The following is a 142024-nucleotide window of genomic DNA, read 5'->3' on the forward strand; positions in this document are numbered from 1 at the left end:
GATAAAACAACGGTATATAGAGCCATCGAATTTTGCATGACGTAATCCTCCTACGAATATGGGCCTGTGGAAGACCAAATTTTAAATTTGGAATTTGATTTATTATCGATTTTATATTTTGCAAAACTTTAACGAATTTTTGAGTAACAAACTCAGCGATTTAAAAGGGAGCAATGGCAACACTCTACGGGTGGGAAAAACCTTTTTGTCTCCAGCGCGCGGAACTGTGTATCGGAAAATCTAAAGATATGCTGCGGCATTGCTATTGAATTGAATTTTATGGTTTAAGTGCAAAGAACATGATATTTAATAAATAAAGGTAACACACAAAACATAAAAAAAACGCCCTTTGGACGTAATTGAAAATCTGAAAACTCAGATTCCCCCCCCCCCAGTGGCGTGGTAAAATGAATCATTAAAAACGAAGCTGAGCTTCTTAATTACATTTTGTAGCTTTAGAAGGATACCGATAATTCGATTATGCAGAACTCGAAATATTGAATAAATTTGAGTTAAATAAAATTCAAAATTAATGCGAAAGATTTTTTTTTAGCAAATTTCGTGAGATAGATTATGTTCTGCTGTTCTGTAATTTTTAATTAGGACCTTAAAAGAAATGTTTCTTGACGAAGAGGTGAAAACTGTTGAAAACAGTCAATTTAATATTTATGAGAAAACTTTATTATGACTTTGGAGATTAAAAAGTACATTTAAATATTATAGTTCTCATTTTTCATTTTTAAATAATTAGTAAGAAATATGGATTCTAATGCAGCAATTGTAGTGTAATTCTAAATGAACTATTTATAACATTGTTATCAATGAAGCAACAATCGTATAATTAAAAAAAATGAATGCAAAATTCTATTCTTATTGTTTTGAGCTCAAGTTCTATGTTTCAAGAGCTTTCAAGTCTGAATTAATTTCAGACTTAAAATTGAGTATAACTTGTAAGGATCTTAAGTTTTACTAACGTTTATTTTATTTTAAATCTTTACTATCACTTCTTATTTTCTACTTCCGGCCAGAATTATAAGCGTTAATGTATTTATGCAAAGTTTGTCTGGCGAACGCCAAGTATTTAAGTTGTGGCTTTTTGCCAAGCGAGATAGAGGAAGCAGTTAGTCGAAGCAGGCCGCTTACCTTAGAAGTTTTACTCAGTTGCTGGTTGCCTTCCAGGCCAGAGGTTTAATCCTCTTGATAACTTTAAACGTATTGTAGTGTTCACAGTTCTCTGTACTACATACGGCTTCCTGTTAATAAAAGGCCAATCTTCCACGTTTATTATTTCAAAGTTAAGAGTTTAGTTTTATTTTTATATTTTTACGTTTAGACCACAAGTAGTGGGTCTTTGTATTCCGAAGTACGGAAGTTATTGTAAATAGAGAAAAATAAAGGGTTTTGTATACCCTTCTTGTGTATCCTGTCTACCTCCCACAGTTATTGAACATAACTTTAGTAAGCTCTCTGTTCCGAGTCAGGTCCTTGCATGTTCCCGAATAAAGTAAGACGGAACATTGAACCTGATAGTGGCGCCCAACGAAGAAGAATAATCATGGCCGAGTTTCAAGAAGAACCTGTGCTGCCTGCAGAAGTGGCTCAGAATCCAGAAATGCCAGCTGCCGCCCTGGAAGGATTTGGTTACATCGTCCAGACCACGCGCGCTTCGATGAAACCAGAAGCAACATTTAATGGAAACTCACCGGTAACCAGTATTTTGGAAAAACTGAATGACCACTTCATGCTCTACCCCGTGCACGAATTTCAAAAAGTTACCTTAGCTACCAGCGCTTTGAAGGGCCAAGCGCTTAACTGGTTCAAGTGTATAGGCAGAAGTCTCTTGGGTCAAGCAGGAAGTCCCACCTATACTTACGAACATTTCAAGACTGCCCTAGTAAAAGCCTTCCCTGTGGTAAGGGATCGTGCGAAATTAGAAACGGAACTTTTCAGTATATATCAGCAAAGAATCGAAAACCTCTCAAGCTTTATTTTAAGAAAAATTCACGTCTTCAAACTCTTGTATGGAAACCGCCCGGATCCTGAGATAATTCAAGTGATTTTGTCGAGTTACTGCCCCAAGTGCAAGACTTTATTGAATTAAGAAATCCGACTACACTAGAAAAGTTATTTGAGCTAGCAATCCAGTTTGAAAGTAGAAGAACGGCGGACATTGAAAGAAGACGCCAATATCAACAGCAAAACCAATTTTGCGCCAAGACTACAGCAAACTCAAGCACACGGCTACGGAAGCAAAGTGAATCAGTGGGCAAGGAAACCCGAGCATTCAAAAACAGCCGGCGAACGTGGACAGTTCAATAGCAATCCAGGAAAAAAGTCTCAAGGCCAGTGGAAAAAGAAGGAAAGCACGGAAATGAAAAATAATTTAAACTAAAACGGATTTCTGCTGACGGGAGGGTGCGGAAATCCGAAGGCCACGAAAACCCCTCTTCCTTCAAGTTAAATACAGTAATGGTGAAAAATTTGACTCTTCCGAAGATTGAAGTGTTGGTGAATAATATCCCAGCCACCGCAGTCCTGGATACAGGCGCGCAGTGTTCCTGTGTGGCAGAAGATTGTTTAGGAAGTATTTTCGTAAATACCGTATATATAATTCGGATAATACGACAGTGTTAGCGGCGCAAGGAGAAAAATGTAAGTGTATAGGTAAATTACCGCTGTATGTCCGTATCAAGGACAAACAAGAAAAGGTGATGTTTTTCATAGTAAAGAATCTGCAAGCACATATTATTTTAGGAATAGATTTTCTTTCAGAGGCACAAGCAACGCTGGATTTTAATGAAGCGTCCCTTAAGCTGACGATGAAACCGGTTCGTGAAGGAAAGGCTGAACCGCCGATGTTAAATCTTGACCACCTGCCTAATGACGAGCAAGGAAGAATCCGACAAGTGGTAAGTGAATTTGCTTCGTTATTTAGTGATATTCCAGGATTTTCTCAGGTTACTAACCATAGTATTGACACCGGAGATTCAATGCCAGTTCGCCACAAAGCATACCGGTATGATAAGAATAAGGAAAAAATTATAGAATGGCATATCACCGATATGCTACGTAAAAAGATCATAACGCCCATCTCAAGTAGTTATGCTAGCCCGGTGGTTTTATGTAAGAAAAATAATGACTATCCTTTGACACATCCAAAAAGGTGGAGATTCGCAATTGACTACCGTAAATTAAACTCCATAACTAAATATCCGGTATATCCGTTACCTATTATTGAAGAAATTCTAAGGAACATAACATCCACCAAATATATGACGACTTTAGACTTAACGACTGCTTATTTTCAAATAGGGGTTAGACCTGAGGACGTGCCTAAGACTGCTTTTATAACCAAGTCTGGCACTTATGAATTTTTGCGTATGCCGTTTGGCCTTTCAGGGGCACCGGCAACATTTCAGCGAGGTATGGACATTGTGTTAAGACCTGTTCTTGGAAAGTCCACATTTATCTATTTAGACGATAACATTATTACTAGTGATAATCTCGACCAACATGTACAGGATTTAAGACAGGTATTTTCTTTATTAAATGAGGCCGGTCTAAAAGTTAATGTCGAAAAGTGCAAATTTGCAGCGCCTGAATTAAAATATTTAGGTTACAAAATATCTCAAAAAGGAATCGAGACAGACGAATCAAAAATAATCGCTGTACAAAAGTATCCGACTCCGAACACGGCAAAGAAGCTCTCTTCTTTTCTAGGACTTTGTTCATATTATAGGTCCTTTATAAAAAATTTGCAGCTATTGCTGAACCATTGTTAAAATTAAAAAGGAAAAAGGCAAGATTCTCGTGGACGGCCGAATCCAATAGTGCTTTCGAAAAATTAAAACAAGCATTAACGCAAGCCCCTGTGTTGAAATTTCCTGAAAAGATGAGAATTTAGAAATTTCAGCGGATGCTGCGGATTATGCGGTAGGAGCGGTACTTTCGCAAAATCAACAGCCCGTGGCATTTTTTAGCCGAACTTTAAATCAAACACAAAGAAACTATTCCGCGACCGAGAGAGAGGCACTTGCAGTTCTGTTAGCAGTGCAAAAGTTCCGAGTCTATTTTGGAAAGGCGCCACTAACAGTGTACTCTGATCATGCGGCGGTAACTAGATTGTACTCAGGGAAAAACTTATCCCCGAGGTTAATAAGATGGGCACTCAAGCTACAAGAATATAATCTGGTAATCAAGCATACCCCCGGAAAGGAAAATATCGTAGCAGATGCCCTATCCAGAATTAAAATAGATGAAGAAGGTAATACCGTAAAGGTGGCAATGCTCACAGCATGTACAATAAATTCCCGAGAAACTGTAATAACCGAACTGGATAAGGATCCTGAGTTTGGAAGCATTTATGAGTATTTAAAGGATCCTGAAAATTTTAGCCACCAAGATATTGTGGCGATAAGAAATAGGGCGACCCATTACGAACTAATAGATGGTCTATTATTTTATACAAAATCTACGAATTCCAACAACGAATTTCGACCTGTTATCCCAGCTAGTCTTAGATTAAATATCCTGCAGGAGCTCCATGACAGCCCTTTAGCTTCTCATGCTGGTATTCGAAAAACTATCCAACGCGTACGCGAGGCAGTCTATTTTCCTGAACTGCAAAAGTTAACAAGGGCCTATGTCCAGTCCTGCCCAACATGTCAAGCAGTTAATTATATTAATTTCCGCCCGGCCGGGTTTCTAAATAGTATTAAATCCGAATTTCCAAATGAAATAATTGGCATCGATTTATTGGGCCCTTTCCCAAAAAGTCAGTTAAATAAAAGTCGCTATCTCCTTGTTATGGTTGATCATTTTAGTAAGTGGACCGAAATTGTTCCCTAAAACGAGCCTCCGCGAATTTAGTTACTGATTCTATTTTAAATAAATATATTTTAAAATACGGGGCGCCCCTAAAAGTTATATCGGATAATGGTCCTCAATTTGTAAGTAATGTATTTGAAGACATGTGCCAAAAACTGGGCATACGTCATTTAAAAATGGTCCCGTATCGGCCGCAATCAAATATAGCGGAACGGGTCAATAGAAATATAGTGAAAATTATCCGTAGTTATGTTAAAAATTTTCATAAAAGCTGGGATAACTATGTCAATGAATTTGCTTTCGCCCTTAGGACCGCAAAACATGATACAACGGGCAAAACTCCTGCTGAGTTATTTTTAGGCAGAAAGATTATAACGCCGTTAGATAAATTATTTTATGTGCAACAAAGAGCCCCAGAATTTAAAATGGGTGATATAGAAAAACTAATTAAGGAAGCAAAGAAGAATACTGAAATAGAACAGAGAAAACAAAAACTATATTATGACTTGAAACGACGGGGAGTAACTTATAAAGTAGGGGATGAAGTTTTAAAAATTAAGCATTCACTTTCTTCAGCACCAGAAGATAAAACTGCCAAATTTTTTCTACGATCTGAAGGACCATATGTCATAGAAAAAATAACACGCTGTAGTAGTGTTAAAAGCTAGAAATGGTAAAACCTGCTCCGCAAACATTGATCAAATCAAACCCTACTATGATAGTAATAAAATGCAAATTTTCAAAGATCTTTTGCAGGATCCGGCACAGCAGGCACGGCAGGCACAAGCTCCAGAGGTGGAACAAAGACAAGTAGAAGGGCAAGCCATTAAGAGGCAGGTGAAAGTGAAAAAAACGTTTCCCCGCGGAAAAATTGAAGGTAGCAAGAAAAAGAAGCCGTTCCACCGTCCAGAAAAGAGAGCTCACGAACACCCCCAGAATGAAGAAGGGAGAAGTACGACGTCAAAGAGAGCCAGGAGAAATGACGGCAACTATAACCCGGCTCTAAAACGGAAGATCTACTCATCGGAGAGGACTCTCCGCAGCAAATGTCGCCGAACTGCGGAAGGGCCATCAGCGGCGGAGGAAAAGTTACAAGGAATATTTGAACGGCCAGCAACGAGGTCCAAGCAGGAACACGAAAGAAGTTTCCCGGTTCCGCCAAGACCAGCTGCCATCAAACGGCCAAGACCACAGGCAGAGGCGAAAAAGAAGGTATTCAAGGGTGACCGAACTGGAGAAAAAAGAAAGCATCTAGAGGAAGGCACTGAAGGGCGAGCCCGTACAAGAAGGAGGATAAATCAAACAACAATCTGCACTACCTTTCAGGACTGGGCCCAGAAAAGAATGTCCGAATATCACAAAGATAAGTAAAATTTTATGTTACTTTGAAAATTTAAGTTAATCTTTCATTCTTACTGCATGTGGCAGATTTCAAGAAGTTTTATCTCATGCGAGGTCTACCTTTATCGCCTAAAGGGCGAGAAATGAGTTGTTGCCGATTTTGGTATTATGTTTTTCAATTACTCGCGCGTAAAACTAAAGTTGATGTATAATAGCGATGTGTAAATACTTAAATATTGTACAAGTTATTGTATAAATTTTATTTAAAACATTCTGGCAAGAAAGAAGTTTTAGTCTGAAAGACTTTGAAATGTAGTATTTCAATGTAGAAAGAATTGGCACTTGCTTTGAAAAGAATAGAAGTTAACAATGTACTACTAATGTATGTTTTCAAATGTGTAAAATTAACGGCATGTTAATATGTTCTTATATACAATGTGAACTGTTATTTCAAATGTTAAGAAATACCGTGATATGGTAAAAGTGAAAGTAATGTTAAAATTTTTTTATTCGTGTGACTGTAAAAAGACTAAATCATGGTGAATATGTGTTAAAGGTTGAATGAATGTAGTTAGGCTCTCTGACGCTACACTTCAGAGTTAGCCACTTTCAGAATGGTACCTCAGGGTTTAGAGTTGAAGTTAGGGTGTGTTACGAGGTCTTGGTATGTTGAATTTTTAACACGTTAGTGCTTTGATTGTAGGAGGAAGTGTTGAACACATAGACATAAACACATTCGTGTTTGGTGTTCTTTTACAACACATGTCAGAGAGCACAGGGAGAGATAATTAAAATAGTCATGAATGAAATAAGAATGTTAAGAGAAATATAATTATACATGTTACTTGCCATTTCATTGTGTAACATTTCATTAAACTAGTTTTCCTTCCAGATCTCTGGAAGGAACCAGATTTGAATAAAAGCTCCTGTGTAGATGCAGTACAGATGAAAAAAATTGCGTATCCTGGGAGCTGCTATTGTAAAAACAAATTTCTTTCTTTTAAATTTCTAGTTTCTAGCGAAAAATGTTTGCAAAAGATTGGCCTCGTGTTAGGTTCTAGAGCTAAAAGTTTTCAACAAGGTCGTTTTAGACCTCAGTTTCAAACTAATAAACTCTGGCGGGAAATATGTAAGGATCTTAAGTTTTACTAACGTTTATTTTATTTTAAATCTTTACTATCACTTCTTATTTTCTACTTCCGGCCAGAATTATAAGCGTTAAAGTATTTATGCAAAGTCTGTCTGGCGAACGCCAAGTATTTAAGTTGTGGCTTTTTGCCAAGCGAGATAGAGGAAGCAATTAGTCGAAGCAAGGCCGCTTACCTTAGAAGTTTTACTCAGTTGCTGGTTGCCTTCCAGGCCAGAGGTTTAATCCTCTTGATAACTTTAAACGTATTGTAGTGTTCACAGTTCTCTGTACTACATACGGCTTCCTGTTAATATAAGGCCAATCTTCCACGTTTATTATTTCAAAGTTAAGAGTTTAGTTTTATTTTTATATTTTTACGTTTAGACCACAAGTAGTGGGTCTTTGTATTCCGAATTACGGAAGTTATTGTAAATAGAGAAAAATAAAGGGTTTTGTATACCCTTCTTGTGTATCCTGTCTACTTCCCACAGTTATTGAACATAGCTTTAGTAAGGTCTCTGTTCCGAGTCAGGTCCTTGCATGTTCCCGAAGAAAGTAAGACGGAACATTGAACCTGATAAACTTTTGTATTTAAAATTTTATTAGCAATTTCTTAGAAGTTCTAAAACAAATATCATGCAGAATTTTAGCAGTATTAGAAAAGGACTCAAAAAGAGCTGACAAGGAAACTTCCTATCTTTTGGCTTTTTTAATTGTTGAAGTGTATGGAGTCAAAATTAAAGCTACTAACAAACCAGTTTTGAAGGTTGTTGTTAATTAAAACATCTGTAATTTTTAATAAGCATCATGTTTATGAGGAAATGACAATTCAGATAATAAGTATTATCTGAATAATCGTCTCCTAGTCATTCCTAGTATCACCAGGGCCGGTGCCAGAGCATGTGCAATCGGTGCGGCTGCACCGGGCGGCAGAATTGAGAGAACGCAAAATGTTTAGAACTTTGGAAAGAGCTGGGCGGCAGAATTTTGAAGTTGTAAAGCAGGCACCGTGCGGCAAAACGTCTAGCGCCGGCCTTGAGCATCATTCCAAGTCTTAGTAAATCAGCTTAGAATAATTAGATCTGATTTATAGGAATTTAGCAAAACTGCGCTACAGTAACATATCATTGATAAAAGTATATCCCAGAAGAAAATATTCTTATTATTATACTATAATGCTCCCTTAAAAAGAATGTAATATTTAGCAATCATACTTAGTATTGAAGATTTTTCAAGAAACACAAAATTCACAAGGTTTTGCAAGCGAGTACACCATTCAATATTTTACAAATGAGTAAAGTATTGAATCGCACTTGATCAAACAAACCATAGGCTTATACACAACCCTCCAGGAGTAATTTAGTCAGGTATTTTTTTAAATGTTAATATGCAAAATATAGAATTAATACTAAATATGCATAAATTTTAGACTTGAGCCTTCTTGACGTGCTTTCGTGGTGTAGTGGTCTGCACGCTGGGCGCGTATTCCAGAGATCCGCGGTTCGATTCCCGGAGAGGGGGTTGCTCATTTTTCAAGTCTCCTGCTTCCATAAAATATCGAATGTCTCTGCAATCTAAGTGAAGAAATATTCGACATAACAGTCATTTAACTTTTTCTTATAATATAAATTTTGCGTGGGAAGAGTTTTACATTGAGCTGAAAATAAGTTTATGTATTCTGCAGTAAAAATTTACATTCATTCAATTAATTATTTATGTGTATTGAAAATTGTTTTTTTCATTTTATGTAAAATTTATCTGGTGAAATTGAATTTAGAAATTTTCTGCATTGGTTATAATTTTCTTCCTTCTGCAGAGATTGGTATATACGTAAACGAAACATATTTTGTCTAATGCCGTAACAGCATTGCCGTATCCTTTTGTGTTAATATATTCAAAAATTTTAAATGCTATTACGTAAATTACAGCATTATATGTTACATGAAGGGGATTAAATTGAATCCAAATTCAAAATACTTACATGTCTTTTCACTCATATTTCTAACAATTTTATTTTCATAGGGAAAGTTACCAAACACTGATGATATAGTAAAACTGACAGTAATTTGTGTTCTATATTCTTAAGCAGAATACATAATGCAGCTCATCAGAACTCCAGCGGTCGCCAGGGCCGTAGCTAGAAGGGGGCAAGGGGGCATCTGTCCCCGGGCGCAGAATCCAAGGGGCGCCAAACTGATGTTACGACATTATAGAATTAAATGTTTTCCATCCTAGGCAAGCAGTAAGGGCCGCGAAATCTTCAGTTGTCCCTGGGCGCTGAAAACCCTAGCTACGACTCTGGCGGTCGCTTAACACTGATAGTCCGACAGGGGCTCAAATCCCAGCAAACAAGCTGGTTGCAAGATAATTTAGTTATTTCTTCATGTGTAAGGTAAATACAGTCAAGTTTCCCTTTCTCATACTTCGTCAAGTCCTCCACGAAGGCATCCTTTCTCTTAGACAGACAGTTCCCGTGCTTTGCCATGATTCAAATAACCACCAAAGAAGAATAGCTATTCAAGGGATAGAACAATTATTAATAGATGTAGAAGAGCATTTTTGAAATCATTTCTTGAGTACCAATTCCGGGGAGTTCTAAATCACCGAGAGTTCTTAAATGTTAAATAACTTCGGTGCCTTTAATTGAGTCTGAAAATTGGATTGATGGAGTTGAATTTTTTGAATTTTAAAATTTGCAATTTGTTAGAAAAGACGAATTTTATGCTCAAGTGCTTGCAACAATATTGGAAATTCAAAATTTGCGAATCTATGGGCGACGTGCGTCATTAATTACATCAAATGCTTCTAATAATTCTTCTAATAACTACTTTAGAGTTTAACATAAAAACTCTAAAATTGCAAGGACTGTAAATAAGCTAAAGATATTTAGAAATACAACAAAATTTGACAGTTGAGGAAAATTGAAAAATACACTAATTCTCATAAAAGATGAACTGAAAATAATTATAATGTAAGAAAGAAAATTTTTCTCCTTTCTTTTTGTTTATTTTCACAATTTTTAAAAATTATATAAATCTAAAATTTGGTTACTTAAGGAAATTGCTATAAATTAAGCATAAAACAAATCAATGCGAGAATGGTTTTGCATACGAACTGCGACTGCAACACATTTCAACCAGTTTTAACCAGCTTCAGATATTAAAAAGTTCCAGAATTAAGATCTTCTTATTGTAAATGTACAAAGTTTAAATCTTGGCATAAAATTAAATACTCGTAACTTGGGCATTTAAAGCCCGAATATTGGAAAATATCATAATTAAGATTTTTTTAATTTTTGCAATAGCATACGTACAAAATAATGATCAACAATTGATTCAAGGCTTTCATACGAATACAATAATCCGAATGGAATGTAAAAGATTATTACTACTCTAATTTATATTGAAAGTTGTTACACGACCTTGAAAAATCAATATTATAATTTATAAGGCAGACATGTAACTGAAGTTATTAAATGCCACAAAAATGCAAATACTATAATGAGCCTTTTCTAATGCGACCACTAACGGCCGCTTCAAGCGATTTTTAAGCCACTTATATAGATGGTTGCATTAGAGAGGCAAATGTATAAAAGCCTGTTTATTTATGTTGTAGGAAACACTTTTAGAGTTCGCCGTGATGAGATTCTCTGTACTTATATGTAAAACAGTTACAAATAATACGTCTTACTAAAACGGTCTGACATATTTAGGCTTCTAAAATGATGTCAAAAATTTCAAAAAGAAAATCTAACACAAAAAAATCCTGATTTGGTTAATTTAAAGCAGTTAACACAGTTTATGATAAATAAAACATTAATTAAAGCATCACAGGCTTCAGTATGAGAAAAAATTAGCATGATCATTAATTCAGATTATTTAGGTTATGGCAAAGTACCATAAGATTATCTGCCGAAGTGAATATGGATGCCTTCATGGAGGACTGTTTATAGCGAGTAGTTGACAAAAATTATTTCATACGTCTGATAGAAACTGACTCGTATTTATGTTACACATGAAGAAAAACACGAAAATTTCCTGGTAAGCAGCACATCCGCCATGGTTTGAACGCCAGTCGAACTACCAATATTCAACGATTTTTACCTCTCGGCTGCTAGTGGTCAAAGGCCATTTAAGTTCTCTGAATTTCAAAGTTATCGGTCTATGCTTTATTACACAATGATTCATGCTCAGAATTTTGGAAACAAGAGATAAATTAAAAACTGGAATTCTAGACAACCAAGTTAAATAATTAAATTTATTTAATTTTCCGTTTTGATACGTTTTACGTTATGAATACGAAAAGCTCCCACGTATGACTTATTTGGAGCTCAATTTGGAGAGTAGAATGAATAAGCTTCTTTAATTTGGTTTGATTTTATTGACTATAACAAAGCGCACGAAAGGTATCTGCCTAAGAGAATGGTTGCCTTCGTGGAGGGCTTCCTAAGGAAAAGTAGCTCGTAACCACGTTATATAGGGGGAAAACCACGAAAACTGCTTTGCTAGGAATCGAACCCAGATCTAACAACCAGGGTGTTCTGCAACTTAACCGCTTGGCCGCTTTTAAGTTTCCATAAGCTTTACACGTAATTGTAATTAATATAACTACTATAAGTAAAAATCCTTTCTAAGATATCCATCAGCCATCCATCAGATTTCAGCCTATCAGCGGCCGAGCGGTAAAGACACTGAACACTGGTAGTTCGGTCCGAGATTCCAATACCGCGAATGGGCTGGCTGCATGGGCACTTTCGTGGTTTTCTCCATGTGTAATATGTATACGAGTCAGTTTCCCTTAGAAAATTCTCCACGAAGGCATCCCTTCCTTTAGGTAGATAGCCATCGTGCGCTTTGCCATAATTGAATAATCCTAATCCATCCATGTTTCTAGTTGATTTTTAGTATTCTGTGAAGATCACCACCCTAGAAAGATGATATTCAGTGCAAGCGTTTGTTTATACCTATAGAAATGCCTGTCACTTTTGGAAGTGATCGTCTTAAGGAGATGGCCGCCAATCGTTTATGGGCTACTAGATGGTCCGGCTCTGAGTAGGTTACGCATTGGTGCATTGTAAAATGCATTAAATCCTCTCTAATACGATCATCCACGTTTCTAATTATTTTGGTCTTTGGTGGAAGTGGTCGTCTTAAAGAGATAATGCTCGGTACAAGTGTTAATTTCTACTCTGAGAAATTATTTTGGAAGAGGTCGCCATAAGAGGGTTCATTGCATATTAAATGTTTAAATCCAGATCGCGTGGTTATAGGATCCATTTTAATTAGATTTTAAAATTTTAGTAAAATAAAAAATCTGAAAGGTTTCAGGTTTTAAATTACGTCCAAAGGGGCCTTGTTTCAACATTTTGTGTGTTACCTTTATTTATTAAATATCATATTCTTCGCACTTAAACCATAAAATTCAGTTCAAGAGCAGTATCGCAAAATAATTTTAAATTGAGCACATTTTTAGAATTTCCGATTCACAGTCTCACGCGCTGGAGATAAAAATGTTTTTTCTGTACAACGTTGCCATGGCTCGCTTTGAAATTCTTGAGTTTGTTAATCAAAAATTCGTTACAAAATATAAAATCGATAATAAAACAAATTCCAAATTTCAAATTTGGGCTTCCAGTTGCCCATATTCGCAGTAGGATTACGTCATTCGAAACTCGATGGCTCTAGGTACCGTTGTTTTAATACAATATTTGGTGGCAATAGTTTGAAAAGTGAAACGGACATTCAGAGTGATTCGACGCAAAATCGCAAAATGAAAACATTAGTCCCTCAGGGACTAATAATTTTGAAATAAACCTCTTAATTTTAATAACTGTGGTATTCTTGTTTTCAAACTTAAGAGCTTTCGACGCGTCTGGCATGAGGGGCTTATTTTCAAGCTTATCTCCCTGGACTTTGACAGAGATTTGATTTTGCTTATCTATTCGTTCATCAAAATTAGAAAATTTTTTGTCAATATTGGAAATGATAACTCTGATCCCAGAAGACTTAACTCTGGAGTAGCACAAGGGTAAATTTTAGGGCCTATCTTATTTTTATTCTATGTAGCAGACTTTCCAAAAATCTGCACAGACCCAAATTTTTATTTAGGATGCTACACCGATGACACGGCACTTGCATATAAGTCACATAACCAGGAACTTGCCATTTCCAAACTTCAGGGGAAAATACCAGAGATTGAGCACTGGTGCACAAAATGACGTATAGCCATCAACTCACAAAAATCTCAACTCATTATTATAGGGAAAAGACATTCTAGAAGTCCTTTTGAAAATAAAGTAAAAATCTTTAACGTAGAAGTTCCGATTGTAAAAAAGGCTACCTACCTGGGAGTTGTTTTAAATAATAAATTTACATGGAAAGGTCATATCCAAAAAGTCAGAGGTAAGACTGTAGCTGCTATTAGAGATCTTATTCCATTAATCGGAAGAAATTCAAAACTTGATTTACGAAGAAAAAGGCATATTTATACTGCCATTATTAGACCTATCTTTTCTTACGCGTCTCCAGTAGTGATGGGCAACTTCGGTACTTTCTTGTACCCGGTACTAGAGTAACGAGTACAGACAAGTACTCGGTACAAAATACCCGTTACTCAAGTAACCGTTACTTTGAAAAGTACCGAAAACCGATTTCAAGTACCGAGTACCCAAGTAACGATTTTGAGTACCGGAGTACCCTAGTAACTGTTTGCTGTACCTGAGTACCCTAGTAACGGTTTGCTGTACCGGAGTACCCTAGTAACGATTTGGAGTACCGAAATACGCAGCTAACGATTTTGCGCACTGGAGGAACTCCGCCACGTCACCACGTGTTTGATTTTATCTGTACGGAGTAAGATTTTGAATATCAGAAAACATGTCAACTACGGAAGTGTCTGAGGAGCAGGAGAGCGCGGCGGGTTGTTTCTGGTGTTGGGTTTCTGTAGATTGTCTTTGATGGCCAGTGGGGGTTGGGAGGATTGGCGCGGGAAGTGGATGGATGGAAACATTTTCGCTTTCGGTTGTGTCTTGTGTGCAGGTGCAGCAAAATCGATGGGTGCTCTATCAATTTCGTGAAAGAGGTCGTCCATAAATGATATCACGCTTGGAGGGAGGTTAGTGAAATTGTGACAGTTTGTGACAAGACGGGGGAATTATATTTTGATTAAAATAAAAATGTTTAAAATCAGCAGATTAAATTTTGAAGTTATTTTAAAATTACCAAAATTTGAAGGTATTTCCTTAATTGGGGCGAAAGCAACTTTCATGTGATTTTTTTTTTTTAACTTACATTCCTTTCTTTGCAAAAAAAAAAAAAAAAAAAAAAAAAGGCATTTAGAGTAGGTTTTGAGAATAGGGTAGCGGCAGAAATTGTAATTTTATTGCTATTGTGTATTAATTATGTTTTTTTGCTGTAAACTTTTCTCTTATTTCATACCAAATAAGTGCACGAATCATTATTATTGTTATATTTACAGATGTCGTTAAAACATATAGTTTAAATTTAAAAATAAAGTCTGAAATATGATCTATAACGTAGTGCTACGTTTTTGAACTGCAAGTATAAGTTTACGTAATATTGCGTGACATGTGACAAAGGGGGGGAAGGGGTATGTTGAAGTGTGACACTTTGTGACAAAGAGGGGGAGGGGGTCCAAAATATTGCAGAAAAGTGTGGCATCATTTATGGACAGCCCCAAATGAGCATAGTTGCGTACTTGAAAAACGTCGGAAGATTTTCTTTGTATGATATTGAAGGAAGGGAGAGTACACTATGTTTTTTCCGGCTGTGTTGTGTTGTTGGAGGGAAACAAAGGGAAAAAAATCGGAAAATAGAAATTTTGATGCAACTTTTTTAGTAAAAATGTCGCACTAAATTTAAAATAGAAAATTAACTATAACTAGCTGTGTAGCAATCCGATAGGATGCAGTTTCCTAAGAAAATATCAGAAATTTAATGATCAATCTGTTTTAACATGATATTTTTATTTATACGGATAAATAACATACCACAGAAGTCGTTTAATACCTAGAATTCGGTAGTAAAGGGCATAGGGGTGCGTAAGGTCTAGACATTAAAATAATCACAAACTTTTATCCCTCTTATAGATAAGATAATGACCTTCAGTACCACTGCGAAATAAAACTTATTCAAGCTACCAAATTTTAAAAAAGATAAATCTCTTATTCTCTACTCTCCCCTATATATATTAAAAATTCTGAATAAAAAAGTATAATTTTAATATTAAATATAACATAAATGACCTTGTGTGTTTAATTGTACAATACTGGCATAAAATAAAATTTACACATTTATTCATATACACATGGTTGAAGAGCTTTTCCACAAAAATTTTATACTGTTCCTTTTTAAATTACATTTAGGTTTATTTTGAGTTAAATTTGTACTTTTGGAGATTTGGCACCGTACAATAAACAACAAAATGATTAGAAATATTTTTAAAAACAAAAAATATGATTTAAAAAATGCATAAACATATATATTTGATTTAAACATTTTGAATTACCAAAAGCACTAGAAAATGAGGTATGTTTTGAAAAGTGAGCTAATGTAATATATTTGGATGTACTACAGTAATAAGTAAATTTCAGCAAAATGGTTAAAAATATTTTTAAAAACGCACAATATGATTTTAAAAGGCACATTCAATATAACAATTTTGAATTGAAGATTATCAAAAAACACTAGAAAATAAGATAGCAAAGGGTTTAAAACTGTGAGAGCGCAATACCTGGATGCAGTAACTGCTGTAAACACAAAAATGCAACAGAATGAGAATTTTGAGTGCAAGATTATTAAAAACACTAGGAAATAAGGCAGCATGTCTTTAAAACTACGAGAACGTAATATCTGGATGCTGTAACAGCAAAAAGCAATAAAAATTTTTGCAAAATCGCATTATATGAATTCAATAAGTACATTCGATATAAAAATTTAAATTAAAGATGATTTAAACACTATAAAATAAGATAGCATGCTTTCAACTACGAGATATGAGAACTTAACATATGTGAGTACAGCTAAGTAAATAATAGAACTGTAGAGCTTTATATTATATTAATGATTTAAATACAATTTCAAAATAATATTTTTTTTAAGAAATTGACATTTGAATGAAGTAATATTTCATTTAATTAAAACAAATAAAACTTTGATAGGCTGTGCAAAACGTTATAAAATTATCAAATTTTTTAACTTTATGGAAATTTTAGGCATTTAATTCCTTCTATTTCTTTTTATAAAGACCACTTAAAATATGTAACGGAAAATTAATCATAAAAAAATTGACTCCCAGAAACAGTTTTGAAAATAATGCAGCGAAAATAAACATAGAAATAAACATTTTAAGCTGAACTTAGGTTGGAATTTTAAGAAGGTCAACAAATGATTAAATATTATAATTGTAATGTAAGAAAATTAGTTGTTTCAACTTTTGTCCACTCAAACGGTTTCGCCGATCATTCAGTATTAATCCAGCTTTAGAGAACACCCTTTCGCATGGCACTGAAGTAGCCACAAGGCCTAATTTTTTCCGTGATAATTCATACAAATTAGGAAATACATTTTTATTCTTTTCCCACCACTCCAGTGGATCAGATTTCCTGGAAAGAATGGGCTCTTGCAGGTATCTTTTCACTTCTGCCGCAGCTTTGTCGATCGCCGCGTCTGCTGCGGGAGCTGATGAAGTTCGAGAGTCTTTAACTTTACACTCAAACTCGAACCAAACCGATGATTCGTCTATCTCTTCATCATCCTCTTCCACATCCTCAACAAGATTATGGGTAGTTTGTGCAACTACCGATAACTCACAGATGCGACATCACATTTGAGCCCCAATTTTTTTATTCGGGGGTCAAGGAAAGCGGCTTGAGCAATGTCTTCGCTTGAATCGATAGTTGTAAATCTATTACCCAATTCACGTTGTAGTACTAGTACCACATTTTGTACTTGTTCATTAACACTTTTACTAAGCAGATTTTCACAGATATTTTGAAGTCCGCCGATTAACACAGGCGCCATAGTTGCTGACAAGTATTTTTCCGAACTCAACTCGCAAGTCACCTTTTCAAAAGGTTTCAAAACATCACAAAGATGTTGGACACTTTCCCATTATGGCACATCAAGAGCCTCTGGGGGGTTGTTCATCAAACCCATTGTAGAACGAATAGCGTCTTTCAGTTCAAGGAAACGTTTTACCATATAAAACGTGCTGTTCCAACGAGTCTTCACATCTAAGATGATATTTAAGTCTTTTCTCTCCTCGCTAGAGCACAGATATTTTCGCAAATTTTTTGCAGCGATATTACTTCTCCTGTAAACTATCACGATATCCCTAATTTTCGTTAGAAGGTCGTTAACTTCGTTTAGAGAATTTGTGACAGCCAAATTGAGAGAGTGTGCAATGCATCCTAAATGTTTTAACTTTAGTTCGCTGTGGACAGCGTTAATCATATTTTTGGCATTGTCAGTCACTATTAAAGACACTTTTTCCATCGGAAAATATGGTTGGCAAATGTGTATGATATTTTCTGAAATATTTTTAGCTGAATGACGTTCATCAAAAATTGAGCAGTCAATCAGTACCGTTTTCCTTTGCATGTGTTTGTCAATAAAATGGCCTGTCACGGCCATGTAACTTTCAGCCTTTTGGTTGCTCCAACAGTCTATAGTCAAACAGATATTTAGTACAGCGCTAAGAACGTTTTTTAAATTATTCTTTTTTTCTTCATAAGCAGCAGGAAGCAAGGATTTAGAAACCGTTTTCCGTGAAGGTAAGGAATAGGTTGGATTCAAAGCCTTTGAGTATTCTCGGAATCCCTCATTTTCTACGATACTTATTGGTTGTAAATCCTTATATACCATTTTGATCAGTGCGAGATCGATTACTTTTTTTTATGTACATCCATCGTATTTCTCTGGACAAACTGCATTATGCTGGACCTTGATTTTTGTGAAAATACACCAACAATATCACAAGCACTGTTGTCTACCGTAAGTTGTGTAGTCTGCTGGGATGCGCATGGTTGCCCACCATCTGCAGGGCTAGTGACGACAGAACGGGCTGGAGCGGCATCAATATCATCAACATCTTGATTCGGCAAAGCGCGTTTCTCGTGCAGATTTACACAAGGATGCTTCCTTTGCAAATGGTTTTTTTTTTTTTTTTAATTTCCTGTTGAATCACCTTTGATAGATACAAGGTCTTTACAAATGTCACACATAACTTTTTCGTCTTCATTAGTATAGGAAAAGTGCTGCCAATCCAAGCTGAATTTCCTTTTCTTACTATACATTTTGTAATTCGATTTTTTTTTTTTCTGAGGCGTAAGAAACTGATAGAGACTAAGCAATTCTGTAACGTACCGATACTCACCAGTACGAGACAAGAATTAATTTTATGGGAAAAGTGACGAAGTTGGGAGATGGTCATCAGCATCGTCAGATAAGCATAAAAAAATTCTATTAACGACTTCCGCTGTTCATTCCAGCTGCAAATTCTAAAATCAGCACTACGCTGTGAAAAGGGTAAGTGCAATATCGCGTAATGATTCTATTAATCAGGCATGAAAGAGCAAAAAATGCAAAGGAAAAAAGGGAGGGACATGTATGTTTACATAAACATGTCCGGATAATTTTCGGTATTCCATTCGATAGTTTCCCCCCCCCCTCAAATAAACTCCAGATGGAGTTAAAAAAAAAGGAATATTCGGACTGCGAGGTCAAAGTTCACCTCTCTTGCTATCGGAGGAGCGTCGTCATGTCCTGGGGGGTAAAGCAGGCGTTGACAATCCTGCGTTAGACATGTGACCTGGGTTTAGTTTTTGGCGAGATGAAAATCTGTTTTTAGAAGGGGGAAGAATTATCGTAAGTGGGTCAGTTATCCTTGTTCTTTCATTAGAAAAGTTTAAAATTGCGTCTGTATTTTATGTTGATCGGCTTAGTGATCCACTAGATGCTGTGACATTTTCTGAAGTAGGTACAGCGAGATAAAAAAAGGATCATATTTACTTAAAAAGGATCATACGATTTACGTTGCCCTATTAAGCAAGCAAACGAAAAATATTTTTCATGATTTATGCTGAAAATATGTTGAGGAAAAGGAAGTAATCTAGTTGGTAGTTGATTCCATTCACCAATCCAACGACAGCAACTTACCAAATCAATCATTTCAGATCCACGCAGTTTTTCTCCTACAAACGATGAAAAATTAAAACATGCACAATTCGGATTGCAAATCATCTAGCGCTCCCCTCCCTTTCCCTCCTCACTATACCGACTCCAATCACAAGCGAGCAATGCCGGCGACAGTGACTCCAACTGCTACTATTACCCCCCCACACACACACAACGAACGGCCTTTCGAAAAATTTCCACTATTTCACACTCGTCCTCCCGCGCACACAAAGGCAATTAATTTTACTACCTCAAATTCTAGTCTCCGTGACGAACGGAACGGAAGTTTCCCCCTTTCACGTTTGCCATTCCATTCCCTATTTCAAGGTCATTCATGGACACAAGGAGCGCATATCACCATTTCGCAAATACAACCAGATACTACTGTCCTCGTAGCAAAACCGAAATGAGCTGAACCCTCATCGATCCTCCAGTAACGAATACCGAAATATGGAGAAGAGACGCATATTTTCGTTACAAAGTAGCGAACACCGAAAAGCACCCGTTTCGGTACAGAAGTAACGAATACCGTTTCGGTACAGAAGTAACGAATACCGAAAAGTACCGATTTCGGTACTGAAGTAACGGGTACTTGGATGTACCGATTTTCAGTACCCGTTACCACTAAGTACCCGTTACAAAATACCCCGTTCGGTAGTACCGACTCATCACTAGTCTCCAGCCTGGGCGACCTATTCGAAAAATGACCTCAAGAAATTACAGATTACACAAAACAAATTTTTAAGACTTATCACGAATGCCCATTTTTACGTTTCAAATGAAACACTTCACAGGGATTTGAAAATAGAGAATGTCGAGAATTTCATTCACAATGCAAATCGTAAATTTTTTGATAAGGAGAGAAACTTCTCGCACATGAATTACTTTAAAGTTTTCGATTATGTCGTGTTTCCAGAAGATGTCAAGATCAGACCATTAGCGGCCTTCCTCACTAGGGACTCTAATTTTCCGACATAGCCAGATTTACCCATGCAACATCATCTATTTTCTGTATATACTGTATATAATTTTATTTCGTATTGCACTTTGAATTCTTCGTATTTTGTATATGTATATATTCACCTTTATTGTATTTTATTTATTGTATTTTATTTTTTGTAATAAAATTGTATTTGCATTTATCATGTTTTTTCTCCACATACCCATCATGAACAACACTATTTCAGACATTCCACATCTTGCTGCCTCTCCTGGTCTTTGGTCTTAAGTTCGATTCTCAGCTTATGACGTCCTGTGGTCACCCCCCTTTTTCCCAATTCTGATGACTCCTGTCACCCGATCCAGACATTGATATGTCATGTGCCCCTTGGGCATACTTGTCATGAGCCGGACACGTTGCATTTAATGCAATATCTCGGCGCAATTTATAATGAATGAATGAAAAGGATCCATCTTCTAAATTGAGTTGGCCGATCTTGTTCTGCCAGAGATTTGATCTATGTTCGCTGATGAGATGTTCGATTTTGCGATTAAGTTGATTGATTTTGGTCTTCACATTAGCATTCCAGGTGCGATTAAAATTTTTTCTTAGCCTGTTGAGTTCTTAATAACATTCCTGATGTGCAGGGGAAGTTGACCATGATAGCGATCCGTGTTACATGTAGTAGTAGAATTTGCAAGAAAGTTGTGAAGTTTTCTAATAAGGCGATTAATTGCTTCATCAATGTCTTCATTAGTACTGGGACGGGAGATGTTGGGGGAAGAGGCAAAGGCGAGATTCCAGAAAAGGATCCAATCCGTGGTTTCCTTTACAGGAGAATCCTTGGACCTTGGGAAAACGGTTGGTTCTTCTCTCGTTTGATTGTTAGCATTATTTATTATACTGATTTTTTTTTTTTTTTTTTTTTTTTTTTTTTTTTTTTTGAGTTGGTAGTTTATGTCTGTATTAATTGTTTCTTGCTTTAGTTTAGTTGTTAATGCTTTGCAGTTAATATTCCATTCTGACTGTTGAACTTGCTTCACTTCATGAGATTCCTATTGCTAATAAAAAGCTACCTTCTTTTCGCTAAATTTGTGCCATTACTTAAAAATCCGGTCTCAAGATCACTTTAGAACTGGGGGAAAACTGATTTAAGGAGCAAAGCTTATAAAGCAGTAAAATTGCCAGTATTAGTATTAATATGTCTGACTTTCGTTTCGCAATATTTTTTTTAGTTCAAAGGGGCATTTTGCCCAGAAGGACTATTAATTTCGTTTTGGCATTTTGCGTTGAAATGTCGGTTCACTTTTCAAATTGTTGCCACCAAATATTAGAGCCCTGTATTTTATTGAAAGCAATTAAATAATGAAGAATTTGCATAAGTGTATGTATGTTTCTCGCACTGTGATAAAAAAAGGCCACCTAGTACCATCAAATTTTGACTAACATACGTTTTCACCCGAATATGGACATCTGGAAGCCGGAATTTGTTTTATTATCTTTCATATGAACACGACGCTTATACACAAAAGTGAAGAAGCTAGAGTGCAAATTTTGAAACCATATACAGTTTCAAGTCCAAAATACGGACCATCAGAAATTTTTTTCAGAAACATATTGCGAGAGGGTAGAAAGTTTGAGAGAGTGGTATCTTGCTTTAGCACATGCTTGATACATGACCCTACTCTGCATCCATGGTGGATAAACTTATACATTTTTGTTTAAATGTTTTCCATATTACCGGTACTTGATCCAAAATACAATATGAATCCACCCATGGACACACGGTCATCCCTGTTATTTGCATAATCAGCATCTGTATAACAATATACATTTAGAGGTTTAATTTTGAATAAGCTTAACTTATATGATTTAGTGCTATTGAGATAACGAAGCAATTTCAACTATGCTGCCAAATGCCTAATTCCTGGATTCTCCTGAAATTGAGATAAGATTTACTGCATATGCGTTATCGGGCCTTGTCCTATTAGCTACAAAAGCTAAACATTCCAACATATTTCTAAAGGGTAATTTTCGCATTTCAGCAATTTCTGCACTTGTAGACGGACAATCTAATTTTATATGAACAGTGCCTTTAGCTGTGGGAAATGAAGTTATTGGTATCTGAAAATGTTTACATTTTGCAAAAATTTCTTCGATATATTTTTGCTGATGAATAAAAGTGCCCTTGTCGTTTTCTAATAATTCAATTCCAAGTATTTTTTAGTTTCCAAGATTTCTTAGTTCTGTCTAATACTTTACGATCGAAAAACTTACCAAACTGTGAGATTACTTTATTACACTGTTGATCTTTACTAAAGATTACAATATCATCTACATATAAAAGAGGATTACATTAGAGCTCTTATAAACACAATTACACCATACTACTTTCTTAAAATCTAGATTTTTCTAAAGTATTTTCAAATTCACAAAACCATTCACGGCCGCTTTAATGCAGACCGTACATGGTCGTGTGTAATACTCGTAAATACGCTTTATTTTTCACTTCAATAAATCCCTTTGGCTAGGTCATAGATATTTTCTCATTGAGCTTTGCATATGAGTGTGCATTTTTCACGTCTGAGAGTTAGTCCATCCACAAAAATATACTAGTATTGTAAAAAATTTACTACAGGACTGTAAATGTCATCAAAATCTTCACCTCTTTTCTGTTTGAATTTCTGTGTGACTAGACGTGCTTTATATCTAACTACACTCATGTCCATAAATTAAGGATAATTCGGAGTCACGCGGAAATCGAACTCTAAAATAAATATATCACCTGTAAAATCACTACACAGATCTTCAAGAATCATATGCAAATTTCAGGAAGTAACCAGATGACACCGATGGTATGTCACAATGACGAGAGTGTAAGAGAGTGATATATAAGGAATACAGGCAAAGAAGTAAAATTGTTCTCAGTCGCTTTATAAGCATTTCAGTGCAATAACCGAATAGTTATGACACAAAGGACGCATTTGGATGATTTTTTACGTGATAGAATTATCGGCCGTCTGGAATGTGGGCGTACCCGACTGGAAGTATCAGACGAACTTGGAATTGCCGACAGTGTCATCTCCAGGCTTTGCAACGATTCCAAGATGATGGTAATATGAGTAGACGTTACAGCACAGGTCGCCCCAGAGTTACAACGCCGAATGAGGACCGGTATTTGGCAGTTACTGCCAAAAGAAACAGGCGGAGCACAGTCTCAGACCTGTCTCGTCAGCTTTCTTCAGCCACTGGTACGACAATTTCAAGGCCGACCGTGTACAGACGCTTAGGGCAGATTGGTCTATATGCTCGTAGACCTGTCAGATGCGTTCCACTTACTGCAACTCACTGTCGCCTGCGGTTAGCCTGGAGTAGAGAGCATGCATTGTAGGCAAGGCAACAGTGGGCTTGTGTGATGTTTTCCGACGAGTCCAGGTTTAGCTTGCAGTCTGATTCTCGCCGGACTTTCATATGGAGAGCTCCAGGTACCCGTTACCACCAAGAAAACATCATTGAACGACACCGTTACGGTGGTGCAGGAGTGCTCGTTTGGGGTGGAATTATTCTGTGTTCCAGAACTGACCTGCAGGTTCAAATTGGAACCATGACAAGCCAAATCTATCGGGACGTCATTCTGGAACAACATATACATTTGTTTCGGGGCGCCATGGGTGCACAATTTGTGTTTATGGATGACAACGCCCGTCCTCACCGTGCAAACACCGTAAGCGAATGCCTTCAATCGGAGGATATCACCCGTATGTACTGGCCAGCATTCTCACCGGACTTGAATCCAGTAGAGCACGTGTGGGACATGCTTGGCCGACGAGTTGCAGCCCGTCAACCTCCTCCTACATGTCTACCGGAATTTCGGAGAGCATTGCTTTTTGAGTGGTGTAATATCCTCCAAGATCAGATCGATAATTTGATACTCAGCATGCCTAGGCGTTGTACGGACTGTATTGCATCGTCTGGGAGACATACAATGTATTAATAATCATACCAACCATGTAATATTTGTTTTTTGTAAATAGAGTTTTTTGTAATTTGCTCCAGGGAGAAAAAATCGCTATTTTTTTAATAATATCAAACATATAGCATCTTTTTTTTTTTTTTTTTTTTCTCTTTACCTTTTGTTTAATAAATAAGCTTTACAAATAAGTCAAATTTGTTTTGCTTCTAACTTTTCTTTTGCCTGATTTTGCATTATCCTTAATTTATGGACATGAGTGTACTTCATTCTTTTCTTTTTGGCGTATAGACCCACTTGTTTCTCAGCATAATTGTCTCCCAGACCTTCCTTTTCTTCATCGTGCCAATCCCATTCTTTGACATTTACTGATTTCGGTGCTTTTTCAATTGTGGGATAATTTGTACAGAATTTGCCTCTTCAGATATGGAAATATCTTCCTGTTCTACAAAAGTAGCTTTTCCGAAGTATTCCTTTTTGCCACTAAAGTCAAATATCTCTCTTTCAAATTTAATATTTCTAACCTCACAGTATTTTTCAATGTCGTTTCAAGACCTAAAACGAGTGCCTGTTCTTCCTACGTAGTAATATACAGGGTGATTATAATTAAAGTTTAAGTTTCAAAACGCTATAAAAAAAGAACCACTCATGAAAATGACGTCAAATTTGAAAGGAATGTTATTGAAGAAGGCGGAAAGCGTATGGCAGAAGAAAAAATTAGTTTCAAAAGTTAGCAACAGATGGCGCTGCAAGCGAAAGAAGACGTAAATTAAAATGTCAGTTAAATTTCAGTGTTATAAAGCCGCCAGGTACCAAGTTGTTCCTCTTCACCTCATTCTCTTAACTCCTACCACGTCAGACTTCCTGCCGTCATGTACCTACTGGGCTCTCCTTATGAGCTGGAAACAGCGCGCTTCGCGCGCTACTCCAGCCATACTTGTTCGGATCGGCTGTTCCTCATTTCGCGTCTTAGACGTTCGCCATGGGTGTTTCACTGCAGGACCGCGCTCTGCTGGTAAAGCTGTATTACAAGAATGATGATTGTGCAAGAGTAGCTCTGCAAAAATTCACGACACTGAAGGGTATAAAAGAAGGCGTTGGTCCAATGAGTGTCGTAGGTCTAAAGAAAATGATGCAAAAATTCGAAACGACAGGTTCGTTTGATGTGCAATCTGGTAGAGGGAGAAAACGAGTGCATTCGACGGTAGTTGAAGAAGTGGCCACAGCATTACAGGAGGGGTCGGCCGGTGGTGTGCAACCGTGCAGTGCACGAGGAATTGCCCGAACATTGGACAGGACTACGCGCACGGTGCTGAAAATTGTACGAAACATCCTGCAATGCTATCCGTACAAAATTGGCCATGTGCAGGAGTTGCTTCCGTCTGACCTGACAGCTAGGGAGACGTTTGCGTTAGAATTCCTGGCTCGCATGGAAGTGGATAATGAATGGCCGTGGAAAATTGTGTGGACAGATGAAGCCCATTTCCATCTGACAGGATACGTGAATACCCAGAATTGTCAAATATGGGCAACAGAAAATCCATTGGCAACGCACCCCGTACCACTTCATCCTGAAAAGGTCACGGTATGGTGTGGCTTTACGGCATCATTCATCCTACAACCATATTTTTTCGAGCAGACGGGTGCTTCCGGTCCTGTTACCGCAACTGTCACTGGTCAGAGGTATGCGTCTCTTTTGCGCAACCACGTGGATGTGTGGATGAAATCATTTTTATGCAAGATGGCGCTCCTCCGCACATTGCATTCCGTGAAGCAGCTGCTGAGGCTCCATTTCGGAAATGCTCGAATTATCAGCCGTCATTTCCCTACAACCTGGCCGTCCCGATCGCCTGATCTTACTCCGTGTGATTTCTGGCTGTGGGGATATCTGAAGGATGTTGTGTTCCGTGCTCCAATTGAAAATTTAGCGGAATTAAAGGCACGCATTTCGCAACACATTCTGAACATCACCCCGGAGACATTGCGATCAGTTGTGGAACATGCTGTTTGTCGCTTTCAACTTGTTGCACACTACGGTGGACACCATATTGAACATGTTTTGCGCCAGTCTCGCGACAGTTACGAACTTCTTTGATGAATTGTTCTTATGCGGTATGTCGCCGCAAAACTCTTGAAACCGATTTGTCCCTTTCGATGTGATATGTACAGTCATGCATATAAAATTATTCAACAAGTCTAACTTGTCAATGCGTTTTAATGTGTAACATCCACCTTAGCCGTTGTTTTACGAATCATTTCTCGTTTCTCGTCGTGATTCTGCTGCTTACAGCGCCATCTGTTGCTAACTTTTGAAACTAAATTTTTTCTTCTGCCATACGCTTTCCGCCTTCTTCAATAACATTCGTTTCAAATTTCACATCATTTTCATCAGTGGTTCTTTTTTTATAGCGTTTTGAAACTTAAACTTTAATTATAATCACCCTGTACATGTCTACATGTTCCATCTGTCCTCTTAACTGCTTTTCTTTGCCAGTTTAAGTACGAAACCTCTTTTGGAGTAGATTTATGTGACTTAATTCAGTCATGATTAAAAACTTAATTCATTCTGTAGAAGTTTCCTGTTCTTTATTCGATTCTTTTGTCTTTTAAACTTAGTTTTTGATTTCTAGCCCAGGATGCTATCTTCTGCATTCATTTTTTCATTGAATTTCACATCATGACTTAATTCATTTTGTAGAAGTTTCCTGTTCTTTATCCGATTCTTTTAGTCTTTTAAACTTAGATTTTGATTTCTAGCCCAGGATGCTATCTTCTGCACTCGTGTTTTCATTGAGTTTCACATTACAGGTTTCTATTAATATATTCTTCTAATAGCCATATTCTATAATCCTCAGTCTCCTTTGCATATCCTACCACGATTCCTTCTTTGCATCTCATTTGTAATTTATTTCTAATTTGTTTGGGTAAACCAACATAGGCTTTACAACCAAATACCTTAAAATACACGACACTGGGTTTTTCTATTGAGGAACATTTCATAAGGAGTTCGATTACTCTTACGACAATCCTGTTCCACATACGTGTGAAACATCCAAGAGCTTCTGCCCACCATCCTTCTCTCATTTTACTATCATTAAGCATAGCTTTACCTATGTCTAATGCCGTTTGGTTAAACTGTTTACACCCACACCATTCTCTTCTGGCGTGTACGCATTTATACATTCAACACTAATTCTATTTTCGGCTAAGTACCTTTCGAATTGCCTGTTACGGAATTCACCACCGGTATCGATGCATATACTAATTAATTTCCTATTTGTCAGTTTTTCCATTTGCCTACGATAGTTCTTAAAGTTAATCAATTATTCATACAATATACTGATACTAATCTACTAATAGCGTGGAAATATTTACTTCCACCTTTAGATGGAACTGGGAAGGGGCCGCAAACCTCTAAATAAACCATCTGCAATGGTGTTTTGGATCTCTTAGGATAAGATTTATAAGTTATTCCACTAGATTTAGCATTAATACAAAGTTTGCACTTTTCCATCGGTTTCTTGATTTCTTTGTAAACCTTTTATGCCTTGGTTTTAAATAGTATTCTGTACAATGAACATGTATGTAAAGGTTCCATAGACATACTGTAAACCAGTTTGCTATTACGCTGCTAGAATGCGGAAGGAAAAATTCGCCAAGGGATTTCCCCTCCGCGATGTGCACAGAAAATTGAGGAACACATGTTAAAAAGAAACGTTTCTTTGATTTTTTTCGAAAAACTAGGATTTTGTACCTTTTTTTTTTTTTTTTGCTCAAAAAAACTAATCCATTAATTAATTTACTTACGCAAAAAATATTTTCTTTCCCTTTAAAGTTTAAAGAAATTTAATACGATATTCGTTTTATGAACTCATTTCGTATATAATCAAAATTTTTTGCGTGGCAAAATCTTTGATGCCGTAGCTTCGCATCGTCTACTTTATTTAAATCTCCAGTTTCTATACCATACCATAACCAGCTTCCTTTTATGTGTGTGTGATTATGGCAAAGGCTCGAGGGCTATCTGCCTACGGGGAGGGATGCCTTCGTGGAGGACTTTCTAAGGGAAACTGGCTCGTATACACGTTACACATGGGGAAAACCACGAAAATGCCCATGCAGTCAGCCCTTTTGCGGGATTCGAACCTCGGACCGAACTACCAGTGTTCAGCGACTTTACCGCTCGGCCGCTGTTGAGCACCCAGCTTCCTTTTTACCTGTTGCATACTTAAGTGGTTTCACATGATAGAGTCCTTCATATCGTTTCGCGTACCATAACCTATCCCAATTATTAAAATATTGAACCTAGAAGATGGACACCCGCCTTTTCTAACCTTGCTCCCGATAGTAAATTTCTTCTTAGATTTGGATTATGCAACACATTTGCTAAATCCAATTTCTTCGTTTGTTTACTTTTACTGGAAATTTTACGGTTCCGCTGAAGCATGTGGCTTAAAGTAGAACAATTTGGTAGAATCACGTATGAAAATTATTTAGCAGGAGATAAAATGGAAATACATGGCAACTCTTGATGAAGATTGGATTTACCTAAATGACTGCAACAAAAAAGGTCTATTTATTCATAAAGAAAGAGAAAAAAAGTGTATAAACCTGGTTCAGTTTATGCAAAGAAAGTTTCAGTAAGCAGTTTATGATTGTTGCAGGATTTTCTTACTATGAGAAATTAAAAATAAGATGAATAGGAGAAAAAAAAAAAAAGTTAAAATCAGTGTACTATCAAAAGAAAGTTTTATGTCTGGTATTTACAAGAAATCCCATTTCTTTATTCCAGTGACTTTCACAAAGTGAGACTTCATCAATATAAAGCAACAACTCGTACATCAAAAAGGACCACTTCATTCCTTGAAAAAGTGCCGACTGATACAGGTATTGCATGTAGTATATCTTTGCAACATATTCCTGAAGTATCACATATGGACTGTGCTTTTGGTTTCTTAAAAAGAGCTCTCTAAGAGCAAAACTGCCATGATTGATGGACTTTTGAAAGTAGTGGAAGAGGAATGGAAATCAGTAGTCCTTGAAGCTTTACGAAAAGCCCTTTTGCCATTGAAATCAAGATGCAAGCTTATGGTCTAGAAAAAAGCTATCAGACCAAACATTAAAAAAAGTCTCTTTACATTTTAAACATTAAACAGCCCTGAAAGCATTCTAAAAATGTGTAAATGCCATCTGAAACTATTAAAATTAAATATATGCGGTTATGCTAAATACGAGGGCAAAAAAAGGTCTCCTATTTTTCCCAATTCCGGTACCTCCTATCACTCGGTCCAGACACAGATATGTCATGTGCCCCTCGGGCATACTTGTCATGAGCCGGACACGTTGCATCTAATGCAATATTTCGGCATAATTAGTAATGAATGAATGAAGTCATGTTTCTATTCTATCAGGATGCAGCCAGCACCTTAGTGTAGAATAAGAGCTTGTTAAAATTATGGAGGAAGAAGAATTGAGAAAATGTTTAGGAGATTTAGGCGGAAAGAATTTATCGCCGACAGAAGTAAGCCAACTGTACGATCTTGTTAAAGAACGTGAACAGCTCATAACTTCAAGTTTAAAAGCTCCTCAGGTTACTGAGAGAATTCATGAGATAACTATCAAACTTAATGACTTTCAGCTTAAAGCCCAAAATCAGGAAAGTACTAGCACAATGAAAGATCCAAATCAGGAAAACGTTAAAATTAAACGAGTTAATTCTAAGACTAAAAAGAAAAAAGTAATTGATGATGAGGGTTTTATTTCCCCAAGAAACACGCTAAAAAGAACGCGTTCGGAAAGTGAAATAGCCGAACCACCACAGAAAAATAAATTTGCGGAATTACTTAATGATAATAAAATGGATAGCACAGAAGAGGGAGAATTCTTAACCCCCAAAAAGACAGCCACGCATATTCCCCCCATCGTACTCTGTGAATTTGCAGGAGGCTGGGGAAAATTAAAAGCAAGAATTGATGATACCCTAAATATAAAAAATTATAAAGGCGGAATGACAGGAGACACACTAACGATTCGTGCAAAAACTTCAGATGATTACCATACAATAACGGACATGTTTCAGGAAGACGGTGTGCCCTTTCATACCTTTCAAGTTAACTCTAAAAAGCCGATAAAAGTTGTAATCAAAAGATTACCTCGCACTACAAAACCAGAAGAAATCGAACAAAAATTAAAAGAACTCGAAATCCCTGTTAGCAAAGTCAGGGAAATTACTAGTTACAGAGAAGGTCAAGTCGTTAAATTGCCCCTATTCCTAGTTGAAACTAAGAAAAATGAAGTAGGAAAGAAAGTATGGAAGCTAGAAAAATTGAGAAAATTGGATATTCTTGTAAGACCCTATAGAAAAAATCTGGCCCTGTGCAATGCCACAGGTACCAGCGTTACGGCCATACGAGAGAACTATGTAACTACGCTGTCAGATGCTTAAAATGTGCAGGCCCCCATGAAACGTATACTTGCAAAGATCCGAAGGAAAAACTACCAGCACGCCGTGCCCTCTGCGATGGTTCCCATGCATCGTCCTATAAGGGTTGCGAGAAATACCCAACAATTAGGAAAGCTGAACTTCCTCCCAAAGCGGCCGAGCAAAAAGGAAACTTTAGCTTAAATAAGGAAGGTTTCCCTGCCCTTCCGACAGGGAAAAGTACAGAAAACACCAATAATTCGAGCTGGGTTAATAGCGAAGCTAACTTTTTTGACTGGATTAAGACCCAATTATCTAAAGCAAAAGAACTTTTTACAAGGTTCAAAACCTCCAGGTCATTGATGACTAAAATTGAAATCGGCATGGAAGCCATTGAATATTTTACCAATTTAATCTATGAATTTTAACGCCCATACGAGAGCGAATAATAGTATCGATATAATTCATTCTTCATCTCAGAATCGCATTTTTTAACGCTAATGGCGTTTTCAGGCAAAAACTTGAATTAACCGAGTTCCTGACCAATCACGATGTTGATGTCATGTTACTACGTGAAAAGCATCTACAGCCTAGTGAGAAATTTAAAATTCATGGCTATCGTATTATTAGAAATGATAGACTCCGAGGCAGAGGAGGAGGGACTGCAGTTCTCTTATAAAAATCATATAAAGCATAACACAATAAATTTGCAGAGTACTGCTAGGATAGAATATACCGCAATACTTGTAAATAGCACCCCAAATGAAAAATCTTCTAATTATAGCGGCTTATAACCCCCCGATAGATATTAATCTGCAAGTTCTAGATATTCTTACGTCTTTGAATTTTCCGACGATCCTGACCGGCGACCTGAACGCGAAAGATTGCTCCTGGAGAGCCAGAAGAAGTAACAGAAATGGAAGACTACTTTTAAATTATTTAAACGCAAGAAATATTAAGCTTGTTGCACCTAATAAGTATACTCATTATTGGAGGAATAATGGAGACATCCTGGATATTGTTTTGTTCAAAGGAATTACCCAGACCCCATATTTAGAAGTTCTCGAGGAGCTTTCTTCTGATCATTTCCCCGTGATCTTTGATTTTTATGGGTTCTATCCTACTCCGCCACTAAAGTTAATTAAAAATCCGCACTAAAGTTAACTGGAATCGTTTCACGGAACATATGAACAATCTGCCCTGCAATCCCCTACTTAGAGACTGTGGTGAAATCGAAAGCGAAATCTACTCCCTCACTTTAAAAATTCAAAATGCTATCAAAAGTTCGTCTTATGAATGTAAGAATTCCTACACTGGAAAACTCCCAGATGATATCCTAAATACTATAAAAGAAAGGAATAGATTAAGGAAAAGGCATAACATCACTCAAGACCCTACCTTAAAAAGGCAAATTAATTATTTAAGCAGAAAAATTTCTAATGATATTAATGATTTTAAATCAAGCAGTTAGGAAGATTTATTGAATAACATAGGCGCAGATACAAACACAGTTTGGAAAATTGCTAATGCTATGCGGAAAGAAAAGACGAATCATGTCGCACCGTTAAATCACATGGGCTTAAACCACCACTTCGAAGCTGACATTGCGAATGTCTTCGCTGATACGCTGAAGGAGACTTTTCGGCCAAACCCTACGACCGACCCACAACACGAAGAGGAGATCAACAATGAAATTAATAGCATCAAAGGCAGAGATAACCAAGATTTTATTAAATTTGTTTCACCAGGTGAAATTCAGTACATCATCAAAAGACTTAACATCAGGAAAGCCAGAGGTTTTGATGGAATAAACAATCGAGCCTTGAAAGCCAGGGGCGTAGCTAGAGGGGGCATCTGTCCCCGGGTGCAGAATCCAAGGGGCGCCAAACTGATGTTACGACATTTTAGAATTAAATGTTTTCCATCCTTGGCAAGCAATAGGGGGCGCGAAATCTTCAGTTGTCCCTGGGCGCTGAAAACCCTAGCTACAACTCTGTTGAAAGCCCTTCTCCACAGATGTTTCGTACGACTTGCTAACATTTTTAATGCGTGCATAAGAAACTGCTACTTCCCCTCTCAGTGGAAACACTCTATAATTATTACGATCTTAAAACCGGGGAAAACCCATCGGAAGCAACCAGTTATCGTCCCATCAGTTTTACCGGTGATTGGCAAAGTATTCGAAAGAGCTCTTGACTCAAGAACCACAAGTCACCTAGAACGCCTTGATTTGATCGACCCAATGCAGTTCGGCTTCAGAAAGCACCACAGCACGACCCACCAAGTACTTAATGTTGTAGAATTTATTTCCAGAGCTTTTTCCACAAGACAGGAGTTGCGGCGTGTTTCCTAGACCTGGAGAAAGCGTTCGACAGAGTCTGGCACGACGGTCTGATCTATAAAACCAATAATTGCATGTTCCCCGTCAGTTTTGTGAAGCTCATGATTTCTTATCTGAAGAGAACTTTTCAAGTTCGGGTTGGAGATACTCTGTCACAGAAGAAAGTAATACAAAGTGGGGTACCGCAAGGCTCAGTTATCGCACCAAAGCTTTTTAATATTTTTATAAATGACTTACCTAATCCATTGGGGTCTAAAACACTAAAATATGCAGATGACACAGTGATTTTGTCGCAATCAAGAAGCCCGCAGTTAGCTCTAAACAACCTCCAACTCTACGTGAACGTTGTCGCCGCCTGGTGTCAGCTCTGGAAGGTAAAAATTAATACCTCAAAATGCATTATTGTTCACTTTCGTCGCTACAGGAAAAATGAGAGAACAAATAGTGACATAAAAATTGGAAATGATATCATCCCAGTCTCTTCGTCCGCTAAATATCTCGGAGTGATTCTTGATGAACGACTTAGCTTTAAAGACCATGTAATTAACCAAATTACCAAAGCAAATAGAGCTTACATGTCTCTCTATAATCTCATAGGACGGAAATCTAAAGTTAGCCCTAAAAATTAAACGTACTCTGTATTTAGCACTTATTAGACCAATTTTGCTTTATGCAGCCCCGGCCTGGGTCACGGCGTTAAAGACTGAACGAAGCAAAGTTAACCTCCTGCAAAATAAAATACTAAGAGCGATGGTTAATGCGCCTTGGTATGTTAGAAATACGATCATTTATGAAGATTTAAAAATTAAACCAATATACCGGAGCAGATCCTAATGGATGCTCACAACGTTTTTGAGAAAATGGAGAATTCGCCAGTCAATACTTTGGGAGAACTTACGAACTATGATCCCACTGTGAAAACGACCTAGGTCATATCACCATAATGTAAAGTGGTAGCTGTAAATATGTGTATAGTTTTATCCAACTTATCTCCTTTTATTGAAGTATTTAAACAAGCATTTAATACTAGTATTTATCCAAGATTTATTTCATGTTTGTAAATTTGTGTTTGTGTTTACTACTAAGAACATGGACTTAGTGCCTGGACAGGCAAAGACTTTTAGTGTTTATTTGTACAAAGTGTAAATAATTGAACTCACCATGCCTACCACTGTGGATCCAAACGTATTGGCTATTACCGGTCACGTGCTACTCATACCCTGAATTCTTAAGAATTAGATATTATTCTCTCGAATCTCTCTCACTAAGCAATTTTATGTTCTTCAATCAGGACTCAGTTGATTTTCATGACTTAAAAATTGAAATTTTTGCTATTATGTTAGTGTACGCCACCTTAAAGCTCCGATTGCCTAATTGACTCTTATTTTCGCCTTCGGGTGAGTGGCGTGATAGCGTCCTAAATTTTTTCTACAACTGTGAATGGCCGTATGGCAAGTTAGAATGATCAGGTTTAAACTCTTAGAAGTTGATGCCTGTAGTGAAAGTAAAGCATAAGCATAAGCTCGGATGCTCAGTCTTGGCTTGGCAGCCATTCGAAATGGAGCTCCCGATAAACGTTACCGCCAAGTGCGAAGTGCGCGCAGTTATTCGATTTTTGAACGAAAAAGGCATTAAACCGGTTGAAATTTACCGCCCATTGACGGAAGTGTATGGATGTCAAAAACGTTCGCAAGTGGTGTAGAGAGTTTACAGACGGTAGTACTGAAATTGATGACGAAGAAAGTAGCGGGAGGCCGTCAATTGCCGACGAGACAATCGCGAAAGTTGAGGAACTCATGCGTAAAGATCGGAGGATCCGATGATGAGGTTCAACGCTTCCTGAAGGGCATGGCGGCAAGCTGGTATGACATGGGCATCGTAAAACTGCCACAGCGTCTACAAAAATGCATCGACCGAAATGGTGATTATGTTGAAAAATAAAGTATTCTTCAATCTTTAAAGTGATGTAGCAATTATAGAAAATAAACGGTTCTTTGTATATCTAAAAATATAGAACTTTTTTTTTTGCGATTGCCCTCGTACTTAAAAATACCAGATCACCATTGAACAACCCAACCATAAAAAACTGGTCTTTTTTATCTTGTCCGCGCTTTAACTAATAGGATCACAGCTGAAGTAAAAGGTAAAACTATTTATTAATATGTCAACCTGTTGGTTACCCAGACTTAGAACTTTGCTAGCTTGCATTTAAGCAGAAGTTTTTACAGCAGATTTATAGAATTAAATTCTTTTAAAAATTTCCCATTCATGTAAAACGAAATGACTAAACATTATTGCAGAAATAAGAAACAGAACTTCATCTTATCATCTTGATGTTAAACAGTTGATTATCCAACAAAAAATTTATTTATTTACAATGGATGACATTTTCCAGCACCAGTTTAAATTTAAGATTATCTGACATGGGAAAAACATTTTTCTTGAAGTCCTGTTTTAGATATTTTTGCGTGTTTACAGAATTAATTCAAATTCACAACCATCTACTATGGCGTATGATGAGTTAGCAATTTTCTAAAACACACGAAAACAACTGATTTAGTAATTTTTTGAAAACGCGCCAAACTGGACTGTAATGTCCAGTTTTACCAGTTTATGATATATACAACTCCAGCATTATTAACTTTTATACTTCTCTTTTTTAATTCTTACCATTAGTTTGAACAATTATACGTAATAACGATTATATATGTTTGAAAACATGTTCTTTATATAAAAGCAGTAGTGATCACAAAAAAGCAATATATATATATATCACATAGTTAAAGATGAAAGTTTTAAAAAATAAAATATGCATGTATTTTCACAATATTGCATTCCTGAAACGTATTCTTGGCTATTCAATCATCATCCAGTCAGGTTTATATTGGACATACCAGATTCTTTTATGCACATAATTTCACTTAATAAGGTTAACAGGGTTATTTATTTATTTTGTTTAAGAGTGAAAATAGTTTTCATGTAGGTAAACAAAGAAATGTAATCTTGAACTGGCTACTAAGTACATGGAAAGAAAGAATATCTGAAGAAGGTATGTACTACTTTTAATGTTAAAAATGTTGGGGTTTAATCCTAGTATACAGTGCACACGGGATTTGGCAACGTTATAATGTAAATGTGACATATATGGTGAATAGTAAATGGGTCATTTTGGTATTGGCGATAATTTTCAAAATCATGCTAAGGCTGACTGTATACTAGGATATTACCAATGTTGGTAAAAACAAAAAAATCTAGCAATGCAGAAATCAATCATATAATAGCTAAACACATCTGTAGAAACAGTAAATAAAAAAATAATTCCAGATTTAAAACTTAGAAATGGTGAAAGCATAATGTTCATCATATTTTATTAAAACATGTGGCTCAACGCACAATAATTTGTACAACTCTGCATGAAAACTAGTTAGCAGGAGAAAAATTAAAATACATTGTAACGCTGGATAAAGCATAGGTTTAAGTAAATGACTGACATAAAAAAATATCTACTTAATATCGAAAATGAAAGAAAAAAAATGTGCTTTTGTTAATGCGAAGTCTCAGTAACGGGTTTTTGGCGCAGAATTCAGGTTTTCTTCTGCAAAGAACCCCTTGGCGACAGTGCCTTTATTGTTGAGAAGCTTGGTAATGGTAATGGTTTTAGCAATATGGTTAAGTTTTGAAATAAACATTATACAAAGCATATACAAGTCAAATATAGCATTTTGAATATGAAAGTTAAAAATTAGCTAATAAACATATTAAGCAATGTAATAATCAGTGCAATTAAATTGCTACCAAAAAAGCATGTTAAGCATATGCAGTTAAAAATGAGTTCAACATAGTATTTAATAGAATTCTGGTTGGTAAAAAATTATGTTAAGCATAGTTGTTTCCTAAAAAGGCATGCATTACATAAAAATGGAACTTGCCTAAGCCACTTCAGTTAGAGTATTATAGAATATATTTCGCGACGAAAGCAATAATCTTTGAAAATTGCTTCAATGCAAGCAAGCCATGTCTCACACAACAAAAATAATTTCTTACATTTGTTGAATCTGCTGGGTTATCAGGTTTGAATTATTATCGCTAACGTTTACATTCACCTGGTTCTTTGCAGAAGTGTTTCCAAAAAATTAGGGCTTAGAGTAGAGAGAAGGATACCCCTTGTATTATCGTGAAGTTGTTGTTTCATTTATGGTAGCCCGAGTAGTTGAATGTTATGGAAACCCTATTGTGGTGCAATTGGTTGCATGACTGCAGTAAATTCGTACGGATTTCTGGTCTGTGTGTTGGATAGGAAGTATATTACTTGCTTTGTGGTTTAGATGGTAAAATTAATTTGAAGTTGCTGTAAGATTTGGAAAAAAAGGTGAAAAGAGCATTACTTGACTGGTATGTAAATGAAGGTTTACTTAGTAGCCATTATTAGGCGTTCTGTTTGTAGGAACAAAATGCGTATGGTCAAACATTGCAATGGAGGATATTTTTTACTCTTATTTTGTGAATTTATGTAGAGATGCCAGTATACGGATTCTAGTTTAGATAATTTTAGAAAGTTTTTGGATGCTAAGGAATTTTGTTAGACTGAAGACGTGTTGGTTAATCTTTGGATTATGGTAACTTGGCAATTTTTTCCAAAAAAAAAAAACAACCCTGACAGTTTTTTTTGTTTTCACGAAGTAAAGGCTTTTTTTTTTTTTTTTTTAATCAACATTTTTTTCTAACAATCTGCTAGCCGAATTACGCTTATGCTACAACCTTTATAGAACAAAAGTGCTTAATCATGACGAATATTAGGTGCGAAATTGGGAGAATGTGCAGAATCGCCCACTGCTTGCAGCATTTTTAAGAATTGCACATACACGGTATCCATGTACACGTCGACCTATTTTCACTTTAAAAAACATCCCAGAATTGCACAAAAATGGCATTGCGCACACTCTTGACTTTATCCATGTACACTGCTAAAGTCCTAGCTAGTAACCTTTATTGCCTTAACAAAATGTCGTCAAACTACCTGTTACTATATTCCAAAGATTAGCCGAAGTGTTAATTCATAAATAAGGTAAGTGGATATTTCCTTTGTGTAGTGCAAAAATTACTTTCCTTTTTTATGTTATTTCATTGTTTGATTTAAAATATAGTTTATTAAGATTATATATTTTTTTGTTGGCTGCTCTTTTGACTTTTTAAGTGAATATAGTTTGATGTGTACGTGGATAAAGGGACTGCGCAATGCCATTTTTGGCGGTACATGGATACCAAGTTTGTGCGATTCCTTGACTTGTTATTTTGGCTTTGCGTAGCGATGAACTTAGCACCAAAAATCGGCGCTAGACAAAGACAAAATAACAAGTAAAAGAATTGCACAAACACGGTATCCATGCACACATTGACCTATTTTCACTTAAAAAAACATCAGACAATTGCTCTTGACTTTGTCCATATACACAGATATATTTTCACTTAAAATGCCAAAGAAGCACCTAATTCTCATTAAAAGTATATTTACGGAACATTCAACTACTCAGGTTACCACACTTTTATTAAGGCCCTTGTTAATGTCTTTTAAAATTGAAGATTCATTTTGGAATTTAAATTTTCTTAGCTCAGAATACCAGAATAGCCCTTGGTGACCCAAAACTTAAATCTTGCAAATTAGGTTCACTTGGGGAATAAACTTATACAATAATAATGCTTAAATACGTTTAAAATACAGTGAAAAGGTAGCTTTAGCTACTTTTTGAGAATGAAAGTTGACACCTGGATTTCTGTACTAAAAAATGCCTAATGAAATATTTAGAAAAAAATGATTTAAGAACTTAAAAATGACATGCAGAGACTCTCCCCAAACACCAATATTCATACATTAATAACTTCCGCTCAATATTTACACACTATTTAATAAGGTAAATTTTTATATTACTTAACTAATTTAAAATGCCATACTGGCAAGCCACTTTATATATACCTCAAACTAACTATTTATAAACAGTAAATTTAAAAAGAAGTCAAAATATTGCTTAATGAAATCTATACAATCATTACACAACTCCTTTTTCAATTTATAACCAAACAACTTTCTTACCTGATTTATAACATGCAGGAAAATACCTTTATTTCATAATTACTTAAGCAAGATGAACTATTTTACAACTCATTCTAAATGTAAACATAAAAAGCTTGTTCTTTTTATTAAAACTTCCAAATTATTTTCCTTAAGAAATATCACTTTTAACATTTAAAACACTCATTTTCAGCTTGAAAATTAAACATATACATAAAAGCTATTTTGAGAATAAAATAAGTTTCAAAATTTCATACTTTATTTTATCGATGCCTGTAAGCAAGTAATGCAGAGCATGTTGAGCTTCAAAAATTAACAAAAAACATATTTTATTCAAGAGCTTTATTAATGCTGCTGGTGTAGCAAAATATTATGCTTAAATTTTCAATGCAATAACTGCATTCATTTCTTCTGCACAAAAAGGTACAATTTATGCATACAGTTGATGTTCGAAATCATGAACAAAAGAATTTTTATGAAAACTTAATTTAACAATTAAAAGAGCAATCATGTACCTTAACCTAAAAATGAAGAACTGAGAAGATTATGACAGCAAACAAGACTTGTTATAGTCAGTGTTGATAAAAAAATTAAGCATTATGGTCCATATATTTTTTTTTTTTAATTAATTTTATTCTTTCATTGCTTCTTCTGATGGTTCTTGGCTATGACTCACTTGAGGAGTATCCTCCTTTTTCTTAATTCCAGACAAAATGTCATCAATACGTAACAACATAATAGCCGTCTCAACAGCAGTTTTATATGTTTGTAGTTTAACAACTAAAGGTTCCCATATGCCATAAGCATTCATATCTACAAGTTGACCAGTTTCTCCATCTATACCCCATGTGATGTTTCCTGGAGTTGCATGTTTAGCCCGAAGAGCCGTAAGGGATCTAATAACATCTCCACCACAATTTTGTATTAAGGTACGTGGAATAACTTCAAGAGCTGAAGCTACTGCTCTGTAAGGCCACTGACCAATACCAGTCATACTTTTAGACTTTTCCATCAATCTTTGACTAACTGCCATTTCTACAGCACCCCCACCAGGCACAAGGTATGGTTCTAAGACAACATTACGAGTAACGCACATTGCATCTTGTAAGCTTCTCTCCACTTCCGAAAGCACATCCTTGCTTGCGCCTCGTAGAAGTATAGTACAAGCTTTAGGATTTTCACATTCTACAACAAAGCAGAAGTATTCATCTCCTATTTTCTCTATTTTGAAAAGACCAGCTTTAGTACCAATATCTTCCTCATTCAGCTCATCAACACGATTTACAACAGTAGCACCGCAAGCTCTGGCAATTCTGTTGTTGTCCGTTTTGCGGACTCTTCGAATAGCCGTAATGTTAGCTTTAACAAGATAATGTTGGGCCAAATCACTAACACCCTTTTCTGTGAACACAACATCTGGTTTAAATTTTATGATATCAGCACATAGATCTTGTATGTATTTTTCTTCTAACTGCAAAATTTTGGTGAAATCTTCTTCTTTAGAAATTTCAATTTCAGTCTGACTTTCTCCTTTCTTGTATTCCAAATTACAATCAAGCAGCATAATTCTTGGGTTTTTTATGTATCTCCGCATTTTGGGATGTGTTACATCTTTATTCAACATGACACCATCTAAAACTTTAGAATCTTCAATCGCACCACCAGGTATCTTCTCTACTTTAGCATAACGTTTAATATCAATCTCAGTACGACCGTTCACTTCCAATTGTACAGTTCTAACAGCATCTAACGCGATACTACAAGCTTTCTCACCCCATTTTCCCACGACTTTTGTTCGTAAGCAACCCATAATAATCTTTAACATCATCTCTGAATTATCAACATCAACAGGAATGGATACCTGAGACTGTAATATATTCACAGCATCATCTAAAGCTTGACGAAATGCATTTATAATTATTGTAGGATGAGTATTTTGTTCCAAGAATGGTAAAGACTTATGAAGCAATTCGCCGGCTAAAACGATTACAGATGTAGTTCCATCTCCAACTTCTTCATCTTGCGTACGACTGATTTCAATCATTGTTTTCGCAGCAGGATGTTGAGCTGTAATTTCTCGTAATATAGCATTACCATCGTTGGTCATAACTACTCCGCCCATAGGATCAAGCAGCATTTTTAACATAGCTCTAGGACCGAGGCACGTGCGAATGACATCTGAAACTGCTTTTGCCGCTAAAACATTCTGAACCTGAACTTTACGTCCCGATTCTCTAGTTGTATCTTGACTAAGAACTAAAATTGGAGTACCACCTAGTTGCATCATGTTAAATATTGATTCACACTCAGGTAATAATTTAATACCGTAATAACAATCAGTTGCTACGCAATGGCCGAAAAGCGATTTTTTACAGTGACAGTCATGAGCAAATTATTGAAGTTTCCGGAATAGGATAATATAATTCGGACAAGAATAATAAACTCACAGATTACTTTTTAATTAATTAATTACTGTTAATTAAAATAATATGTATATCAATAATTTAGCTTTCAATTCCAAATAAATTCTGTTGTTTTAGTTCTTTACTTCAAGTCAGTAATTTTTTTAATAATCAAATAACCAGTAATTTCTTTTGTGAAGTAAAGCATTATTTTCCAACCTACATATTATATATTTTTTTAAAGTTTCATGCACAAGCACAAATAATTTTTTTTTCGTACACCTTGCCATTCGATGTAAGCCAAATAATATTTTCATTCCGAAATAAACTATTATCGAAGCAAAAAAAAAAAAATAATAATAATAAAATAAAAAGAAAACAAGAAATCAACATTTTGAAAACAAACATGAGTAATTTTAATTTGAGGCAACTTAGAATTTTAATTTGAGGCAGCTGGCTGAAAGATTTCTTGCTCTTAATTTTATAGCAATAGTGATTGCTTGAGTTGCAAATTGTTATATGGGGTTGTTATATATTGCTATATGGGGTTGTGAGTTTGTTTATTATAGAAGAATGAAACGTGAATAATCATGTATTTCATTGCTTTCAAAAAATTTCGCCGTGACTAAAGTATTTTTATTATGCTTCAATACGCGAGATATATGAAAACTGTCTTAAAAGTGTTCACAAGCAGTGTTCAGCGGTTTGGGAAAAGAACATGCTCGTATGTTTTATTGAACCTTTAACTGCTCTGACAATTTTTTTGGCATAATTGACGCTTTAGAGAAATGCGTAAAAATACATACTTTTATGCCTTTTTAAAGAATGGCATAGATATTTTATGCATATATATGGAATTCTAATTCATTTAATTTTACACAGATAAATTCATATAAAAAATGACTATCGTCTTCGTTTTAAGGAACAAAGATTTTATTAAACAGGCATGAAAATATGTGACTTTATTAAGTATTACTGTCAATTAAACCATAATTGTACAACAATGAATTTAATTATTAATAAATAATAGATTGGTATATCTTTGTTTGCAAAGGTGATACATAGTCAAAACACATTTTTTGAGAGCACTGAAGATACACTGGTTCCTTGCATTCCAAGCATTTGTATGCTGTGTTTCTCTTACAAGGTGGGCACAGACTACATGATTTTCTTTCAATGAACTTTTCTTCTTGATTTGGTAAATCCATTCTCTTAATTTCCTTCTGTCCAAGGATTCTTCTAATTGTTATCTTCAATTCTCTTGGCAAAAAAGGAGAAGTTATCCCAAATTTCAAATGTGGTTTAACCTTCCAGCACACGCTTGGCAATTTTACATGAGCACGCGCGAGTCGTATTTTTTCTGACATCCGTTATTTTATTGTTTTTGGCACGAAAAATGACAGAAATGAATGAATTTGTTAAGAAATAAAATATTAATCTTATTATTGGAAAATACAAATGATATCACATTCAAATATAAGTACATTGTTTTTTAAGTTCTTATGTTAGTGAGATGGAAGTGTAATGATGTATTTCATTATAGAAAATTTTAAATTTATTATTTAATAATTATATTTTAAAATTGAAGCTAATTTTAATATTCATCAAAGACAAGGTTACTATTCTGTTTTGAGGACCGTAAAAAATTAGCAGCAAAAATGTATGCGCAAAAGCGCCAAATCTAGCGTACGCGCTGATTCCAGATTACGCAAGTTTATATAGTTCTATCTTACTTAAGATGCCATTGAAATACTAGTTTAATTTTGAAATCCTTTTATGTTTTTAAATTCTTTTTTGATATCCTATGGATTTAACAATTTGGGAATTGCCCATGACGAAAAGTGTGCAATAAAATTTTGGGTAAAGTGCAGAATCCCCTACTGCTTGACTCGTTTTTAAGAATTGCACATACTCGGTATCCATGTACTTACCTATTTTCACTTAAAAAAAATCCCAGAATTGCACAAAAATGGCACTGCGCACACCCTTGACTTTATCTATGTACACATCGACCTATTTTCACCTAAAAATTAAAAGAAAATCGACAAAAATCCAATTGTTTTTATCCTTGTAAAAAGCGGCAAACAAATAAGTGGGCGATTCTGCCCTTTAACCGAGAATTTTTCAAAGAAAAAGCATCATTCATTATAGAAAATTATGTTTGAACAACCAACGAGATGAAATTATGCTCTAGCGATAACTCAGTAGCGAAATAGCGATGCAGGCATCCATTACGTTATGTTTAGCAAATTTTATATAAATTATAATAATGATCTGAAATAGTTATTTACTCTTATGCTTCCATTCAGTCATTTTAGCCTTTTTTATATAAATTATAATAATAAAAAAGTATTATATGAAATTAACCTTTCATCAAAATTAAAACATCAATCTTAGATAGTTATTTACTATTATACTTCCTTTCTTGCTTTAGAGTTGCCGCAATTATTTTTCGCAGCACTGGCATCAACAATAGTTTGGTGATTTTTTACAGCCCTAAAAACCTAATAGTACCAAGACAAGTATAGACAATAAAAAAGGAAAACATCTTGGTAGGAAAAAAAGTAATTACTTCTGCAAGGAAATTTGCTTGTTAAAAATATGCACTTTAAACTAACTTTAAGGTTTTAATTTATTTCTAAAAAATAGAAATAAAAGAAAAGAAGGAATGGAAATCGCTATTGTTCTCCCATCCAAAGATTTCCTTGTCTTCATCAGATAATTCTTGAAGAATCCAAGCAAAATTAGCTGGTTGCACATATTTTTTTTGCCACGAAAACCGATATAAAATTTACAGAGCCAAATGTATTCAAATTAAAATAATACACAGCAATTAATAACATAAAATGACAAAATATTTGAGAAAAAATATTTTCCAGATTTTAAAACACGACCATGCGTGTGTCGTAACTTTTATGAAAAAGCTGCCACGTAGCACAAAAGCCCAGTTAAAAAAAAAGTCAAATGACTTCCTGTTGGCACATTCCATGATGTGGGGAAGGGTAGAAAGGAAGAATAGAAATGAGATTCAGACGTATCAGCTTTGATATGCAAAAAATGGGCATTAAAAATTGAATTTGTCGTAAATTTTGCACACACGCATGTGCTGGAAGTTTAATAAGTTGATTAGCTAATAAAAGCATAAAATTTTTTCTTTTCAGTTTTGTAGCATCAGGATATGACTGGAACAAGATGTATGAACGTAAATTCCAAGTATTTTTGGGCTCTGCTTTAGAGCCTATTTTTGCAGGATGTTTCAGACCAAGGAGCTGAATTATTAGGTTATGCTTTGGGGTCCGTACTGCCAAATTTGGTTCCTTTTTTGCACCAGTGAAGTGCTTTTTTCCATAAAAATTATCATTTCGTTCACAGTATTCTGATATTCATCTACAGATAGCTCAGATTCACTTTTGCTTTTGCTGTGAAGTACTACATAATTCTTCAGAAATGCATCACAAATATTGTTGACAAGATATTCAATTTCTTTTTGAATGAGATATATGGAATGTTTTCTTGTAAAATTTGAAGCCATATTTGTCACTTTTACAAAAAACAAGTATCCAATAAATAATGTCTATTGTCTACTGAAATTGATATGCATCTGCTATGAGGGGGTCTCCCAGACAACTAAAAAAGTAAAAAACGTGGTAACTGAAACCATAATAAAGCTGTAGTTAATTATCAATTTTCATCACATTTAAAAGTTCTTTAAGAAATAAAAGCTTTTCTTCTACTTAGGATTTTCTTAGTATGGATGCGTAAGGAAATTATGAAGTAAAATTGGCCAAAGGGCATAGTATTTAGGTTATCTAATTAAATATTAATATATAGAAGTGTGAAACCAGATGTGTGACCTTGTGGGATGGGTTTGGGAAGGTAGGAGGAAGGACAGGTATCATTCTCCACTTTTAGGGGTGGAAACAACACTTAGAAAATCCTCAGCTGTAGCGGTCAAAGGTTAAACCGAAAATTGTAATAGATATCACAATGTGACTTATAAAATTAGATTTAAGTTTTGCTTATCACGTTACCGAACTGAAATAATAAAGTCTTATTTAAAGATTGGTTAAGGAAAAAAGATTCTTTCTCAGTTTTTTACTTTACTTTTCGTAATTCCTTCAGAGATTTGATTAAAAGATTGTCAGCTAAATTAAAGTGTATGAATTAATAATGGGCGAAAATTACAATAATTATTATTATTTGTTTTTGAAATAAAATATGTTAATAAATATCAAATAAAATATTCTACTTGAAATCTAGTAATTTCAGTCTTCTGCATATGACTCAAAACTGACATAAGTGGATGTTTATGGGCATACTTCATTACATAGTCTTCCTGAAAATGTAATGGCATATGCATGGCTGGTAACTGTCCTATTTTTTCATCACATCTCCCAATAGATCACAGAATCTCTTGGTTTTTTAGTGTTTACTAAGGAAAATGTTTTCCTGCTGTAAGTGATGTTATTGAATTGATGAAACTTTTATTGTGCAAATTCTATTCCTCCATCTTTTCTTGGTAAAATCCTAGGAGAGCCCACACCTTTGGCGACAAACTGGGAAAGTGCGCACTGCTTCGTGCATTTCTCAAAATCGCCAACTTGAAAATAACAAGTCAAAGAATTGCGCACACTTAGTATCCATGTACACATTGACCTATTTTCACTTCATTGATACACGCCATAATCAAAATCATTCGCGACGAGGGTGTGGGCTGTGCTAGGATCCAACCATCTTCTCTTCAGTGTAATGTTTCTTGTTGAGTTTAACTTGATTTGAACTGTCTTTATCTACTGTAGATATCTGTAGACATTTTCATGAACATTCTAACAATATTTAATGAGTTAAACATTTGTATTTCATTTTGCTTTACATCAATAAGTGGTAAATTACTAAATTTATCCACACAATAGTGCAATAGTTAATTATCTTATTCACACAATAGTTAATTATCAATTTTCATCGCATTTAAAAGTTCTTTAAGAAATAAAAGCTTTTCTTCTACTTAGGATTTTCTTAGTATGGATGCATAAGGAAATTATGAAGTAAAATTGGGGTTGATCTTTACAATATGGTAACTGGTAGTTTGGCGACATTTTGGAGGCGATAATGGTTACTACCTGGGACTTTGGTAATAATGTGAGCAGTACTCAGTTCCAATTACGCATTATTTTGTGTGGGGAGAGATCATGGGATATGTCATGTGATATTAATGGACGAATTATGGTTCTTTAATCGGAAAAGGGGGGAATTTGGACAAGTATCTGTGGATGTATATTATTTTGTATTAAGTTTCATTGTGTGTTGTGTGAAGTAGGGTTGAATAATTTTGGGATTGTATGGCGCTGTCTAAAGTGAATTGTAGATGTGATAAAGAGAATTTTTCTTTTATCAAATTCTATCAAATTCGGAAAAAAAATCGTTCAGTAATTTTATTGAATCCATAATAAAAGTGTATCCACCATGTAAGGAAGATTCAGAAGAAGATTAGGTTAGTTAGACTTTGTTAAGAATGTGAGTAGTATTCAGTTCTGATTACGCATTGTGTGAGGGAAATGAGAGATCATGGGATATGTCATGTGATATTAATGGACGAATTACTGTTCTTTAATCGGGAAAAAATCTGGCAATTTTTTATTTGGCTTTATTCTGTGTTGTGTGAAATAGTGGTTGTGAATTTTTGGATCCCATGGCCGTAACTAAAGTGAATTCGAAATGGGTATTTAGTGGTATTGAAAAGGATAGTAATAAATGTTTTTTAAGGTTGTGCGAGAGAGAAATAAAGATTTTTTATTATGTTATTTATTTTACCTGGTATCTTGCTTTGAAAGATAAGTATGATTTTAAAGATTCTGAAACAGAAGGAAGAAAAGTGTATCCGCCACGTAATCAAGATTCTGAAGAAGATTAGGTAAGTTAGTATTTTTAATTATTTGAGGATATTATTTTTATGCATTGTTGTAAATGTAAGGTGGAAAGGAATTTGGTATTATTGGGAAAATTGTTATTAGCAATGATTTAGTTTAAAGTAATTAGGATTGTAAGGTAATTTTTATTAATTGAATGTATGTGCTCATTTATATTTTAAGTAGTGTTTTTGAATTTAATTATATTTTAATGAAATGATAGTTATTTTGTGAATTTTATGTTTGTAGGAATTTGGTATACGTTTAAATTGAAATAAACGTGCATGGAAATAATTTAAATATTTGATATTAAGTATTTGTAATGCTTGCGGTATGAATTCGTTGGTGACGTGTATAATGTAATAGATGATTTAGAGGTAAAAGTTTTTGGATATTCTATTTATTTTATATGTGGAAATGTTGATATTTGTAAAGGGTAAATACTTTTTCGCGATCATGTATTCATATATGTTCTTTTTACCGGGTTTAAAGATTGAGAAAATTGTCATGTATTTTCGTGAAATTTTTTTAATTTATGAGAAAAAAGCAGTGTACATGGATATAGTGAAGAGTGTGCGCAATGCCATTTTTGTGCAATTCTGGGATTTTTTTTTAAGTAAAAATAAGTCGGCGTGTACATGGTTTATGTGTATGTGTTATTTTGAAAAATGCGTAAGGAGGATGGTATTGTGCAGTTTTTCCTAATTTTGCAGTGAATATTTGTCATGATTAAGCAGTTTTGTTAGATAAAATTTCTAGCATAAGTGTAATTCGGCTAGTAGATTGTTGGAAGAAGTGTTCAGGAGATAAAAAGAAAAGAAACATGTCTTTACTTCGTGAAGACAAAATGTCGGCGGGGAAAAAAAAATAGAGGGTTGCTGTAGGAGAGTTGGTCGCCAAATTTTCGCCAAAAAATCGCCAAGTTACCATAATGTAAAGATCAACCAAAATTGGCCAAAGGGCAGAGTATTTAGGTTATCTAATTAAATATTAATATATTTTGTATCAGAATAGTTCAATAATGTAGTCGTGCATAATAAAGTGAATTTGGTATTCTTTAAAATTGGTATTATTACACAGTGCTAAAATCTCTCAGTATTTATCATGTGAATCTCTTAGTTTTCTATATTTAGGGTTGACAACAATGTATATGTAGTCAGATCTCTTAAATTTATATATTTTTTTACAGCTATGAAAACTTACCAATGGTAAAGATTCAACTTTTTTGTTATGTGTGACTTTTTAAACTCTAAATCTCAGCATAAATAGAATGTATTCACTAATTTTTGTCACTGTGTTTTTATATATAGTACCATATATTCTGGCATATAATGTACACTTTTAATACAAAATATAAGAATGAAATTTACGATATATGTTATACATCAGATATAAAAATGACATTTAAAAATAAGAAAAAGATCAACATAAAATTTAACTAATGCTGTATGTTTAAAAGAAATGACATTCCTTAACTTAAAAAATTTCCTTATCTCATTACATGAATGTCAGATTTATCTCCTGTTATGTCTTCAGTTAGTCATTGAATTCCATTTCATCTTCCCTATCACTTATTCTTATCCATAAATAAATAATCATCTTCTGTTCCATATAGACTGTTAAATACTATATTTTTTTAATGACTTTAAAATTTTTAATGAATTATACCAGGTTTAATTTCATTCCATGCTTTTATTATCCTTTCACACAATATTTCTATACTGGCATGATGCATTTGGTGTCTTTATCCTTCCTTCTTTCCTTGCATTTGATATTTACTTCAAAAGACTACAAAAAGAAAAAAAAGAAAAAAAAAAAAACATATAACTGCTAATTTCACGAATTCATTTGGGTCAGAAGTGCATTTTTAGTTCAAATAATATTTCCCTTTTCTCGAACCATTAGAATGATATTCTTATGCACATCTGTATTGAATACAATGCACCTTCTTTCAGAGTATTTATCCCTCAAGCATTTTCCCCCTTCCACATATTGTTCTCCATATCTCTTTATCAATTCAGTATATCATTGCTTGAAAGCCAGAAAAAAAAAAATCTTCGAATGAATGACTTAACTGGAGCAAAAACAGATAATGGTTATAACATTATTTATATGTTATAGGTAAGTGGAAATGATGATTACAAGATTGAATGTGTGAGCTCAAGCTTCTCAAAACTACATAAATATTAAGAAATCTATTTTTCTGATAAGTCATCTATATATAAACTCTTTCTCTATTACTAAAAATTTCAGAAAACTTTTGGCAATGAACATAATCCATAGGGCAACCTTAAAAAATAATTTCTACCAAATGAAGCATTAAATAGAGTCAGTTCATAGCTTGAATCTGACATTTTAATTTGTCAAAATGCTTTGCATCTGAAATACAAAACACTTTTGCATTTGACATGAAATTTCTACAAAAGTTGACATGTTATAATGTTCTCTCAGTGTATTTTGATTAAGATACTAAGAATTTAAACTTACTCTTAAATTATCATCTTTTTTTCTTATTACAACAAATGAATTCTGTAGATTGATTAACTTTCTTTATAATACCATACTTTCCAGTTCCTTTTTGATGGATTTAATAAAATCAAATTTTTGTATAGGGCTCTATTTTGCCAACAGCTTCTGATTTTAATTTATTGTAATAAGAATAACCAGTTAAATTCCCAATTCCTTTAAATAAGTCTTGATATGCATTTAAAGATTCTCCTAACTTTTCATTATGTTCAGGTTTTACTGTACGTATCCTTCATACTAGATTTAATTTATGTAATTTAGGTAAACCTAAAATAGCTGGAACAATTTTATCATATTGCTACTACAGTCAAAAGTCGTTAATTCGGACACCCATAATCCGGACCTCAAAGCGAAAAACTTTCTGCGCATGCGCTGCGTTGACACATGCGCATAGGCGTGCGCGTAAGACCTTCATGACTGCACATAGGCAGAATACGTTTTCACGTCCGCGTTTTATGTATAACGGACGGTATAAGCTAAAATTATCTAATTATCTATTTCAGTTAATGTTGATGACTGCGTTGTTCCTTAATCTTCGAGTTGGATCCGGCTTATTATTTTTTGCAGACTGTAAGAGCAATTTTATAAAAGTAAACTTGAACTTTCGATTATGTCAAATAGAATTTCCGATGCTGGAGCTCCCAAAGGATCTACAAAACGAAAGTATGTTTCAATGTCCATCAAACAAAAAGTGGAATTGCTGCAAAAAATAGATAAAGATATGAAGAAGGTGACAGAGAGGTTAGTGAAAACGAAAAAATTTCGATTGACAAGTTAGTCGGTATTATCGGCACGGCAATTACGGGACTTGAACAGCGGAACTTTGTAACTGAACAAGAAATTATTTCTGTTTATAGAATTAAAGAGAAAGTATTATCATATAAAACAAAGCAACTTAAACAACTTACATTGAAAGAAATGTTTAATAAAGTAAACAAATAAATATTAAGCTTTTTTTTTTGTAAATTTTGATACCCTTTAGATCATAATTGTTCTTTATTTCATAAATTATGGTTTCATATTTTTAATTTTAGAATTTCTGCATGCCATCTTACAAGATTTGAACTGATGATCTATAATCCGGAATCGCCGAAGTCCCGACGAGTCCGGATTAATGACTTTTGACTGTACTTGAAATTCTACCTCTTCTTTTTCACCTTTAGATGTCTCACATAAGAGCTTACATTTTCCAACTACATCAATTTTAGAACCATTATAATTATTTATAGTGACTTTTTATTCAGTCAAACATGTATCTCTTAACTAATTGTTTAAATTTAGGGAATGGCAACACATTACATTGAGCACCAGTATTCAGCTTAACAAATAAGTATTTAAAATATATTTTACTTTGTCAAATAATTCTGTTCTGTTTTTAGAAAATAGATGTTTACCTTCTTTTGATTGATAAGATCCTTCTTAAGATATATTCATTATCATTATAATGGGACTCATGCTCTAAATTATTTTGTACAATATTAACACTTTTTGAACATTTTAGAAAAGTGATTTTTCTTTTTAGAGTATAACCCAAACTTATAACTTTGGTCAACTGTATAACTTGTTAAAAGTTCCACATTCTGTACATGGTTATGAATTATTGAACTTATTTCCTTGATAATTTGAAGATGATTTAGTACTTGGTTCTTTTGTGTTGCATGGTATTTTCTCTTACGTTTAGCTAACAGTACATTTAGATTTTAGATGACAGTATGTTTATTTGACAGTGCTACATGTAGGGGGGGAAAAATGCAACAATTTTTAGTAAGATTTTCCCATATTTGGTACTTATGGAAAACCCCGTCAAACATTTTTGCCTATTAAGGAAAAGACGCTAAACTACACGATTTTTCGCCAAAAATGGAAAAGTCTTCTAACACGCTGGGTTTGGTGTTACCTTGATTACATGTGTTAGATATTATTCTTGAGCAAAGACTCCTTTTTTTCCCTTCTATCACGCATTTTCGAAAAAAAAAATTATTAAAATTTGGAAACTACAGAAGAGTATGCTGTTGAATATTTCCAAAGTTATGGAATCCTCTCAGTCTAAAAAAAATGTGTTAATGGCCACGAAATGGCGCCTAGCAAAAAAACTACCGAAAATAATTTCTTTTACAGTATATCTCCTTAATAAAAATTAATGGAAATTTTTAATGAAAAATTAAATATAAATAAATGATGATATAGTAAATTTGAAAGAAAAATAAGAATAAAACGTTTTTTTATTGTATTTAGTAAATTTTTTTTTTGGTTTAGCACAATAGGTGCCATCTCTTGTGGTCGACGGGATTTTCTGTAAGTATCCCATATTTATCTGATAAAAGGCTATTTCCAGTGCACACAACAAGAAGGTTTATGGACAAGTTCCATACTTTATTTAATGCTAAAGAGTCTATAGATTTTTAAACTGGACCAAAAAGCAATATTATTTTAGTGAAGATTTTGCGATCGATTTTGATTGCAGTTAGGCATAGGAACACCACGATTTTATATCCACTTTGTAATCTCTCAAAGAAAATACTAATGAAACAGGAAAAACCTAAGTAATTAGAAATTTTAAAGCTTTGAAAAATTTTTGTCATTAACTAAAGAAGAAAAATTTTCAGATACAGAGTTTGTGGAAAGATTCAAATAAATCTATTTTACTATTTGAAGATGCTTAAATTTTGTAGATCAAAAGTCAAAATAATCATTAAGTGTCCAATTATAGTTAGTCAACAAAATTCTGTTTATATCTCCTTTTTGTACATACGATTCGTGCTCCCTGATAAGAAGTTTCAATGCTGTTTCAGTCTGGTTGATGTAGTCAAAAGTTGTTAATCCGGACTTTGGCGATTCCAGATTATAGATCATCAGTTTAAATCGGGTAAGATGGCATGCAGAAATTATAAAATTAAAAATATGAAATCGTAATTTATGAAATAAAGAACAATTATGATATAAAGAGTATTAAAATTTATAAAAAAAAAGCTTAATATTTATTTGTTTACTTTATTAAACATTTCTTTCAATGTAAGTCGTTTAAGTTGCTTCGTTTTTTATGTGATAATACATTCTCTTTAATTCTATAAACAGACATAATTTCTTGTTCAGTTACAAAGTTCTGCTGTTCAAGTCCTATAATTGCTGTGTCTACCGACTAATTTGTCAATTGAAATTTTTTCGTTTTCAATAACCTTTGTCACTTTCTTCGCTATCGGAAGCAAATTATAATGATGAGGAATTTGATTTAAATCATATCAAAGACGGAGTACATCGAGATGAAATACTACATTTAATAAGGAATTATAAGCCAAATAAAATAAAAACATCTGCCCTGAAAATAAGGATAGTGCTGTCAGATCAACTTCTAATTCATTGCGTGCAGCGGCGTTAAAGATAAACAAAGGATATGCCTTTATCTATTTTTTGCCCATTTTTTGTTTAATGGACTTTGAAATATACTTTCGCTTTGTAGATCCTTTACATATTAGTAAATATATATCAGAAATTCTATTTGACATAATCGAAAGTTCAAGCTTACTTTTAAAAAAATTGCTCTAACAGTCTGCAAAAAATAATAAGCCGGATCCAATTCGAAGATTAAGGAACAACGCAATCTGCAACATTAACTGAAATAGATAATTAGATAATTTTAGCTTAGCTTATACCGTCTGTTATACATTAAACACGCATTCGCAAATGTATTTTGCGCACGCGCACACACATATTCGCAGCCGTAAAGGTCGTACACGCATGCGTCAATGCGACGTATGCGCAGAAAGTTCGTAGCTTCTGAGGTCCGGATTATGGGTGTCCGAATTAACGACTTTTGACTGTATCAAACAAACAGATTTATTGATGATTGCAGAAATTACCTGAAAATTGACTTTGTGAAGAATCCAAGCAATTTTGTACCCGAGAGAGAAATGAAAAGTTATGACGACAAAATTGTTAGGATTATTTTTAATAACTAAAGGCAGAGGCGAAGCTAGAGTTTTCAGCGCCCAGGGACAACTGAAGAATTTGCGCCCCTTTCTGTGTGCCAAGAATGGAAAACATTTCATTAAAAAATTTCGTAGCATCGTTTGTCAAAATTTATGATTTAATTATGTTTCATTTTCTTATTCATAGCTATGTGAGAAACAGTTTTCTCTAAAACCTTCCAATCCACAGATATTCAGTCCAAGTCTAAATATGGATATTTAAAATGGTTTGAAATCTACGTCAAGTCCCTGAAGTCCCACATTTAGCATTCATGATCTCTGGCGAGGAAAATAATAATGCCATGTGGAAAAGCTAAGATAATAGAATTTTGAAAGTAGTGAAAAATGAATGTTATTAACTAAGGTAGAAAAATTTTTGTTAATGTGAAAGGGTTCAAATAAATTCAATCCATAGTTTGTAGATCGAAAATTATTTATGTTTATTAATCAGTTATGATTAAACGTTCAGGTGTGAATAGCCATCAAAAATTTATTTATTTTTGCTTTCAAACATATGATTCATGTTCCCTGATGAGAAAGCTCTTTCCATTTGGGGGATATATAGCAAACCATATTGACATGATAGGTTAAAATTCAGCATGAAGTAAAATTTAAAGATGAGATTAAGAACTGAACAATGAATTTTACTGATAAGTGAGAAAATGATATCAAAGTTGAACTTAAAAAGAATCCAGGCAATTTTGTAATTGACAAAAAAATTAAATAGTATTATGGCAGTATTGTTATGATTATTTTTTATGTTGAATGGGCTTTATGATGGTAAGAGGTACTTTTTAGCTGCCTAATATGTACTGTTATGCACTATACTTTTTTTCTTCTTTATTATTTGTGATGCATTTTTTAACATAAATACCTGTTAAAATGTGCTTTTCTTGTTGTATGCTAAAGATTCATAACTATACATGAAAATTAAAAATTAAAATAAATGTAATATTTATCACAACTGAGCATTCCAAACAAATAAATTCAAAACTGTGTAAATGCTTATTTTTTTAAAATCAAGCTTGATTTTAAGACAAATATTTTAATCAAGTTAGTTAAATTTATAACGATAAAAATAAAATGAATATATTAAATATATACATCCCGTATTTTTTATAATTAATATATTTTTGGTTTGTTAGAATGCTGGTAGCTGCAAAATTGAGCTATTTATTATTATTTTTTTTACAAACTGCTCTGTGTTAGCAGCAAAACGTAAAAGATGTAACAGAAGATGAAGTAAACAGGCTCTTTTTCTATAAAATACTCATAAATATAATTTGAAATTCTTCAATGTTATACATCCTACTCCACAATATCTCCTCCGTACAGTGTATTTTATTTTCGTTTTTAGCACACGCCTCATATTTTCTCAAATGCATCATGGGCAGAGCTGGCCTTATATTTCAGTAAAAAACTTCATAATTTATTACTCGAAAACTTATTTACATAACGTCTTAGGAACATCATATTTTATTGGCTTATAGGCATATTTCGATTTCACAAACATGGTTGCCTTTTACTAGTACAGATTTCATTTCCAGGTATTGGAAATGCCTATTTGACTTCTAACATTTCACATTCTGATCGTAATTCTTGGTATAGAACCAAAATTGTTTACCATAAATTTATTTCTGTTCATTTGCTTCTCCTTGCAAAATTCGGTCTTTCTGCCAACTAAATATCTTCTTTCTGCTGTTAGGTATATCGTGCTCTCAAAATTTGCTTTCTAAAAAAGTAATTATTTGAAATCAGTTTCCATTGAGAGGATTTTCTGCCACAGACAGTAATGAAGTCTTTCAAAAATTTTCAGTTGGAGTAGATATAAATGTGTCCCTTGTATTATTAACACCAAGTTGTTGCTTCATTTATAGTAACCTGATTAGTTGAATGTTATGAAAACTCTATTATGATGTAATTGGGTACATGATTGCAGTTGATTTGAATGATGGGAAAAGATTCGTAAGAGCTTGTGGTGTGTGTTGGTTAGGAAGCACATTGCTTGTTTTTTGGTTTAGATGGTAAAATGGCTGAATGTGATAAGATTATTTTGAATTTCTGTACGATTTGAAATGAAAGGGGAAAAGAGCATTAATTGACTGGTGTGTAAATGAAGGTTTACTAAGTAGCCATTATAAATGTCCTGTTTGTAAGAAGGAAATGTGTACGATAAAACGTTGGAGGATATTTTTTACTCTTATTTTTGTGAATTTACGTGGCAATGCCAGTATACAGATTCTAGTTAATTTTAGAAAGTTTTTGGATGCTGTTAAGGAATTTCGTTTGACTGAGAACAGGGAATTTAATTTCTAAATAAGGTAAGGGGATATTTCCTTTGTGTAGTGCTACGGTGAATATCCTTTTTAATGTTAATTGATTTAAAATGTAGTTTATTTTATTGAGATTATATATTTTTTGTTGGCTGCTGCTTTTACTTTTTAAGTGAAAATAGATTGATGCATACATGGACAAAGTCAAGGTAGTGCGTAATGCCAAGTTTGAGCAAATCTCTGATTTTTTTTTTAAATGAAAATAGGTCGACATATACAGTAAGACCCCGCTTAACGCTGCTTCGGTTTAGCGCTCTTTTATTTCAACCTCGGGATTCCCCGAAATTGCTCGCAGCATGAACTACGGGGATTCCTCGAAATTGTGCGCAGCGGTAGGTTTCCAAATAACATATCCGAAACTTTGTAGTTATGTTTCTTGTTTGGTGCGGTGAGGTGCTGTACGGAAGCATTTTTATCATTTGAAACATTTGTTGACATTATTGTAAGTATAAATTTACATAATACTATAACGATTAATACAGTGACAAATATTATGATCTTTAGTTTGTATTATGGGTGATAATAAAAAACAAGAAAAGAAAGCAACCAGAAAAAGCATTTCACTGGAAACTAAAAAGCAAGTGATTAAAGATTAGATTCTGGTGAGAGTCAATCTCAAATTAGTGCTGCATTGAATTTGGCAACTTCAACAATAAGGACAATTCTTAAGAATAAAGAAAAAATACTGTCATCGGCAACTAGAATTACCCGTTCTAGAAATAACATTATAGAGGAAGTGGAAAAACGACTGTCTATATGGATTGACGACGAAATTGAACGCAATATGCCATTAAGCCAATCTATCATAAAGCCTTCTTGACAAAAAGGCAGAAAATTTGGAAACACAGAATAGACTGAATGATCTGACTGGCTTAGAATTTTATTTGTTTTTATAAATATATTCATTTATATTGTTTTTATTTTTGTAAGAAATAAATGTTTGGTTTTATTTTTATTAAAAAACATTATTAAATTTAATACCTAACCAATTTTCTATCCATCTTCCCCTAACTCCATTATTTACATGTTAAGATAGCCTCGTTTAGCGCTGTTTCGCATTACGCTCTACTTTGATGGAACGGATCCCCTGCGTTAAGCGGGGTCTTACTGTACATGGATATAGAATTTTTGCAACTTTTTTGACTTGTTATTTTGGCTTTTTGTAGTGGTGATTTTTGGGCGAAAAAATCGCTGCTACACAAAGCCAAAATAACAAGTCAAAGAATTGTACAAACTTGGTGTCCATGTATCGCCAATTTTTGCCAAGGGCCAGCCATAAATATAATTTACCAGATTTTCCTCTTGCTATCATAAATGACCTTTAGTCAGGGGCATAGCTAAGGTGGGGCAAGAGGGGACATCTGTCCCTGGGCGCAGCATCCAAGGGGTGCCAAATTGATGCTACGAAATTTTTCAATGAAATGTTTTCCATTCTTGGCACACAGAAAGGGGCACAAATTCTTCAGTTGTCTCTGGGTGCTGAAAACTCTAGCTTCGCCTCTGCCTTTAGTTATTAAAAATAATCCTAACAATTTTGTCGTCATAACATTTCATTTCTCTCTCGAGTACAAAATTGCTTGGATTCTCCACAAAGTCAATTTTCAGGTATTAGAACTAAATGTAAAATTTAAAGTTGGTGTTTACTTTTATTGGTTACCTCAATTTTTCATTCCTTAAACTGTTTTTCAAAAATGATGGTAAAAGAGTAATGCAAAATACTTGGTTATTAATTTGTACTCAGCACTTAGAATGTAAATGATAATTACTTTAATAAAAAATTTATTTTTGTAAATTTGTGATTTAATGTTAGCAAATCTGCATATGAAATAATGATAAATTAAGAGCTGTATGTGCATGCATGAATACAGAATTAATGTGTAGACAGTCCAAAGTATTGGCAGTCTGATATTACAGTCAAAAGTCGTTAATTCGGACACCCATAATTCGGAATGATCTGTAATCCGGACCTCAAAGCTACAAACTTTCTGCGCATGCGACGCGTTGACACATGCGCGTAAGATCTTTACGGCTGCGAATAGTGTGCGCATGCGCAAAATACGTTTACGAATGCGCGTTTAATGTATAACAAACGGTGTAAGCTAAGCTAAAATTATCTAATTCAGTTAATGTTGCGGATTGCGTTGTTCCTTAATCTTCGAATTGTATCCGGCTTATTATTTTTTGCAGACTGTGTTAGAGCAATTTTATAAAATTAAGCTTGAACTTTCGATTATGTCAAATAGAATTTCCAATATATATTGACTAACATGTAAAGGATCTACAAAGCGAAAGTATGTTTCGAAGTCCGTGTCCATTAAACAAAAAGTGGAATTGCTGCAAAAAATGGATAAAGGCATAATCATTTGTTTATCTAATCATTCCGAAATCTGTTTATCAATTTCACGCAATTCGACGCGCAATGAATTGGAAGTTGATCTGTCAGTACTATCCTTATCTTCAGGGCAGATGTTTTTATTTTATTTGGCTTATAATTCCATACTAAATGTAGTATTTGATCTCGATGTACTCCGTCTTTGATATGATTTAAATCAAATTCCTCGTCATTATAATTCGCTTCCGATAGAGAAGAAAGTGACACAGAAGTTATTGAAAACGAAAAAATTTCGATTGGCAAATTAGTCGGTATTCTCGACACAGCAATTATAGGACTTGAACAGCGGAACTTTGTAACTGAATAAGAAATTATGTCTGTTTATAGAATTAAAGAGAAAGTATTATCACATAAAAAACGAAGCAACCTAAACAACTTACAATGAAAGAAATGTTTAATAAAGTAAACAAATAAATATTAAGCTTTTTTTTGTAAATTTTGATACCCTTTAGATCATAATTATTCTTTATTTCATAAATTATGGTTTCATATTTTTAATTTTATAATTTCTGCATGCCATCTTACCAGATTTAAACTGATGATCTATAATCTGGAAAAATCGATAACCCGGAATCGCCGAAGTCCCGACGAGTCCGGATTAACGACTTTTGACTGTATATGAAAGGTAGGTATGAAAAGCTAGGTTTGTGTTTTTCAAGTAATTTTGAATGAAAGATTAATTTGGTTTCTTTATACATTGCATACTACCTTTACAGATGTAATTTATATAACAAAACATGATTAAAAAAATGGTGACTTCTAATCCTTCAGATCTGATTGATTTATAATAGACCACCAATTTTTAAACTGTAGTAAGCAGATTCCTGCGGTCCAGGAATCAATTGTCAGAGGTCAATGAATAGTTTTCAAACTAAAATTTGCTTATTTAATTATGAAAACTATGAAAGAAATATTGTATAATCCGTATTGTTTATTACAGCCCAAATTTTAAATATATAATCATTTCACCTATTTTTTCTGTGTTGTTTCTGTGTGTGTTTTACAAAGATTTGATTTATTGAATGAATTGAATTCAATTTTGCAAAAAATACCAATACACACTTTAAAGTGCAAAACAAAATCGATGGTTGTTAGTAATTTACATTCTAGCATTATCTTGTGATAGTTCCTAGGAACTTGTTTTTATGTACAGTAACTTTTCTGACTATATAATTATTTGATTTGTACTTTAATATCAATATAAATACATTCAGAAAATTATTATCATTAGTTTACTATGCCATTTGTATTAGTATTCATATCAAATTGCATCAAAAGTTTCAAACACATAAAAAAATCTGTTACAGAAAGTATCTTCTGAATTATGTAGCTTTCTAAAAACATGTTTACGTCTGCACAAGAAAATATGGTATTAAAATTTATACCATAGTATATGTTCTGTGCATGTCTTTTTATTTAAATTCTAATGTCAGTTTACTCAAGTAAGTATTTTGGATTAGACAGTTAAACAGTTTATTCTTGTATTTTAAACTGAGTTGTAATTTGGATTACATTTTCATTTATATTTTGTAACATATAATGTGGTATGTAGCATCCTTGAAAAGTTTACGTTGAATTTTTTTCAATTTAAATATAAATTTCATCTTTTTAAAAATAACCTGCTTACAGTAACCTACTTACTTGCAGATGATATTAAAATTTGAAATAAAAATGAGCATACTAGAAACTATATTAATTTTTAAAATTTAAGTTACAAAATTCTGAAGGAATATATGCACAAAACTGAGAGAAAAAGTTGTAATTACTTTACATGTGTGTCCAAAGACCTTTTTCTAATCACACATATATGAAAACTAAGTATAAAAATTGACTGAATAATAAACAAGATTTATGAATACACATTTAAAACACTGAATCAGGTATTTGACGTTTACACAGGCAATAAAATAACCTCACTCCTCTTATAGGAAATCAGCAGATATATTTTACCTTATATAATAACATACAACTGTATTATTACATTTTTTAATTAATAAAGTTAATTTTTGCAAAGTTGTAGAGATTGTAATAATTTCTGCAGTGAAAAGCAAATTTGTATACATGTTAGTACAATGAAAAAGGAGAAAGAGAATATACTTTTTATTAGGGTTCCAGCAAAATTTCTATCACATAAAAGAAGAATCTTAACTCATTAAGTTTAAGAAATGCTGATATATATGATAACTTTTAATATTAATATTTTTTATGTTTTTCTTATAGATCTGCAAGTGGATCAAATGAAGCCTATATTTCTCATGTAAAGGAAATATCAATACCTATGCCATATGGTAAAATAGCTGCTAAAGCTTGGGGCAATGAGAACGCTTATCCAGTTTTGGCATTACATGGATGGTTGGATAACTGTGGAACATTTGATAAACTTATACCTTTACTCAGCAAAGAGTTTTACATTGTAGCTGTGGATACACCTGGGCATGGTTTATCCTCACAAAGACCTCCAGGGTCTTTATACACAGATTTAGAGCTAATTGTAGATTTTAAAAGAGTAACTGATTATTTTGGATGGAAGAAGTGCTCTTTAATAGGTCATAGTTTAGGTGGATGTTTTGGGTTGATGTTTGCATGTATTTTCCCTGACGTCATTCGAAAGCTTGTGGTACTTGATATAGTCAAACCTACATCAAGAGATATTACTTTATTTCCTAGTGAAATAACTAATGGTATTAAAAATTACTTCAAGAATGAGAGCAAAATGTCCAAAGAACCACCATTATACACAACTGAAAGTGCAGCTGTAAGACTGAGAGAAGGCATGGTTAATGAAGTAACTTTAGAGAGTGCAAAAATTTTGAATCAGCATGGAACTCGAAAGTATAGAAACGGTGTAGTTTTTAACAGAGATTTAAGATGTCGAACTATTGAAAATATAAACAGAAGAAGTCATGAAGTTATGCAACAGTTTATGCGTGCTGTTCGTTGTGAATTACTAATGATTATTGCTAATAATACACACCCTCATTATAAATCAGCAACACCAGAGGTTATAGATCAATTCTTAGATATTTATAGGGAAAACTGCGAGAAGTTTGTTCTTAAATATGTTGATGGAAATCATTTTGTACATTTAAACTATCCAGAAAGAGTATCGTCAGATATCAATGAATTTCTTTCTGAAAGGTCATCAAAATCAGACTTTAAAAATTAAACTTTTTAAATTCAGTTACAATTTTATATAATTATCTGATTTGTACTTTAAGATATTCAGAAAATTAATTATGATTAGTTTAATATGCCTCTTGTATTAGTCATTCACATCAAGCAGCATTAAAAGATTCAATTGATGTTAGTGCCAATTTAAATTATTCATAAATAATTATAGGTTATCTATACACATTAAAAATCTGTTGCTGAAAGTATTTTTTTAAATGCTGTAGCTTTGTATGTTTGATCTTGAATTAACTTCGTAAAAAAAACTGTTTATTAAAATTTATAAAATATGTGCTGTGCATGTCTTTTTTAAAATTTTAATATCAACTAAATACTCTGAATTAGATAATTTATTCATGTATTTTAATGAGTTGTAATTAATGTAACAAATGAGTTGTAATCTGTGATTAAAACTCATTTGAGGAAGATAGGTTTTATTTTTCAAGAATAAAAATATCATGCTGTAGGTCAGAAATGCATTACTTGTACAAGTAAAAAATACAAGTAAATACTCTTTAAAAAAGGAAGAAAAATTATAGTATCATGTATTAGGCAAAATTCTATGCATTACTTGTATAAGTAAAAAATACAAGTAAATACTTTTTAAAAAGGAAGAAATCATATCATATATTATGCAAAATTCTATCTTAAATAGAGCAAAAATTATGAGATGAAACTTTAAAAAACTATTTCGTAATTTTCTGTTGTGGAATGTTTTTATTCTCTTTAGAAGACCTATTTTCTTCAAAATACTAGAGTTTTTGTACAAAACCGATGCCAATTTTAAACTTAAAAACACAAATAAAATTTAATAGTGACCATGTAAATTTATGATGACTAAGGATATTTATTATTTGTAACTAACTACTCACCCTTAAAAGTTATCTCCGTATATTAAAGTAAGTTACTACCTTTCATTAATTTTTACCATGGTCACAAGACATAATAAAAAAGTGTAAAAATTTATGTAAAACTTATCCTTTGTATCTAGTGAGACTTAATATAAAACAACTGGTGCTTTAGTGGCTTATTGGAACCTTAAATTATACTAACTAGTTTATAATCCCAGGAATTTTATACGACGCTAACTGCGTCAGACAGACAGAGCACAACTAACTTTCAAAACTTGCTCAACTGTGCCTACATCAGGCTTTCAGGTTTGTTCTGATTAGCAGGTCTTTTACTAGGCAAGCCAGTCTTCTGTTATGAGTAATGCTAATTATGATTTTACTTTTCACTTTAACCTATACCAATTGACATCAAATCTACCTGCTACTTAACCTCTAGACTCAGCAAGTACATGACAGAATAAGCCATGGAAAAGAAAAAGAAAGAAGGGTTTTAAATTATGTCCAAAGGGGCATTTTTTTTAACATTTTGTATGTTACCGTTTTACCTTTATTTATTAAATATCTTGTTCTTTGCACTTAAACCATAAAGTTCAGTTCAACAGCAATGTCGCAAAATAATTTTAAAATGAGCATATCTTTAAAATTTCCGATACACAGTTCCACGCACTGGAGATAAAACGGTTTCCCTCTCTGTAGAGTGTTGCCATTGCTCACTTTTAAATCAATTTATTTTTTATACGATCCCTTCATTCCTAAGTTTTAATAAGTAAAATTTATACTCTAAAAAACAAAGCACAAAAAGTTTGATTTCTCTGCAACAAAAATTGACCAAGATATTTAATTTTAAATTCATATTTAGGAGTTGCACATATTGAAGAGTGAAATATCAGTTTAAAAAATGTTTCTGATATTAATAGATTAAGTAAAGAGCATTGCTGTCATTAAAAGTATTGATCGATTCAAACTTTTTTTAAAAGGAGACCCCTATTCACAGAATATATGTTCTAGAAATTAGTCTTCAGTTATTGGTATATAGTCAACTCAAAACATTATTTGCATAAATTATGAAAGAAAACTATTTCTAGCTCGAGAATTTTTTTCTATGGTTATTCAGCTATGATCCTGAAGTAATAGACCTGTGCATGTGAATATTATTAGCTTATTTTTAGCATTTGAAAACTTATAAACTCCTTTACAAAAATGTTTTCAACATACCAGACATAACAGAATTTAAATCATGAATGTTACACACCTGTTAATTACAAAGGCATATCAATGGATGTCATTATCTGGAAAGAAAAATCAACCTCAAACTATCCTAATTTATTTTTAACTTAGAGAGTGACTGGTTTTCTGGCACTGAAAATCTGCAAAAATCTTCAATTTCTGTTTTGTACAGGAATCAAACTTTTTTTTTAAAAGAATTAATGTAAACTTTTGCTAAATTATAAAGACTAGAAAACCAGATTTTATAATTAATTTTTTTTTTTTTTTACTTAAAGCAAAATTATAGATATCTGCCTTATTTAAAACATTTTTGAAAAAGTATTATATGTATATTACCAATGATTGTGTAAATAAAGGCTATTCAAGGACTTTTATGGATCTGGTATATACCTGATATTTTAAACTGCTTTTTTTTTAATTCACCCTTCAAATGAATCGCTGTAATATTTTTCAGTAAATTAGCATATCATTAAAATGTGGTTTATTAATATCAGACTCACAATAAATGAATTTAATTGCATTGGCCATGTTAAAAAATAAATTTCTATTTCATATATGCACTGATTTTGCACTTAAAATCGCAAGATTTCAGAAAAAGTGATTGTTAACTTTTATGAAAACACATAAAAGATGTAATGAACATCACATATTTATATATTATGCACTCATTTGTATTACATGAATATTGTTCATATCAATTTATAAACTGTAATAAAATATAAGCATACAATTTCAGAAATGAAGTAAAATATTAAGGGAAATTTTAACAGTTATAATTTGATAATTCAAGAAATACTCAGCTTTTTAACCCATATACTTAAAATTAAGGAAATTTTGTCATTATAAATAACTGATGTTAATAAGTGAATGAAATGGGTTGAAAATGAATTCATGTGATTTGATTTTCGCAAACTGAAATTAAATTCAGTTTAAAGACATAACAGTGTGTAAATAATCTGTATTTAAAAAGAAGGAGTTTAAATATACATACATTGTTATGATGTAAATATTTATTTAATTGTTGTTGATTAAATTTCATGAAACAAATTTTTTATATTACTTTTGAAGTAAATTTATGTATAATTATTTATATTTCATTCATTCTAATACAGTTTATATTTATTTTACTCTGTATTCTATAATATTATAAATCACATACATTTGTTTTTCTAAGCTGCTAAGGTCTGTATTGTGGTTAGCGAAGAGGCTAAGTTTGAATTCAATATAAGGCATGGTTATTTGTAACTGTAATTTGTAAAATAAGGACATTTAAAAATCTGTTGATCTAGAAATTCTCTTGAGAGGTTAAGAATAAAGAAAGAGTTATAAGATATGTATATTCCAATTCTCGGGGTTTTGCTATTCAAAATTTAGTAAAGAGAGAGATAATATTCTTAGGTTCTGTTTATTTAAATAGTTAAATCTAATCTAAATTTGTTTTGTACAAAAATTACATTCATTAAGCCGTTTTGTATTTCTGTGTATAATTGCATTATTATATTTTAATTTATAAAATTTTGTGTATATACAATTTAACTCTTAGAAGTAGATCTAGTAGAATTGGAAATTTTAAATTTTGAATTTGCTGGACTTGACAACAATTCGATCTTATCTTTCCTTGAAAATAACCAAACAATTTTTAACTATTTGTATTATATTCTCTTGTTTTCATTTTAATTCTGATTTATATTCTTTCTATTAGATTAATTTTCCATCAATATTGATATAATTATTATCTCTTCATTATATATTATTATTACATAAGAGCTTAGGAAATATAATTGAAATACATATGTAAGCAAAATAAAATTATAATTTTTAATAGCCTTTTTTAATTCTGTGATTTCTGTATTTCTAATCTAAAAATTAACAAATTCAATTCCAAAAGTTAACATTTAGGAATGTAACTTACTAACCTGCATAATTTCTACTATGTCCCACATTATATTTATATAATAATAAAAAGCAAAATCTTTTATATAAAAGTATTCAAATTAAAACTGTAAATAATTATTTATATAATATGATAATGATTGCATTCTTTTAGGAAATATATTAAAACATTCAGTTTAATTTCTAATCTCTGACACTAACCCTTCCTCATCTAAATCTTGGCCTTTTTTCTGTCAAGATATTATGATATGTTACATGTGTATTTTAAGTTTATTCTACATGTTATCTGCTGATTCATCTAAATTTGTACATCTATAACAGTAAAATATGAGCAATGAATAATTTTTCTGTGTCAGCTATATTTATACAATGTATAACATCATAAACTAGTTATATGGCTATTTATTTCGATACAGGCAACGCAAATGTGGCAATTTTGGAATCCCGACCTAAGTTCAGGCAAGAGAAAAATTGGTGTTTCTATTCCGTGAAGTTCAAATGCACTTTGTCCAATACCTGAAATTTACAAATATACGAGCAATCAGGAAGGACTTACCACTCAATTTAAAAAAAAAAAAAAAGTGATATTCTGGCTTTCCAGCGTGGGAAAGTAATAAAAGTCCTGAAATGGCATGAAAAGAAAGAAATTTACTTACTATCTTCAGTCCATACTGCAGAAATGATCGAGATGAAATACTGGAAGAAGTAAAAAAAACTGAAACCTACAATAGTTGCTGACTATGACCAAACTATGGGAGTTGTTCATAAACTTTATCGACACCTGATAAAGTTTATCAACACCTTACAAATTATCCCATTGCCGGAAAACGTGGAAAGAAATACTACGTAAAGATATTTTTCCCATCTTCTGGATCAAGCACTTGGGAATTCCTTTATTATTTATCAGTCAAAAGACTATGGAATAAGTAATACGGACTACAACACTGACCTACTGAGCAACTTCCGACCTAAGTTAGCCTAAAGGCAACAAACGGAATATGTTACTCAGAGGTAAAACCATCTACTATTTACTGGCCACAACCTTAGGTCGGGGCCCAAAACAGATCAGTCAGGCACTAAAATGTCACAAATTTCAAAGTTTTTACATTTGTACAATATACAGAGTTATTTGATATATTATTGCATACATTGAACAATACATCTGAAGTTATTATATTAAGATTTTCCAGAATAGTTAAGACAGTAATTGACAGCCGCCTACAGTAACAAACATGGTAACAATAAATGCAAAACGTTTAAAGTAGAAGATCATAGATAAATGTCAGTCATATATAATAGAAAAACACAAGTAAATGAACAGTAAGGATCAACACCCCGTTCAGAATCTGCATGCTATTGAAATGAAGTATATAGTCATGAAAGAATCAAGTCTGATCGCTAGAGTCCAAATTTAAGTGTAAATGAACATACTTTATGTTCCATAATCCAGTACTAAATGTTTTGTCCAAAGCAAAGTATTGTGCAGTTCATGCAACATTCAAGTCATATAACTCAGAGGTACTGGAATTTGTAAAAAATCATAGTAATAAAATCAAAAAGTTCAGAAAACACTGAAGATAATAAGCCATACATTCAGCCAACTGGTCCAAAGCATCCTGATGTGAACTTGTTGCCACTTTCCTGAACACATTCCACCAACGGAGAAAAAGACTACAACCACATAATGTTTCCTTTGTTGTCGTAAAACTAATGAAACAGGAGAGAGGATATGACGCCAGACAAGTTTATTGTAAAGACAGTGATGTAGGCTTGTGTGCTGTGCCATGTTTTCGTATATACCATACTGTGAAGGATTTGTGAATTTCAAAGAGAATCTGAGGGACATCGAATTCATGACATTTGATATAAATAATAATATTTTTATATTAGTTTATTATATTTATTTTGAACATATGTCATTTGATTTATTTTGCTGTAATTTGAGCAAAAATTACTGTAATCTATTAACATTTCCCTTATACATGAAAATACTGAATATAGTAGTTAATTCTTTTTTAATAAAGTATTCATAACATTTTAATGATAATAACAAACGTTTTATCATTAAAATGTTAAAATTGTGTTTAATGTATTAAATAATGTGTTTGCACGTTTTTCTCAAATATGTTCCACAATCAAGGTGTTAAAAATTGATCAAAAAAGTCAAAAATTTTATTTTATAACTTCCTTGAATTCTGCACATAAAGTAGAGAATTTTCTACAAATAAAAATTAAAACATGATGCATATTATTGTATCTGTTTTTTTTTTCCCTCTTCCTGTACTAAGACTTAATAAAAAGTTAAATTTTTGTATTTTCAAAACTGTTCTATCCCCAGAACTGAAAGTGTTATAAAATTCTCTACCTCATTTTGAGAAACTTTTATAATGGGAAATATTATCTTGTGGAAATAAAGCCAAGCGAACTTTCATTCTCTCTTTCTTGCTATAATCCTTAAATAGGACATAGGATAATATACATATATAAAATCCTTAAATTTTAACTTTTAAGATTTTGAGTGTTAGAAAAGGTTAATTTTTAAACGCTTTTTTTTTTCCTCTACAGACATACACAATTCCTTTTTAATTTATGTATAAAATTTGAGTATTTCTTATTAATTACATTATTTTCGTATAGTATTAGGATATTAGGATGCTCTGCAATGTTATAAAACTGTACATGGATTATTATTTCTTTGCATTATATATACACTATATATAAAGAATGTAAAGTCCTTATACACCAAAATAGCTTTTGGGTGCAGAAAGCTCAAGTTATGTGTAAAAGTAAAATGACTGTGTTCTATATATCATACTGAATGCAGTGTCTCTCGAAATGAATTTTGGAAGTTGGCAATCCAATTGCTAAAACTATGAGAGGTAGTGAAAATAGCAAAAGTATACAGCATCACTGATTTAGATGAAATGACATTTTACATACACCACACTCTAAAATTCTGAACCCTCAGTATCCAATCATTTGCATAAATATGCCACTAATGAAGTTGCAAAGAATAAATCTAGTAATGATATAGTATGCAATCTACTGCCTGTAGTTATTTTTTAGAAAGTGCCACTAAAATTTGTTCTTGTTTTAATTATTCCTTTAGTATTATCTGCAATATTGTTAGTATTAGTACCATCTGCAGGATTGTTAAACCCACAGATGATATTAATACTCATAATACTCAAATAACATACTGGAGAATTTTGAAGCTAAAGATCTACACAACATGCAGTATACTGCATGTATACTAAACCACAAATGCTACCACATTATGTTGCAGAAGCATGATGGAGATCCATTAATAAAAGTGATGACTATTTTGTGCCCATTCATAATGTATATGGCTAAGTGGCTCTTTTAACATTTAACAGACAGGTTGTTTTTCTCTGTCTTTCTTGGTTTCTGGGCATTTTTTTAAGAGAATTAAACAAACTTGTAAGTATCGTTTTAAAGTATTGCTGTTCCATTAAGCCAACATTATTTTTGATAAAATTTTATGAAGTTATTTATTTATATGTCTAGTATTTCTTATGAATGTGATATTTTATAAAAAAAAAATTAACCCATTTAAAGTGGAACCTGACAGAATTGACGTATAAATCTTGACTCGCTTACAGTTTTCTGATTCATAATCTTTTCCTACATCGAATAACTTATCTGCATTAATTTCCTCACAGATTTCCGCATCTTCCATACAAAACTCTTTCGTGCAACTAACTGAAGAGAGTAGATCCCATACTACATCATTATCATAAATCTTTATATGAAATTTAGGATGGATGACAATAAGTAAATGGAAATGCTATATATTTATACTTCATTGGGAAACACTAATTGGCACTCATGGAAAGTTTGCTGAAATTTAAACATGGCTAATTATTTCAATGAAGAGAACTGCAAGACGGTTCTTTTGCACAGAGAATGCAGTATTTTGGGCAAGAGAGGCAGCACAACAGTATGCATTTCCCTGTTTGTTCTCATCTTATTGCAGCTACTGCTACAAATGTCAGTTCTCAGTTTAGAAAACAGGCAGCATTAAAAGTTGTCACATTTAGATAGGCTGAAACTTGCAGGTGTTGTATGCAGCCAGATGATGTCTTTGGTCAATGTGTTAGCTCACTCATACTGCAGCACAGGATACATCTGTGTGCAGCATAAGGTCTTAATATTGAAAGTATATGGCAGATTTTGCATATTTGTCATCATTCTTATAGTACAAAACTAATGCAAGGGTGCTGCCAACAGATAATAGAGATGGTATGACTGGTGTAACTTTGTGATAAATACACTAGTCTTACAGCCAGAATCCTTGTGGAAGGATTAGGTGAATTTGATCAGAATTGAATGTTAAACCAACTCAACTCATATTATTAAGTTGTAAGGGTCTGTAACCATTATGGTAAGAGTTTTTTTATTAACTGCAGTGATCCCTCATTAGCTATATGGAGTAGAATTGGAACCTTATAGGGCCTATGTTTCGTAATGGTGCCTTAATTTCATCACAATAGCATTCCACCACATTAGCTGACACCCATACAAAGCTTCTTGTCATACTGTTTCAAGCACAGGATCATTGGTCATGGAGGTAATTTGGAAAGATCAGCTGACCTAATTCCATTGGACTTCTTATGAAATTAATGATTTAGCGGTAACAATTTATGACCCCATGTTATTTAAAAACCAGTCACACCTGATATGCTGCAAAACATCCACAAAAATAATTTTGCTCAAATACAGGTGTGTATCATTGCCAATTATGTAGACACTGAGGATAACTACTAGTACTCACATTTTAAATTTAGAATATTATTTTGTGTTCTAGTTCTTCATAATGTCCTACTGCTATGCGAATGTTTTACCATAACAAATTATAACCATTTTAACATGTCCTGGCTTTATTAGTACAGAAACGTTCTACCTATCTGACATTTAACTAACCAGAAAGCTCAAATAATCAAAATATTAAAAATTTTTAGGGACTTGTTTTTTCCTGCGAAAAATTAAGCAAATGAGAGACTTATAAAGCCATCATAAATCAACTATGATTCCCCCCTCCCAGCGAGATGGATCGATTTTGTTGAAAATGACCTAAATATTCTAAGGTCAAAAAGTAGAATGCAGTTACCAAATGCAGCAATGCCTGGAAAAGGCCAGGGTTCACCTGGACTGCAGAGCCAATGAAGAACTATGATTTTGAAAGAACTAAAACTTTTATCAAAAAGTGTAATATAATGCCAGTAATGGATAAGCACGACATTACAATTAAATTATACGATCTTCACGTTGGTTTTATGCAAATCCAATTAATTAAGAGGTTATAAGTATTTTTGTTTCCTCCTTGCATTTTTTGGGGAGGAGGAGTTGAAATTTGACTTTACAGAACAGCATGCAGTGAAATATTTACAATATTATGGGATTCTGGCAGCAAGAAAGTTTTGCATTAACTGGCATAATATGTGCGATTTTGTTTGAAATTAAATAAGAAATGATATGCAACAGGAAATCTATGTTTTAATGTGCTATATCTGCAACTTGCATCTCTTGATTATCTAGCAAATACAAAGTGATAAGTTCTTTTAAATTTCTGTCAGAATGAGTACATTCTCTGTCAACTTTCAGGGTGGAAAGAATTTCATAATAGAATAAGATGTTTAAACAAGGCCTATGAAAATATTGGCTTTTTTTTTTTTTTTTTTTTCTTTCAAAATCTTACATATTGTATGCAGAATTTTGACACTACAGTTAGTTACAAATAAGATGACTGTTTTATAATTTTAAACTGGAAATTTCTTTTTCCATTCATTTGGTATTTCTACAGGAAACTGCATTTTTTTTTATATGTTCAACTATCTGGATTTTTTGCATATCCAGCATTTTCCAAGCTTTACAGGCAGTCAAACATTTACTGCAATTTTTTTCACCCACTTGTACTATCTCATACAAAATTATTAACATACTCATGCCAGCAACTGGATACTGAGAGATCTGCAAATATCTTCTATTCAAGTTATTAGTGTATGTAGGATCTCATTTAATACTAAATCAGTAACCCTTTATATGTGTGGTACTGACTTTTTTCCCACTATCTCTCACTATTTTTGCTAAGGTTTCCCATCTCATTAAGATTGCTAATTTTCAAAATTTGCCTCTAGAGGCACTGTAATTAGCCTCATATGGTGAAACATAGTCATTTAACTGTAAGCAGATACAACTTTCATCTAGCTTTCAGCATACTAAAGTTATTCTGAGTTTAAGAATTTTACTATACATTTTGCATCCATATGTGTGTTAGATAAATAAAAAATCATGTAAATCAAAATACTAACTTTAATTTGCAATATTCCCTTAACTCTCCCCATTTTAATTTGGTTATTTTCCCTTTCCATTCTAAAAGCAGTATCCTAAAATAGTTATAAATTGCTCTGAATTTCATCTTTTCAAAATTAATACATGTCATGATGCATATGTAAAATTTCAGCAAATGATGATTTCAAATTTGGAAACCATAACTTAATATCAGCCAATGGGGACAGATCTGAACTGAATCATATAACTCAGTTGTAAGTGCAATTTCATTGACAAAAGTTTGTCGTGAAGAACTAAGCATAATGTCATTTCATTGCATCAAAACTTATTGTAGACAGAGAAAAACACATTTATTAATTTCGTAGATGAACTTTTCACAGAGACAGGGATTTCTGAGCAGGCGATAGATATCCTGCTGACATCAATAAATGTGATGATTTACAAATTTATGATGTGAACATAAAGCAGCACTGATGGATAAAGATATCAGCAGTCATTGAGGTGAATTGAACATATTTTGTTTCTTGAAAAACACATTCATAATTTGAACTACAAAGGCAATAGGTGCAATCTGTATGCTCATTTTTGATCCCATTTGTGCCTTTTTATATTGTTACAATGATGCAATTGATGAAAGAGAGGTAAGCACCAACATGTTCACAGGAGAGCTATAAGTATAGGAATGTGATGTGTGTAATATGAAAGTTTAGTGCAGAATGATTTAGTTTCAGTTCAGATTGGAGAATACTAAATTTCAGTTCCCAAATCTGAAATCATTATTGGCTGAAGCATTATATAAACATCTTCATGATGAGTATTATGCAAAAATTATATGACATGAACTAAATTTGAAATGACACAGATTAGATGGATTTATTACCAGCAGCAGCTACTTTTAGAATAGAAAGGGAAATTAACCAAATTAAAATGAAAAGTTACGAAAGTGTTGCAACTTAATATTTTGATTTATGTTTTTTATCTTATATATACAAGTGGGATATAAACTTATGTTTTATTTTAAATGGAAAATCTAAATTATTTATTGGAAATGGAAAATCTAAATTTTATTCACAAGGTGATAAATAAAACTATCTGGTCACATGTAGCGTTCATCTTTGGGCCTAATGGCACTAAGTTCCTTCGTCTGCAATCCTTCTTCTTCTAAGGTTTTTAAGAAAAGTTGAATCTGAAAATAAGTAAATTATAAATATTTTTTTTAGAAGGCAAAAAAAAAAAAAAAAAAACTCTTTTGAATTTTTAAACAAAATAATAAACTATATGATTTGTTTCTTACCGTTTATTATATAGCAAAATCTTTTATTTGTATAAAAAATGACAATTTTTATGGAGTATATAACATCAGTGATGTGTTATAACTGTATTTAAAAGTATCATGATATCAGATAAAGAATACTTTGAGGTATAGGACAAGTTTTTAGAGAGATTAATTATGATAAAGCATACATGCAGTACCTGAACAAATGAAGGGATGTTTTTGAAGGGAACTTTCTTAGGGAAACTGATTGATATTAACAATATATAAGGAAAAAATCACGAAAATGGCAACACAATTATGCATTTTTCTTTGTTTGGAAATTGAACCATGGACAAAATTACCAGTTCTCCATGTAATAAACCGTTGTCTCTAAAGAGGGAGACAAATGGATTTCATGAATTTTTCTCATGCATAAACTTAAAAATTGTAGAGAAAAAGAGACAAGAAATGACAATTAATAAAAATAGAAGAGAACTGAGTGGCAATGAAACCAGAAGATAAATAAGTGTGTGGCTAGTAATGCCCTGTTCTTTCAATATATACCACATAGGAGCATTTTAAATTTTTGTCACATCATATCATATAATTAACTAAGTACAAATAATAAACAAGTTTCATACAATTTAAGTCAAAATCATTTGTTATACAATTTCCAAAATATATTGGTTGGTATCCCCATCTCCAGTCATTAAATACATTTTTCATTAACTTGGTAAGTGCTACTTGCATTCAGTCTAATCCTCTATTCCCATTGTAATGCCTGAAAACCATGCATTACAATGGGAATTATAACGGAGGAGGTTAAAAACGTTTATGCAAATATAAAATGGTAGGCAGTTCCTAATATCCTTACAAAGCCTATTTACATGTAAGATTTCAACTAAAGTGCCTGATGCATTTTCCTTTTGCCAAAAAATAGTCTGCTAACAACAAAGGGCATTACTGATTCAAAACTTGGCAGAGAACTGAAAAAGTTGAAAAATTATATATCGGAATATGTATATTTTCTTTTGAATCAGCTTGTGCTATTCTATCAATAACAGAATCAGCTACTTGTGCAGTTTTTATTTTCATTACACAGTGTACAGTACTTCTTTAAAAGAAGCATGGATTGTCATTCTTAGGTCTAATTATCTGAATGCAGTGGGGTATGATGATATTTATAACTAAGCCATGCAAGAATTTTCAAGAAAAACCTTAATGCTTTTACTAATGACTTCAAAGCATTTATCAAATGCCTAACTTATTTCCTGAAGCATAAAAGCTTGCTATCATTTTCCAGAAACTTAGCAAAGGTTGAAAAAAATATGCATATATGAAAAGAACTGCACAACTTAGCCTTCTACTAATTATTGTTAAATTAAAAACAATTCTTAAAAATTCTAACTGCTTTGGTTTGGATTCAAGGTAAAGACACAACTACATCTCAAATCTTTTTGAGAGCCTTCTATGCTAGGCACTTCTTAATATCCTTACAGAGCCTATTACATAAAATATTCCCACTTAAGTGCTTAATGCATTTCCCTTTCACTTTCAATCAAAGTGTTCTAGAATTGCAAAAAAATAGTTTGATAACAGCAAAATGCATTATTGATTCAAAAGTTTGCAGTGAATTGAAAAAGTTGAAACTAATATATAAGAATATGTATATTTTCTTTTGAACGAACCAATGAGAAGGTGGTCTAACATTCTTTTTCTCACGTCAGTCTTTATCAGAGTCTTTTAGACTGATGGATTTTAAGCATCCTCATTGCACAATTTCCATATTTTATCCAGGATTTGAACCCAAGCCCATCAATATGTAAGTAGCCTTTGCTAATTACTGCACAAAATGGGAAAGCACCTGATTACTTTCCTTCCACTGTCGGGTCTATCAGCATTAGAGTTGCTAAACACTAGTTCGATTCCAGGTAAACAGGCTGGCTGCACTGGGTGTTTTTATAGTTTTCACCATGTGTAACATAGATATCAGCCAGTTTCCCTTAAAACGTCTTTTATGTTGGCATCCTTTCCCTTAAGCAGATAGCCCTTGCATGTTTTTTCATAAAGAAATAAAACTAAAAAAGGTCTTTCATTATGAAATTGATCAATACGAGTATGAGTTTAAGAGATCACTATGAACAATTCATTAATTTCCAAAATTACAAAAATTATTGCATAAATATATCAGGGTTCATACACATTTATGCACATGGAAATTAAGAACTTTTAAGGATCATTAGTGAAAAAAATTAAGGGCCTATGAGCAAATGGGAACTGAATAAATTCAATTGAAAATATTATCTATGCCTGAATTTCACTTTTGTAATTCCATCCTAAAAATAAATAGATCCCTAAGTAGTATGCATTATTATTTTGTCACACACTTGGTCAGTCTAGAGGTTTAGTAAATAGCAGGTAGATTTTGTGTCAAACGACATACGTTAAAATGAGAAATAAGATCATAATCAGCATGATTCATAACAATAGACTGAATGTTGTCACCGCTGCTGCTTGTCTAGAGAGAGACCTGCTGATTAGAAGAAACATAAAAGGCCTGATGTAGGCATGGTTGGCAAGTGTTAAAAATTTGTCAGACTCTGTTTGATGCAGTTAGTGTCATAGCTTTGTGTACAGTAGTTCCAGGGGTTGTAACCCAGTTAATATACTTTAAGGTTGCAATAAGCCATTAAAGCACCAGAGGTGATAAGTTGTTTTGTATTATTTTAAGTCTCAGTAGATGTAAAGAATAAGTTTTAATAGAATTTTTACATTTTTGTATTTTATCTTGTGACCACAGATAGTAATAACTACCTTTAATATGAAGAGAAAAATTTTAAGGGTAAGCAGTTAGTTATAAATAATTACATTAGGTAGTTTGATAACCTTAGTCATTATGGATTTACATGACCACTATATAATTTTATTTTTTTAAAATATTTGTTAAAAAGCCCTATTAAAATAAAAATCTAATAAAATTTCACAGTTTAAAATACATGTAATTTATGACACAGATTTTTAAAGGATATTACGATAATTACACATTAAAAGCTACAAAACGTTTATATTTTGTAACAACAACACTCAACAAAATATTTATCCGACATTTTAATTTGAAGCCTTCCCAGACATTTTGGCAAGTTTATATTGATTTCCTTCTCTTTAAGCATCTTTTCTAACAATTAAAGATTTTTCTCAATATGCAAACAAATGCTCTTGCTAGTTTTTGCGTGCTTTATCTCCTAACTTGTCAACCTCTCCACAATGTTCCTATGAGGGTTTAATTGATCTGGTAAAAGATAAATAATCCAAAACCCCCAACAAACATGAAGCATATTATTTTTATGTCTGAAATTAACTTCAATATCAGACAAAGGTTTAAATAAGCCTCTTATTTAAAAAGAAATTAAAATGTAAAGGCATGTTCTGATGCTAACAAAATCAATTACAGCTCACAGTGACATAATTAAACAATAACAGTCAAATTCAAACTAATAATTTGGACTAGTGGTCAAAGATCATACAATTTAATTTTAATTTAATCTGGCTCAATAACTCTATCGTGGGTTATTCAATTATGGCAAAGCACACGAGGGCTATCTGCCTAAAGGGAGGGATGCCTTCGTGGAGGACTTTCTAAGGGTAACTGGCTCGTATACACGTTACACATGGGGAAAACCACGAAAACGCCCACGCAGCCAGCCTGTTCGCGGGATTCGAACCTCGGACCGAACTACCAGTGTTCAGCATCTTTACTGCTCCCCCGCTGGTGGGCCTCAATAACTCTATCATATGAGGAGATAGAAATGGGAAATTATGGTAAAGGCTGAAATCATAAACAATTGGGAAATTTACATAATAATAACTGCACATATCTTTGAAGAATAATGTTCTTTATGTATTCAGTTTCTTTCTTCAACATGCCTTCCTTTTCATTTTAGAATTTTTTGATTTAATTAAGGATTTCTGTTATTCTAAAAAACACTAAATGCATTTAGAATGTACAGAAAAAGTGGCTAATTTTATTTCTTTAGTAATATGAACATTCAGAAGAAATATGGAATATATATAGTAAAGGCCGGTTACAGAGCTGATGTGGCAGAATTTCTAGAATTTAGTGGCACTCCGAACAACAAAATCTAGAAATGGCAGAACATTTAGAATTTAGAGCAGGCACTGGAAGCAGAATTTAGGATCTACAGAGATTGCATCAGGTGGGAAAATGCCTAGTGCCAGCTATGTGTATGATGCATTAAGAAATATTAGATGAATCTTTTAAATTGTAAATTTTCAATTTCTTTATTAATAAAAAAAAATCCTTTTCTATAATGCCTGCCCATGTGATAAGATTAGAAGCATTTTTGATATTTTCCATGCTTGTGTCTAGTGAAAAGTAGAGAAAATAAAGGGAAGATAAACATGTTAAGATTCTAGTATCAGAAGTAAAACATTCAAATATTATGTTTTCATCGTTCTTCCAGATGTTCCCCAAAATGTAAGAAATTCATTGCAAACTTTCTGTAAAATACATTCATTACGTGTTGATACCATGGAGACATTTTTCATTTTGTCACATATTTCTGGAACCTTCTAGAATCGTGGGTCTATAAATTTTGCCTTCAAATCCTTCTAAACTTTCCAAGCTGCAATGTCTAAAATCCTAAAGAAAAAATATCCCTACCATTTCTGTAACAGCAAAAAGCCAGAAATATTTTGGAAAAAAAAAAGGGGGGGAAGTATAAAATTAATTTTATATTGAAAACTGATGCACATTCTGAGAATTTTGAATATTCTTAGATAATTACATGGGAAAAACTCTTACTATGAAAAAATTAAAAACAAGACATTTTTAATTATTTACATAGCTCATTTTGCTTTTGCTAATAGCTGTTTCGTAAATTGTGCTTCATAGCACAATTTATATACCTTGTTTATTTTTCAGATTCAAAATATTGTATAATAAGTTGCCAAAATGAAACTTTATAATATGACAGCAAAAATTTAAAATGTTTTATTTTAATGTTATTTTTTAAATATAGTTTCAATGTATTACTATTATTTTAATAAAATTTATTGATGTTACAATGTTTTAAAAAATCGTTGAAAAATTGTCAGATGTCGGAATTAGTAATTAGTTTCCTAAATTATAGTAGTGATTTAGGATTCAGATTAGTTTCTATAAAATCACCAAAATGTTGAAAAGTCGCCAAATTTAGAACCGTTTAATAAACGAATTCACATCCTCAAAAGTGAAAAGTTGTTTAAGAGCTCTTTATTAGAAAAAATTAATTTCAAAATGCTTATGTTTCACTTCTTGCTTAGAAACTCGAGTATCTCATCTTTTATATTAGAAATAGAAACAAATTATAACTCGTGAACCCATTCAAAAGATAACCATATATATGGCAGTGTATTGTCAAAAATATTCCTCCAAAATGTTAATTCACACTCAAAATGGCAGTCATAAAAACAGACAGAAATTTCAGATGATTAAAATTAAGTACCTTTTGCTGTTTTTGGCCAAAATTAAGAACATTTAAGGACCAAAAATCGATTCTAAAAAATCTAAGGACTCTTAAGGACTGTACAAACTCTGTATATATGCATTAACAATGCGTAAGAGAACTGATTGTCACAACTTTACAGAATGACTGAAAAGTAAAACTCTCCATAATCGGTGGTATGTGAAACATGAACATGGGATTACAATTAAGTTTAAAGAACATGGAAAAAGAAAAGTTGTTTTAATCACAGGTATTTATTTACAAGAAATAAGGTATGCTATTTACAGTTGTTGAAATGAATGATCAGCAACTGTAATACATGCATCACAACAGTGACGGATCTCATGAAGATGCAGATTGACTCTCTTCAAGACCTTATTACCAAAATTAGGACTGCTGCTACAGAAGTATGTGACATGTTGGGTATCTTCCAGGGTATAGACCTTTCACCAATTGAGCATGTCTGGGGCATGGTAGGCCTCCAGATTCAGGCACCACAAAATATCGCTGATCTGGAGCGACAACTGATGAATGCCTGACAGAATGTGTTGCAGGATGAAATCAGGAACCTCTACCACTCCTTGCCTCAACGAATTCAAGCATGCATTGCTGCCAGGGGCGGTTCGACCACCTACTAATTTGAACATTCAATGGGTGATTGTGAACAGGTACTATGACCTTGATTTTTTAATCATTTTCTTATCTGTGTATGAGCTATAACACATGTTCAATTTAATCAAAACCAACCACTTCCTACATGGTGCTTCGTTTTTTTAGCAAAAGGTGTATATATTAGCAAATGCAATTCAGAAGTTATAATATAGCTATAGTATTTATAAACAGATAAATGTAAAGGGAATTAAAGTAAAACAGCCTTAAAATATACTAATAATAAAACTTAGTACTTTTGGTGTTTTCAGTTCTTGAGAAGAGAATTCTTGATGTACAAACAATATTCCACTTTGAAGACATCGTTGGGCTAAGACACGTGCGACATTAATAACAGCATTACTGTCAATAGCACTGAAATACATATATAAAATATGATTAAAACATAAATAAGAACATATTCATAATATTTAAATATATATGAAATTAATGTTTTTATAAATTGATGCTTATTACAGATACATTTAAATATATATTTGATCAAGTTTCTAAAACATAATTTTAGTAAAAAAAGAGGTTAAACATACACGGAAGGGTGAAAACATTATGACTACCTACTTAATAACATGTTCCATGACCTTTGGCCAGCAAAAAAGCAGCAACTCACCTTGCCAAGGATGTCACAGGTTCTTGGTGGATGACTGAAGACAGGTTGTACCAAATATCTAAGCAGCGATCAAGCAAAGTCGAGGTATTCCGACATGGTGATGTTTGAGGTCTGAGCTGCCGCACAATGACATCCAAAATGTGCTCTATTGGGTTAATATCCGGACAGCTGGTTAGCTTGGACATCAACTGGAATTTGTCCTTATGCTCCTCGAAGTACTCCAACACAATTCAAGCATTGTGACATGGGGTTCCTCGAAGCACTCCTACACAGTTCAAGCATTGTGACATGGGGCACTGTCTTGCTGGAAGATTACATTTCCAGTTGGGAAGGCAGATGCTATGCAAGAGTGCAACTGATCCACAATTATGTTTGACAATCTGCAGCTTTCATAGTTTGTTCTACCACAACTAAAGGCCTATTCACAAGAGTAGATTTGACCAGAGGCGAAAACCGGTTCTTCCAATGTGTCCCATTTACACGGCAAACAAGCATTAATTGTCTCTCGGAACTGAAGGTAGATTACTCCTACCTCTCTGAAGCAGGGCAAATGAGGAGATTTCCCATATTGCACTGCAAGATTGTGTGGTTCCCTTAATTTCATTAAACAACATGGCTGACATGCAGCTGACTGCTCACTGGACTGTCAGCAAAACAATCACGATAGATATCTGGGGATACAATATCCAAAAAAAATTAGATGCAACCATATGAGATATGGAAATTTATAAACAAGTACAGACAAGGTTATCTGATGCTGGGTGTTCCTGAAAATACCGTTCAAATTAAACTAAAGGTGCTCAATTGCGCATATCGGCTTCAACATGACAAGGGCCTCATTACCTTTTGAATGACTTTTTTTTTTTTTTTTTTATTTAAGAGCTTTCATCTACTTTTTATGAATATTATTAAATTTTTTTAAGACAAAATGGTTTTAACATGAAAAACATTTTTTTGTCAGTAATATTTTTTTTAATTAAAAATTTTTGAAGAAAAACTTAACAATTAAAATGTCTTTCTTCTTCTAAAATTTTGCTTGTTTTCTCCCAAATTTTTTATTGTGTTTATTTTAGTGTTCTTAATAATTTAGAATTGATTTTGCAAGTAATAATTTCTGAGAAAAAAATAAAAACACATTTTTTTGTAAAAACTGAAACAAATATGATCTCAATCACATTTTCACTTCAAATAATTTTTCTTTTCAGTATTTTGCAAAACCCATCCTTGTTTGTATAAAGAATATAATTTCAAATAAGCAGTAAAATATTAAATAATTTAGTCCATATCTGTATAAGTTATAGGACTTTGAGTAAAAGGACTTTTTAAAACAATGCAGACTGAGAAAACACAGAATGTAAACTGTCTAAATGGTCATTATATCATTTCAAATTTCTTACAAATTTTATTACTGAATTTCAATACATACAGATATATACAGTCAAAAGTCTTTAATCCGGACGCGTCGGGACTTCGGTGATTCCGGATTATCGGTTTTTCCGGATTATAGATCATCAGTTTAAATCTGGTAAGATGGCATGCAGAAATTATAAAATTAAAAATATGAAACCATAATTTATAAAATAAAGAGCAATTATGTTCCATACGGTATCAAAATTTACAAAAAAAAAAAAGCTTTATATTTATTTGATTACTTTATTAAACATTTCTTTCAACGCGCGCATGCGTAAAGCATACATTACGCATAGTCGAAATTAGAAAATTGCAACCAGAAAACTATTTTATGTGTATTCGTGATATTTATAATGACGAGGCATTTGATTTAAATCATATCAAAGACGGAGTACATCGAGATGAAATACTACATTTAGTAAGGAATTATAAGCCGAATAAAATAAAAACATCTGCCCTGACAATAAGGATAGTGCTGACAGATCAACTTCCAGTTCATTGCGCATCGCGTCTTCCCCCCCCCCCACAGAACAGCGTGAAACTGATAAACATATCTCGGAATGCTTAGAGAAACAAAGGATATGCCTTTATTCATTTTTTGCAGCAATTCCACTTTTTGTTTGATGGACATTGAAACATGCTTTCCCTTTGTAGATCCAGCATTGGAAATTCTATTTGACATAATTGAAAGTTCTAACTTACATTTATAAAATTGCTCTAACAGTCTGCAAAAAATAATAACCCAGATCCAATTAGAAGATTAAGGAACAACGCAATCTGCAACATTAACTGAAATAGAGAATTAGATAATTTTAGCTTAGCTTATACTGTCCGTTATACATTAAACGCGCATGTGTAAACGTATTATGTGCATGCGTTAACGTATTATGCGTTGACGCATGCACAGAAAGTTTGTAGCTTTGAGGTCCGGATTGTAGATCATTCCGGATTATGGACGTCTGGATTAAAGACTTCTGACTGTATACATAAAATAAAACTTAGTCCTATTCAATTGGTTAATACAAATATAAATTATAAGCTTTTAATCAAAATCTTTGTAATACACCTTCAAAACAATTTTAATACATGAATTATTATGTAATTTCTAAAACATTTATAATCAATATTAAAAGATTTATAATTAATTATAATAATATTAACTTGTCATTTCATTAATTTTTTCAAAAATCAAAGTTTGAAATTTAATAGCCACAAAGCATTTTATTTAAAACCATTCAGTGGCACGCATGATTTTTTTTCTTCTTTTAACCATTTGGTCTAATATACAAATTGTCTTTGAAATTAATTTAGATGTATTTTAATTAATTAAAGAGTTAAACTTCAATAGCATTCTATAGCAATAGTAAGAATTTTAAAAAAGATGTAAATAAACATTAGAAATCTGCCAATCAGATTAAATTTTGTGACATCATTGCTCGCACTGGCTTATTATGGGTTAAGGCAGAGTTTGGGGTTGCGGGACCTGCAGCAGGGGGTGCCAAAAATTTTAGCAGTTTTGATATTTCTTTATCTTATTATAATAATCAGCAAATATTTTTATACAATGTATCTGAAAATAGATAAGGATAAGACAATACAGACAAAGGGAAAAAAAAAATGCTTTGATGCATTCTTTTTATAATATAAACGTTACTTTTCTTTGCATGTGATGCTGTCATTTAGTCTGTTTCACATTGTTCTACGTCTTAAAAACAGAAATTAAAGTTAATGGCCTTAAACTGCAATAGTATATTACAGTACAAGTGAAAAAATTGACAATTTCACTCGTGTGTGTGTTGGTTGTAAAGTCCCACAAAAATTTGTAAATATTATGGGATCCTGGGTTCGTGAGAAGATCTGTGATAAAAAGGGGTCACGACTGAAAAAAGTTTAAGAAACCCTGGGTTAAGGGATGAAAGATGATGTGCATCTGAACTGGTCCTGAAGGTGAAACTGCTTCATACGCATTTTCTCCTTAATACAAACGGTGGCTGTGTGAAAGAGCTTTGCATGTGAACAGGGCTTAACCCTTTCGCGCCTAATGGGACACATACGTCCCAAGCAAATTTCAAAAAATACTTTTGGGATAGAAACGCTTCTCTGTCTAATGGGAGACTTTCCCACCAGTCCTGCCAATATTTTTTAAGGTATTTTCATTCACAGAACATAGATGGCACTACTGTACATAATGCAATTCCCATGTTTTTGAAGTGTTGTAGCAGCTCATTCCATACTCTATGAACGTAAATAGTTTGGTTTTGAAAAATACCGCCTATTTTCGATTAAATTTTGATTTATCTATAAATCTAAGGCCAGATAAGTTACTCACGAAGCGGATTACCTCTAATAAACTGGTAAGTGGCAAAGTTTTACTACATTTTTATTATCGGGACATATGTGTCCCTCTCGTCTTGGATAGTGGGAACACATTGTCCCAACAGTCCTATGTGATCATTTCTCTAGATATTATATTTTTCGGTTACTTTTGAATTGCTTATTATTTTTAATTTAGGCACATATTAATTCAATCTAAAATGACTCGACGCCGGGGACTTACTAATGAAGAAATCAAAAAAATTTTAGAAGAGTCAGATGACAAAGATATTGATTTGGATGATGAAAGATGATCCTGATTTTCAAGATGCAACACACAATTTGCAGTGCTCATCTGATTCAGACCAGTGTAAAATGGATATCGATCATGATATCATTCCCCAAAATACAAAGAACAGCGATGCTTTGAGTGATACTGATACAGCATCACTTTCATCAGTTGATGAGATACCATCAGCTAATGCTTCAGGCTGCAAACCAATCTTATGGTTTCATGCAGATTCAACTTTCCAACCTCAAATGACAATTCCAGCAGAGTCATCGCCTAGTTTGTTATTCAACTTAAATCGTTCAGCTACCGAATTGGAAGTGTTTCTCAAGATATTTCCAAAATGTCTTATGATTTGGATCTCTCAATGCACAAACCAACGACTCGAAAAGTTAGGACAAACAATTCACACTACAGACCCCTCTGAAATTATGCTTGTCCTTGAATGCATGCTTGTCATGTCTTACAACAGGGTGCCGAAATTCTCTCATTATTGGTCATCTAATCCTTCTTTGGGAAACGTAGCAATAAAAAATGCTATTTTAAGAGACAGATGTAAAACGTTGCTGTTGAAACTATATTTTGCTGCACCAGAAAAGCCAGAAAATGCAAGTAAAACATATTATATTGACGAGGTTGTTTCGTGCCTGAAATAAACCTTCAAAAAGTGCTGAAGCGAAAGCTCATATCAAGCTATTGATGAATCAATGGCGAAATTCAAGGGACGTTCATCCCTTAAACAATATATGCCGATGAAACCTGTGAAAAGAGGGATAAAAATTTGGCAGCGATGTGATTCAAAAACAGGATATGTATGTGACATGAACATTTATTCCAGAAAAGAAACGGGTGAAGTTCAAGGCACATTCGGGGAACGGGTAGCATCAAAGCTAACAGAGACAATCCGAGGTAAAGACGTGATGCTTGCCTTTGACCGACTTTTTACAAGCGTGCACCTGATGGAAACCCTGAAATTTCCTGCTATTGGTACATGCATCAAGACACGCAAAGATGTTCCTAATTTTGCAACAAAACTAAGCAAAAAGGGTGAGGCTGAGTTTCTTGTAACTAAAAATGGAACATTGTGTGCGAGGTGGCTTGATTCAAAGGAAGTGATGATGCTAAGTAATTGCCACGAAGCTAAATACACAAAAGTAAATCACACCATGAAAGATGGAAGCAAAGAAGAATTTGAGTACCCTGTGGCAATCGAATTCTACAACAAAATCATGGGAGGTGTAGACCTTGCAGATCAAATGGCAAATGTCTATGAATTAGATCGAAAATCTTGCAAGTGGTGGAAAAAAAGTATTTTTTTTCCTATTGATGAGCGCAGTGGTCAACTCATGGGTTGCGTACTGCGAACTCAAACATAAAAAAACCCCACTTCTTGATTTCATTGTACCTCTTGCAGAAGCCTTGATGGCATCCAGAAAGCTCAATGCACAGTATGAACGCTGTAGAGGAACTGGACGCCCATCCAAAACATCACGAAGCTTACTCAATGTTGGTGACCATCTGCCAGTAACAACAAAAACACGACGGCGGTGCCATAAATGTGCACAACAAAAGAAGGAATCGCACATTAAAATAATGTGCACGATGTGTAATGTCACATTGTGCATTGTGTCGCATTGTTTCAAACCATATCATTCGTAATTAAATTTTTATGACTAGAAAATCATTGGTTTTCTTTACAAAATTACTCATTGAAGACTATTGGGACACATATGTGCCAGCAGTCAGGACTGTTGGGACATATATGTCCCGGTCCTGTACAGGGAGGGAGAGCAACTTTCGCTTGGAAAATGGCATTCTTTGACATGATCATTAACAGGTTGAATTAGAAATCATGAGTTAATAAGACCAGGCAATAAGAGAATTCTTGATGAATTCTTCCCACTTAATCACATGCTCTCCATGTCATCCAGACGAGTTCATTGAAAAATGTGGGGATGGTCATGATATATGTGCTCATCAGTCTATATATAGGGTATTTCTACAGTGTTGCAACAAAAAAATTAAAGAATGACAGAATACTTTTCAAAAGAAATAATAAGAAATACTTTCAGAAAAGAAATACTTCTCACTGCAGAATATACAGTTACAAGCTGAATGTTTATGTTTTAAAGGGAACATTTCAATGCAAGGAAAAAGGAAGAGACTCGTAAAGTACACTGCCCCCCTAAAAAGGGGGGCCAGTTCTATATCTCCCGTTCTATTGGGCCGATTGACAAAATTCAAATTGCATTTTTCATGTCTCGAAAGCACAACTTGGGATATATATTAGATTTATATATATATAGCATTGTTCTAACATAGGTAATTTGGTACAAAATTCAACTTTTTACGAAATAATATACCAGTTTTTTTCCATATTTCGATTCTACGATTCAAATTATGTCTAGATATTAAGTTTTGTAAATTTTGGTGCGAAATTTACAAAGAAATTCCAATTTTTGTCTTGGCACAGTTTTTTCATTTTGCACCATGAATAATTCACTTGGCAAACTTCTTACTATACGGCAACCGATTTTCCTTTCCCTTTCATTATGCCGGAGTGGGAAAAAAGGCACCTTGTTATACTGTTGTTAGTTTTCCACTTGACCAAACCATATAAAACTCTTTAAAGAAAAATGCATAGAATCTAAAAGGTAAAACATCTATAAAAACATTTTGCAACTTAAACAGAAACCTTATCTAAAAGTAAAAATATTTAACCTTTTGAGATATTTTCGGAGGCACCATTCTTGTGTAGAAGCAGAGACTATAGTACGTCCACTATGATGCAGAACTTTTGCAGAAGTGTGGTTTGATGTTTTCTTAAAAAATAATCTAAAATAGATTTAATAACTTATATTAACAAGTTAATCATTGATATGAAGATATTAACTACATTTAATATTACTACATTTAATATTCAATCAAACTTCATGGCATTTCCATATGCAGTGAAATGTTTTATAATAATCACTTCTGAAAGTGACTAATATTTCTTCAAACATAAATATTGAACATTACTTTTTTAAAATGATGCCTCCACAGTAGATTAAAATCATTTAGAACACTGAGTGGTTATCTTTGAGAAGTTTGACTTTGTTTAACTTAGGGCAAGATACCTTAGGGCTTTGTTTACCTTACCTTAGGGCAACCTTAGGGCATATAGACAGACAGACACAGAACAAGAACACCGAAGAATATTTAATTAATAAATACTATTAATATCATACAAAATAAATTAAGAGAGATAAAATATATTGAACTAATATAAACCGAGAAAAATAAACTAACAGCAAGGCACAAACTAAAAACAATTTAAGCAAAAACTTAAAACCAGACTGAAATAAAAGTAAATTAATACAAAAATAAAACAAAACAATAATCCTTAATTCCTTGGTCTTTGGTCAATGAACCACAAACATTAAAAAAGGGAGGGGGCACATTTATGAATTATATCTGGATGAAATGTTCATACAATTCACTCAGTATCTTTCCCATTAGTTGCATATATAATCAACAAAATGAAGCTTCAGAACTCATGGCAGCTGTTAAATAACATACCCAGCTTGCCTTGTGTCATCTACAAAATTCCAATTAGCATGTTCTTACAGCATATGGCTAATAACAATGTTTTCACTGTTCAGTTATATGTTTATGTTTTTAGTGTATGTTTTAAAGATTTATTTTGATTAAAAAAAAGTGTTGACAGTATAAACTTATTTTCCGATATTTTCAATAGCATCCTGATGATTATTCTCTCATCAAATGAAATTTGCTTAAAGTATAACTACTTTTCTTTTACTCAATGCTTTATTTGGAAATACTACATTAGTACTGTAGCTACTATTTAACCATTTATTATTAACCCTTTCCGGCACACAACATTTTAAAATTAAAATTTCGACAGAAAAAAAAAAGGGGGGAGAAAAGAAAAGAAATAGGCAGTCTAATCAGTCCTAGAGGAGAACACAGGTGAAATTTTGTGAATTTTGAAACACTTATTGTTTTAATTCTGTGAGTGTGCCCGAAGCAGGCACACTGAATGAATAGAGCTTCCAAAAGAATGCTGAAACAAGCATTGCTGAGAAGCACGTAAAAGAGTAAGAGATTTTGCCTACAATTAAAAAACACTAAATTCTGAATACCGTTGTAGATTTAGCATTACTCAGGGTGTGTGCCATGAGAAGGCCTGCTACTCTACAACCCCCTAAAAAAGCTCTTGGTTATATGATGATTACATGCGTAAGAATGGAAAAAAAGTAACTTGGGTATATGATATTTACACCTTTGCCTATTTTTTTCATGGTGGTTCTTTTCGAAGAAAGTGACACCCACCTTTGAAATAGCACAACCCAATATTGCATGTTTCGCACATGTACCGGGATCCATATCAGATTCACTATCTGAAAGCAATTCATGTAGCACTTTCAATGCTTCAGAAATGGTCAGCCCTCTCCGATCCATTTTGAAAATAATTAAAAATCCCCCCCAAAAAAAAACTATACTATGCCTACAATTTGAAATTATAAACTATAAAATAAAATGAAATAAACGTCCACAACTCAAAACTATGAAACGTAATGCTAAGAAAACTTCTCTGAACAAAAATGAAAGTAAAAAATCCTTTGTGTACAACACATGACTTCCTCGCATGGAATATTAAATTGTACGTACTTTTTCTGGCATTTCATTTAAACGTATTGGATTGAATTAAATCTACTTCATCAATAGTGCATAAACCACAATAAAATAAATGCACTCTTTAAAATTTACTGTATTTGTTTACCACAGAGACACTCTGGCGCTAGCTTCACTTAATAGCGTTACATTTCATTCATATTATAAATCAGAATGCGTATAAATTTATATCATTTGAAGAATTATCTAATCCTTGCCACATGTTCTGTTCAAATACTATAATAAATCTAAAACGATGTATAAAAGAAACTAAGCAAACAAAACAAAAAAGGAACAGTTTTTTTACAGATGATTCAGTATTTCTCATTCAATTAATTCAGTTCTCACTTCCTGACAAGGCAAAAATACATAAAAACTCAAAATATCCATATTAAAAATTATGAAGTAAATCTTAAACACTTATTTCCTCGAATAAATTCCAGAATGGGTTAAACAAGATTTAATTTGCAATAATAAAAGAAGGTGTTATCTTTGTTGTTGCGAAGCTTAGTTTCTCTACAGTGGCGGCTCGTAGCTAAAATTAGTGGGGGTGCTGTTCCAAAAAAAATTAACCTTTGTTTTAAAATTGTTTAAAAGGAAATGAACCTGTTTAAAAAGAAAATTTATTTTGAAACATCATGAAAGCTTATGAGAAAAAAATTGAACAGTTCTTAATTACTTTAACCTAAACTGTTACAGTTCAATCTATATCTATTTATTTAAAAATGAAATCCATTCTTCTTGTTTTAATTTGCATGAAAAGTTCAATAATTTTCTCCTTGATCTCTGGATAACAACTGAGGAAATTTTTCTTTATTGAAAGCAATGCAAGTGCATTTAGTCTTTCCGAATTTCTAGTGCTTCTTAGAAAAGTTTTCATTCTTTTCAATATTGAAAAGCAGCATTCTGCCTCTGATGTAGTCATGGGAACTCTCAAGAGAATTTTTTATCAGTCTCGGAATTTCACTAAGAACATCATCTATATTATTTTCAAAGATGAATTTCAGTAGATCAATTAATTTGCAATATTCATGGATATCAGACCTACAATAGAATACTACTTGTAGTTCAGTTTCAAGTTTTTCTTTGTCAATCATTGGATATGCTTCAGTGGTCAGTACTATTTCTTCTGTAGAATGTTCATTCCTAAAACTAGCGAAGCATTTTTGTTAAACAATTTAGCAGCTGCTAAGTGTTTAATGGAAGAATATTTGTGCATTATATCAATACATAGTATAAAGTCACATATTTCCTTAGCTGCTGCCATCAGTGTCTTTGAAAACTTCTCACAGTACTTAGAGTTTCTTAATTCTAAAATAGCAGTTTTGAAATTTGTTATATATTCATTAACTTTAAATGCACTAATTTCTCTGGGTTGCATTTAGTTGTATATTATTTCAACATGAGGCATAATCTCATAGAAAAAAGCTCTAACCAAAACTTGAAATTATCATCATTTAGATATTTTAAAATTACTGTTGCTTTTGCAATAGTTTGATCTGCATTTGATGTTGATTGAATTTTGATGCAAAAGCAAAGTTTAAAGTTGTAAAATTAAATCTTTAGCAGCAGTAGCAATAGAAGCTCCATAAGGTTATGTGCTGTGCAGACATTGAAGACAAAAAAAGGTTTTAAAATTAACCAATTTATTAACAATATATATAAATAAAAACATAATGAATAAATTTAAACAATATCAGAAACTTAAAAAAAATATAACAATCATTATCAAAAATTTCACTTAGTTGATAATCCATTAACACCAAGGGTTTTCCCTTTAAAGAATGTTACACTATTAAATAATATTTTACCTGATCCAAATACTGGCATTCAATACGCGAAAAACATATCACTAAACAGAAATTACGCGGTTATAATTGAAATTCGCTACACTATTTAGAAGTCCATGCTTCATGGTCAAGAAGGGACCTGAAAAATTAAAATTAAATCCTTGAGAGCACATGAAACTGGCAAAACGCCGCTCACTGTAGTTAAGCACGGGGAATCACAGCTTAGAAAAACATCGCCGCTAACTTGTGTTAAATGCCACCTTCATGAAGAACATGGATGCCGCCCACGGCAGTCGCTCACATCATAGCCTCTTTTAAGAATCCAGGAAAAGTCATCTTGTAGACTGGAAGCACGGCACTTATCACCGGACTGCACCCATCGCAATATCGTCTTCCAATGGGGGCTGGAAACTGCACACCAAGGAGCAAAGAAACAGGAACTAGAAGGAATGAGACATTCCATTTTCCGCTGTTATACTGGACTTAGCCTGCGTGGATTGCAGGCTTTTTGCCAGTTGTCATTTAATAAGGGTTCCTGGAAGTACTAAAAACAGAACAAAGGTGTCGCAGAGACAAGATGTGAAAATAAGGGAAAGTGTAGCACTTTGCCACTAAAGAGTGTAACATCGTGGGGTGGTGTAAAATACAAATCAGATACAAATATGCAAAAAAGTTGAAATGATGAAAGTCAAAAATAAAATATAGTTATTCAGAATGAAGTTCCATAATTGAATCTTGGTTAAATATGAGTATTTACAAATATACAATATTAGCGTAGAAAGTCAAAAGTGGAGCCATGTCGTGTGATGGCTAAGAAAACTTGTTTTTTTAAAAATATTTGTTATTCAAATAATGAAAACATATTTTTCTCTGAAGGGCAAGAGTTCCAGTCAATGGATTTCACAAGAGTTTTTCACTAACAGTTCGTGAAATTGCTGCAAAGTCCAAAATTTATGAGCACTGGGCGTGGCTTAGCACAGATATAGTTGTTCATCAGTCTCAGTAGTGCTCAGTTGACAGAAAATATGCAGTTGTAAATAGCTTATTGAGGAATTGGATAGAATAAAAATAAGGAATGAGCCAGAGTAACGCGAGATACTTATACTTGAAGTAGACATGACGTCATCTCACGGCAGCCAATCAGCTATAGACACGACTCGGCTTTCTAGATGACGTAACATCAAGTTTCGTTTTTGCATCTTAATTAGGCTGAAACAGTCCGTTCTTAATACAAACAGTGGCAGTGAAAAACGAACTAGAAGTAACTACTATATCCCTTTAAAAATAAGAACTAAACTAGATGTTCTATATATAGCTTATGTAAAAGTTATAATCATTTCAAGGAGGAGAGATGATGCAGAAAAAGGGTTACAATAGGTCATATTTTCCAACAAATTTCAGTAAGGCAATTTTTTAAAGATTTCAAATTTCCATGAACTCTGTTTATGGTCTGTATGATGAAGTTCCACCTTGTGGAGGAATACGACACGTGCGGAGCAAAAAGAAATCACATTCTCAATAACATGCCAGAATTTTTGTTGGTTGTTGCCATGTTGCTGGAACTGTGAAGCGCGCAGTTCCAAAGACTTTCGTACCTTTTTCACAAACTGGGGTACAGCTACTGACATTAAGCGTAAGGATTATGTATTGTAAAAGTATAAAGAAAGAATTAAAGACTAAAGGGCACACTATATTAAATATTAACAATTATAATAATAATAAGTGGAAATAGGGGGTGCTGCAGTTCCACAGTGCTTATTACGAGCCACCACTGTTTTTCTAGATTTGCAACAAATCCACTATTTTGCCAAGTTTTAAATGTAAACCAACATGTCCGCCATCGCAAAATTAAGCGTAGCTGCACTTAAATAACTTTTAAATTGTTGATTTCTCCACAAATATTGCATGCAGATTTACTAAAGGCATAAAAACCTTAACCGGAAGATAAGAAAAACATAATTAAGTAAAAAATGCACAATTTTTAAAGTAAAAAATGCACAATTTACAAACATATAAGAATAAAGAAACAGATCACTGAGCCGAGTAACAGAGTGAATATATATATTTATATGCTTTTGGTGCGGCCGATTGCAACCAAAATACAAGGTGCACATCTACATGTTATAGCAGTCATATATACAAAATTTCAACGTTCTGAGGATACTCGTTTTTGAATTATGAGCGATATGTACGTATGTACATAGATGCCATGAAAAATTCTCTTTATAATTCATTTTAAATCAGTTTTATAATTTTTTGGGGGTAAAAGCCTTTTATTCTGTCCTTAAGTACAGATGTCAGGCAAAAACATCGTTAAATTGCATTCAATAGAGGTCACAATGGATATTTTTGTTGAAATATGATGCCTGAAAATTTTCGCGATTACAATACTTCCTTTTTTCTTCCTACAAGGAACTAAAAAGAGAGAAACCAAACACTGATAAAATTACCACTGACCTTCAGAAAATCACCCCAACAATTTCTTAGTTGATAACAAAACCTCCCCCCACCCCTCCACCCCCCCCCCAAAAAAAAAGAGAAAAGAAGAAAGAGAAAAACAGGAAATGAGACACAGATATTGGCCCACCTTTCTGTTGTAAATGACCTGACCGATGAGCTGCAGAGAAACATAGATACAGGTTTTGGTCTTGACCTAGTCTCTCAGTGAACCCACTCTGAGAACACCTGATGTTCGCAGTTCGATTTTAGGCAAGATTTCAAGGTAAAAATTTAAAATTAATATACAATAAGCAGATTAGCAAACAGCCAAGAAAACAACATACAAATTACTTTTCAAACAATTCCTTTTATATCCTAAAACAAATCCGGAAGATTTCTTTGAAAAATGAGGGTCTTAAAAATTTAAATATAGCTAAAATATATGGACTGGTTTGTCTTGGGCTGACATCTACTATAAATTAAGAAGATTTAGAGTAACCTATAAATCCTTTTTCATTAAATTTTTCTGTGCATACAGAAGGAAATTTTCTTTGCTGCAAAGGGTTAAACTGAATAATTAATAAAATCAGCAGAATAACTGTCCTTTCTTATCCTTATCTTAACCTATTATGAAATGCAGATTGGAACAAGAGTGACTCTTCAGTGCCATAATGCCATAATGGTATTCACAAAACCTCTTAGTAGTTCACCCATTGAACTTACTGACGGCCATGACTTATTTATTATTCATACATGTAATGCTTCAATAATATAGATTTAGCCAAAATTTCAGCCAGGTAAGTTCCCGTGGTCTTTGTCAAAGTGTTTGCAAAGCTCTTTTTCGGAACTAGAGTTGAGCAGAGGAGAATTTTCTTATCTTAAGGTTAACAAAAGCAATTGGCTAAAAGATTCTAAAAAACTGTTTCTTTCTGAATACTGACAGACAGTGTTAAATGTAAGTTTGTGATTATGTATTCTCAGCTTGCCAACAGTTGGCAGTAGTGTTTATTTGTAAAATAAACTGCTGTGTCATAATTGTGTATATGTAGTAGCTCATCTTCAATGTTCATGATAAAACGCTGCATAAAATAACTCTCTCTGTTTATCACATTAAGTTCAATCCAGTCTGATTTATTAGAGACTTATTCATTTTCTTCAGGGAGAAAAAAGGAGCTGCAGCCTCTGTATTCCATCTTTTAAGATTTCTAAATTCAAAATCTTCCCAACGGAATACACAAATTATGTTCACACAAAGTTCTCAGCATTATCTTATATTATCAATCTTTGAAAGGAAAGAGAATGGTAATTGCAAGCTGAAAAAGAAGCAAAGAAAGAATTGGCTAAGACCATGGCATGGGAGATTATCTCAACAAAGTGAAATCTTTCTGTTGACTAGAAACATTAAATCTGAAACTGACCAAAATCAATAGAAGAAGCATTTTTTAATATGTTCTGTACTTGTTTTGTAATATACTGAAAATGTCTAAGCAAAAATATTTAAACTTGAAATAAAAGAATAACTAATTAAAAGGCAATGATGGTCTTAGTAAATGCAACCAAAGAAAAAATGCATTTAATCTTGAAATTTCAAAAACAGGATTGTGAAATTTAAGTGTAAAATTTAAACTGAAGAAGAACTGATAAAAAATGCAATGCCTCATGGAAGCACAAAAAGGAATGGAAAATTCTAAAGAGAATCTTTTACCACAAGAAGAGAATTTTGCACTTTTTAGAAGAAAATTTTGCACAAACTGACAGATGGCTCACAAGATGGAAAGACATAAATAACATCAAAAATTCCATAGGGAGAAATAAAAGGCAACATGTGACTAATGACTGGGTAAGACATTTTACCTGGGCTGCTAAAGAAGTACAAGCATATATGCTTATAATGTAAAATATATATACAATAAGATTCTATTGGTTACTGGTAAAAAGAGGTAATCTTGATGTTTAAAAGGAGTCAAGAATTTTCCTCTACCTTATCATTGAAAATAAGCACTGATGAATGAGAAGGGCTCTTTTTACAGATTTTCTTTTGAAATGAAATAAATGAATTGAAAAATGAAAAAAATAGCTTTACTGTTAGATAACTATACTGCACTTTTTCTGGTACTCTAAAAAATATTAAGTTGATGTTTCTTTCTGTAAATACAATGATTATCATTCAGCTTTTAGATTAAAGCATTATAAAAACTTGAAAATGTCATTTCAGAAAAACAAAAAAGGGCATCCCCCCAAATAAACAAGATTGAATTTTGTGAAAATGTATACATTTCATAAAAGATGACCAATTCAATATCTTTGCAAATAGCCATCCATATTGCAGTCAGTGTATGGAAGACTGTTTTTCACAACACAATATTAAAAAAAAATTGATTTAAAAGAAGCTCGGAGGAATTGCAAACTATAGCCAATGTTTTAGACATTAATCAGAGAAGTACAGATAGAACATTGAGACAACATATAAAAAAACTGTTTATGATATAAAAAATTTCAAAACAGCTTCAGAAACTGAAACTGGCAATAAAAGTGTTAGAGTTGAAAGTGATGATATACCACCTTTAATCAAATATAGAAAAGCACTGCAAAGTCTAAGACCTCTTGAATTGAAGGTTGCTGATTAGATAAGCTATCAACATTAATGTAGGACTAAGGTAACAAGAATTTTTGTAATATTCATTTTGCACTTCTGCAGCTGAAGATAAAGATTCTATATTTAAAACTTCAAATCCAGTCCTGCGAATTTATGAATATTACACTAAGCATTTAGCTTATTAGAATTATAAGATATAAAGAACTTTGAAAGCCTTTTGTTTTATTATTGTTTAACTACCAGTGAATAAATGAATTCAAATCTGAATTGGTATTTAATTATATATCAAAATTTATTTTAATTGATATCATATTCATACCACCATAATATGCATCTGTAATTTTAAAATGAAACAAAAATGACAGACTATTAGAGGATTAGAAACTAAACTCTTTAATAAAATAAATGAAAATAATAATATTACATTATTAAAGAATTGATGAGTTTTAGGACCCCCCCCCCAAAAAAAAAAAAACTCAACTAAATGAAATAAATAGCATGAAGCTTTGACTATGTTTATATTAATTAGATGCTGAAATAATAATATCAGGAATGGAAGGAAAACATTTTAAGCAATAAAACAAAAGTTAAAAATGTAACTTAAATACTAAACTCAAGACTTTATTACTTATGAAAATGTCTTTCAACACTTAGTCAGTTCTGCAAGTCAGAAAAGCAATCCTTCTCTTAAAATAAAAAGTCGTAACATAAACCTGCCAAAATTAGATATCCCTAAATACAGTATAACCAGAAAGCTCACACAGATGGAATATTTTAAAATTATGGAAACATATTTTGTCTCCCCTGAACTTGTAAACTTGTAAAGCCAGCATAAAGAACAGATAGGATCGGATTAGCATTCGAAATAAAAAAAAAGGTGTTATGAAAAATGGGTTTCAAGAGACACACACTGGATGTGTGATGAGAAAGTTAAAAGCATTGTAAGACTTTCTAGTGGAAGCTAGATTGAAAGACCACTGCAACTTCTGTACTTTATAGAACTTGTTCCTGATTCAAATGATGTTTTAGGGGACCTGATATCTGTTTGATCAACAGTCCTTTAGAATAAAAGGATAATGCAGATTGAAAACTTTATGATATTCTTACACCTGGTAGTGTAAAAACTGATACTTACTTGATTTGGGTACAACAGGGTTCGTATGCATTTCTGCACAAGGAAATTAAGTACTTTTAAGGACTTTTAAGGACCATTAATGAAAAAAATTAAGGACCTATGAGCAAATGGAAACTGATTAAATTCAATTAAAAATATTATATCTATGCCTGAATGTGAGTAGCTTGCATTATTATTAAACATAACTTAATTAACATAATTATTAATATTTTGAGAATAAAATTAATTTTATGAAATTTATCAAGTAGCATTAAATATTTTACACTCATAATAACTGGACATATCTGAAAGAAGATAAGTGACATTTTAGTTACATTTTACTAACAGTTAGCTTTTTTTTTTTTTTTTTAATGTCTCCTTTTGTCACACACTTGCTCAGTCTAGAGGTTTAGTAAGTAGATTTTATGTCAAGCCAAGCAGCATAGGTTAATATGAACATTAAAATCATAATCAGCATGATTCATAACAAAAGACTGGCTGTTGTCACCGCTCCTGCTAATCAGAACAAACCTGAAAGGCCTGATGTAGTCATAGTTAGCAAGTTTTGAAAGTTAGCTGACCACTGTCTGACACTGTTAGTGTCGTAGCTTCGTGTAGAGTTCCAGGGGCTGTAACTCAGTTAATATAATTTAAGGTTCTATTAGGCCACTAAAGCATTAGCGGTGATAAGTTGTTTTGCATTAAGTCTCACTAGATGCAAAGAGTAAGTTTCATATGAATTTTTATATTTTTGTGTTTTACCTTGTGACCACGGTAATGGTTTAACACGTTGAGCCCGGCGCCGAATTTGTTGTCCTTTCTGTTCAGCCGGTGGCAATATTGCGATCAAGCGGTGCAATATTGTTGACTTAAATTATTCATAAATTATACAAAAAGGAAGGAGACTCACATAAAGTCCGAAAGTATTGTTCGAAATGTTATGATGACAATTCAAAACTATTTGGATGCAAGATAGCCAAAAATGTAACCAAAATAGTTGTTTCATATTGTAATATGTGTAAAGCTAAGCCATATTTTTGTTTAGAATGTTTCAATAAATTTCATTAAAACTACATTTGAGCACATTTCATTGAGACTATACTTATTTTTTAACTTTAGTACTGTTGGTTCGGCGGACTGACGCCAGCCAAACGAAAATTCCAGAATAATATTTGTTAAAAAACCCTATTAATATCACAATCTTATAAAATTTCACAGTTTAAAATATATGCAATTTATGACATTGATTTTTAAACAATATTAGGATAATTATACATTAAAATCTACAAAACAAAATAATTATGCGTCTTTTTAATTTGAAGGCCTGCCCAGACATTTTGGCTAATTTATATCGATTTTTCTAACAATTAGAAATTTGTCTGAATATGCAAAACAATGTTCTCATTAGTTTCTGCGTGTTTTATCTCCCAACTGCTAACCTCTCCACAATGCACTACCTATGAGGGCTTACTTGATCTGGTAAAAGTTAATTAGTCCAACACCCCCCCCCCCGACAGACGTGAAACAAATTATCACTATGTCTGAAAGTAACTATAAATCAGATAATAAATTTAAATAAAGGTTTAAATAAGCTTCTTATTCAAAAAAAAAAAAACTTGGAACATATAGACCTGTTCTTACGCAAACAAAATCATTTACAGTTTGTGGTGATATAATTAAACAAGAAGAGTCAAATTCAAACTAAAAATATGAACTAGTGGTCAAAGACTATAGAATTTAATTTCAATTTAATCTGGTTCAGTAACTCTATTGTCATAACAAATTCAAATGTCAGCAGCAGTAATGGAAAGACTAATAATTACAAATTATCAGAGCTGACACAACTAATGCAAAGAGAAAGTGGAGGTCAGAAACATACTTGTCTTACACTCCAGAAACCTTCATTTTATCACATTTTTCTAGAATCTTTTAGAATCGAGGGTCTATAAATCTGCCTTAAAATCTTTCTAAACTTTCCAAGCTTCAATGTCTAAAATCCTAAAAAAAAATTACCCCTACCAATTCTGTAACAGCAAAAAGCCAGAAATGTTTTTAAAAAAAATCGGAGGAAAAAAGTGTGAATCAATTTTATAGAGAAAACTGATGCATTTTCTGAGAATTCTGATCATTCTGAGAAATGGAAAAAATTCTTACCATGAAAAAATTAAAAAGACATTTTTAATTAATTACATAGCTATTTTGCTTTTGCTAAAAACTGTTTTGTAAACTGTGCTTTATAGCATTATTCCTTGCTTATTTTTCAGATTAAAAAAATTGTACAATATATGGCCAAAATGGAACTATATAATATGACAAAGAAAAATAAAAATACTTTATTTTAATATTATTTCTTAAATATAATTCCAATATATTACCATTATTTTAATGAAATTTAACAAAAAAAATTGTCAAAAAATTCCCAGATCTCGGAATTAAAAATTTTCTATAGAAACCAATCTTAAAATCGCCAAAATGTTGATAATCGCCAAATTTAGAACCGTTTAATAAAAGAATTCACATCCCCAAAAGTGGAAAGTTCTTTGAGAGCTCTTCATTACAAAAAATGAAATAATTTTGAAATGCTTATGTTTCACTTCTTGTTCAGAAACTCGAGTATCCCACCATTATTTATATTACAAATAGGAACAAATTATACCTCATGAACCCATTAAAAAAATAGCCATATTTGTCAGTGAATCGCCAAAAATATTCCTGCAAAATGCTAATTCACACTCAAAATGACAGTCATAAAAACAGACAGAAATTTCAGATGATTAAAATTAAGGACCTTCTGCCGCTTTTGGTCAAAATTAAGGACTTTTAAGGACCAAAAATCGATTCCAAAAAACTTAAGGACTTTTAAGGACTCTTAAGGACCGTACGAACCCTGTACAACCTCTCCTCTCCACACATTTAAAGACTAAGATGACGAATAAGAATGATGTTACATTTCATTGTAAATTTGATCGTCATCATTATTTTTCGATTTGATCAATTTGAGTATCATCATTGCTTGTAATGATGTTACATCTCATTCTAAATTTGTAACTCGGAGAACATAAATGCTATTACATAGATGTTTGTAGACCACCTGATTTAGAGGAATAATAGTCAAGAAAGAGAGAAAAAAAAAAAAAAAGAATAAGGGCATGAAAGGAAAGGATTTATCTTACCAGAACTCTAAGAAATAAAGAATACAGAAAATTTCACATTTTTGGGGGTGAGGTGGGGACAAGGACTGTTTTCTAACTATCAAAGCAATTAAAATATTTGTCAGCCAAATAAATTTTTAAAAATTATTTTATAAGTTTACAAAATGCATTAAGAAAGAATTAGAAGTAAAATACATTTACATAATATAAATCTTATACCACATCTCCTTTACAATGTCTATTTTATATAAAAAACTGAGATTGAAATGTTAATTATTTTAAAAATACATACTTATTCCAGTAAACAACATCAGGAGCATCAATGATGTATCCATTAGGCTTAATTTCCAAAAGCATCTGTTCCAGATTACGAGGATTTCGATTGATATATTCACCATTGAATACATCATTTGCACTTAGAGGTTCTTCTGGTGTTACAATATTATCAGGATTGATGGCTGTAAATACAAGATACAATTATACATACCATTAATAAATAAATTAATAGATTAAAACAAAACATTAAAAAAACTAGTGATGATGAATACATGCAGATGCAATTTAATCACATTTTAAATTCTATAAATTGAAATAAAAAGAGAGAGTATGAATTAAAAGATTGTTCCTTCAAAGCCCAGTCTATTATTCTTCACACATTTTGCATGTTAATGATTGCACTAAGTTTAAGATATTTTAATGAATTAAATTTAACCTCGTAGTGTATCTTATTTATTCTATTGATGTATACTAAAACAAAAATTAGCAAAGATTCTTCACATTTATTATAATATAGGACACTGAAGAGCACATGAAATATTCAATAATTTTAAGAATAAAGTAGATTAGTTTCTTCAAGCAAAGTATATAACAAAATTTAATTTTTGTATAGATATAAGAAAAATTGCCATTATATTTGCCATGCTTAAGTTTCTGAAAGGCAAACCTCACTGCAGAAGATTTTTTTTTTTTTTTTTTTTTTGGTAAATACAAGGCTGCCACGCTACCTGGAAAACCTGAAAAATCGTGAAAAATTAGGGCATTGAAAACTGAACAAAAAATTCAGGGAATTTAAATATTTTAGTCAAAAGCTAGAAAAGTCAAGGAATTACATACGACAATCACCCCCCCAAAGCAATTTTTATGCCAACGTTTGGAGAAATCACTTTCTTGGTGAATTATGTATTGCATGACCATTATTCAGGCAGTTGGCACAGAGCCAATTTTTGCAGTTCTCATCAGATCGGATTTTAGAAAGGCAAAGCAAGTTTCCAATAGCCTTCAGAATTGAGAAATTCCTATGCGCATGTGTAGATGTTGAATGAAAGAAAATACCTTCTCATTGTATAAAACAAGATCAGTTTAATTCTTATATATGGTAGACATGGGATTTGGTGACATTATATGATGAGCAGTATACAGCTCAATTTGGTGAGGGCAACACTTTTTAAAATCGTGCCAAAGCCATACCGTATACTTGAATTTTACCACAAAATCTTTTAAACCTTTTTTTTTTCCTTTTTAATAAATGCCTTCTTTGTCATTTTGCAGTAAAATAAAAAAAAATAGCAATCCATCATCTAGGCTAACCACTTAATGTTTACCATTTATATTTGCCAAAATATCATTGATTATTGTAATTCAATTTTTAATCTTTAAGAAATTAACTTTATTTTAAAGTTATTCGTATCATTTAATGTGGGTTCTTCTTTATAAATTTATTTCTTATTAGTTAATGATACTTTCAAATTTCAGGCAATTTTCTCTCGCATACTGCTGAAATTAATTCTAGCAGTATGATGACATACCATCCCGAAATTTAATGCAAATACCTTTTGCTTATGTATGCTGCTAAATAAATATAAAATACATGAATTTATTCTAAAATATCATTAAATAGATTTCTTTCTTTCATTTAGCTGTAAAATGTCTGCAAAAAAAGACATATTTTAATCCAGTTTGTGCAGATTCTAATCTCAATCTTCAGTGAAGAAAACAACTCCTATTATTAAGACACAATAACACGCCGAACAAATACTAATTCAGAAGTCAAACAACAAAAATCAGCGTTATATTTTCAAATTTTCACAGGACTAGTTTCGATGGTTTTACTGAATCACCATCCTCAGCTGCAAAAACGTAATGGTTCAGTAAAACCATCGGAACTAGTCCCGTGAAAATTTGAAAATATAACGCTGATGACTTCTGAATAACTCCTATTATAGTTATAATTGCAATGCTTTGGGGTTAAGTCACATGTAATTGACAAATTTTTGTGTTTTCAAGTGTACCATAATCAATTTACTTCTCAGCACAGCCAGCGTGCACTACGCGGATAGACTGTAATTTTCTTAAAACACACCTGGAAAAGTCAGAGAATTTCACACTCCTGTTTGAGTTGCAACCCTGTAAATAGTACATTAATTCACACTCTCTTTGTTTAAGAGCATACATATTGCTTTGGAAGCAGTTTCACTGCAGATACACTTTTTTTTTCATATGTTACCACATTAGAATAAAATTAAATTACTTTATGAAATATAAAATTAGCAGAACAACTGCCTTATGTTTAGTATAGATTTAGACAAGAACTCATCAATTTCGAGAGCAAACATATACAGGTCCCTCTTCATCAAGAGCAAAGAACTCTGCAGACTTGAAAGCAGTGGACACAAAGGGCATATTTATACTCTGCATCAGTAAAATGAATGAGGAGGTTATGCCATTGGCAAAAATAATTTTAAAAAATGAAAAATTACGTTAATTGAATTTTAAAAGCATTAGGAAGGACTCGATTGCATTTAAAGTCTTAAACACACAAGATAAATCTTTGTGAATCAACAAAATTTCAAGAAAGTCTAGTGGGTGGAGTGCATTCATTTTCTTAATTGGCTTCACAGTTCCATAAATAATTAATTTTCAATATATTAAAACATTATACAATCTTCTTACACCACAGTTTATTTACTTTCAGTTAAATGTGCAAGATAAAGCCACCTATGAGCAAGATAAAGCCACCACACACAGCAGTAATACCATGTAGCAGTGCTCTGTTAAGTGTTAGATGCAAGTAGTTAGCGTGGCCTGCTTGTTTACTAAATTGCAATTCCATTAAAGACATTTTAGCAAGACTGCTGCATCATGTATATGACACTGACAAGCAGTATAAGTTTATGGAAGAGATAAAGGATAGAATTTTAGCAACGAGATAGAATCTCAAGATAAACCTGCTTTTAAATCAAGAAAGTTTCCTTAATTATTAAAGTTGTCACATTCTTTTCAGATAACCTGAAGTGTAACTTCTATCTATTTAAGCAATGGAGACTAAGTTTCACCATGGCAATACACAGTTTTCAGAGAATTTGAACAACCAAGAAATACTGGGTTAAATAAATAAATTTGGCATCACATTAAAATATCTAAAACTGGGGATGAATATAATTTCTCTCATACATACAGTACAACAGTTTTCTAAATATATATCAAAATTGATTTAAAAGTATTTAATGATTCTTATAAAAAAATCCTTTACTATTTATCCTAAATATGCAATAATAATACAGATCAGCAAATTTTTATTTAATGGCTACCACTTTATAAGCTGACTTACATAGTAAATAATTACAGCCTTCTTAATACTATAAGCTCATAATTACTTCCAAATAAAAGCTTTCTAAAAACTTCTATTCAACTCATTTATTTTATTGTTATGCTCTGTTGTGGTCATGCTACGAATGTTTGATCCTAATTTCCCCATTTATCTTACTTTTGTTGCAGAAAGATGATGACTTCTACATTAGAAGTTTGCACTAAACAGGTACAACAAGAAGTGATCCAGTTTTTGTGGTCAGAAGATGTATCAGGAGCCGCAATCCATCAAAGACTTTTGGCACAACATAGGAAGTGTCTTGCTGCAATGGAGTGTCTATGAATGGATAGAAAAATTCAAAAATGGTTGCACAAGTGTTATGCATGAGAAAAGAGCAGGATGACCATCGACAGCCATAAATGATAACAATATTGAACGTGCACATGACATGGTTATGTTAGAGAGGGTGACTATTGATGAACTAGTACATCGTCTGAAAATTAGTCATGATTCTGCCTTTAAAATAATCCACAACAGACTGTGCAAGATGGGTTCCAAAACAACTCATGGTATTGCATAAATTAATACACTTGGACATCTGCCAAAAACATTTGGATCACTATTGTAACAAATTTGATGGCTTCTTAGACAGGATCATCACTAGTGATGAAACATACATTCATCATTACAAGCTGGAGAGTAAGTGGAACAGAAACACCCACAATCGCCCAGCAAGAAAAAGTTCAAAACTCAACCATTCATAGGAAAACTAATGCTTACCCTTTTTTGAGATGCACAAGCCCCAGTACTGGGACATTATCAGGAAAGTGCCAGAACAATAAACAGTGTGCGCTACAGTGAGATGCTTACTGACAGACTAAAGCCTGCAATTCTAAACAAACACCAAGGACTGCTGTCGAAAGGTGGTGTGTTACTGCATGACAATGCCCATCCATATATTGCTGCCCACACTGCTGAAACGCTTCAGAAACTAAAGTTTGAAGTAATAGCTCCTCATGTGTATAGTCCTGATCTTGTCCCTTCTGATCACCACTTTTTTGGTCCACTCAAAGAGGTATTAGGGCCGTCAATTCACCTCGAAACAAGAAGTGAAAAATGTGGCGCATGAGTGGCTCGCTGCTCAGCCAAAAACCTTTTCTGAAAACATCGGGAAGCTTGTACAATAATGGATTAAGTGCATTGAAAAGCAAGGGGGCAATATTGAAAAATGATGTTAACATGAGTTTCCTATTTGCATTGCAACAAAATTTACAGCTACAATTGCAGATAATTATTGACTTACCCTTGTGTACATATATATATATACATTTATATATAGATATATTTGAATTTAACAAACATTCTCTATTCGTATAAAGCTAATATAAAATAAAAATTTAATTAAGAAAATTTTAATTGAAAAAAAATAAAATTTATTATTGCTGTGAACTATTTTACAATTTAAATTAATTTGCAGCAATAATTATCTTTATACAATAGAATATTCGTTAAATTCAAATTTCATTCCTTGCAGCAATGGTGCAAGAGAATTATTTAAATTTAACTTTACTATATTCTTGTGAAACAATTATATATATATATATTTACTAAAGAAATATTGATTATATTATGTCCTAATATTAATTTTAGTAGAAGTATCTAAAAAGAGTGAACCCATAGGTAGGAAGTTTAATTCCGAAAATTGTTTTAAAGTAACTTGAATGTAAATTATTAAAAATGTTTTATGGGGACTTGAAGTAAATCATGAATAACAAAAATTCAAACTTTGAAAAAGAAATTAAATTAAAAGCAAGTAATTATTGCTATTGATCAGAAATTAGTTCACTTTTCAAGGGGAACAAACCAACTCCCGTTTAGTGAACAATAATTAATAAATACGAAGGTGTTTTGTCTTTTACTCAAGTAATAATGCCGATGCCAAAATGGTAAATTAAGTTAGGCCAAATAGTTCCGTAAAGTGAAGATATTTAGAACCAAAGTAGAGTACTAAAGAACTCTTCTGAATTAAGCACTTTCGCTAATACAAATTTTGAGTGAAAAGCAATTTATGTAGTAAAATTGATTAAATACTTGAGTAATTGTTCCCTGACACCCTCGGTTTTATGCATTTTAATTTAAAACTATTTGTATAAAAATTAAACATTGGTAATCTTAACTGGAATGATGAAATAGAACTCAAAGTAATTGAAATAAATATTAGAAAATTAAGAAACATAATGCTATCTTTGCAAAAACAAATCAAATAATAAAAATTGAAAAATTAATATATATAGAATATATAATAAAAAAAAGGGAATGTACATGAATATATAAAAGGCCAAAAAAATCATTAATTAACTTACGTTCTTTCTAGTGGGATGTGAACAAAGTGGTTTCTTCGGTGTCTTACTCAGAAGGGTTGTGTGTCCGAATTTTCTTATCGGCAACGAGGGCTTTGAATTATTTCAGGCGGCGAAACTTGTGAGAAGTAATTTATGGGGCATGGGAGGGACTAGGAATGCTTGAGGGATGTTTGTTGCGGAGTTCTAAGTGAAAACGTTTGTTAAATTTTGAATATACTAGTGAATGGAAATTAATTAATTTTTGGCTAATTGTCATGTTGGAACGAGGAAGACATTAAGAAGGTTAATCTTTGGATTATGGTAATATGGCGATTTTTTGGTGAAAATTTGGCGACCAACCCTGCTACAGCAACCTGCTAGTTTTTTTTTTTTTTTTTTTTTTTTTTTGGACGCGGTTTTGTTTTCACAAAGTAAAGGCATGTTTTTTTTTTTTTTTTTTTTTTTTACTCAACATTTTTTTCCAACAATATGCTAACCGAATTACGCTTATGCTAGAACTTTTATGGAACAAAAGTGCTTAATCATGACGAAGATTAGGTGTGGAATTGGGAGAAAGTGCAGAATCGCCCACTGCTTGCCGCGTTTTTAAGAATTGCACATACACGGTATCATCAATGTACACGTCGACCTATTTTCACTTAAAAAAACATCCCAGAATTGCACAAAAATGGCATTGTGCACACTCTTGACTTTATCCATGTACACTGCTAAAGTCCTAGCTAGTAACCTTTATCGCCTTACCAAAATGTCGCCAAACTACCTGTTACCATATTATAAGATTAGCCAAGAAAAATAAAAAAGTAATTTTCCTGGTCAAAGAGCTATTTGATAGGCTACAGATTATGAAATAGGCCTTTTAAAAAAATTAATATGAGATAATATAATCAATATTTCTTTAGTAAATAAATTATTATTACATTACTTTGCAGCTATTGCGCAAGTATTAGAATAACTTGTTTTCAAACTAAGTGAATTTAAGATTATATATATATATATATACAGTGTCTCACAAAAGTGATGGGGCACTTGTGCTTTACAAAAGGAAACTGTAATAAAATAAATTAAAAAAACCAGTAAACTTTTTTTGTGGGTGTGTTTCATAATTAAATTTAGTAACAATTATTACATAACATACATTTTCTCCAAATATTAAAATATTAATTTAATAAAAGTACAATTGTTTAGAACGAAGCAAAAAATGTCTCGCATAAGTGATGGGACACCATTAGATACTACTACGTACTACAATAAAAATATTTTTTGGGGTTTTTATTTTTACTCAAAAGCAATTAGCAATAATTTATAAAATCGTCTGCAGTATTTCTCTCCAGTTTGTTTTGGAATTTTTGTGTTTTTTGGCTCTGTGCAGCCATGAATGCTAAACGAAAAGAAACTTTGCCTGAAGTTCGAAAATTAGTTATTAATTTGCATATTGAACGTGGAAAATCTATAAGAGAAACTGCTGAAACAGTTAACTTGAGTCATTCAACAATTTTCAATATCATTAAATGATATAAAAGGAATCATATGATTCAGGATAAAAGAAGACCTGGCCGACCACCAAAAGCTATCCAATGGAATAAAGCAAATTATCGTTCGAAATATTAAAAAAAAAAAAAAAAAAAAATCCAAGAATGAGTGCTCCTAAAGTTGCTGCTGATTTAAAAGCATTATATGGAGTAATTGTTAATCCTGAGACTATTAGAAGAGTAATTCGATCTCTTGATATCGCGGTAGAGCAGCCGGGAAAAAATTCTTCGTAAGTGAAAAGAATAGAAAATTCAGACTGGCTTTCGCATAATCCAACCTAAATAAGAATTCTGATTACTGGAATGAAGTTATATTTGCTGACGAGAGTAAATTTAATATATTTGGTTCTGACGGCAGAATCTTGGTGTGGAGAAAACCAAGGGAAGAATTTCGTAAAGAGAACTTGGTGCCAACAGTAAAACATGGTGGAGGAGGAGTTATGGTATGGGGGTGTATGTCGTCCACTGGAGTTGGTAATCTTATTTTAATTGACAGTATAATGGATCAGTACAAGTATATTGACATTTTAAATCAAAATTTGAAATCTTCAGCACGAAAATTGAACCTTCATAACAATTTTAAATTCTACCAGGACAATGACCCCAAGCCCATTGCTTTGAACATTAGACTCTGGCTGCTGTATAACTATCCTGAAATAATAAAAACACCACCACAATCTCCAGACTTAAATCCCATAGAGAATATTTGGCAAGAATTGGAATCAAGAATTCGCAAACACACCATTTCTTCAAAACAACAATTAAAATCGGTGCTTCAAGAAGAATGGGGTAAAATCACTCCAGAAATCACAAAAAAAATTAGTCGAATCCATTCCAAGAAGATTAAATTATGTTTTAAAAGTAAAAGGAAATCCAACAAAATATTAAAACCTTTTAAAAAGTAAAATTTTTGGATAAATATTTGATGGAAAAGTAAGTGTCCCATCCCTTATGTGAGCCATTTTTTGCTCCGTTCTAAACAATTATATTTTTATTAAATTAATATTTTAATATTTTGAGAAAATGTATGTTATGTAATAATTGTTACTAAATTTAAGTATGAAATACACCCACAAAAAATTTTTACATGTTTTCTTAATTTATTTTACTACAGTTTCCTTTAGTAAAGCACAAGTGTCCCATCACTTTTGTGAGACACTGTATATATGTGTTTTATTAGACACATACATATGTGTGTGTGTAATAGAACAAATTTAGCAATATTGGTGCCATATAATGTTGATCCATATTGAAAAACAAAACTTGGCAGCCAAGGTGGATTGAATACTCATCTTTATTCAAATACACATGATCTAATCCTGCTTCTTTAAGAACATTTACATTTTTGATACTATTGCAATAGGAAGAAAAGCAGCCCACCAGCAAGAGAGCTAAAGGCAAAAGTGTGCAGTTATCCAATACGGCAGCCTATTAAAAGAAAGTTTCGACTTAAGTTCTGAATTTGCTTTGTCATCAGCATGTAAGTCATATGATATGGATTGGTCTAGAAATGATGCAGTTCAGAAAAAGCCATTACTATTTTTAGAATAGAGAAGAAGGAATTAAATGGCTATTTTTAATTTAAATCATAATTTTTATTAATTTTTTATCTTACATATATATAAAGTAGTTTTTGGATTATCTCCTGGGGGGATGTGAAAATTAACAAAAATAGTGAATATTAATAAAATACCTACATAAAATTAATAATTGTCCATTTTTACGAAGATTCATTAAAATTCAAGAACCGTCTCGAAATAATTCATTAAAAGAAATATTTGGGCAAAATTAAAATATAAGCCATTTTTATAAAATTACAGTAAAAATTAAAATAATTATTGCTATTAATTAAAAATTAATTGACTTTTCATGGAGAAAAAATTTTTGATTAAATCTCAATAATAATTAACAGAAGCGAAAGTGTTTCACTGCCATATTATGCAAAAATGAAACACAAAAAACAAATCATGTTAAAAAATAAAGAAACTAAAAATGTCAAAAAAAAAAAAAAAAAAAAACGGATCAAAGTATAAATCAGTAATAAAATTCAATTAAAGATTTAAATATTCTATTTACTTAGCAGCTTTAGTTTTAAAGAATTACTACAAAAATCAAAAACTGCCAATGAATACAATGAAAAGTCAACTTCAATTCCGTATACTTTAAGAATGCATTGTTTCTCTCGCAAGTTCATAATACCAATTAATTAAAATCAAATGCTTTAATCATAAGCATTAAACAACTTTTAAAACTTAATCTTTAATAATTATCTACATAATTAACATATAACTTTGAAGAAAAACTTAACTAAAAAGTACAAGCCAAGCAATAAAATACATAATCAGTCTCAAGAAAAGTAGACACACTAATTAATATTTAACCAGAGTTTAAGCAAGTGGTTATTGCAAGAATTAAAATTTCCCTTTAAGCCATTCTCCCGTTCAAATTAAGTTATTAATACAGAGCTATTTCACTAAAAAAGCCACTACTTATCTCTCTACTTTTCAAATCATAACAACATATTTACAATACAACCGGGCTTCACGTTAATCTAGCGAAAATTTACCGGTAGCAACATCTAAATAAAAGAGCGCCCACCTAAGATATAAAATCCTTACTGAACGCCTAAACTTCAGTGATAATAACAAATTATGACGTTCCTTCATCATATAACATACAAATTTTTATCAATAACAAAAGATCAGCTTCTATACACAAATGGGAGAGTATGTAAAGACCAGTATCATATAACCTCATCCACGCATGCAAAAAGCATTTGCACAACAAAAAGCTTTAGAAAAAATTTCAATAGGTTATAAAATAACAACCTTCTTTTGGAGGAGGAGATGGCTGAAGTTCTTTAGGATATGGATATTTCCAGTTGAACTTTCGTATTGGTGTGCACTGAAAGTTTCGCAAAAACTTAATGCTAGCCATGAAAATTGTTTAAAGGGATTTACAAAATGATTTTAATTAGAACATTAATTAGAAAGTATTACAGTACAATTTCTGCAAAATACATTTCATTAGCGAGTTCTGCAATAAAAGTTGTATAAAATATGCTTTATCGGTAAGTACACAAATAGTTTTGCTTCCAAATATGAGTCTTTAGCTCTGGCGAAAAGTCTAGAATGGTATTCAAAAGCCATGAAAGGATAGGCTGCACCACTTCTGAGAAATGATATTAAGGGGCCGTAGTCTGGACACCGTCGAGATAGAAGAACGTGTCGTTTTTTGCGATCTAGTCCACAGAGAGCGAGTCTGGTGTCATCGTCTCGATCATTACAGAGATCGACGCGTCGGAAATTTTCCATCAGCTGGACAGCTGCCGTTTAAGTTTCTTACTGTCGTTTTAGAGCTAAACTGAGGACGGCGGAGGTCACGGATTGTTTTTGAAAGTGTACGTAATAGATATTTTTATTTCTTAAGATTAGTGAAAAACTCGAGTATTTCGCTATAGAAATAACGCTTTTGATGCAGACGATTCTACATTATTTATTTATTCTACATTACCAATGCCTTAATTAAATTTTAGTGAAAATAATATATTTGGTGTTTTCCTATTTCACATATAAAGAAGGAGTGCATACTTTTAATTTGAAATTGTAATTTTTAAACTAATGTATATATTAATGTACTTAATTTCATTTTTGATGAGTACTTTATAAATTTATAAATTTTATGTTTTAAATTATAATGTATTTCCCTCTACTTTTATTTGAATTTGTAGTGTATAAAAATGTAATACATTAGACATGCATTAAAGAATATGCAGTGTATAATTCAAATTATGCACATCCTAAATTCAACATTTACATTAAATTGCTTTCAATTAAAAAATTTATTTAAGTAGTTTTAACTGTACCGATATCAGTGTCAATTTCCAATAGTTTCTAGAATCTCCTGTATAAAACAAGTTAAATTCCTGTATAATTTTCGGTTAAATTCTTGTCAATATTATAATGCAAGATTTATAATTAGTTATCAGATTTTTTAATGTGGTCTAGTTTTAGATATTACATCAGTTTTCTGTATTTTTATTCAGATCTAAAAAGTGCTTGGTTTGGGTTTTATGCAAAGCCTCGAGGGCTATCTGCCTTAAGTGAGGGTTGCCTTCCTGGAGGACATTCTAAGGGAAACTATCTCGTATACACGTAACACATGTAGAACACAATAAAAACGTCCATGCAGCCAGCCCGTTCGCGGGATTCCAACCTTGGACCGAATTTCCAGTGTTCAGCGATTTTACCTCTCGGCCGCTGGTGGGATCGATTTAAATAGGGTATAAATAGGAATATGTATTGCAATTTCCTTTTACTGCATATGTTAAAATATATATATATACATATATATGTGTGTGTGTGTGCAATATAATATGTTTTATAATTTAACCTATAGTTATTTAATTTTTTTATTTTTCTTCCTATTACTTTTGTTAAAAGTTTGTTATATTTTTACTCACTGCTTATTGGTATCTACGATACATAGTATATTTATAGCTACGTGATAGGTATAATTCCTAAATAAATAAAATTATTGATATAATCATGGGTTGCTAAAAATTAAATTTTTTTGATTCAAATTCGTTAGGAATATTAAACACGCGTACGCGGTGCTATATTTCAATGATTTGACTTTGTTGCATAACCTTTTCAGACAAGAATAATGTATTTTAATCATAAAATTCCTGTTAACAAATAGTTTACAAAAATGTAACCTTTTAGAAAATTTACATTTTGCAAACGATCATACGTAAAATTATGTTTATGTTTCTTCACATAACCTGAAGTTTTGAAAAAGCCATTTCTTTCTGTGTTTAAAATATCCATTAACGTTCCCCATTTCTTTTTTCCATATTCTTTACTAAATCCAGCAGCGTATTTTTTCGAAAAATTTCACCATTTACTCGAAGTCGATTTTTTTTCTGCCGCCATCCTCAGTAATAAGCACGTGCGAAACAGCTCCTTTGACAACAAACTACCCCCTTCCCCTGAGCCTGGAGCAATGTAGAGGTGAGATAGACTGGTTGCTATGCAATAAACGTCACTTCCGCACGGAATTTCCAGTTAACTTTCAGCCGACGGAATTTGAAGGGACCAGACTCGCTCTCCCTTCTACTGTGGAGTGGAAAGAGAATCCCGATCGAGACGATGACATGAGACTCACTCTTTTGTCGAGTAGATCGGTTCTTCCTTCTCGACAATGTTCAGACTATGGCCCTTAGAGACGCTAGTGCTAGATTGCTAATTTTATGTTTAATAACATTCCCTTTCTAAATGACACGATACCTCTCTGCATAACTTCAAGAAAAGCGTAACAAACTTAACTTGATTCAAATACAGATATCAATTTCCTAAAATGTGTTTAATTATATTAACCTTGGGGTCTAGTCTGGACACAGGTCGAGATCGATATCGGAAAACCAGTCGGGATTCTCTTTCCACTCGGCAGCAGAAGGGAGAGCGAGTCTGGTCCCTTCAAATTCCGTCGGCGGAAAATGAAGTGGAAATTCCGTGCGGAAGTGACGTTAATTGCATAGCAACCAGTCTATCTCACCTCTACATTGCTCGAGGCTCAGGGGAAGGGGGTAGTTTGTTGTCAAAGGGGCTGTTTCGCACGTGTTTATTACTGAGGATGTCGGTAGAAAGAAAAGCTACGAGTTCCAGTAAATAGGGAAATTTTCCGAAAAAATCCGCTGCTGTTAAGCTGCTGGATAGCACATTTAGTAAAGAGAAATGGGGAACGTTAATGGACATTTTAAACTGAGAAAAAAATTGCCTTTTCAAAACTTCAGGTATGTGAAGAAACGTAAACATAATTTTACGTATGACCTTTTGCAGAATGGAAATTTTCTAACAGGTTACATGTTTGTAAACTATTTGTTAACAGGAATTTTATGATTAAAATACATTATTTTGTCTGAAAAGGTTATGCAACAACGTCTAAGTCAAATCATTGAAATATAGCATTGCGTACGCGTGTTTAATATTCCTAATGAAATTGATAATTTTAAAATTATTCAATAATAATTCAAAAAAATTTTATTTTCAGCAACCCATGATAATATCAATAATTTTATTTATTCAGGAATTATACTTATCACGTAGCTACAAATATACTATGTATCGTAGATACTAATAAGCAGAAAACTTTGGTTTGATGCATTAAAAGACAATTTACTATTGAGTAAAAATATAACAAATTTTTAACAAAAGTAATAGGAAGAAAAATAAAAAGAATGAAATAACTATAATTTAAATCATAAAGCATATCATCTTGCACACACACAATTATATATATATATATATATATATTAACATATGCAGTGAAAGGAAATTGCAGTACATATTTCTATTTGTGCCCTTTTTTAAGTCGATCCCACTAGTGGCCGAGCGGTAAAATCTACGAGTACTGGTAGTGCGGTTCGAGGTTCGAATTCTGCGAACGGGCTAGACGCACGGGCGTCATTACCAACATATCATTGGTAAATTCCAGAAGCATAGAAGTTTAAGGCACCCAAAATCTGTTTTATATATTAACAGATGCAGTGAAAGAAATTGCAGCACATGTTCCCATTTATACCCTTTTTAAATCGATCCCACCAGCGGCCGAGCGGTAAAATCGCTGAACACTGGAAATTCGGTCCAAGGTTGGAATCCCGCGAACGGGCTGGCTGCATGGACGTTTTTATTGTGTTCTACATGTGTTACGTGTATACGAGATAGTTTCCCTTAGAATGTCCTCCAGGAAGGCAACCCTCACTTAAAGCAGATAGCCCTCGAGGCTTTGCATAAAACCCAAACCAAGCACTTTTAGATCTGAATAAAAATACAGAAAACTGATGTAATATCTAAAACTAGACCACATTAAAAAATCTGATAACTAATTATAAATCTTGCATTATAATATTGACAAGAATTTAACCGAAAATTATAGAGGAATTTAACTTGTTTTATACAGGAGATTCTAGAAACTATTAGAAATTGACACTGATATCGGTACAGTTAAAACTACTTAAATAAATTTTTAATTGAAAGCAATTTAATGTAAATGTTGAATTTAGGATGTGCATAATTTGAATTATACACTGCATATTCTTTAATGCATGTCTAATGTATTACATTTTTATACACTACAAATTCAAATAAAAGTAGAGGGAAATACATTATAATTTAAAACATAAAATTTATAAATTTATAAAGTACTCATCAAAAATGAAATTAAGTACATTAATATATACATTAGTTTAAAAATTACAATTTCAAATTAAAAGTATGCACTCCTTCTTTATATGTGAAATAGGAAAACACCAAATATATTATTTTCACTAAAATTTAATTAAGGCATTGGTAATGTAGAATAAATAAATAATGTAGAGTCGTCTGCATCAAATGCGTTATTTCTATAGCGAAATACTCGAGTTTTTCACTAATCATAAGAAATAAAAATATCTATTACGTACACTTTCAAAAACAATCCGTGACCTCCGCCGTCCTCAGTTTAGCTCTAAAACGACAGTAAGAAACTTAAACGGCAGCTGTCCAGCTGACGGAAAAATTTCCGACGCGTCGATCTCTGTAATGATCGAGACGATGACACCAGACTCGCTCTCTGTCGAGTAGATTGCAGAAAAGGAACAGTTCTTCTATCTCGACGATATCCAGTTTAGGGCCCTTAGTCTAATAGGAATCGCAATTTCCCAGCGTTAAATTTATTAACACATTTTAAGTTTCGGTTGTAGATTACCATATGTCCACGTACACTCTTTTGCAAAAAAAATCGAAGCACCAAGAAGGACTTTTGTAATCGTGACGAAATTTGATATGCAAAAACATCTGAATCGAACATGAAATGACCAAAGTTTCAAAGCATATGAACAGCAATTGCGATCACAGTGTGCATTTCTAGTGCGCAACTCCCAAAGTATAAAACCAGTAACAGAGGCTAAAATTTTTTTTTTGTTGCTGCAATTATAATTCCGTAAAGAAGCAACTAAAGATGACATTACGGGTCACATTGTAGCGTTGCTTGAAGCTGGGTGGTCATACCGAGTAATAGGCCGCCACCTGCAGCGTAAAGACACTGTTGTGCAAAGATGTTGGCAGCTATGGTTGCTACAAGGAAATGCCGACGAAATGAAGGCCCTGAAAGGCCAAGGAGCACAAATGCCAGGGAAGATAGGATGATTGTTCGCCAGGCCCGAACCGCCCCAACGGTATCATTGTCGACTATTCAACTACACTCACGTTTGTGAAAATTGCAACACCAAGAAGGAATCGTCATAATTGAATGCAATTTAATACACAGTTGAGTGGTAGTGGTACAAATAAATGATTAAATGTTCAAAGCAAACAAACAAGAACAAGAGATCAGAATCAGTATTTTGTGTGGCCACCACGCGCCGCAATAAGTGCTGCTACACGACGTGGCATGGAGTCAAACAAAGTTTGAATGTCTGACTGTGGAAGAGCATTCCATATCGTTTGTACGCGTACCCAAAGTTCGTCTGCAGACGCAACAGGACGAGGATCACGAGCAAGACGCCGACCAATGACATCCCACACATGTTCAATTGGCGACATATCCGGGGAACACGCAGGCCAAGGAAGAAGCTGTACCTGCTGCGCTGCAAAGAAGGATTTAACAATCCGAGCAGTATGAGGGCGGGCATTGTCCTGTTGAAATACAGCGTCTGGCAAGCTTTGAAGGAAGGGAACAGCTTCGGGCTGTAGAACTTCACGGATATACCGGTTGCTGTTCAGATTGCCCACAATTCGTAGCAATTGAGATCGTCTATGATATGCTATGGCGCCCCAGACCATAACTCCGGGTGTTCGTCCACTGTGGCGTTCGATAATGCACTCCGGAAGGTGGCGTTCACCGGCATAGCGTCTGACACGAATGCGGCCATCATGGTACCACAAATTAAAGCGGGATTCGTCAGAAAACACGACATGCTGCCAATCAGCACGCCAGTCTCTATGCTGATTGGCCCATTGTAGCCGCAGGCGGCGATGGTCGTGCGTTAGGGGGATCCTGTATAAAGGAGTCCGTGCGCGCAGTCCACACTGCAGCAGACGTCTACGAATTGATGAAGCACACAATGAAACACCTGTAGCTATTGACCACAGTGCTGCCAATTGTCTAGAGGAAGCTGTACGGTCCGTCCGCGCCATGCGGACCAGGTGTCTATAATCGCGAGCTGACGTCACATTTCGGGGTCCACTCCCGGATTTCCGAGTTGTCCGACACTCGTCCGTCCACTGCTTCCAAACGCGCATCACTGTGCTGCTGTTACGCTGCACACGAGAGGCTACTGCACGATACGACAATCCAGCTTCACGAAGGCCGATGATTCTCCCTCGTTCAAACTCTGTAAGTTGTTCAAATCTCGCTCTCTTTCGTCGACGAGGCATAAGTACAGATTGAGTTAACGTTTACCACTAGCAGATAACCACCGATAACCATACACGCCTCGCTACAGCCGTCTATTTATTCGGATCCATCAGCCGTTCAGAGGGCGCTGCTCAGCATACGCATGCGCTACGGATTTGCAATTCTAATCTTTTGCATATCATGCGCTACTTTGCATTTCCTGAAAATTTCAGCTCACTCGCGTAAGTCCTTCATGGTGTTGCAATTTTCACAAACGTGAGTGTATTATTGTCGACTATTATTGACTATTCAACGCACTACAGCCACGTCTATACCTCCTTTAGTACCGTCGACCATCTCACTGCGCTTGTCTGACGCGGGGTTACACTCACAGAGGACTTTAAGACGTTTGCCTCTGACCCCACAACATCGGCGCAGTCGTCTGAAGTGGTGTCGCAGCCGATCATCATGGCTGCCATCATACTGGCATCGTGTAGTGTTCAGCGATGAATCCCACTTCACTCTTGAAGCAGATGACCACCGTGTTTGTGTTTGGAGAGGACGGGCCAACAGTCCCAATCAGTCTTTGTAAAACAAAGGCATATAGCCATAAACCCTGGTGTGATGGTGTGGGGCGATATTTCTTATGACAGGTGACAGGTGACGGACGACGGGGACGCCTGGCGTCTAACAGAGGTAAACAGGCATATGTCCCACACCCGCCCCTATCCAGACGCAACAAATCCCTGTGGCCCCATAAGGGCGCACCGGGAGTTTATCGATACTTCAACATAAATTACTACTTACTTATAAATTACTGCCTACTGATAACATATAAATTCTGCTTATTCGTAAATTATCGCATACACATAAGTTACTGCTTGTACCTGAATTACTGCTTACACATAAATTATTGCTTGCACATGAAATACTGCTTACATTAATATGATTACATTAATATGGTGCATTAATATGATGCTCAGTTACATATACATGCTACATTACACATTAATTTGATACATAATTACACTTTATTTTGATACAAATACTGACAAATACTGCTTACACATTAATATGATACACAATTGCATAATACATTGTACATATGGCAACATTCAGATCGCAGTTCACTCATATTGGGTTATTCAGTGCGGACTATGAAACAAAATGCTGTTTCAGTTAAAGAATATACTACATGGTTGCAATGCACCGTTGCGTTACACACATCTACTGTTGCACTATACATAATTGCTACTTTACACATAAGTTACTGCCTGCTGATGACACATAAATTACTACTTATATAAGTTACTGCTTGCACTTAAAATTCTGGTTACACATTAATATGATATATTATTACATATAGCATTGCACATATGGCAACATTCGGATCATCTTTCGTACATCTTTAGCAGCTCAACGAGATGTTGATACCATCCTGCGGCCGGTTGCATTACCCTTCATGGCACGTCATCCTGGGGCCATTTTCCAAAAAGATAATGCCAGGCCACATACCGCCCGAAAATCTATGGACTGTCTCCATGTAGTTAATACTTTTCATTGGCCAGTAAGGATACCAGACCTTTCACAAATCGAACATGTCTAGGGCATGGTAGGCCGCCAGATTCGGGCACCACAAAATAACACAGATCTGGAGCGACAACTGATGAATGCCTGGCAGAATGTGTCGCAGGATGACATTAGGAACCTCTACCACTCCTTGCCTCGACGAATTCAAGCATGCATTGCCACCAGGGGCGGTTCGACCAACTACTAATTTGAACATTCAATGGGTGATGATTGTGACCAGGTACTAAGACCTTGATTTTTTAATCATTTTATTATCTGTGTATGAGCTATAGACATATTCGATTTCATGAAAAACAACCACTTCTTTCATGGTTTTTTCGATTCTTCGATTTTTTGAAAAAGAGTGTATTTTACTGAAATTTTTCTCTACCAGCAAAGTTTTGAATCAGCCATTCGCTAAATCAGCTAATTCAGTTTCCAAGCTCTTCTCCATTTTTTCATTCGTACACTATAATTTCGATTAAATGTCTGTTATCCATAGAAGATTGCTAATTAAAATATACATAATTTTCTTGAAAGAATGAATTGCTAGTCTAAAGTACGAAAGGAGAGTAAAGATGCAAAAAAAAAGTAAAATAACTTGTTACTTTAACTAATAGTAAATTGTCATAATTGATGAAAGAGTAAAATAATAGTTACCTCGAGATCTTACAACAAACTTATTTTTTAAAATAAAAGTTATTGATATAACGACTTGTCACAACATTAAAATGTTTATGCGAGAAAAGCCGAATTCAACAGAACCCTCTTTAAAACGACCAGAACGGTTCTAGTTAATTTTCATCTTCTTCACTAGTCATCTTAGTGAAGTGATGCTCAGTTGCTGAGTTCAGGTGTTTGCTTATGTTCTCAGAAATCCTAATCACTTTTTCTTACTGTTGCCAAGAGTGCATTCACAATATTTTATTGTAGAACAAATAATAACTAACTAAATATAATTCATTAGAATATCTGAAAATACAATTATTGTTAAATATGGTATATTTAATAAGAAAGAATATAACTGTCCAATTTTTAATAAATAATGTATAGTGATACCTGTCTAAGACTACCACCCACAGTTCCAGATTTTGATTTTGATTTTCTGTAGTTCGTACTAACGTTTTGTCGTTCAATACTAATGTTGTCATTGTTGTCTGCAATACTGATCACTTTCGGGGGGGGGGGGTTGTCGTGCCAGGATTTACTACTTATTACTAAAAATTCTAAATATTCCACTACCTATTATAATTTTTAAAAATTATTACATTTCACTAGATTACACTATATGATATAAAAATTATCTTCTATATTTAAATTTATTTCTTTCACAATGTCGCATATAAACAAGTTGAGGATTAAAGGATATGTTTCTGCGCTTTCCGAAGAGAAATATTTCTATTTCATTATTCAAAAACATTGTAAAATGCATTGTATTAAAATTTCTAACAGAAAAATGAGCATATTTAATCGGAAAAGGAAAAATGTATGAATATTTACTTCTACGTGGAAAAAGATTTCAAACAAATAGCCGAAAAAGGTACTACGTATCATTTCTAATGTTTCTGTGGTTAACAAGAGGAAATCCATTCACTGACGTAGAAATCATTTGGTATTTCATACTGAATGGGACGAAAAAGAAATCATACTTGTGAATACTGATATTACTTTATTTTGATAAATAACACTTACAGTAAAACTATAGTTATCCAAGTTTCTACGGACATTCAATGTGTGCCCGTCCGGCGACAAGTCAAATATCTCTTCGGTATTCCAGTTCCTGTCACACTCGTGATCGAATAACCTTTGTTAATGTTTCGAGAACTTCAGTTATAAGTTGCTTCAGTTGCTCTACATCCTGGAGAAAAGTAGTCACGAACACTTTGTCTTTAACAAAACCCCATAGAAAAAAATCACAAGGGTTTATGTCTGGGGATTTCGGTGGCCAACAAAGCAATGGCATATCGTTTGACCCAGCACGGCCAATTCAGGGATGACTTAGACTAACTTCTAGGTAATGGCGAGTCTTGTCACAGAATTAAGCCAGTAACCGCTTCCTCCAACTGAGAGAACAACCACTCTGGCAGCGTATCTTGGTAAATGCACCCGTTAATAGATCTTTCCGCGAAGAAAAAGAAACCAAAACAGAAATGGCAGAAAAGACTTTCCCTTTGGAGAATCGCGCTCATGCTCCATTACACATGTGGATCTTCCATGCCCCCAAGTCGTAAATTATGGCGAAGAACTATGCCAGAAAAGTGACTTCGTAAACAAGTCTGTTCGTGAAATCATGTTCTTTCAGCTTATCTTGTAAATTCTCACAGAAAGCCTTACGCAACGGTTTCTGGAAAGGTTTTAACGCTTACGCCACTGAATGATATATAGCCAGAATTGTAGACGTTTACGTACCATAGGCAACACCAGTTTGAGTTCAGAACTTGCACGACGAGTTAATTTTGTGAGACTTCATAAAAAGTTTCACGAATTTTTTCAACCTCTTCGGCTTGGACTGCTATTCGTCTTAGTTTTCAAATACAAGCAGCGCATGTCCGGAAACTGAAAAGCGTAGCTAGGGTTTTAAGCGCTCGGGAAAAACTAAAAGATTTTGCGTTCTTTACTGTGCTCCAAGAATGAAGAAGAAAATAATTCTAAAATTTCGTAGCATGAATTTAAGTTCCATTGGATTCTGCGCCTAGGGACAAATGTCCCCCTTGCCTCACCCTAGTTAAGTCACTGTGGAAACTGCTACAGCCACAGATCAATGTTGTGACGATGTGGTGTTTCCTTATCAATTTTGTGAGAAAATGTCTTTCAACGACGAAAAAAGATTATATTTGTGCATATTCCAAAACACAGTACGCTTTCTCCTACATAGATAGCGCCATTTTGATTAACTGTACCTCTAGCTGTGATTTTTTATTTCCGCTGTCGCCAGATAAAAGATATATAATTGTAGTTTCAGAATTCATTTCTTTCGGCTTAATAAATCAATTACAGAATTCGCACTATATTATTCTTTTCATTCCACTCAATTTGAAACACCCTGTACATTTTTAGCAACACTAAATAAGGTAATAAACTAAGATTTACAACTGAAAAAGGCTAAAAAACATAACGTTCATCAGTTTTTCCAGAGGCATGTGGCTCAACGTACAACTATATGTAGAGTCCTATATGAAAACTATTTAGAAGGACATAAATAGAAATATTGCGCGATTCTTGGTGAAGCACGTGGATTTAGCTGAACGATAGCAGAAAAAGAAGTCTATTTTTCATTGAAAACGAACAGAACAAAATGTACAATCCTAGTTTCGTCAGTGTAAAGCAAGTTTTAATAAGGGGTTTATGATTGTCGCAGGATTCTGTTGCAATAGGAAATTAAAAATTAGATGAGTGGAAAAAAATGTTACAATAAAGTCAACGTATTGTTACGAAATGTACAGGCGCGGTGGGATAGTTTCCCCGCAAAGTAGGTTTAGGGTTGCCATAAAATGGCAAGGGAAGGCAGGGTTGCCACATTTGGCGATAAATCGCGCATTTGGCGACAAAATTGGCGATATTCCATGGATGGATGGAGAACCTTCTGGAACGAATTCTTACCGGTTTAGCCCAGAATGTTCTCGAACACAAGCCGAAAGCTATGTAAACCCTGCTGGTCCGCAGTCAGTTAGATTGCCTCGTCGAGAGGGCAAGTAAGAGTGTGTCTCGTCTAGCGAGTCAGTCCGTGCGGAGTCGATCGAGTTGACAGCCGGGCAGCGAGTGCCGAGTGGGTCGTCGAGTACACCGAAGGCGTCTGTTAGTGTATCGTGGTTAGTGCATCGTCGAGAGCGCGTGTTGAGCTCCGGGAACTTCTGAACCGAAGAGTCGGGAGCTGTGCTCGTGTGTCGTCGAGTGCATCGCGAGTTGTAGCGTGGAGAGTCTCGAGAGTACGTGGAGTTCCGAGAATGACCAAACAGAGTCGGGAGCTGTACTCGGGTGCTTTGCAGTGAAGCTGTCTCCACCGTTATTGCTTGACAGTGTGAAGGCTGTGTCGCTGTACGTGTCAGCGTGTTTATAACAACAGTTCGACGACTGTAAAAGTGATTTTGGAGCTGTCCTGATAATTATTGGCTAAATAAAGTGTGTTTCAATACTTCATCAAATGTCGCCGTTATTCCCTCCAAATCCATACGAGCCCCGTACGAACGTGAAGAAGAATATAACGTAACAACTGGTGTCAGAAGAAAAATGCAACAGTATTATTAAGAGAAAGTTTTACGTCCAATATTTACGGAAGAAATTCCATTTCTTTACCCTAATGACTTTCAAAGAGTGAAAGTTTATCAAGACAAAGCAAGAAGTCATACTTCGAAAAACACCACTGCATTCCTTGAAAAGATGAAGACTGATACATGTATTGCATATATGCCTTTTCAAAGCATTTCAGTTTTCCCAGATGTTTCAGTTGCTTCTCTGGTCTCTTGAATAAAGCTCTTTCCATGCAGAAACCCACCATGACTGATGAACCCTGGAAGGTAGTGGAAGAGGAATGGAAATCCGCACTGCTGGTAATTTTATGAAAAGCATTACTATAATGGAAATCATGATACAGACCTATCAGAATTCAAATTTAAAACAAACAAACAAATCGAATAAATATTTAAAAATCGCTCTAAACATATATAAACCCCCTATGTATTTTTGTTTTGTATTGTTCTTTAACCTTTTTTGGGGGGGGGAGGAACAAAAACATATGCAAACAATATTTTTCGTATTCATGGTATGACTGGGTGGAAATATGTATATTAACGAATAGCCCGTCTGAAACTTAAATTCAAGAATAATGCTCCTCTTCTTATTTTTTATACTGTACCAGGACTATTGAAGATCAGTTATTGTTCTCAAACAACTTGATGCAAAGACAAAAAAAAAAAAAAAAAAAATTAGTACAAATCATCGAGCTGTAGAAATCGAGAAAACCGAGAAAAAGAAAAATGGGCAAGTTTTTTTAAAAGAAAAACTCATTTTATTCTACATCGATCTAGAAAACGAATTAACTACTAGAAAACGAATATTTTGAACACGATTTTTATTTAGAGATCATTTATAGATTAATTTAGGAATTAGAATTTAAAATCAGAAATCATGCTATTGCTTTCTAAATAGGATGTAATCCTAAAGATATAAAATGTCGAATGTTTGTTTCCACTTTTATCAAAAGCTATGGTAAATTGTGTAATAAATATTGTGTAGAAGAAACTGAAAGCCAGAATTTTCTGGTGAACGTTCTGAAGCTGGAATGTAGTGTACAGAAGTAGGTACAACTTGAAATGCTGCTGTCAAAAATCAGTATTCAATAATAATGAAATACGGGTTTGAAGAAGTTGGAACTTCGCGAAAGAGTAATTTCTTTTGTTGACTGCCAAGATTCAACAGACAGCGATTTGTTTAATTTAATTATTAATGAAGTAGAATGGAACAATTACAATCTATCGCCGATTTTGCGAATGGAGCTGCCAATATGTAAGATATTCATCAAGGACTAACAGCTTTTCTGAAACAAAACAAAGCAACATATGAGAAAGTGCATATTTGGGGTTTTACTCACATTCTAAATTTAATTCTTTGAGATCATACGAAGGTAAGTTTTAAAACATTGTATGTATTTAGTTTAATAAATAAAACCACCTTATTTTTTCAAGAGCCGCGTAAATTTATATGCATATTGCAAAAAATAAATGTTAACCCTCCAAAAAGGAAATCGCAAACAAGCGGAACTCGCTAGTGGGAAAAAGAATTTGCATCATTGAAAATTTTTGGTATGCACGGTTATTCAAAATCGGCTATATATTCGTATTCTGAACTTTCTTTTTGCATTAGTCAGAATTTAAAATTTAAAATACGTGAATTCAGATGCAGACATTACCGCAGAGACCTTTTCCGAATCGTGGCAAAAATAAGAAATATTTTTTAATTTATACGCAGTTTCAAGTCTTTGTAACATAGCAGATCCTTTATATAAGTACGAAGAGTTTAGATCTTCTAAAGTGCCAGCCAATTATGGTACCATTTAAGGGAACTCAGGTAACGGTAAATCTGATCAACAATTGTCTGAACAACAGGAAAGTCACATATAAGCGTGATGGCATAAATACCATGCAAGGTTACAACAAAGGCACGCAGCAGGATTTCAAGATCGGATCGATACCTATGGAACATCATTGCCAATACCGGCCTTCGGCCTAATAGACTTTGAAGGCAATGCAGTGATCCAAATAATGACAGCATCCATACAACTTCATGCTATTGTACTGCTGCAAACTATTGTTACAGTTACACCCTACTGTATCCATTTGTATTGTAACGAGGACCGTATCACAATAGAGAAGAAAGCCCACAAAGCTTTAATCGCAGGAGGTGATAAGACGTTCAAAGTGAATTTCAATCTTCAAAGAATGAAAGTGATAACTTTTCCAAAAGGGAACAAACTGGTTAATAATCCTCCAAGGATTAAATGGTAAGGCCTTTCACTGGAAGAAAACCATGATACCCTCAAATATTTTAGACTCATTCTAGAAAAGAAGCTTACTTAGATACCATATCTGGCAGAAATCAGGACAAAAGCCAATAAAACGATTGATAAACTCAACAGGATGATGAATTATGAATGGAATCTTAGAAGAAAGCTGTTAAGAGAATTACATCTACGAGGAATAAAAGCTGATTTTTTTTAGATGTTGTGTAAATGATTTTATACGGGTATCCAATATGGATAATGGATACAGCCAGAGTCAAACAAAATCTCCTGAAAAGGTAAAGGATTGCAATGCTCAAAATCAGGAAAGCCTTCGCAACAGCTTCCACGACAGCTCTCTATATATTGATGGAGATCTTTCCCCTAGATCTGAAAGCTTGCGAGGAACTGGACGACTGCAGACTCGTTCACTATAATGAGCATGTTAAGATAAAAAGAGAGATTCAAGGGTAGGCCATTTTTAAAGAAGAGATCAAGCTTTTCCTCCAACCGTGCACATATACTGGATTATAAATGGCATAAACTTCTCCCAAAGGAAAAGGAATTGAAATTTTCACCAACAAGTCCAAAGAGTTAGGTCAAGTAAGATCTTCCTTTTATGTTTTCAAAGACATAGCGGAATATTCTTCAATATTTTCAGATTCAGCAGCCACTCTTTTGAATACCAAGAAGAATCCCTCTCGGCAGGAAATTCCGAACACGCTAGCTGCTCCTTCTTCTAATGAGAATAATACAGTTAAAATATGCATGCACAATGACTAATTTAATAACATTGAAGAAAGCTGATAATTTAAAAAATGTCGTGAAGATTCAAAGTTTCAAAATATTCAGTTTATTTATTTTCTGTACTTTTCTAGAAATTTTAAAATCTACATTGTTTTTATAAAATCTACATTGTGTTTCATCGATTTAACAGAAAAATGGAATGACTAAATTCTAGATATTTTAGATAATGTATTATTAAATACGAATTTTGTTTTTAATACTGCGTATCAATTCCACTATCCTATTTATCAGTTATTTATGTTAATCTAAAGCATTAGCACATCTTATAGCTCCTGTACTTAATGGTTAATAATTATTACCTTAGATAACATGTTATTTTAACTTTTTAGGTTTAATAATGATTTCATTCGAAGAATAGTCAAGAAGAGACAATCAAATAATTTGATGTTTAATGTAAAAGCTATTAGTGATAACATTATAAATTAATTATTGGAATCATTTTCATAAAGTACTTTTCATATACTTATTAATAGGAATTTTTCTCATTTTTTGCCGTTACGTGAAGCCATACAGGTTGGTTATAAGTAAAATGACCGTATTCAGACCTATGTAGAGCCCGATGGGGTCCACGTATTTCTTTGAAACTTGGTATATGCTGACAATGGGAAAGTAAACTACAATAATAAATTGATAGCTCAAATTTAGAAAATAGATGATGCTTTTCATGCAATGTAGGAATTTTTGATAATGCCAGCACGAAGTAGTCACTGCCGTTAAATAATTCTTCACAATGTTTTAGAAAATAAAGATCGAGCTTTACAGGTCTTAATGAGAGATTTATCAGTAATAATTATCAGCATTGTAAGCATATCGATGTCTGAAAGGCTTTTGGAAGAGGTGTATGCTTATAAATGATTAAAAAAAAGATTGCTAAATTTGAAAAGACTGAGAGTTTGATGTGCTGTTGGGGAATGACGGAAACGGGCTTCAAATGATACGGTGGAATAATTTGCTGCTCCTAGTACTGATACAGAGTTCTAATCACAATATTCTTATATAAATGCTCGAGCGTTATCACGTGATTTATCTATCCCTTGGTATACGATAGGAAAGGTTCTGCAATCCAGTTGAAAGTGATATTCATAAAATATCTACAAGGAGGAAAAAAACTGAACCCTCAAGATTTGTACCACCTCACTGATTTTGCTTACCGGGTTTTAGCAAGAATAGCCGTTAAGCCGTTTAAAACATTTTTAACAACCAAAAAATGTTTTAAACCGTTTTTTGGTCGGATGAGATGCATTTCACTAAACAATGAATACTCAAAACTGTCACATATTACAAACCCCAGCGTTGGGAATGAAAGACATCGCATTCTGATTATGAGACTGTAGTGTTGCGTGAGCACGGGTTCGCACACAGAGCCAATGATAGATCGATAAAATGTATTTTTATCCAAAGAAACAGTCCACATTTCTGGAACTTTCCACAAAAATAATCGGGCAGTTCTCCACAGTATCGTAGAGTATAGCCAGTAGCGACACTTATAGCCAGGCGCTCCAACAGTGTAACGCTGTAGCTTCCTTCGGCTGCGTTTCTTTGGTCATTTCCCACCCGCACAGGCACCTCAAGTTTGGCACCACTTTTGCACGTCATCCCTTGCATTAAACTTCTAAGAACATTAAACACAACAGAATGTAAAGCGAATATAAGAGGAAGTTCACACAAAGATATCTCAATGCCCCGAACTTACGCTGAAGTTAACATCTCATAACAACGACTGAGAAACGGTTGCTTTTCCTGGTATTACATAGTTTTCATCCGGCCGCCAAGATATTTCCAGCACTCTCCGCTTCTTCAAATTACTAGAAGGCATATGCATTAGCGATACCTCGCCAAATTAGCGAGATACCTGTTTACTAAATGTTAAATGGATTTGGCCCTGTATTTTTATTTTTTTCGGCACAACATCATCTATCTAGGTTTTCATGCAAAATTATACTGAAAGATTCAGCAATTTCACATATAATTGCATTAAAATCATCTATTCTCTATACAAAATTCGCAACACTGGCACCTTCCTAAGGACTGCACGTCCCAGACAGTACAATCCCTGGATAGAAAACCATACTTAACACTACGGAAAATCAATCCAATACTAAAATAAGTTTCAGTAAATAAAAAAAAACAAATCAAATGCAAAAAACAATAAATGAGTGCACAAATTTTAAAATTTAGAAACAAATATGAGTAGGGTATTCGTATACGTATTATGGCCATAATATTGCGCTAGCCTATAGTAATAAACGACTTTAGGCTTAGAATTTCATGGTTTACGTATCCGAACTACGGCGTCGTTAAGTCTGTTAAGGACTGCGTAAAGACCGTCCCAAGGTGATTCTAGTTTAGGAGAGAGTCATTCCTGTCGAATCGGATTCCACTTGTTACCTTCGTTGAGTCGATGTTCTGTAGCTTTCTTGTCGTACCTGGGATTCATCTTCTACATCGGCAAATTGACTCACTATCGTGCAAAGTTTTGCATCACTTCAAACCTTGACTAGAGATCTTGGATATACTCCTCAGTCGAAGAAGGCGCATCCTGAGGGCACCCCAAACAGCAGATCACAAGGCAGACGATTGTTACGACCGAAGAGCATCTGGGAGGGGAAATACCGGTAGTCTCATTGACAGCACTGCGACTGGTATTAAAAACAAAAATAACTTCTTGTTCCAGCCCTATTGGTTTCTGGAAGCCACCAATGAGAGGTTATTAACGATGGTTCGATTAAACCTCTCCATGCCTTCCGACTGGGGATGCAAAGGCGTGGTTTGGACTTTGTCGCATTAACAACCTTTGTCTTATATACAAAGCTTGTAGAGTTCTTTGATTAGAGCTGAGGTAAAATTCCTCCCCAGATCTGAATGTAACTGAAGAGGCACTCCGAACCTGGAAATCCAGTGCTGTATCATTACCTCTGTTACTGTGATAACATCTTAATCAGGAATAGGATAGGCTTCAGGCCACTTGGTTAAGTAATCAGTGACATCGAGGATTTATATGTTGCCATCAGCAGTCTGTGACAGATTTCGAGGAAGTCAAAGGATATATGTACGAAAGGCGCTCCAACAGTGTAACGCTGTAGCTTCCTTCGGCTGCGTTTCTTTGGTCATTTCCCACCCGCACAGGCACCTCAAGTTTGGCACCACTTTTGCACGTCATCCCTTGCATTACTCCATTGGAACAGCTCTTGAACTCTATGTAACATTTTCATTAATCCAAAGTGATAGCCCTCGAGGCTTTGCCATAACCACACACACACACACACACACACACATTAATCCAAAGTAACTTCCTGATGCTCTGCTATGTCATTCTTTAAGAACGTCTGCGATCCTTGATCGTGGAAGCATCAGCTGCCATCGGAATGTTTTTCCATCACCCGATTCAAATTCAAATACAAGATGCCATTTCGAATACTGAGAGTCCCAGAAAGCCCAATATTGGTTTATCGTAGGATTATAGATTGAAATGTCATGCCGCGTAGTGTTCTTATTTGAAGATTCTATTAAGTCAATTATGGCTTTAATGTCGCTGTCTCCCAACTGGTCTTTCCCGACTTCTTCGTCACTCAATGGGTCTCGATCAACTGATGTTAAAGTTGTAACTTGTCGTGCTACAGGATTAAGCAGCCCGTATTTCGCTTTGACATTGGAACAACATCGGCAGCTTTCTGGGAAGAGTCTTCTAGACAGGGTGTCGGCGTTTCCATGTGATGATCCCTTCCTATGACGGATAGTGATGCCATATTCCTGAAATCTCTGTATCCGTCTGGCTTTTTGGCCTTCACGATTCTTAAAGTTTAAAAGGCAGGCCAATGGTGCATGATATCTGTAGACAGCAGGATTTTCTGACGCAGAGATAATGATGGAAGTGTTCTACTGCTTTAAGCACAGCCAGCATTTCTTTCCTGGTGACACAGTAATTCTCCTTCGGTTTAGATAGACGCTTGCTCCAGTATGCTACTACACATCTTTGAACATTTATTTCTTGGTAAAAACAGCACAGACGTTCTCATTGCTCGCAGTGTCAAGAATAAATAATTTATCTAGCTGAGGATAAGGATTTTTCGCAGATGTTAAACCTTCCTTCAGTTTGTTAAATGCATCCTCGCAGTCTTTTGCTCACAAGAAACGTTGCTTGTTCTCTGTCAGCTTGTGAAGAGTTTTTTGATGGAAGAAAAGTACTTCAAAAATCTCCTATAGTAGATACAAAGCCCTAGGAAACTTCTCAGCTGATGAACATTTTCGGAGCATCTCCAGTCTTTAACTACTGATACTCTTTCTGAATCCGTACATACACCTCGGATGACATGTCCACTTCCTGTTTGAACAATTTGCATTTGGAGTGACTTAATTTTAAATTGGCTTTCAATTCAATTTCTGAAGCACCTTTCTAATATTTTTCAAATGTTCTTGGAAACTCTTCCCAACGACGACCATATCATCCAGGTATAACAGACAAGCTTTTTAGAAAGAACCTCTCAACACGGTCTCCATTAGGCGTTCGAATGTTGTGGGCGCATTACATAATTCAAACGGTGTCATCTTTTTGCAATAGTAAATGCCGTCTTTTCTCGATCATGAGGGTGTATTTCTACCTGCCAATGTCCACTCTTTAAATCAAAAATTGAAAACCACTCCTTTCCAGAAAGTGTGTCCAGAATATCGTCAGTTCTAGGAGTAGGGAAGCTGTCTTTCTTCGTAACCCAGTTGAAGCGGCGATAGTCAACACAAAATTTAGTTGATCAGGCTTTCTTTCTGCCCACAACAATGGCAAAGGCCAAAGGACTTGCAGAAGCTGAAGGACTTGCTGAACGTCGCTTTCTTGCATCTCCTTTAAAAGTTTTTCTACCTTTTAGCAATCTATAGTAATCTTGGATTTCTACCTTTTAGCAATCTATAGTAATCTTGGATCTTGCTTGATCCATGGATGATTCCCGGTGTCAATTCTATGCTGTGTCAAAGTGGTTCGATCTACTTCAGAAGAGGAGTGGGAGAAAAGATCTTGGAATTCTTGAATGACACGTTTGGCAGCACTGTTATATTCAATGCCTCAGTTGTTAATAATGCAATAATTCCGATATTAGGGCCTCAGAAGACAGAGAGATTGGTCGTGTATTGGGTCGGTTTAGTGCAGGTTTCTGAAGTACATGATTTAAACACTTCGTCTTCCCTAATGATTTTCGCTTTATAAATGACGTTGACGACTGTCACCGGGATAATTCTCTTCGATAAGTAGACGAGTGTTGAGGCTACTAATACTACTCACAGGGTGTTGCATTTCTGGGTTAATTTCATTACACAGTATCAGAAATTTCTGTTATCGGCTAGATGTGGGGAGGTTACATTCAGATCTGGGGAGGATTCAGGAAGTAAAAATTATGTTCTCGCCGCCGGTACTGTGATATCATCCTGACCTATGATTTGGTTGGCAGTTTAAGTTGTTCATCGTTAATGCCCAACAGGGTTATGTCTTATGTGAAATCCCTGCCCACACCATAATGCTTCCACCTCGGAATGCCTGATGTTTTGGGACTGATTGCGTGTTCGTTGTTCACGCCATATCTTTATACGTTTGTCATCAGGTTCCAGAGCAAATCTTGACCTTGACACATCAGTAAACATGACATTGCCCCAGTCAGACACATTCCATTTGACATGTTCCCGGCACCACTGTAATCGTGTCCCTCTTGATTGGACGGATAGAGGACAAACTCGAGGTACCCGGGCGTATAGTCCACTCATATATAAACTTCGGTGTACAGTAGCTGCAGATATCGCCTTATCAATGGACGCTGTAACCATAGATGTCACACGTGTGGATGTCACGCTGCGATTCCGCTTGGCTACAATAGCAATATATCGATCTTCCGCGGCGGTTGTAACCCTTGGGCGACCGGCTACGGGCCTTCAGACAACTGTTTATGTGGTTTGGAATTGTTTCCATAAACGTGAAATTACAGAATGATTAAGGCCGAAGAAAAGAAAAACATCTGTGATCGACTGTCCTGCTTCAATGCGCCCCACAGCACGCCAGCGCTCAATATCTTTCATTCGTTTTCTTGAAGTCATAGAAACACGTATGTCTTGAAAACAAATTGTACGAAAGTTTTAAACACATTCTATCAGCACTTACAATCAACTTCTGTATCCCTTCATAAAGCTGGCTGCTTATAAGACTGCCTTTTTTGCATATTTCTTGACATCGAAGTGCGATTGGCTGTTACCTAACATATTTGCATACTTCCATCTACCTCTGCAGCGAATTGCATCCTCTTCAATCTTATTGGCTTCCGGAAATTAACATTTTCCTCTCCGTGCTTAACTTTTGGAAGTGAATGAGTAAAAATTATATTTCCATAGAAACTCTAATCCGAGTATGCAAGAGTCTGTAATATTTGCTACATATGCCATGTGATTGTAGGCTCCAGTTCCCTAGTGTGAGGTTTACGTTTAACTTTCCATCGATGTCGGTCTTTTTCCCGGAAACTGGCTGGAGGGTGAAGCAGGGCAACGTTTAGATAAGTTTAACTTTCAGGTTTTGAGCCAAATATTTTCGAATGATAGTAACATTGATTATCATTTGCTTCGATGGTCATATTGCAATGCTACATTGATATGTCCCATGATGAAAAGCCGATAACTGCCGCCACTCATTGCAGAAATCTGGAGCGCTTTAAAATGGAACTTCCCATTATCTGGCAAACTCTGCCCTCTGAGATGGCCACTAATTTGTTTCCTGCGTCATTGCAGGGAAGAAGTCTTATTTTTTGTGTTTGGGATGTTGTGTAGGTCCTTTGTATGTGGCTTTCAGCACCGCAGTTCCAGCACTATACGGTCAGTTTCTTGTCACTCCCTATTCCGTATCAAGGGATTGACTTTCCTGGTTAAATCGCCTAGACGAGCAGTGACTTGATCCACTAGCACCTGTACTTGAGCAAGTCTGATTGCGTGGCGGATTCTAGGAGTTGCTTTCTAGGTTGCTTCAAATTACATTTATCTAATCTATTTAAATACGATAATTTTTATGTACACTGATTTTAAAAGATGTAGGTATCTTAGAATGAGAAGAGAAGCAGCGCTGTGTTGGCAGAGCAGAAGTTAGGGAAAGAAATGACGCAGTTACTTTGCAAAGAGTATTTATACCTAGTAGATGCAGAAAGTACTCTAAGCTGTGATTGGTTAATTTTAGTTTTAGTTACTTTTTCAAGCAGCGTTATGTAACATGAAAAGATATCAAATTTGGGAGAACAGATGAAATTAGGGAGAGAGCATAATATCTAGAATCTAGTTATTTTTGAGGTCGCCAATTTTTTCTTAAAGCAGCCATCGTATTTTGTTATATCTTACATATCGAAAGATGCTAAAAAGTACCAGATACCTCCTACGCACCAAAAATACTACATACACATATATATGTATGCATATACTAATTTTATGCGTAAATAAGTTTCATAAGTTACATGGCTTTATTAAATACGTTAAAAAGTAAAAAAAAATAACAGCTGTTATTATATCTTATTATTCTTTTTTAAGTTAAAAGTTTTCATTAAATGCACTTTTCAATAAAAAATATTTTTTCCAACTAGCCGTGACAACAGTTTTGGTCATATGTTTGTAGAGACATTAGGTATTTTCTGGAAGCAGGCAACATGAAAAATATGCAGCACCTTCGCCGGGAATAGAACCGCGGACCTCTGGAGTACGTGCCTAGCGTGCAGACCCCCACACCACGAGGGCATGCCAAGAAGGCGGGAGAAATACTTTATATACTTCACCTTTTAAAGGGCGACTGGGGTTTTTTTAGGGGACCCATTCGCCAAATCCTGGGTGAGGAGAATCATCATCCAACACCCTTTTAGTTCGGGCGCCACGGTAGAGTCATTAGGATTTTTTTTGGAAGAAAGAGAGATTGAAAAATTAGCAATGCCTTTTCCGGGAATCGAACCACGGACCTCTGGAATACGTGCCCAACGTGCAGACCACCACACCACGAAGGCATGCTGGGAAGGCGTGAGAAATACCTTATAATGTTAGTTAAAATAATAATGTGTCCCGCCAACAATGACAGATTTTTAAATCAAAATTGTCAAAGACAGTATTTAAATGAATAGAATATAATCATAGCCGCTCACACGGTATAGTGGTTAGGGGAGCCTGACTGCAATACCGAAGGACCTGGGTTCAATCCCGGAGAAGGCATCGTTGTAGTTGTCCGTCCCTTCATAGGAGGCAATGGTGGCCCACCTATTAGGTGCCTCCATAATAAAGAGACCACCACATCTGGCCTTAGTATAAATTAATAGACTCTGTTACAAAACTGTAACTGTTCACAATCTGCCATTGGGGGAAAAGAATGTAATCATTCTTAAATATGTTCTTTCTAGGTATAATTTCTATTGTTCTTTAAAATTTTTTAATGGTCCAATAAGTATCTTTTATGAAGACCCTTCTAAATATAACTGCAATTTCCAATTAATTATTTTGGAATTAATTATTTGGAATTCCGATTTTCTAAAATAACTTTAACGTAAAGATTTATTACTGAAACTGAATACATTGTGAGCAGTATTTTTAAAGAATTAAATATTTTCGAGATTGGAACTGCTCGTCGAAACGAACAGCGAAAACCTGTGCATCCTTCACCCCTTCAATGAAAAATATACGAGTACTTTACCTTTCAGATTCTCTTAAAAACAAACAAACAAAAAAACAATAAATAACCTGATTTTTACATAACAAGCTGCTTTGTGGTTTCAAGTGCTTGTTTCTCCCTTTTCTCTCATATTATTGTATAATAAATTGCATCAATATTTAATCGCGTTTTGATACATAGTCTTCGGATTACCCTCAGAAAGCTGAAAGTTTTAACTCGATTTTTTTTTCTCATTATGGATGGGCACAGCATTCAAACAATATCCATATTCACTATGCGTGTCTTCGACGGGATTAACAGTGTCACATATTCTCTGAATATATGTTACTTAAATATAAGCAATCATATTAAGATAACGATAAAGACAATAATTATAAAGAAAAAAAAAAATGAGAAACTATACATTTTTTTGAAATCTACAAGGATGAATTCAAAAAAAGCTGAGTCTGAGTTGAGAACTCATGATCAGTTCTTTCCTATAAAATAAGGGTTTATGCGCTCGCACGGCATGAAAATGCAAATTACTGCACATTGTCACAGTATTTAAGTCGGTATCTTACCTAACCATCAAAGACATACATGACATTCACGCTCGAGTGAGGAATTAAAGCGATAACACACGTCAGCAAAGGGCGTTTACCGAGAATTTTTGTTCCTCACTGACAAAAGATTCAAGTAGCGTAAACTTTCTCTTCGTTTCTCTTCACAGAGTCCGTTTAATAGTCTTTAGTAGTTAAAAGGAAATGGGATGAATGCTCTGTTTCTCGAATTTTTACATCGTATTATCATTTGTTTAATGGGCTATCCTAATTCTATTGTATTCCCAAAGAGATGAGGGGAAGCTTTTCTTCGAGATTTTGAGCGGAACTCTTTGCATTATTTGTCTCGGTTAAATTTAGGATGTTGACAAGACTAGTGCTGTTATCATTTCTCACCTTGTTTTCTTTTAAAATATTACGGTCGGAGTTGGCGGAAGTATGTTGACATTTAAAATGTGCAAGCTCGCAAACTTTTCTTCGAAAGCTGTAATTACGTTAGAATTATTAAAGTTTGTTAAGGAATTTGATTAACTCCCGTCTAACACGAACGGTGACTGTTTGATCACATAGTTTTTGATTTCATTGTCATATAGTTTCTGATTTTCATAACAGAAATGTTTAGGTTTGATTTTTGCCTTTTCAAACATTTGATTTTTCAAAAAATTATGTAGAAACCTAAGTAAAATGTAATACATAATAAAAGTACTGAATTATCGTTAGTATATTCTTTTTTTTTCAAGTTTATATTATAATAATAAAACTAACCGCGTGAAAGTTATTAAATTTATTAATCAACTTCTGTTATAATTTAATAATAATTTCTAAACTGTAAAAATACATTGTAAGAATAACTCAATGAATTGTAATGATACTGATGTTGACACCATAGTAATGTAGCAGAATCTTTCGAATTTTTGGTTGCCTTACGCTAAGTCAATTACACAATCAAAACATTTATCATTGACGCAGCTTATCAACTGTTGTCGTTCTAAAAGACGTAAGATTATTAACATAAGATTTCATCTAATTCCATGCGGTATTGCAGTCTCAGAATGCTGCCATTTGACATCACACAAGATTTTAATTTATCTTTCAAACTATAACTGTAATTGCTGAACAAACTACTTAATAACAGATTTTTTTCTTATATATTTAGCTTCTAAATAGCTTATCTCTTTGATATAACTTAGCCCATTTAACTAATATAGTGTATCTAACGGATCATTTCATGAGCATTTACATCATTATCTGAATTAATAACAGATGTTTCTGATGCTATATATATTGTGCCTCGGTAAACATAAACTTTTGCACTCGATTTAAAGATGTATTTTCAGAAAGGAACAGTAGAGTTTATAGTCTACAAGCACAGTATAAACTCCTAATGTGAAATTCATTATAAAATTCTAGTGTTAAGAATAACTGTCAATCTGCCAATCTAACTGTCTAACTGTAAATATTATAAGTTCAACGCTTAATATTCTGTACAGCAGACTCTTAAGTCCATTTATTTTTTCCTACAAGTACCCTGTCTTTTTGCTGCACTATTTTAGGACTAGATACGACTTGCCTGGTTTGTAAATTTTGTACATACTCGTATACATTGTATACTTCTTCCTATGTCCCATATTTTAAAATTTTACCTGAATGTATTGTAAAGCATTGTTGGGGTTTTTCATTAGATTTTATATCGATATATATTTCATTATTATAATTTTAGTGCCATTAATAATTAAATATGTAATGAATATAAAATTAGTTGAAGAGTATCTTTCTTCAAATAAGATCGTATCTGGAAATTTTCTCTTGATCTGTAGAAAATGCTTTAATTACTAAGCTATGCAAGTCTTGGAACATTATACTATATAAGGGATGGACACCTTGTACGGGAACTGAAATGCTTGCATTTAGAATGTAGTAGTTTACTAATACAGTAAGCATCATTTTTTGGAGGGGAAATTTGCAGCGATTTTTCTTAGAAAAAACTAATATATGTTTTTTCAAACATCAAAAATATTTTTATCCATTCAATTTGCGAAACAATGCCTATTTCAATTTATATGGTGGAAAAGGAAAACATATTCTAAATCTATCCTCTGTCAACTTAAAACAGGATCAGTGATGCACAGATCAAGAGATTGTGCAAGATATGGAAGATATTCTAGCTTATTTTCATCTTCTTCGAAGTTCTCTGTCTCCAGTTTGTGGTGTGATCTAGTGCACTTACATTCTGATACAATGCATGCCTTTCGGGATGCAAAGTCTGGATAGTTGAATGATCTTGATCCATCGATTTTCCTTGGCAGTGATGTTACCTTCAAGAAAAATCAGTACTGCTACAGAAGTCTCTAGGACATAAGTTTACTTCCATGCTACACTCTGTGAATAAGATAGTTAGATTAAGTGCCTTTGAAAGAATTCTCTGCATGCTAAATCTCCTAGAAGTGGTATAAAGATATTGAAGATGGATTCATCGCTGTAAAACACAGATTTTGCATTGTGTATCGTCCAAGTTTTCCGTCCCTGATACAAATGAAATTAATATGTAGCAAGGACACTGGTTTTTCTTCGAATGTGAATATTAACTCTCTGATTTTCCGGACAGGCAAATTTTGTAAAAATGTATGTGCGAGGAAGAATGCTAAGTTCAGCCATAATCTAAATAATAGTTGTATTTTAGACAAAATTCGTTTTAATAACTTTTTTCATATTAGTCCTCTCATATTTCCATTTTGAATTAAGCCCTTTGCTTTTATTGTAGTACATTTTATTTGCGTTTTTATACTTACATAGGCATGAAGCTGGTTAACCTGACCATTGTTATGATAAACAAAACAATAATAGTACAAGCAAATAAAAATAAAATTAAGTAATAATTACATTATAAAAATCTGAATGCTTTCAGATTTCATATTACGCCCAAAAAGCAGTTTTTTCAACGTTTTATGTGTTACCTTTATTTATTAAATATTATGTTCTTCGCACTTAAACCACATAAAATTCAATTCAATAGCAATATCCCAAAATATTTAGAAACAGCATATCTTTAGAATTTCCGATATACAGTCTCGCGCTGTGGAGATAAAAGTGTTTTTTTCCGTACAGTGTTGCCATTTCTAGCCTTGAAATCTTTGAATTTGTTAACCAAAAATTCGTTGTAAAAGTTTTACAAAATATGGAATAGATAATAAAACAAATTTGAAATTCGAAATACGGGCATCCAAGTACCCATGTTCGGATGGAGGACTGAGTAATTCAAAATTTGATGGCTCAAGGTGCCATTGTTTTTTTTCACAGTGCTAGAAACATACATCCATTCATGCAAGTTCTTCATTATTTAATTTCTTTAAATGTAATGCAGAGCGATAATATTTGGTGGGAACAATTTAAAAAGTGATATGCCGTTTATAGTGAACCTACGCAAAATGCCGTTTAGAGACTAATACCCCTTCTGGGCTAACACACCCCTTTGGGCTAAAACTCCGCTTTCTTAGTAAAAGACATACCAGCCAGACTGGTACTAATGATTTGTTCTCTTTCGAATTCTCTTATTTATGCACTCTGCTTCTTTAGATAAAATTCAAAATATGTCAATAGTTTCAACTGGGAATACATACACTGACTTAAAACTTAGAGTGCCGTAGTCGCCAGATGTTTCAGTTTCATTTTCAGACAGTAGTACGTTAAGTTCTTCTTCCTGCTATTGAGCTACATATACAAGATAACTCGAAGTGCGTTAGAAAACAGGTATACGTTTAACGAATAGGCTAAACACATCTCGGAGATTTCTGCTTTTAGTTGCTGCAGTTAAAATGTTAAATTAACTAGAAGTTCAATCCGGAACTGCTTTAAAACTACAGATGAATTCTATGAGTACTGTTGTATTTCAAATGAAATTTTTCTTAGAACATAAATATATAAATTAACAAGGAGACATCAAATTAATCCTGATATAAAATTTTATTCAAACTAATGGATTCTGAAATTTTGGCCAAAACTTTAAATACTTGAAAAATTAATATTACACAATATCAAATTTCTATGCACGTTAATCACTTTTTTTTTATCCATGGGATTAAAAACCTCTGAGAAAACAGGAAAAAAATCTGTTTTCAATTCTTTTTGTAATTATGAAATTGATTTAGTGATAAAAATTATTTAACTAACACAGTTTTAATAAATAACTTTCGTTTTAATATAGCAAATGTGTTTACAGCCGTTGCATAAACTGGCTGTTTGCCAAGTCTCATCAAATATTTTATATATAGGGAAACAATAAATATTACAGTACCGCATACCAGATAAATAACTTGACAGCATAACGTGATAAGATACATAACGGCCCTCAAAGTTATAGCCTGAGTTATAGTCTGGATAGTCTGTGTTGTAGCACAGACATGCGTTTATAAAGACAAAAACAAAACAGTTCTGAAGAAAGGTATTGAATGCATAAAATTATCTACTATTAATAACAGTGATTCTGGAAATGTTCATAACTATTACTTGGATACATTATAAATGCATCTTAATTTTATGAATTAAAAATGTAAAAAATAAATCAAATTATTCAGAAGCGTATCTTTTAAACAGAGCGTCTCGTTACAATTATAATTTGAAAGACAAACTAAAGATTTTACGCCATACTGAAAGGCAACATTCTTGAAAGTCGCTATTATCCGGTCACGAGGAAATTTAAAAAAAAACTTATGTCTCGTGCAGTGGCAACTCTTCAGATCATGCGCCTCGCCAGTGGCCGAGTTATTAAGACCGCTGAATATTCGGAGTTCGACCCCAGGCGAACGGGCTGGCTACATGGATGCTTTTCGTAGTTATACAAATGTTTAATATGACTATAGAACTAGTTTCCCTTATAAAGTCCTCTTCTTAGGCAGACAGCCCTCACGTGTTTTACCATATTCAATTAACCTAACCTTCCCAGATCACGTATACATAAATTGCAAGGAAGCCGATTATATGTAATAGCTCTTTAAATAATACTCTATTTTTTCCTTTGCTAAACCGGCATAAAAGACCTACGTAAGTTTAAATGTTAAACGAAAGAATGAAATGGCCCTTTAAATAATACTGCATTTTTCTCTTTCTAAATCGACACAAAAGGCGTAGTAAATTTGAATTTAAATTGAATTTTAAACGAAAGAATGAAAATGTGAAATGTTATAAAAAGAACTTACAATTGTTGACAAAACTTTTAAAAGTGGCAACGGTAATGCTAACAGGGATTCTTGAAAAAGGGACTATTCAGACTATTTCAGCCTGGTAGTTTCAGTTTTATAGCTCACATCTGTCATTCAGAGCAAGAATGAAGTAATGAAATATCGAACAAACATAAAATTAATACAAACTGGGAAATGCATCCATCATTTTTTACTTTATTCCAATCGTGACAGCTGTCAATAAATTTTAACAGGTAAGAATTTTTCAGAAACTTCTCATCCCAGGCTTAACCTAAAGTCCCGGCATGAAGTCATAAATCACGTGATTGAATTCACAGATCTGCAAAATTAAATACCTTTTATAACTGGAAACGCAGAACTCGCACGTTTGCGAAAAGAGAAGAAAAATGTGGTTGTTCTACTGCAATTACGTCACGATTACCATAAGATACCGTAATACAACCGAAGCGTAGAAATTCTTTATGACAACCATCGTGTACGCAGACTGACTATCACGTCCCCCATATCTACACGAAGTACCTGCTAACTAGCAAATAAAAGCCGAAAAAAAAAATTGACCTTAAACTTCTCATTTATTACTTTTCAAGCAGAAGTCAGATTAACGAGAGCCTCTCCCTTCCTACCTTCTTGAGGAATCAGTCGCTCGAGAGACACCGGCTGAACAAGTTGAACGACCTCTGGCGATCAAGAAAGAAGTTTCTCTTTAATTTGGGGGAAGTTTGTTTGTTGTCTTTGGAAAACGTGGGTGTTTCGAAAAGAAATAGCTGCACCATAGTGATCACTTTTTTGGTACATTAATTAAGCAATTTATTCAGTCTCCTTCTAAGAGGGATTTGTTCAAAGGTCCAACTAGCTTCAGGATATCTTGTGAATTATAAGGTAAGATTTCGTTTTGATAATTGTTAAACTCATTAGTATTTATTTCTTTTGAAATGGTAACCAACTAGAAATCTTATAAATAATAAAATGAATCTTATAAGCAATAAAAACTAAATTATTAAGATGTGCTGGGTCTTTTCAATAAGCGGAATTGAGGGTCTGCTTGAATAAAAAGTATTTGCAAGCCTCGAGCGCAAGTGACCCAATGAAATAAACGCAAAGCTATATCTTTAAATATTTAATTTTTTCTCTATTAAAAGAATGCGCAAGTCTTCACTTGTTGCGTCTGGATGCGTTAATGTATGATAAAATAATATCATAGCATTTTACTTTGCTTTTTAAGACGGTTCATTTTAAACATGAGATTTGATGTTTTATAGCTTTAATTTTTTAGGGGGGGGACTATAAAAATCTATGTTATTGCTTGGCTTAAAAAATTGTATTAGCTGTTAAGCTGAAATGTGCGTACCAAGATCAGATTGAAATTTCTTTCAATATTATAATTTTCATATTTTTTAATTTTATAAATATTTTCTTTTTTTTTTTTTTAAAGCTGTGATGACAAACTTTTCAGGTATTAGACTGCAGACTGTATACTTAAGTTTCAGTGCACTTGTTTTGTGTAATTTTATTTTTAATTGGATCATTAATTTTAATTGTAGAAATTCTAAACATGTAACATGGAAACAATTTTTTACAAATGCAAATAAACAACGTGACTATTTCAGTCTTATATCATATATTTTTAGCATTGTCGATTTGTTAAATTCTGAAAAATGCGCAACATGCTTATTTTTAAAGTTTCATCAGAACAAAAATATTTACTTATTTATTAAAATTTTTGTAAGAAGTATTTAGAAAAGTTAATACAATTTTTTTTAACTGATAGCTTAATTTTTATATTATTCGAAATTTAAAATTCGGATATTTATATATCCGATATTATGATATGATTTAAAAATTTACCGAAAGTTGGATATTATTAACCACATTGAACAAGCTGTTAAATAATT

The 142024-nt window shown here is 33.5% G+C and overlaps 3 protein-coding genes across 6 annotated transcripts; 1 reads left to right on the plus strand and 2 right to left on the minus strand.

The window, feature by feature from the left end:
• Positions 1–39557: 39557 nt before the first annotated feature.
• On the minus strand, positions 39558–41611 carry CCT3 (chaperonin containing TCP1 subunit 3). The gene has a single exon (XM_035365244.2). It carries the CDS (start codon positions 41515–41517, stop codon positions 39862–39864), a length of 1656 nt encoding a protein of 551 aa, XP_035221135.1. The 5' UTR covers positions 41518–41611; the 3' UTR covers positions 39558–39861.
• Positions 41612–42120: 509 nt separating this feature from the next.
• On the plus strand, positions 42121–64372 carry LOC118194058 (putative serine hydrolase). Of its 4 annotated transcripts, XM_085817294.1 has the most exons (3): positions 42121–42356; positions 59283–59379; positions 60975–64372. In XM_085817294.1, exon 3 carries the CDS (start codon positions 61033–61035, stop codon positions 61918–61920), a length of 888 nt encoding a protein of 295 aa, XP_085673420.1. In that variant the 5' UTR covers positions 42121–42356; positions 59283–59379; positions 60975–61032; the 3' UTR covers positions 61921–64372. The 4 variants fall into 4 exon arrangements, with proteins under 4 accessions (XP_085673420.1, XP_035221136.2, XP_085673422.1 ...); XM_035365245.2 differs by lacking the exon at positions 59283–59379 and having other exon boundaries at positions 42123–42356; XM_085817296.1 differs by lacking the exons at positions 42121–42356; positions 59283–59379 and adding an exon at positions 42363–42830.
• Positions 64373–64633: 261 nt separating this feature from the next.
• mRpL18 (mitochondrial ribosomal protein L18) lies at positions 64634–110777 on the minus strand. The gene is made up of 5 exons (XM_035365246.2): positions 110327–110777; positions 100313–100478; positions 86974–87087; positions 79870–79987; positions 64634–73391 (listed from the first exon to the last, which is right to left on the minus strand). Exons 1-5 carry the CDS (start codon positions 110433–110435, stop codon positions 73302–73304), a joined length of 597 nt encoding a protein of 198 aa, XP_035221137.1. The 5' UTR covers positions 110436–110777; the 3' UTR covers positions 64634–73301.
• Positions 110778–142024: the final 31247 nt, after the last annotated feature.

The sequence above is a fragment of the Stegodyphus dumicola genome, chromosome 5 (assembly GCF_044657685.1).
Source record: "Stegodyphus dumicola isolate Sdum_Otavi_A_Nest chromosome 5, ASM4465768v1".
NCBI lineage: Eukaryota > Metazoa > Arthropoda > Arachnida > Araneae > Eresidae > Stegodyphus > Stegodyphus dumicola.

Coding starts and splice junctions, on each gene's coding strand:
- LOC118194058 (XM_035365245.2), top strand. CDS start 42,274: ATGCTTCAATACGCGAGATATATGAAAACTGTCTTAAAAGTGTTCACA. Junction 42,357..60,974: donor TTTGGGAAAAGAACATGCTC/GTATGTTTTATT, acceptor TTTTTCTTATAG/ATCTGCAAGTGGATCAAATG.
- CCT3 (XM_035365244.2), bottom strand. CDS start 41,517: ATGATGCAACTAGGTGGTACTCCAATTTTAGTTCTTAGTCAAGATACA.
- mRpL18 (XM_035365246.2), bottom strand. CDS start 110,435: ATGGCTAGCATTAAGTTTTTGCGAAACTTTCAGTGCACACCAATACGA. Junction 79,988..86,973: donor CTCCGAAAATATCTCAAAAG/GTTAAATATTTT, acceptor TATGTATTTCAG/TGCTATTGACAGTAATGCTG. Junction 73,392..79,869: donor AAGAACTGAAAACACCAAAA/GTACTAAGTTTT, acceptor ACTTATTTTCAG/ATTCAACTTTTCTTAAAAAC.